At 46.5% G+C, this 125,762-nt stretch overlaps 3 protein-coding genes and 2 non-coding genes across 5 annotated transcripts; 1 reads left to right on the plus strand and 4 right to left on the minus strand.

The window, feature by feature from the left end:
* Nucleotides 1-2,562: 2,562 nt before the first annotated feature.
* Nucleotides 2,563-2,704, minus strand: LOC146189164 (U4 spliceosomal RNA). The gene has a single exon (XR_014707762.1). It is a non-coding gene; the product is annotated as a U4 spliceosomal RNA (small nuclear RNA).
* Nucleotides 2,705-6,212: 3,508 nt separating this feature from the next.
* Nucleotides 6,213-6,354, minus strand: LOC146189165 (U4 spliceosomal RNA). The gene has a single exon (XR_014707759.1). It is a non-coding gene; the product is annotated as a U4 spliceosomal RNA (small nuclear RNA).
* A 1,692-nt stretch (nucleotides 6,355-8,046) lies between these two features.
* Nucleotides 8,047-83,226, minus strand: LOC146189166 (uncharacterized). The gene is made up of 22 exons (XM_084605196.1): nucleotides 83,126-83,226; nucleotides 82,348-82,475; nucleotides 81,462-81,536; nucleotides 77,531-77,704; nucleotides 75,889-75,935; nucleotides 63,079-63,249; nucleotides 61,300-61,371; nucleotides 59,818-59,915; nucleotides 41,823-42,066; nucleotides 40,382-40,477; nucleotides 35,696-35,788; nucleotides 30,056-30,141; nucleotides 27,403-27,461; nucleotides 24,789-24,840; nucleotides 24,596-24,663; nucleotides 22,062-22,153; nucleotides 20,397-20,462; nucleotides 17,992-18,096; nucleotides 14,258-14,334; nucleotides 13,873-13,886; nucleotides 9,206-9,435; nucleotides 8,047-8,145 (listed from the first exon to the last, which is right to left on the minus strand). Exons 1-22 carry the CDS (start codon nucleotides 83,224-83,226, stop codon nucleotides 8,047-8,049), a joined length of 2,247 nt encoding a protein of 748 aa, XP_084461322.1.
* Nucleotides 83,227-90,233: 7,007 nt separating this feature from the next.
* LOC146189167 (uncharacterized) lies at nucleotides 90,234-91,868 on the plus strand. Its single transcript, XM_084605197.1, has one exon. It carries the CDS (start codon nucleotides 90,234-90,236, stop codon nucleotides 91,749-91,751), a length of 1,518 nt encoding a protein of 505 aa, XP_084461323.1. The 3' UTR covers nucleotides 91,752-91,868.
* A 12,204-nt stretch (nucleotides 91,869-104,072) lies between these two features.
* LOC146189168 (uncharacterized) lies at nucleotides 104,073-121,300 on the minus strand. Its single transcript, XM_084604069.1, has 2 exons — nucleotides 119,742-121,300; nucleotides 104,073-107,025 (listed from the first exon to the last, which is right to left on the minus strand). Exons 1-2 carry the CDS (start codon nucleotides 121,010-121,012, stop codon nucleotides 106,080-106,082), a joined length of 2,217 nt encoding a protein of 738 aa, XP_084460195.1. The 5' UTR covers nucleotides 121,013-121,300; the 3' UTR covers nucleotides 104,073-106,079.
* Between the last annotated feature and the right edge of the window lie 4,462 nt (nucleotides 121,301-125,762).

Here is a 125,762-nt window from a genome sequence, read left to right on the forward strand (position 1 = left end):
TAGGGGAAGCAAAAGGCCTAGTGGCCTAGAAGGTGCTATCACTGCACGCAATATTTGTGCAGCAGTTGGTGTTGTTTCGCGGAACTCTTCCCCCATTTTCGTGTGGAATTCAGGCGAAAATGGCAGCCGAGGAGGCTTCGCGCATGCGCAGCAGTGTTACTTGATAAATGCCTATTATCGATGCCTCCACTTTCCTCTACATGTAAATGTAAATTGGTTTACGGAGAAGGAAAAGTGCAGTATCTGTCACGTATTTCCGCTGATATCTTAACCGCGTTGTAAGAGAAGAAAGGAAGGTGGGACTAAGAAAAGAGCGAAGGAGGTGCCGTGGTGGAGGCCTACGAGATGATTTCGACCAGCTGGGGACCTTTAACGGACTTTCTCCTGTGGCTGAGTGGTTAAGACTCTCGTCTAGTGAAACGGAGTACCCGGATTCGAAATCGACTGCTGCGGCCACGTGTGGATGGAGGCGAAATGAAAAAATGTCCGAGTGTTGTGCGATGTAAGTGCATGTTAAAGTCGCCAGGTGGCCGAAACCTTTTTTCTTTGTCTTTTATTACTTTTCTTTCATTTTTAATCTTTATGTTTACTTTTACTTCATTGTCATTATATTTTCTTTCTTGCGTTTTATTTGTTTTTCAGTCAACGCGTCCTTGAGTGCTGTCATAATTGTCAATCGTTTAGGTTGCCGAAACCGGGTTAGTGCAGAAGTGAGGAAGGAGTGAACATCCGCAAAAGGCCGTTAAATTAAAAGCATTTATTTTTTCAAAGGTGGCTGCCTAGAGGAGGTAGACGGTTCCCTCACCATTCTGGCAGTGTCGGCGCCGTCTCGTGATCAAGGGCGTAGGTGCCTCAGGTCATAGGAGTCGGGGAGGCTGTAGGCCGGAGGGGCGACGTCGTGTTCATAATAGAAGCGGAATAAGCCCGCAGTAGGTCCTAGGTTGCTATCTCGCAGCAGGCAGGGTGCAGTCGGTGGTCGGAAAAACGCCCTAAACGGCTCGAAAGAGCAGCTTCGCTATCTTTCCGCTAATTCGGGACTTGAGCATTCTCGTTCAGCCAGCCCCACTCTGTCTTCTGCTCCACAGTTTTTCTTCACACGTCCGATGCTGTGCGATACTGCGGTCAATCCCTTCACCGCCAACGTCCTCGCCCAGCTGTACCATTGGGTCAGACCTGTCGTTCACGTCGGGAGCTCCAGCCTTAAAGGCCCACTGTCCACCCTCCGGTCGAAAATATTTTCTTCCCCGGTGACTGTGAGACTTCGCCCCTAGAACGTAAGGCCGCAAAATGTTTTTGAAAAAAGTAACTAATAACGCAGTTACAGCCACCGCAATAACCCCTTTCTGTCATGCTTCTCTCTTTCCGTACCCTCGCAAAGGTTTTTCACTCTCCTGCCCGAGGTCGTCTAGCCTCCGCAAAACAAATTCCCCTTCCTCCTCCGAGTTTGGCGGGAGGTGGGGCGTGGCACTCCGCGAGCGCGTGAAAAAAAAAGAAAAACAAAAAAAAAAACCAGCCGAGGGAGTACGCGCCGCTGGATTCAGTCAGGCCGTGGCGAGGGAAAGGCGCGCAGCGAGCGGTAGACACCCATCCTTCTCCCGTCAGTCAGCGAGGCGGACCAATGGACGTCGTTCGCAGTACGTACGTCATTACTGTGACTCTACGGGCCAGCGCAGGAAACGGAGAAGCTGGCTTCCCGAAGGAAAGCATGAGAGAACTTTGAATTGTATTTTCGATGCTTTGCGGCGTGCGTGTCACTGTAGCATTTTGCACAGCCTATCTCCGGTACCTGATCGAAACACTAGGCTCTTTTCCTTAAAAGGGCCTTCTCTGGACAGTTGCCCAATAGCGTACAACCGACCCGCCTTTCCAACTTTGCTGTTAGCCTGTCTTAGATTGTGCCTTTTGCACCTACACGTCGTCGGTGATCCTGGGAAATGAGACGTTTCTTCGGAACTTCCGATCTTGGCCGCTTGCGTTGTCTAAATGCTCAGAACTAAGCAGTGGAGTATTGGCGTGGCGTCGTCCGGCTCTTTGTAGCATTGCTTCCGGGTGGCGACGATGGGCCATCGTCTTGGAGGGGGAAGCACAATAAGCCAGCATGTCGGGCACGCACGGCACACCTTTTTACGTCCACCTCGCTAAATAAATCTGTCATTTCAACTGCGGCTGGTTATTTTTAATACAAGCAGTGGCCGGCCACTGCTTTACAAACAGATGCTTGCAAAAACAACGCGAATCGGGTAGGTATGCATGCTGCTATGAAATGTGCGAACGTCCGCCGGAAGAACTGTGCATGTTCTGCGGTCCTTTATCGGCAGCATCGGATGGTCCGTCTGCGTCCGAGGCAGACTTCGGGCAACAAACCGGATGAGCGACGGTTTGTTGTCAAATTGGAGAATGCTGCTCGCCTCTGCGTATGCAAACGCCATGATTATGTGGCTGCTCACGAAGATGACAAGGCCGCAGAATCGCAGGCGATCGCTTCGACGTGACCACAATAATTAGAACTGTTGAGAAGGAGAAGCAGTAATTTGTAGTCTTTCTTTATATTGGGTTACGAGGCCCCCGTAGCGCCAACCAAAAATTGCCACGGCCGACGGTATTTCACGTCGTCCAGGCGGGGTATTGGTATAAGTTTTCAACTAGCAATAGTCGCTCCTCAGTCGAGACTTCATGGGATGCGACACTGCCTCTGCGCAAAGCTGATTGCCACGGAGACAGTTTTAGGAGGTCTTGCTCGTCATCCCTCTAAAATAGACGAATTAGATGCGTGGTATCATTAGTCACTACCCATAGTATTTGAAATATAAAGGTGATGCCTCCGAGCGAGATGACTTTTGTGCACCGCTTGTAAAGAATGTTTATTTGCGACAGCGCTGCAGGAAAGGTTGGTTAGAGTTATTAAGCTAAAGTATTACCAAAACGGCGTCTGTGCACTGATCACGTGGCGCCCAAAGAGAGTTTGCACTCCGTCGTGTGCACAAACGCATGAATGAACCGTTCTGCAGTAGCGCACCCCTCTTGCGGCCTCCAGGTGAATTGCGCTCGACGGGAGGGAAATACAAAGAAGTTATGCTGAAATTAGCTCGTATTAGTGGGGTGGGCTTATTTGCAAGTAGTAGAATAGTGCTGGGCAGAGACGCGTGAGTCTATGGACACACCATAAAAAACTCTATCCTCCCCCCTGCCCCCCCCCCCCCCTTCCCGCGCCCTTCCACCCTCTATTCCACAACAGGAGGCTGACGAACCTGGCGGCCGTGGCATCTCGGTTGAGGCGAGTTAGGGGAGGCAAAAGGCCTAGTGGCCTAGAAGGTGCTATCACTGCACGCAATATTTGTGCAGCAGTTGGTGTTGTTTCGCGGTACACTTCCCCCATTTTCGTGTGGAATCCAGGCGAAAATGGCAGCCGAGGAGGCTTCGCGCATGCGCAGCGTGTTACTTGATAAATGCCTATTATCGATGCCTCCACTTTCCTCTACATGTAAATGTAAATTGGTTTACGTAGAAGGAAAAGTGCAGTATCTGTCACGTATTTCCGCGGATATCTTGACCGCGTTGTAAGCGAAGAAATGCAGGTGGGACTAAGAAAAGAGCGAAGGAGGTGCCCTGGTGGAGGCCTACGGAATGATTTCGACCAGCTGGGGATCTTTAACGGACTTTCTCCTGTGGCTGAATGGTTAAGACTCTCGTCTAGTGAAACGGAGTACCCGGGTTCAAAACCTACTGCAGCGGCCACGTGTGGATGGAGGCGAAATGGAAAAACGTCCGAGTGTTGTGCGATGTAAGTGCATGTTAAAGTCGCCAGGTGGCCGAAACTTTTGTTCTTTGTCTTTTATTACTTTTCTTTCATTTTTAATCTTTATTTTTACTTTTACTTTATGGTCATTATATTTTCTTTTTTGCGTTTTATTTTTTTTTTTTCAGTCAACGCGTCCTTGAGTGCCGTCATCATTGTCAACCGATTAGGTTGCCGAAACCGGGTTAGTGCTGAAGTAAGGAAGGTGTCAACATCCACAAAAGGCCAATAAATTAAAAGCATTTATTTTTCAAAGGTGGCTGCCTAGAGGAGGGTGACGGTTCCCTCACCATTATGGCAGTGTCGGCGCAGTCTCGTGATCAAGGGCGTAGGTGTCTCAGGTCTTTGGAGTCGGGGAGGCTGTAGGCCGGAGGGGCGACGTCGTGTTCATAATAGAAGCGGAATAAGCCAGAAGTAGGTCCTAGTTTCTTATCTCGCAGCAGGCAGGGTACCGTCGGTGGTCGAAAAAACACCCTAAACGGCTCAAAAGAGCCCCTTCGCTATATTTCCGCTAATTCGGGACTTGAACTTTCTCGTTCAGCCAGCCCGATTCTGTCTTAAGCTCCACAGTTTTTCTTCAGACGTCCGATGCTGTGCGATACTGCGGTCAATCCCTTCACCGCCAACGTCCTCGCCCAGCTGTACCATTGGGTCAAACCTGTCGTTCACGTCGGGAGCTGCAGCCTTAAGGTCACTTGCCCAATAGCGTACAACCGACCCGCCTTTCCCAACTTTGCTATTGGCTCGTCTTCGATTGTGCCTTTTGGCACGTACACGTCGTCGGGGATCCTGGGAAATGAGGCGTTTCTTCGGAACTTCCGATCATGGCCGCTTGCGTTGTCTAAATTCTCAGAACTAAGCAGTGGGGTATTGGCGTGGCGTCGTCCGACTCTTTGTAGCATTGCTTCCGGGTGGCGACGATGGGTGATGGTCTTGGAGGGGGAAGCACAATAAGCCAGCATGTCGGGCACGCACGCCACACCTTTTTACGTACATCTCGTTAAATAAACCTGTCATTTCAACTGCGGCTGGTTATTTTTGATACAAGCAGTGGCCGGCCACTGCTTTACAAACAGATGCTTGCAAAAACAACGCGGATCGGGTAGGTATGCATGCTGCTATGAAATGTGCGAGAGTTAGCCGTATATTGGTTCTCGAACGTCCGCCGGAAGAACTGTGCATGTTCTGCGGTCCTGTATCGGCAGCATCGGATGGTCCGTCTACGTCCGAGGAGCGCGTCTGGCAACAAACAGGATGGCCGACGGTTGACCGTTGGATGTTGTCACGAAATCGGCGCCCATTTTCAGCAAGCCGGTACAGCGCTAGGCCCGCACGGCGTCGCGTGGAAGGCATGGAGAGAAAAGCCCCCTTCCCCGCGCGGGAGAGCGCGTAGCTTTGTATGCGTTGCCGTGACCCTCTTTCCCATTGCCCGGGGAGGACGGTGGTTCATCGGCCTGGAATGTGCCAGGCCTTTCGAGAACGTTCTATGGGGCCTGGCCAATGACGACGCGCGGTTCAACGGGAGGAGAAGAGCGCACTATAACCAGCGAAGCTAAGTGTGTGTGCGCGCTAGCTTTGGCGCATGTTAACAAACAGACGCGGCGCGCCCTATTTAAAGCGACCGCGCCGCTTGATGAGTCAGTCAGTTCGTCAGTTCGTCAAGTGTTTTGCGACGTGCTCGCCTGTGTTTCGACTGGACTCCCGGGGATCACCCGCTGCTGGCAAGCCCACGGACTTTCAAGGGAGCGGCGCTCGTCTCGTATGGCGGCCACATCGTGACTCTTGAGGCGTCGGACTGCAACAGTGCCCGGTGAACAATTTGGTGTTTGTTTATGTACTCTCTCGTGTTTCATCTGTTGTAAAGCCTCTACGTTATTGGATACCTGTGTAATTGCATGCTTAGCGTTTGTATTCTGTGAACCTCTCGTCTATGTATTTCAAGTGACCTTGTGTGTTCCTTTGTATCGTCTCTTGCTGTGTATAAATTGTGTTTTGTTTGTTACTTCTGACTCCGATCCTTACTCTGGTTTGAACCGGCGACAGCTGGGCACCAAACGGCCACCCCCTTCTGTCACTACTAGGTAGTTGGATTCCGGCTGAGCTTGCCACGCAAGTCGAGGGCATCTCCTTCGCGACCGGAACAGCTACCCCCACTCACTCTAAGGGTGTCTGGGAGTGTGCGCACCGTTAAGGGCGCATCGTTAATAATACCCCCTTAATTATTAACGGGTGACAGATGTCCAATTGGTGAAGGCTCTCCGCCTCTGCTTATATAACGCCTTACTTTTGCGGCTACTCACGAAGATGACAAGGCCGCAGAATCACAGGCGATCGCTTCGACGTGACCAGAAACATTACAACTGTTGAGGCAGAAGAGGCAGGAATATTTCGTCTCTCTTTGTATTGAGTTACGAGGCCCCCGTAGGGCCAACCAAAAATTGCCTCAGCCGACGGTATTTCACGTCGTCCAGGCGGGGTATTGGTATAAGTTTTCAACTAGCAATAGTCGCTCCTCAGTCGAGACTTCATGGGATGCGACACTGCCTCTGCGCAAAGCTGATTGCCACGAAGACAGCTTGAGGAGGTCTTGCTCGTCATCCCTCTAACATAGGCGAATTAGATGCGTGGTATCATTAGTCACTACCTATAGTATTTGAAATATAAAGGTGATGCCTCCAAGCGAGATTACTTTTGTGTACCGCTTGCAAAGAATGTTTATTTGCGACAGCGCTGCAGGAAAGGTTGGTTAGAGTTTTTAAGCTGAAGTATTACCAAAACGGCGTCTGTGCACCGGTCACGTGGCGCCCAAAGAGAGTTTGCAATCCGTCGTGTGCACAAACGCATGAATGAACCGTTCTGCAGTAGCCCACCCCTCTTGCGGCCTCCAGGTGAATTGCGCTCGACGGGAGGGAAATACAAAGAAGTTATGCTGAAATTAGCTGGCATTAGTGGGGTGGACTTATTTTCCAAGTAGTAGAATAGTGCTGGGCAGGTACCGCCTAGCCTGGGCAGAGACGCGTGAGTCTGTGGACACACCATGAAAATCCCATCCTTCTACCCTCTATTCCACAACAGGAGGCTGACGAACCTGGCCGCCGTGGCATCTCGGTTGAGGTGAGTTAGGGGAGGCAAAAGGCCTAGTGGCCTAGAAGGTGCTATCACTGTACGCAATATTTGTGCAGCAGTTGGTGTTGTTTCGCGGAACTCTTCGCCCAATTTCGTGTGGAATCCAGGCGAAAATGGCAGCCGAGGAGGCTTCGCGCATGCGCAGCAGTGTTACTTGATAAATGTCTATTATCGATGCCTCCACTTTCCTCTACATGTAAATGTAAATTGGTTTACGGAGAAGGAAAAGTGCCGTATCTGTCACGTATTTCCGCAGATATCCTAACCGCGTTGTAAGAGAAGAAAGGAAGGTGGGACTAAGAAAAGATAGAGCGAAGGAGGTGCTGTGGTGGAGGCCTACGGAATGATTTCGACCAGCTGGGGATCTTTAACAGACTTTCTCCTGTGGCTGAGTGGTTAAGACTACCGTCTAGTGAAACGGAGTACCCGGGTTCGAAACCGACTGCGGCGGCCACGTGTGGATGGAGGTGAAATGGAAAAACGTCCGAGTGTTGTGCGATGTGAGTGCATGCTAAAGATCGCCAGGTGGCAGCAATAATGTTTTCTTGTGTTTTAATACTTTTTCATTTTTGCGATTTGTATTTTTTACTTTTATCTCAATTTCAATATATACTTTTTATGTTTTTATTTGCTTATTTCATTCAACGTCCTCCATCGTCCTTACGCTTGACGTGGAGAATTATATACACGCTCGCACGCTCGGCTGAGACACAGAAGGACGGTGGTTCGATTCCTGACATAGGCACGAATACTGGGCTCATGATGACATTCGTGTCTGTTCGCTCTATGTGTCCGGTGGATGAAACGCAAAGAAAGAGTCAGTCTCCAACGGGAATCGAACCTTCTTTGGAATTTTTTTTTTTCTTTTTACTACGTCAGCATTAAGTGCCTACGTTTCTGGTTTGGCGTCCCCAAAAGTTGTGCACGTGATTTCATGGTAACTGAACGGGTAAACAAAAAAAAAAAGAAAGAGTGCACATGACAGAGGACAAATATATATCTAGTCTGGGAAATCGTATGGGCACTATTGAGTAATTAGCTAATTAATTATAGCAAAATAAGTCAATTCGACGTCGAAATAGGCAGAGTAATGGCTACGTCTAGATGTGAAGCCACACTTCCGGTCATGTGACGCGTGGAAGGGTAACGTGTCGTGTGGCAAGGGTCATGTGATCGAAAGTGTGATGTGTCTGCAGCGTGTCACGGGACCGGAAGTTGGCCGTCTGAGAAAAAAATACCAAAAATAAAATGAGTAAAATTTATCAGAAAATGTGTTAAGTGTCGTTTAATTGAAGAAAAAAAAATAAAAGAACATGAGCAGCTGCTTGCTACACAATGTCGTCAGCGACGCAGCTGCTATTATAATTTCCGCAGTGTGACATCTCTACAAGGGGCGCAGATATGCCGTGTGCAGCAGTAAAGCTCAGGCTTACGCATTTCTCCTGTGTAGATTCTGCAGTGCTATCGGATTTTTTTTGCCTGTCTTCGACACAATACTCACGCAAAATATCATTTGCAATGACTCCCTTGCCTGCGGTGATTTAATAATCAAGCAGGCACATCTGGCTTCAGGAACTGAATCGGCTCTTTTCTGCATTTCCACAAACCACTACTGCATGCTTTCACGGAAGTAGACTCGGACTGGCCTTGCACCTGGTTCACAATCTTATTTAGCCATTCGGGAACGCCAAATACTGTGGAGGCCAATAAGCCTGATTGCATCATAAGGTACTCTTTCGTCGTTTTCTACAGAGAGAAATCGCATTCCATAAATTCTTGTCTGGCGTGAGAGTGTAATAGCGATGACAATGATGATGCATTTAGTGACAATGATGGCAGTAGCTATGATAATGACGCTGCATTTAGTGATAACGATAATGATGGTATTAGCGATGACAATGACGGTGCTTTTATTGATGATGATACTAGCGCTTGTGATGATTATGACAATAGTAGGGATGAAAATGATGATGCATCTAGTGACAGCAGTCCTGTAAAGTGGCTTTCGCCATTTTGGTTCTTAAGTTGACTTAAGCGCAGTCTTGTTATTTTTAATCGGCCTATGAGGACGCATTCTGGTGACACGCTTTGATGGCGCCACTCATGACGCAAGAAACGCTGTCGCATTTGTAAAGAGGAAGATGAATTTCGGAGGCATGTGCACCGCGAGCGCACGGCGCGAGATCTCTCTCTCGGATCCCCAGGCTAAGAAACCTCGTTACAACTTGGTGGAGTGTGCTGATTCGACCCTTCATCTACCATCCTGGAGCTACGCAGCCGCACCATTGCACCAACAATGACAACCGATGTGAGCCAGCCATCTGCTTCTTGCCGACCCCCGTCGTGTGCCCAGGAGCGCTCCGACAGCGGGACCCGGCCATAGTCAGCAGGAGTGATGATCACGATGTGGAGGATTGGCTTGCCTCTTACGAGCGGGTAAGAGGCCACAACCGTTGGGACGAAGCCCTGAAGCTCAACAACGTCGTATTCTACCTGACGGACGTTGCCAGTCTCTGGTACCACAGCCACGAAGCAGAGTTCACCACCTGGTCAGCCTTTAAGCGGGCCTTGTCCGATATCTTTGGCCGCCCTGCTGTCCGAAAGCTGCGCGCCTATGTAATACTCATCTACGTAGCAGCGTTAGCTTTGTTCAGCTGCGCGCGAGTGTGAGAAGAAGGCAAAAGCTGCCGGCTGAGCACGTTTTCTGAGGTAGTCACGTTGTGGGGCGTCAAGAAGCGAAAGCGCAATGGTCTGCTGCGCGCTTTCAAGCTAGAAGCGGCTGATCTCGGACGTGAAGACTAGAAAACAGCTGGGGAGATGGAATGCACTTCACTTCTCAAAGGACGCGTAATATGGCTGGTGAACTCAAGACAACCTAGCTGACACTCACTAAAAGTTGCGCGGCTATCACCACCTTTCAGCCGCCCGATATTATGCAACGACAGTCCTGCAATCCACTGCACACTTCGCCTGTATGAAGGAAGAAGACCGAACCACATGGCAGTGTTTCTTCGGCGCCGTGGTGTCTCGGCACCGGCGTCGCTGAAAGACGCAGATATCTGGCGGGGCCAGATCTCAGCGTCGACGTCGGAAATTCTTCAGTCGGAGACCAATGACAGGCCACACACGGGCAGCGTTTGCGAGGCGCAATTCGTTTCCGCGAAGGCAAGAGCTTGTCTCTTGTCCTCGCGCATGCCTGCGCCTTTATTCTCCTTGCTTCCTCCTCCATCCCCAGTAGCTCCCTTGGTCGCTGAATAGGACGATGGCAGCCCTTTTCGGGCGTCGCGTCGGCGTCTCGTCTACGGGCATCATAGCTCGGCGCGCTCCGGAGAGGGTGACCAAGCACATGACGGCGTACGAACTGACGTCTGCATGCCAAGGCATGGAGGGATCCCGGAAGTAAGAACAATTATCCAGTCTAGATCAGGCGCTCCCAAACTTTTTTCCCTCAAGGACTCCAAACAGCCATCAAAATGTATCACGGAAATACCATTGCGCGCAGGGAAACGTTCTTCCTCTAGAGCCCCATAGGACGCAGATGCTGAGTGTGTGTGCTGCTGAAGGACTGCGTCAGTAAACGACTCCTTTTTTTTTTATTTTAGCACCTGTTTCTTTGCGGTTAACCGTTTTCCTCCAGCGGATGTTCGGTGCACCGCTAGTCAGGGCTGTCCGGCACCACTCGAATCTACTGTGGTCAGTGTCCTGTGCATGCAGGTGAAACCGCAACTGAAAACCTAACGCACAGTCAGTGGCTTCCTACGCCTTGGCCAGCCCATCAGCCGTACAGCACGTCGACCCTTCACGATCGGGTTGGCGCACCGTGTCTTATACTACCTGTGGAGCAGTCGGCGGCGAAACTGCAATAAGCTACATGTCGGCTCTTTACGAAGTCGTAGCCTCATTAGAGTTTCGTTGGATGATATATTTCTCTGAATAGTAAAACCCCCATGAACGACCGCAGCCCCCATCGTGCTATATATGGCGAGGCCGCGACCAACACTGATCAAGCAGCTCTCATTGAGCTTTGATGTGGTAGCGTACCCAGTTTCCCCGTTGGTCTTATACTTCGGACATAATCAACAACCTCTGAATACGAACATTTGTTTGTCATCTCGGCTAGCCTCTCCAATTCTTACATGACCAACCGGAGCGGGTTCTACGGGGGCTAACCCAATCTGTCTGGACTTGCCCAAGTGTTCCCCACAGCGGTCCGACAATAATTCAGGGGCAATAGCAGCCCCTAAATGACCGTATCGTAATCTCGCTATACTACCATGAAGTAATTTGATATCGGGCAAAACATCCTACAGGAACTGTCGGAGTGAGGATTGGCACAATATGGCCAGTGCAGGCAACATTCATTGGGCCTACGGTGCTCCTAATGCAGACAACACCCACTATAACCGCTATATACAATGCCCCCGTGAATGAATATGGTTCGCTGTTAAGGCTTTTCTGATTACCTAAATAAAAAGCTAACCATCAGACCAAATTAAAGCGCGATGCTTCTATTGTTTTTCTATAGTGAGATAATTAAAACTTACAGTGTTTATTGTCCAGCGGAGTAATACAAACGCCGCGGACCACTGTCCACAGTTGCTATTTTTTTTTCCAAAGTTGTATCCTATATATAATCCAGCTATACGTGTTTAGAAAATGTTTAATAAGTGCTACGAGTATATTCCTTCCGCGGACAAGCCACGCGTGTGTTCCAAGCAATATTGGTGTGTGGAGGTCGAATGTAGTACAGGGCAGCCTGGTAAGGTAGCAGAATATTTCGTGCACGTGATCTGATAATTACGCACAATTTATTTAAGCGAGTGTGAGAACGACAAACGTGTAATTTTGAAGTAATCAAGTGAAGATGATTAGACATATATGTAATAAATAATCTATAACAGAAATTCATGGGCGCGTACAATACGCACTACGGAAATAATATGCATAAGATGGAGGAGCGCGGATGGGTCAACCCCGCTGCGGCCGATGTATTATAGTTTTCAGCAATGCATCGGCAGTCCGTCTTGCCGCACCTTAGTATTATTTCTTGTAGAGTCAACATCCATGTTTCATCTTCCCTCAAGGCATCAACAGGGAAGCATGTGACGAGCCACTTTCCATCCCCGTCGTAGCTGATGTTGGGAACTTTGTGCAGCCCACATTTATGTTGGGTTTGTCAGGTAGGTTCCCCAAAAGGGACCGAGGAGCGTGTGGGCATGTTCGTTTTCTATAGGACACTCACGGTAGTCCAACTGAGCTTGCGAGAGCCCAGATTAATGCTGCGCCTTCTCTAATTAATTCTCCCCAATAAGGACCAATGCGAGCAGCATGTCGCCAGCTCCGTCACAGCGGATTTTGGACCTGGACAATGGTAGTCTGTCGAGTGACTTGGTGGCTTGTAACACTTTAAGCCCCGTTTTCAGCGCAGAAAGGCATACGTACACAAAGAAACCATTCAGTGTTGTCTCCTTGCATCCGTACTGTCGCTTCCGCGGTCTTCAGTTTACGATGTCCCACCAACTGGCTTACAACCATGTTCTTTTGAGAAAACACATATCAAATGTGTAAGAAGAAAGGCCGAGTGCATTAATAAGCACAGACCATTCAGATGGTAGTTTTTAGGGCTATAAGTCCTATTTTAAGTGAAAAACGCATGAAAATAGGGAGTGCGACATAACCCTGCAGTATCTGCGTATATATGTTGTTTTAAATGTACTCTTGGCTCTCAGGTAATTGTTAACTTAAGCATGAACCGTTGGGCCCCGTATAACATTTTCTCAGTAGTCCGTCGTTTCATGTTCGAGAGTAATTTTTTACTGCATACATCCTGTCATATGTCCAGCACTGCCAAAAATGTTAGGTCCATCGCTAGCCATATACGCCCGAGGAATAACAGCGCAGTGATCAGTTAGCGCAGTAAACGGCACGTTTACATAAAACATGTGGAATTACGTACGTCAGTTTTAACATGTCCTACACAATCATGAGGAAGGCTGGTCAGGACGAGTCTTCAGCTGGAGTGAAGATTGCTGGGAAACGTATCAACAACCTTAGATATGCGGATGATACCACTTTAATGGCAGAAAGTGAAATGGAACTCAAGAGACTTCTGATGCGCGTACAAGAAGAGAGTGAGAAGTTTGGGCTTAAACTGAACATTAAAAAGACAAAGATCATGGCGTCTTGCCCTATCAAGTCCTGGAGCATCAATGGACAAGAAGTGGAAGCTGTGACTTCTCTTCTTGGGCTCCAAGATTACCTCGGAAGGAGACTGCAGCCATGAAATTAGGAGACGCCTGCTTCTGGGAAAGAGAGCAATGGTTAGCCTTGACCGCCTAGTAAAGAGCAGAGACATTAGTCTGCCAACCAAGATCCGTATAACTCGTGCTATGGTCTTTCCAGTTGTGATGTATGGATGCGAGAGTTGGACTGTGAAAAAGGCTGACCGCCGAAGAATTGGCGCGTTTGAATTGTGGTGCTGGCGAAGACTCTTGAGAGATCCTTGGACTGCCAGAAGATCAAATCAGTCGATATTGTCGACCGTAAACCCTGACTGCTCATTGGAGGGTCAAATTCTAAATTTAAAGCTCAGCTACTTTGGTCATCTGATGAGAAGAGAGGAGTCGCTGGAGAAAGATTTGATGTTGGGAAAGGTTGAGGGTCGCCGGAGAAGGGGTAGGCAGCGAACGCGATGGTTAGATGGCATCCTCGATGCACTGCAGATGAAGTTATGTGATGTTAGGAAGATAGTGAGAGACCGGAAAGCGTGGCGTGACATGGTCCACAGGGTCACGAAGAGTCGGACACGACTGAACGACTGAACTGAACAAAATAAAGCTCGATGATGACGCTTCAGTGACCACGTTAACTTGCATACTCATCGACGATGGGCAGCAAAGGCAATACAGTTTTATGAAGCCGGCGAGATTATGCAGCATAGGAAGTCACACCAGACTCAAAGGAGCTGCACAGAAAGGTATGAAGAGAGACAGAAAACAAACAAAAAACAATAGGAACGAAAAAAACAAATGGGCTGACAACTAAACACTTCTAATTCGACTAAGACATGGAAAAATATGCCCTTCAAGAACATTTGAGATGCGAACGTCACTAAAATCACACTGTGTTTCTGCACCAGTAAGATGCAGTGAACCGGAGAACTGCGATCTTTTAACCCTTGTATTTGGTTGCACAGATCTCCTGTGAAGCATATTCATGCAAAATGGAGCACTGAAGATAGCGAATTTTGGCAAGAATTACCACTTCTTCCCCAATTTGTGAGGATTATGCAAAGCGTTTCAATCTAAGTGCTTTTTTTAGCCGTAGTGTGCTCACCTTACTTCTGCAGTCTTGTATCCGTATTCTGACTTGAGGCTCACGTTCACCCCGGCGCTCGTCCTGGAGCACAACTCCTGTGGAAAGAGAGCGAGGAGGAGAGGACCGCAGCGAGGGAAGGGTATGAGGGATTGGAAGAGGAGAGAGACTAGGTCAGGCACAGACTATGAACAATCAGAGCGTGAATTGGCCAGAACAGCAGATTGGGCTTGTTGGCGATTCATTATAGGTTAACAGCGCAATCAACGTAACGGGAACACAGGAGAAGAGGACGACATAATGAGCGCTGTTGTGTCGTCCTCCTCTTCTGTGTTCCCATTAGATTGTTTGCCCTGTTAACCTATAGAGAATAGGTGCGCCTACTATATACTCAAATTGTTTGGTTTGATTTAGTAGTAGGGGTCCTGAAGGACACTCGACTAGGACACTCGCAAATTGTAAGGTAGGCTATATGCCATAGGCGGCATGCAAAGCGACGGCCGCGCCACCGGGGACTGATTTGGTAAGTACAACTGAGAGTGGAGCCGTACGCTCCAGTTGCCCACCGTGTGTTCCTACACGCTCGCCACGTCACAATGGCTTTACATGGCGTTTGCAGCGTAATATAAGGAGAATGCGCTGACAGTTCGCTGTGACGCAAACTTCGGAACATCTTTCAACAATTATTTGCCTGCGCGAGATGTTATACTGAGCACACTTTAAGTCGTCGCGTGGCTGAAGTCCGTCTAAGGTGAGCGATCGAGGCGGCCAGAAAATAAATATATAGAATAATGGAGATGAGCAGTGCTAAGATAAATAAGGGAAGAAGGGTAGAAAGTGCAGGGATAATTTTGCCGCAGTGAAATAGAGAAAGAAATCACAAACCTGAGTGCAGCTACGTTCATCTTATCGCTACGTTATCAACGATGCGTAGGGCTGACAAGAGATATCGCTGACACTGGTGCCACGAGACGTTTATTGCTCTCTCGCTTCCCTATTTCGCTCCTACCTTTTTGCGTGTCATGGTCACCCTGGGAAGGGGCTCCAACTCAAAAGGGAAAGTGGTCGGCAAAACGGAACACGTACAGCCAAGATTTGATCTTTTTGCAGCCGATAAAATTTTTTCAACTGTTAGGGGGGGGGGTAGAGACACTTAAGCTCTGCCTTTAAGGGCACGACGCTAAAGCGCTAATGGGTGCGGTCTGCGGCTGCCATTAGATACCTCTAATGGCAGCCGCTACCGTTTACCGCTACCGCCTACCGCTACCGCGGGAGCGTCAACACGCATGCGCACATCCCCCTGAAAGCGATAGATGGAGCCACGTCCCTGTCAAATTTTAGCGGACTCCGCACGCAGAGACTAATCAGCGCGTGCTATGCTGAAGGCACGCGGTAGCGGTAGACGGCCGCGGTAAACTAAAATCTCTATTGAAGACGATTGTTCGAGTCCATTCACTCTGATACTCGCTTAGACACAAATCTTTTATTCGACGCTCTGCTTTCCGGCGCATTCTCCTTGGCATACAGACATTAGACGCCGCCTTATTTATTTATTTGTTTGTTAGCTTAGTTATTTACAAACAATGGTATTCCTTGACATTGAGACATTGCAGGAGTGGTACAGACAATTTTCACAGAAACAGAACAATAACAAAATACCAGGAGTAAAATATTCAGATAAAATAAAACAATAAATTAAGAAAGTTTATGATTAGGCGATCCTCGCACACTGATCCCCAGACAGTTTGTGCGAACTCCATTGTTTGGCCACGGAATTCCTCGCTCGAAGCTCTGAGGCACGTACATTTTTATTGTTTAAAATGCAGAACACCTATGGTCGGAAAAAGAAGCTGATTTTCACAGCAAATCATGCGAATCAATAGCGATTACCAGGACATTAATCGAAGTTTTAATGTTCCAATTTCTGAAAACGCCTGTTAAAACTGCCAAGTCGCCTGTCATTGTTAATTGCAGGGAAGAAATGCGATTTGAGAAGGGAATATACCTCTGGTATATTCCATTCCGCACATTTTGTTGTGAGAATCTATTTCAGAGTTTGAAGAGGATGCCGCGACTCTGCAAGGGAGTGTGCTAGAGGACATATGCTGCCCCCATTTTACTCCATTGTGAGCTTAATCTTGTTTAGAATGAAAGTACGATATTAAGTACTCCATAATTCATTCGGCCATAAAAAGGAAACGAAAATTTAAAGCATCCTATAAATGTGATAGGCCGCCAGATGTTAAATATCTCTACCTCGAGTATAACATGTGACGAAGTTAACACGTGAGAAAAAGAAATGAGTTTTTTATTCGTAAAGCTCACTGATAATTTTGCTAAAATTTATATACATCTGCCAAACATTGATGCAATATCACAATGAACATGTTGTTAAGAGTTGAATGGTTGCATGTAGTATTAATGTTAGAATGCAATACTCACTCATCTGCGCACGAATGGGGTATAAGTGATGTGTTATTAGTAATATCTATGACTTCAATACGGCAAGTCCGAAATAAAAGCGCCCTAAAACCGATCCTTGCGGTACGCCATGTTACACAGACAGACGATGACTGGAAATCGTTAGACGCGACAAGGAAAGAATATGACCATAATGTAGGCCTTAAACTAGCCTACATTGCCAGACCTCACGATTCTCTTAAAAATACACCAAGCTTATTTATGGGCTTGGTACGACATACCTAATTGAAAGGTTTTGAGTAATCAATGAAAAAGGCGCCAATATGACTGCAGTTTTTTAGAGATGAGGCAATGCAGTGCGTCAATTCATTTAATTTAGTGAGAGTAGAGGTTCTAGTCCGGAAATGATGCTGATATTATAGAAAAGGTTATTGTAAGAGAAGTGCGAAACAGTATACTCATGAATAATATATGCTCCAGAACCTTACAAATGCGTATTAAAACATTTGTTTATACTGTCTATACTTAGAGAGATTGTTACCGGGCTTACTAGTACTACATAAACTGGTTTTCATGAAAAATGGTTTCAAATTAAAGCGATTTTTGGAAGATAATAGTCAGGTACTGAATGCATCACCGAAAATACTTTTTTAGAACCAGATCAAGAATTGCGTCGGCTCCAGATCGTACCTCGAACAGGCCATAAGGCATGTTTTCGTTCATTCAACAAAAGAGAGCGAATTCGACAAATGAAGTGATGTCTTTTGTGGACAGAAATTGGTACTTAAACAAACTATCCCTACTGAAACATTTGTATGAGGCAATAACCTCATATTTTCTCGCACAATCTCACTCAATTCGCATAAGAAATCATATATAAATCGCATATAATTGCATTAAATCTCATAGTTTCTTGCACATTGTCATAAATTATGAGAAATATTTTATGATAATGATGTCCACCGCATGTGAGTATATGCGATTTGGTGATATTTTGTGAGGTTATTGCGAAGTAGAACTTTTAGTTTTTCAGTAGGGTAACACTTTTTAGTAACCGCATAAAGTATATACTTGCAAAAAACAAAAACAAACAAAGAAGCAGACGCACGTCACGAAGCCCACAAAACAAAAACTACGGGGAAATGAAGAGCAGTTAGGTTTTGGTATATTGTCATGGTTCGATAAGAGGTTCTCAAATTTTCGAGCCGTTTTACTGAGAAAATACTTGTGAACGTTTCCATCACCATTCGAGGCTTTGGAAGTGTTCAAGTCGGTTCCATGTGTTCGCAAGAAGCACCTCAAAGCAGCCGTGCCTATTACCGGCCATTACTAACCGATGCCAAGGCAATGAAGAACTGCGTCTGCGAGGGGACGTGCTTATGGAAAGGCAGACGGACATCGACGACTTCGTTCCTGTGCTTGATCTTGTCGTTGAACATCTGCGCCAGCCACGAATCGCTTGTCAGCGGACGACGAACATTCCACACTTTATGCGCTACCCTTATATTGTCAGTGAGAACAAACTGAAGTTGGCCCTTTTAATCACGGCTCCGTAGTCGAGAACACCAAAGCTGTCATCTCTGAAAACATGCTTTATTGAATCTGGGATTAGTCGGAATTTTTTCGTAAAACATTTAGAGCGTCGAAAGCGGCACGTTAACCAGTTTCTCTTTCTCTCTCTCTCTTAGAAATTTAGGAGTTTAGAATGTAGATACATTACCACCGCTGCTCATGTTCGCATTGAACTCTTGGGCGCGATTCTTAGGACGATGTTGCATGGCAGTTCACTTCGAAATCACGTTGAAAGAATTGTTTTGCAAATTTGAATCTACCAGCGTGGATACACTTAAACCTGGCTTTCTTATCAACAAATTCTCAGTTCTGCTACTCGGTTAAAATCAACATAGCCAGAAGAAGACAAAGAGTCTATCCTTTTGAAAAAAAAAAAAAGGAGAAAATACAAGTCATCGGTGGCCCTTTAATTTATCATCCTGTCACATAACGAATGGTACGGTATTATACCACACACAAATTTGACGGTACTTAAGTTCAAGCAACATGCATTTAACGTCCGCTGAAATGTGCCGCTAAGAACGAGAGGAGCAAGGAAGTTATAGACAATTTTCAGCATCAGTCTAGACCAGCATTTCTCAAATAGGGTTCTGGGACCCCAAGACAATTTTCGGAGCCCGCAGAATCCATAGTCATACGCAGAAAAAATAAAAATAAAAGGCTATGCGATAGTTCTGGCCTGATTGGACATTTTCCAGGATTAAAAACACGAATGTTCAAAGCCGATTTCAGTTTTTAAAGCAAAAAAAAAAAAAATACGAGAGGAGTGCGGAAACGGAAAGCGCACGTGTGACACGCACAGAGAGAGAGGGCGTCTACGGCGTTTGTTGGTGCCGGCATTGGTGAAATTCTAGCTCTGTCTGCATTGCTGGACGGGCTTCAATGCAAAGATTCTCGGATGTCCGACGAGCTACTAACGTGTTAGATGGAGTCGAATCCCTTCTAGCGACATGCATACCGGTGGCGACGCGTACTACCATTAAAATCTCCATCTCTCTCTCTCTGTCTTCCACACGTCCTTTGTAGGCCGTTGCACGCTGGAAAGTGCGCGATTTTTAGTGGCCAATTTAACTTTACCTCAGTCCTAAATCCCCGACTTTCCCCCGGAAATTCTGAAGCAATCCCTCCCGCTTTCCCCTACTTCCCCGGTTTCAAGGAGTCCCTGACACATCCTCGGCTGAGAACCACTGGTCTAGACTACAACATCGCTGCATCTGTCTATAGGCAATGTGCACGCTGTGTATTAAATGTGGCCACGTGTGCATGATGCAAGTAGTGCAGTGGTGATCTGAAATATATAGCTCTTCTTTGGTATTATCGGATTGAGCTTCAATATGATACCGAAAAGAATCCTGGCCACGGAAAGACGAGCATGAGTGCCCGGACAAAGGAAATTCTAGGGGGCACTTTGGATCACTAAACTGCGATAAGGCGAAAGCCTCTATCGCGTGGTGGTCCGAAGCCCTCCAATACGGCACCTCTTTCTGTCTGTTTTCACTCCCACCTTCGTGATGACGCGATAGCGTTAGCTACCAACCAACATATAAAGCCCCGCTTTAACCGAACGCGTATGAACGTGCCTGCGTGGCCTATAGGGATAACGTGAATGCAAGCGTCCGGGCAGGCTGATTCTGATATCACCCTCCCATATGAAAGGAGAGGCCCGAGTTGACAGCTCCTGCCAAACGTAATGCCATGAAGCCCTACGTGCAGTTAGTGCTCAGCCGTGTCATCTGCCAGCTACCGCCTTCCGTGTAACGAAAGCATTACGGACGGACGGACACGATCCGTGAGCATGATCCATTAGCAGTAGACGCCAGATGGAATATATGCGTTTAATACCAAGAAATGAATTCACTACAAATGTAATACACTGGAAACACCCGGGACACTCTCATAAAGCTTCATGACTGCCTGTGGCCGGCTTCTGTGGTAACTTCAGGTTCTCATTCTCATGTTACCCGTTATAGTTTCGAGGACATGGGCAAGGTCGTTCATTTGAGCTTATCTGTCTTCCCTACGAGGTGTAGCTCACTTGAACGGGACTGCCCTCTCTGGAAGAAAGGTGCTGTCTTAAACAGAAGGCACTATATTCCGGCAGAGTACAGGAATACCACGTCTGCTGACGTATATACAACCCTAGCCACCGCTAAGAAATATTACCCACCTTAGCAAGCACGTGGACGGCGGCGATCTCGGCAATTGTCTCATAGCGCTCCACTGGCTTTTTGATCTGCGTCACAAAAAACGAGCCCATTGTATGCATTGTCACAAAGCCTTTGCGTTGTGAGCTGACTTATTTCCCTCACGAGTACCTAGCTCAGCTAGGAACGTATAGAGAGTGAAAGTTCATGCGCCTTTCCTATCCTCACTAGAGAGATTTAGCTTGCCGTGATCCGCGATCCGCCACCGTGACCTTCTACCGCGCGTGGGCGGGGCGTACAAGCTGATTGGTCCCCACGCGGTAGGTCTATGTGCCGCCATCCTTTACCGCCATCAAGTATGTAGCGCCATCTATCTTCGTCAAGGGGATCTGCGCGCGCACAGTGGAACGCGCGGTGGCGGATCACGGTAGCGGATCGCGGATCACAGTAAGCTAAATATCTCTATTATCAGTAGTTGTTATCGTTATGTCACACCGTCCAGTGGTCCTTCCCTGGAGACACGGTAACGGTGCCCCCTAGGAGTGAACTCGTCATTATTACTTTTATTTTATTCATATACGTCGCACCTAGAGTCTATCAAGAATAACCTCAAAGTGGTTAACTGAGCTTCTTATGATCGGCCGAACGGAAACGCCAAAGCCTTCCGCGTTCTGTGCAATGCAGTGCAAGTATTCTTATGCTCTATTTCTTCGACCATTCTTCGACGCGGTTCTAGTGTCCGCCGAAATTGAGTTACTACGCATCCTGTTTACACGATACAAATTCAAATGTGCATCTAATATGTCGTCTAAACATATGAAAAAATGCTGGAAAAAAGTCGTAAAACGTTGCGTAAATTAGACACGATTAATGACAACGTGAAACATATGCTACATGTTGAGCATGATCTAACTACACCCGAAAGGCCAATTCGATTGTTACGCCTTTCAATAAAGCTGTGATTCACTGCAAGCTCTGTCGCGGATATGTCGAATAGGTCTATGTCACGAAATTATGACGTCATAGGTTTCACATCATACTTTATTTGTTGACATATTTTAATGGCCATCTGGGGGCTCGCGCGACGAGTTAGACATCACTGTCCCTGGCCTCGCAGATAGGTTCACACTACTTCGTTTAAGCGAGGTTTTGCTTTATTTCTGATGTTCTTTCTTTTACGCGGCATTTTACGAATGTGCTGTAAGGAGGATGCGTGGAATAATAGAGGCACAAATTAAGTAGTTATCAAAGGAGCGATTATAGTCAAGTGCATGTACGCAAACGAGGATGTGCAAGGAGCCTGAAATAAACATGCCAGTCCTGTTACATCCCTAAAAACGCAGTTTATAGTCACCAAAATTTTATTTCCATCCAAGGCATCTTGCTCGAGATTTATTTATGCAATGTGTCCAAACAAAAATTACAACTAACTAGCATATATGTCTATTTGCTTGTACAGAAAAAAAGGCATTAAAACGGATCTCTCGTTGTTGCTGCTGTTATGGCGATTTTGTTTGTTTGTTTGCAGTGATGTCACCGTCCACAAACTTTTTGCAACATTTACTGACACGTTCTTCTTCGCAGCGTTTTCTTTTTTTTTTACGTTAATGCTTGAGTGACTCCGCAAACAAAGCATAGAAAGTCAACATCACAGCTTCCGCAACGTTAAAATCTTAAAAACGGATCACCTCGTAGTTGCTCTCCAACCGTGCCACGCAGTCTTCAATCCTCTTGTAGTTGGCCTCAGTTCTGGTTCCACTCTGGTTCACCCACCAGTGAGCTGCGAAGATGCGTGCCAGTGAGTCGACGCGAAGCTACATCCCGTTACAAAGAACACCTAGTAGTTTTGATGCTCACGTGGCTTTGTTCAAAAGTCGGTGTGGTCTGCTTTTAAGCAGTTAATGTATGTACGGTCAAATCTCGATTTGTTAAATTCCACATTTAACGAATATATACCATTAATCCCCCTCAAACCTCTATTCATAGATGATAGCGGTGTCGATCGTTTCCGCGGGCGACAGTTTCATTTTCGGCGCATTTGCGCTTCGCACGTATGATGCTGCGGTCCTCCCTGAATGCTTCTGCACCATATATAATCGAATGTACCGGATTAACTGACTGAGGAATGCCTCCCCCGGTTTAACGAAGTGCCCGCATTAACGAAATTATTAGCGGCTCCCCTTAACTTCATTAAGTCATGTTCTAACTGTAGTTATGGCGTAGCTTTAGGATCTGAACTTTGTATATTGATGTAATAATGTTTTGAAAGGCAAAGACAACAGTTTTTCCCATCTTAGAAATCGTTGGCGCAAATGGGGTGCCATATAATTTTTCCGAACTCATTATCAGCATAAGCTTAACTACGGCCGTTGAGACAAAGTGCTCTCTCTCTCTGATCTCCACTTATTCTGTGCGGCGCTAGCTTACTTTACTCAGCCTTCCCTGAATCTAATCTGCCCACCAGGCTTTATGCAACCGATTGCTACCAATTTCTTTTCACATTTTATATGCCCCTCCTATCATCATTGCCCTGTGGGCAATGAGTTGTTGAATTTACAACACACGAATTGCACTCTTAAAAATGTATTGCTCACGATACTAGCGCATATTTCATCCCGCACAGATCGTGCTCGCGCAAAGTTCGCGATCTCCGATACGTTACATCATGCATGCACTCCATCACTCCAAACGCATCGCCAGAGTATAGAACCCCTTACCACCAGATATTGCAGCTGCAGCTGGTGATGAACTTAAGAACAGGTTATCGTTATATTGCGGTTATCACAGTTTCGGTTCAACTTATTTTGATCCTCTGCATAGATCTTTCATCTGTTACTACAGCATTCTTTTAGAGTTCTCTGCGTCTCAGTTAGAGAATCCACCGTGTATTCAGTTTCCATAAGAGACTACGTGGGTCTCTTCTTTCAAAGAAACCATTTTTTTTTTTCGCATTTTTCATTGTCATGAATCTGATTTGCATTCACGCCCTGAAATTGGCAGATTAGCATACTTACATATTCCAATATTTCGCTGCGCTTCATATATTTTGTCCACTTCCAGAGTCATTGTATATCATTTAAATTTTCGTTCGGAACAATAATTTTAATACCCACCGTCATGTTTGCAGGTTTACCGCCATCGCAATTCGCCTCGGGTTAGCAGATAAAAGTCTCAAACCAATAGAGAAATAGGTTTTTTCTTTAGGAGGAGAAAGGGGTGGGGGAGCTTTATTAGTCTCCAGCTTCTCACTAAAGCATTAAGTTTGCCGAGCTTTTACAGGCTTAGTGATTTCATTTTATAATATATTGCATTTTTATAGACGCAGATACACGTAGAAACAACGAAAGACTCGCTAGTCCCTAGGATCCCGTGCTGTGTCTTACGCGTTTCTCCGTCTATAAAAAAAACAAACCCTATAAAGTGAAGTTAGCGATACCAGCCCCTTTTCTATCGGTATATTCGATTTTTACAAGGCTACGCTTCCTGCTATTACAGCACCATAAACATAATAATCTGCGTGGAGTACTCGGCTAGTTACAATGTATGTATTTATATAATAGCTTATATCCGTTTCGCGCATTATAGCTTTAGTTGCTTATATGCCACTAACCAATACAAGACAACACATATATAGCTGCCGTCATTTCCATCCTCATCCACGTCTGTGCTTTCTTTTTTATTTTTCTCTCTTTTATGGCTGCGTTTACTCTTCTAATCTACTGCTTCCAATTTTTGTTTTACTGCTTTTAGGGTCCCGACAACTATAACTGATTTTGTATTCTTGGTTTGGTTTGTTCGGTCTGTGCGGCTTAACGTCCAAAAGCTACTCAAGGCTATGAGACGCTATAGTGAAGGACTCCGGAAATTTCGATTACCGGGGAGTTCTTTAACGTGCGCTGACATCGCACAGCACACGGGTGCCTTGCCATTCGCGTCCATTGAAACGCGGACGCCGAGGCCGGGATTCGATAACGCACCCTAGGGAACAGCAGTCGAGCGCCCTAACCAGTGCAGCCCCCCCCCCCCCCCCTTCCGAGCGGGGTTGTCGTAGTCTTGATTGGTCCAAATGTAGTAGGCCCTACTTGATCATAGCGGTGCTGATGACACATTTTAAACTTCATATCCAATGCTTCGACGCTGCTCTCATGTCCATAGGATATATTTGCATAGTGTAGGCAGTATCGAGCTGAAGCTGAGTGATGTTGTGGGTGAGGCGCCTTACCTCGATAGTCGATCGCTTTGAAAAGCTCGCGGATGATCTTGAATCCATACACCGGTATGCTGAATGGTCTGTAAAAGAAAAGAAGTGAGGCCAGTTCTCTCAAGCGCAATAAAGAAGTCAACGCGATTCAGGCGGCAAACGCTCGCACATATCATGTTCCTGGTTGTATATGCTTATCGCATGCAATACTTACAGCTTGCTATCTATATCCATGTAGGCCCACGCAAACACAGCGTACGGAACGTCTGCGAATAAGAGCACCATATCTTTTGAGGGCGCCTGTTTAACTATAAACATGATAATTTTTGTGCTAGTTGGTGATCAGTCTTAAAATTCATCTTGTTTAGCGCAAACGGACAGGACACACAGTAAGAAGACACGTACACCACGTGTCTTCTTACTGTCTGTCCTGTCCTTTTGCGCTAAACAAGGTGTTAAGATGTTTAACTAATTTACTGTTAAAAAAAAACATTTATTTTGTGACTATAAACCCACAACTGGCACCATCTTTGGGACTGCGCAGAAACTACCTGTAAGCACATCTGCCTGCCATTTAGATGAAAAGAAGCGCAATGCGGAGCTCTCTTCACTTATAGACTATGGCTTTAAGGGCTCTCCAAATGTGTGAGAAAAAAAAAACTGGTTTAAAAGCCAACTATTCCGGTCCCATTAGTATTGATCGTTTCCAGTAAAAGAAGCCCTATTGCCACCTTACTGCGGGGTCACATTAAGGCATACAGATGGCGTGAGTGCACCGCTAACATCGAAATTCTCGCGATTATTGAGCCTAGACTGTTGGCCTGCTGAACTTGGCTCCACGGGTATCACTAACGGCAGGCAGCGTCAGGATTATACGTTGCAGAAAGGCAGCCATAAAGCTGAGGAGTTTTAAGAAAGCAATAAAGAACTGTTTCCTGTGCGCTCTCAAGAGTGTACTAGATTTCGTACCCGGCACCACAAACTAACATCCTAGGTATTATACTTTTTCCAAACAACAAGGAAAATATGTAAGCTGGAGATAGCGCACCATCAAAAAAGAACGCGGAGTTGCACAAAAGCTGCCGCCGCAAAGTTAATGCGTGTCTGCTTTGGTAGAACCCAGCAATCTAGTGACAGCACATTTTAAGCAAAAGGCCGTCAAATTGAAAAGAACCTGATAATATTATTACGTGAAGAACGTTTTAATTCTCGCCAGAGCTGGCTGGGTGCTTGTAGAGCCTGAAAAGAAGCCTAATGCCACGAATGTTTGGCGCAGGAGTATAATCAGCGTCACAACAGAAACGTTGTAGCCGCAGATAGCGGAAAAATTGCATATCATCAAGTCCACTGCGAAACTGAAAAGTAACACGCAACATAGACAAAATTGGTTTGGTTTGCGGGGTTTAATGTCCCAAAGCAACTCAGGCTATGAGAGACGCCGTAGTGGAGGACTCCGGAAATTTCGACCTCCTGGGGTTCTTTAACGTGCACTGACATCGCAGAGAACACGGGCGCCTTGCTTTTCGCCTCCATCGAAAAGCTGCTGCCGAGGCCGGGATTCGATCCCGCGTCCTTGGGAACAGACAAAATTTCTAACTGTTCCGCTCATTTTAGACTATTAAGGCAGTTTCAGCTGTAGTGTGGCTGTGACCCTACATTCTGTACATTTTCGATTGAAGTAATGAGTTGTATATATAGCCACAAAGGAATGCAAATGCAACTTTCATTGAAACTTCTTATCCGTAGAAGAAAAGAGTCGCTGTGCCGATCAAGCTAATAGGTACTGCTAACCGATGACAGGGTGACAGGACAACTAACCAATATCAAGCAGAAATTGTGTTCTGATTTTATTTTATTGGAGTCCTCCACGTAGATTTGAAATAGGGGAGCCATTACTAATTAGCATCCTGCCCAAGCCTAGCCGCACGGCTACAATGTAAACTCTTCTTTACAAATGCACGGCCGAAACTGCATTGACCCCAGTTAACAGTCACGTCCTTATTTCAGTCGTGCTCTAACTTTCGGGATTGAACTAAAGAAAAGGAATTATCTAGGGCTTAACCTGGTTAGACTGCTGGTACCTCGTGAAGAGACTGTTTGAATTACCCACGCTAGGACACGGGCACTGTGACGTCACAGTCTGGTGCTCCAATCAGAAGTAGGGCGCAAGCAAGATCGTTGCTCGGCTCTGACAATCGCATGAATATTCCCATACAAAAACGCTGACGGGAGTTTGCTTTTAGCTCCGCCGGAGTGGTGCAGTGGTAAGACGCCCGACCACTGTGCCGGAGTTCCCGGGTTCGAACCCGACCACGGCGGCTGCGTTCCGATGGAGGCGAAACGAAGAGGCGTCCGTGTGCTGTGCGATGTCAGCGCACGTTAAAAATCCCCAGGTGGTCAAAATCACTCCGGAGCCCTCCACTACGGCTCCCCTTTCTTTTTCTTTCTTTCTTTCTTTCTTTCTTTCTTTCTTTCTTTCTTTCTTTCTTTCTTTCTTTCTTTCTTTCTTTCTTTCTTTCTTTCTTTCTTTCTTTCTTTCTTTCTTTCTTTCTTTCTTTCTTTCTTTCTTTCTTTCTTTCTTTCTTTCTTTCTTTCTTTCTTTCTTTCTTTCTTTCCACTTTCACTCCCACCCTCCTCTCTTCCCTTACGGCGTGGTCCAGGTGTCCACAGAGCGAGTGTGACAGATACTGCGCCTATTCCTTCTCGTGAACCAATTATTATTATTATTTGCTTTTAGAATAATACTAAGTACAATGCACGGTGTTATGCAATTCTTTCTTCGCGTTAAAACTGCGCGATGCGAGTGTAAAGAGACAGAAAGAACTCACATATAGTATTAATGCCGTGGAAGTAGCGTGGCTCGTGAGAGAAGGTGGGGATTGGCCACCTGCAAAATTCATTAGCAGAAAGGAACGTTCGCGTCAGCGAAGGTGGTACGCAGAGGTGTCGCCGCTCAGAACAGGAGTGCAGTTTACGCAAAGCACGATGTTCCGAGGGAGCTCTTATAGAAATACATGTAGAGTACAGAGCCACTCTGGCGCCTCAGTGGCTACAACATTGCAATGTAACGATGCAACCAGGCGCCTGGAATGAGGTCGGTGAAATTAACTAGAAAAACAATAGAAAAATAAACCAACCCAGTATATGTTGTTTGCTTCTGGTACCTTATAAAGAAATGAAGACCCATTTGAGTGGCGTTTGCGCTGCCATCGGGTCGACGTTAGAAACAACAGTTCCTTTCGTGAGAAATAGAAGCTCTCTTCTGTCCGACGGATAATTCAAATTAATAGACCAATTATTATGCTATAGCGTTTCTATGCCTTGAAAAAGATTAATTTTCGTGACCAAAAATTAACACATTTTTCAATGGCGGTTGAGCTTGCAAACTTTATCGCGTGGTATTTCTTGCATGTGCCATTTGTGCTAATGATCGAGATTCAATCCAAGGGGCTTCACTTCTTTCGATACGTTTTAGAGAGATAAAACTTAAGACGTATGTAATTTCAGCTGTCTATACTTCACAATACTACATCACTGTCCATGAGGTGCAGCCGCAATTTTGAGTTGTACAGAGGGAACACACACACACACACACACACACACACACACACACACACACACACACACACACACACACACACACACACACACACACACACACACACACACACACACACACACACACACACACACACACACACACACACACACACACACACACACACACACACACACACACACACACACACACACACACACACACACACACACACACACACACACAACTGCGTTCAAAAGCGCATCCCTCGTAATTAAATACAAAAACTAGAGGTCATGCTCTGCACAATCAAGGTTTCAATGTACTGGCGAGCAGTTTATCGAAGGGATTTTTAAATGTCAAATTTTGAATTGTGGCAGTGCTAAACGTGAGTATGGACACACAGGCGCATCGCTCGGATACCTCTAAACCAAGTTTCAGTCAAGCTCAGCTCTAGTTAAGGTCACACTTTGAAAGGCTCGGCCGAGATTTGGGTATAACGACGTTATAAAACGCCAATGCACAGCCCATTGTGACAGGACCGTGCCTCCATCTCGTCAGGCATGTTTATTTGCCCTTGACAAAAATAACTCTTGTATCACCTCCTCATTACTATCTCATGATCTTATCATTTTCGATCACCAACTGAGCATCTCTCCTGACACTTTCTATGCCCTACCACGTGATATCGCTTACCAGACACAAAATAGGTTCACATTTATCCTACAAGTGACAACGGCGCCATGACTGTATGGTCGCGTACTCCTTCCTAACGAAAAATTGCAGGGTTGAAATCTACTACAGGTTTTTTTTAATGATTTTTTCTACTCGATTAAAGCACGAATAATTGTATTCAATATGCAACACTTAGCCCGTCAACACGATTTACTTCAGTACCTTTACAGTGCTGTGGGCCCTTCTCTATGTCCTTTATCGTGCTCCTTCTCCAAGCATCGGTAAAAGGAGAGTCGTCCAGTCGGCTTTTCCTCGGTCCGTCCTGTTTTGCATTAACTTTTTTTCTTTTTCAATATGCATTGACTAGCCCAGTAGAATGTTTTACCGCAGATACGTCGCTAAAATCTGTCACCGTGGCCAGTGACTCCAGTGCACTGAATGCGAACTGTGCTCGAATGGCCGGGTGGAGCTCATCCCTGTAATCTGCACGAGCTTTCAAGAATTGTAAAATATCGCAGAAAAAGATCAAGGCGAGCTTGGGCACACACAAGCACGTGTTCGGGGATTTCTTAGAAAACAATTTCTGCAGCAGACGCGCCCACCAGTTCGCTTCTGTATTGGCTAATTCCTCTGCATTTAAATGGCCTATAAAAAACTATTTACTTAAATTATAAAACGCGCACGAGCAATAGATAGCCCATGAAACCCCTCCTCAACGCAAAAATATTTAAATTATCTTCATTAGCAGTGAACATGCGGGCGATCGGAAACGATGCTCCTGCCCCCATTGAACTCACGCCGGCGCGCAAGAAAGAATGAAGCGAAGGCACAAGCGAGACTCATGAGCTGCCGGGCATGTACATCTGGAGCAGCTAGAAAGCAACAATCCGCCTTTTTCACAAGGCCGCTCTGCGCATGCGCGCCTCTCCCCTGGTTGAAAAGAAACCTCCAACCCCCGCTGCACATGCGCAGTTCTTGACCTCCGTGATCGGCGCAGCCGCAGCTGATCTTAGAGGCCATGTGTAGTTAATATTCGTGACACGCGTATCCGACGGATGGCGGTAGCTGTCAAGAATACACACCGTCAATCCGCTGGCGGCTGCGTCTCCGTTTTCAACCTGTAGCAGACAAATTTTCAACCACTCCCAGAGGGCGCCACATTTTGTGAAAAAGGCGGATACTCCGTCTTTTTGGGGGTGATTCACTACGGTATAAAAAGAAAAAATTGAGCCTTTACTTGCTTCCGTGCAGCGATGGCGCGTACTTACGATCTCCGGAGGTTGAAAATCTCCGACGTGAATGTGCCCAAGCTGTTTTTCAACATCTCCAGTTTGGCTCCGGTGGCTCTCGCTGCCTGCATTTACAGAGACACTGTGAGGGTGGAATTTCAGTTTACAAGTTCCGGTTAGAATTCCTCATATTTGCAGCAGGATAGCCGTACGATAAACAACGAAACTAATAGTCGCTGCTACTGTTACCAGGCTTGCCTGAAGGCACATTCGCATGCTGTCGCAGTTACCCTGTTCACCATGGAATGATCCTAAAGGTAACTAATAACGTAAAAAAAAGCTCGCATGGGCATGTGATCAATTTCTGACACTTCCTGCAGTTGCCTTGCATGCATCAAAAGCATTACAGCGTTAAACACTGTGGGAAACAATTAACCAAGCAGCGAACTGGTATATCGAGCTTTGCTTTGTCTCTCCTGGCAAGCGACACATCTGCGCTATATGCTGCCTGTATACCTCTGCGTGTCGTGTACTGTGGTGGCGTGCTGCACTTTCGGCTCTTTCCTGCGCGCTTTAAACGGCTCTTTCATCTTTACAATACGCAGATCTCCTTTTGTAGCGATAGCTATACATTACGACAGCTTTTCGCCTCTTCGCCGTCGCCGCACCTTGAGCCGTGGCCGCACTGTGACGTCACACCACGGCCCTCGATTCTCCGGAGGTACCAGCCTACGTGCCAATCGATAATGAGACCCAAAATTGAATAACAAAAAGCTGCTGCATGGAGGCGCTCGCAAACTAATACGTTCATGAATCTGGTTTTGGAGTACCATGTGTAGCCCGAGACGAGAGACCATGATAGATGTAGTGATTGTGGGGCGACAGGGACCCTCGACCCCATATGAGAATGCCTGCACTCTACCGAAATGGAACAAAATATAGTTAGTAGAGAGAACTGGGAGACCCTGCTACAAAGCTTGTACCCTGAGCTCTAGCGCAACATCGTCCACCTGGCGAAGAAGGCTGTCATGGGCCAAGGCCTGCCAGCCAGCCTTTAACGCGGCGGCTCCCGTCTCCTAGGCCTACGTGCCTGGGGCGGGGGTGATCGGCTTCTTCTGGTAAAAAATAAAGTTTTTCAATCAATCAATCAATCAATCGACTCTCGGGCAACTCGACTCGTCGCAGTCGCCGCGCAGCCACCGCTCCTACAGGCACACGTCCGGCGTTGCCTGGCAACCGCCACAGCTGGCGGCGCTGCAGTACTAAGTCACGCAGCACTAAATCGCCGCAAGTTGGTGGTTTAAAAGCAGAAAAGTGACATGATGTTAATAATGTAGAAACAAAAATTCAATAAATAGAATGATGGTATAGTTAACCAAAACAATAATTTAGATATAGGGAGAGAAATGAGCATGATAGCTACCGCTAGCACCCTGTTCCAAAGGGGAGGCTCCTATATTCCATCCATCCATCCATTAACCGCTGGGAAAAATAGGTCTCCACCGGGAATCGAACCTCCATCCCTCGCATCCCCAGCCAAGTGCTTTACCAACTGCGCCACGCCCGGGACTTTGAGTAGCGCATGAGCATGAGCATGAGCTTTAGCATGAGCATGACACTAGTGATGATGATGATGATGGCCTAGTCATTGGCGCATTTTTGGCGAACGTGTACTCAGCATTGGACAAAATTGGATTGGACTAGATTAGATTGGACTGATTTGAATTTAATTGGGACTACCAAGTCACTAACTAGCACTAATTAGTCATGACTAAATAGTCATAAGTAATGACAATGACTGGCTATGATATCATCATATGGTGACGTCATCGACTGTGACGTTATGACGGGATGTGACGCCATCGTGACGTTACACTCGGCCATGGCTAATAACCAGAAGTGACGTTCTGGTCATGACGTCACTAGTGTTGGCGTAATCAGGCGAAGTTAACCCGGCCGGGCATTCGATCCCGTTGTCTGTGCGGCGCCATTCATTTGGCGCTTCCTCGAACGCCGCACCGCACAGCATAAGTAAACTCAGTGCGGCAGGCATCAGCGGCTTTCAAAGTGGTATACAGGAAAGAAGAGGCGCAGTATCTCTCACAGTTTTCCGCGGACACCTTAACCAAGTCGTAAGGAAAAGGAGGAAGGTGGGCGCGAAAATAGAGAGAAAGAAATGCCACAGTGGAGGGCATGAAGCTATCGCTGCAAACTAGACTTAACCATAGTTAAACCACCAGCAATCTTTTCTAGCTATGCAGCCAAAGCTACAGATTCGAAACGCATCATCTCACTGCGCAGCAGAATAGAGTCTCTTCACAAATTTTGCAGACCGTGCTCTGGAATATTACACCATGACGGAATATTCACGTTATTTTCTGATAACGATAGTACAACACGAGCCAGTACAACCTGGGTGTTGTGCATTTTCAAATCAGGAATTGCTGCACCCTCTATTGTGAATCTACATTTATCATATAATGTACACAGGAGGCGTTGTTCACAGGTGTCGCGCAAGCAAGGTGAACAAAATGCCACGGCATGAGGCCCGCGCTGTCTTACTTCTGTGCGGGTACCCTACTGAAAAACCAAAAGTTCTACGGGGAAATAACCTCATAACATCTCATTTAATCGCATAGATTCTCGTACGGTGCACATCATTATCATAAAATATCGTACATAATTTATGATAATGTGCAAGAAGCTATGCGACCTTATGCAATTATATGCGACTTGTACGTGATTTCTTATGTGAACTGAGCGAGATTGTGTGAGAAAATGTGAGGTTATTGCCTCATACAAATGTTTCAGTAGGGTATACATTGATAAAGGGTTGCTATAGAAAAATGCGGTAGAGTATCCGCTCCTTCTGCTGCGTCTACCCGCAGTTTTCCGTACGCTTTCGTAAAGCGCTTGTTTCGATAACGTACGCATCACGTTCACTTAGACCTCAAGTAGCCTAAAGAAAGACATTTCTCCGTCGCTGGAAAAATAGGATTTCAAGTAAAGGTTGAACTGAAACCGCAACTGAGGCCAGGTATGTCAGAACTACATGGCGTAGTAACACAATGACGAAAGCTCCGCCCCCTTTGCCTTAGTTGCATAGCCAGAAAAAGAAGCGCAAATGCTAGGAACAGCTCGCATTACATTACGAGCACATCGAGGTGACAGTTTAGTGGAAAGTGAAAGCTGCTCGTGAAATTCCGTATGCATATACTACCTGTGCGCGTGGCAGCGGAACTCACCACACACAACCTTAGGTGACGACAACGATCCGCGTCACTTCGGGAATGCAACTATGTTAGAATGGGCGAACCTTTCTCAGCGTGAACCACCACGTGAGTCGCGAAGGCTGCAGAGCTTCATGTAACGTGACTTTAACGTGAGTCTACATAGATGTCCACCTTACCTTTACCGGAAATCGAATGGGTAGGTTTGGCGTATTTTTAGACACTTGGAAAATCAAATGCAGCAAAGCACGACAATTCTTACCTCCGAGATGGAGGAACTATAGTAGAATACTATACTTGAACGAACGACATTTAAACGAGCTATTGAGTTGTACAAACTTTCCTAAATTCCCACCGAAGTTTCATTGTGCTCTACGCAAACGCCTTACATTTCAACAAGCTTCAGTAATTGCTTATTTCTCAGTTCAACGAAAAGTTTCCGCAGCGTTATCCCCGTGTCTCCCACGTCATACCCAGCACTTCAACAAGCACAAACCGCACTTTTACATATTTTGCATATTTACATATTCGCGTTGCATATTTGCGTTGCATATTTTTCCTTCAACCACGTTTCATTACCGGGTGACGGAAATTGGCCGCCTTTAGGTTTAAGACTGAATTAGCTATCTAAACAAGCTTGTAGCCAGCTTAGCTGGCTTTGCATGCTTAATGGGCTCCACAGCCATATATCCACAGCTTCAACCCTTCTAGGCCCTTTAGCTCCAAGAAAATCTGGTTAACCATGATCTGATGAAGCAGTGACCTAGTTGGAGAAAGATAAGGCCTTTGCTGGCCCAGCAGACTTTTATGCCGGACAAGGCTGACAAGATTTTGAACACGATGACTGATTTCAAAACCATTACAGTCCTAAGTTCAAAAGTGCTGCAAAAGGTTACTGCATTCATCGCTTACAAATGAGCGCAGTCACAAATGAATGGGTTGGAATATGGTTTGAACACCCTATCTTTCTTGAAACGATTGGAAACAACCTTCCACGCACTTATTTCAGTTCAGCGAACTTTCACAAAATTTTTCCTAAAGTCCCTTGAAGTTCGTTCAAATAAAGTTTCGCTATATTACCTAGAGAGAAAGCTTGTGGCGCTGCGCTTGTTACCATGGCCGCTCTGACGGATGGATGGATGGATGGATGGATGGATGGATGGATGGATGGATGGATGGATGGATGGATGGATGGATGGATGGATGGATGGATGGATGGATGGATGGATGGATGGATGGATGGATGGACGGACGGACGGACGCACGGATGGATGGATGGATGGATGAATGGATGGATGGATGGATGGGTGTATGTATGTATGTATGTATGTATGTATGTATGTATGTATGTATGTATGTATGTATGTATGTATGTATGTATGTATGGATGGATGGATGGATGGATGGATGGATGGATGGATGGATGGATGGATGGATGGATGGATGGATGGACGGACGGACGGACGGACGGACGGACGGACGGACGGACGGACGGATGGATGAATGGATGGATGGATGGATGGATGGATGGATGGATGGATGGATGGATGGATGGATGGATGGATGGATGGATGGATGGATGGATGGATGGATGGACGGACGGACGGACGGACAGATGGATGGATGCATAGATGGATGGACGGACGGACGGACGGACGGGCGGATGGATGGATGGATGGATGGATGGATGGATGGATGGATGGATGGATGGATGGATGGATGGATGGATGGATGGATGGATGGATGGATGGATGGATGGATGGATGGATGGATGGATGGATGGATGGAATATAGGAGCGTTCCCTTTGGAACGGGGTGGTAGCAGTAGCTGTCATGCTCATTTTTCTCCCTATATCTTAATTATTGTTTTGATTAACTATACCCTCATTCTATTTATTGAATTTTTGTTTTTACATTATTACATTTTGTCACTTTTCTGCCGGTGCGCCACCTGGCGCTGAACTGTCGGACTTTCGAGGGCACAAAGTGGCATTACTGCGATGCCTCATTCGGACAGAGCTGTATCTGTGCACTGGCATAAAAGCGGGCATCGCGGCTGCTCTTGGAGATCCGGCGTGTAGGAGCTTTGACTTGAGGTTAAGAGGGGGAACTGGATAAGCACACGAAACCAGCAGGGAAAAAGCGAGTGAACTTAGTAGCAAATTTCTTGCGCTTTATGCAGCGACTTCCACTGTACCTCAAGCCCCAGACTCTAGTACACCTCTACGTTGAGCGTTGAATGTAATTAAGTAGCTCCTTTTTTGCTTGTGAGGAAGCCTGTAGCGTTTATGAGTCTGGATATGTGTGGAGGTCGGTAGCAGGCTTTTTATGGAAACCTCAGGGGTCGAAGTTTAAGTCTTTCAACCCATGAAATGCTCTGTGTTTGCCTCAATATCGATGCGACGTTTTCACCATCACGATGTTTTATGACAAACGAGTCTGCACTCACCGAAGTTGCGGTGACAGAGGCAGTGTGGCCCTTGCTGAAGCCAGGATCTTTCAAAGAGCCGGGGTAGAAGAGCTTGAACTGTAATTTCTCCAACTGCGCCATTAACAAGCCGGATGTAAAGTCACACTCCATTGCCATCTACACCGATCGTCGACTCCACTAAAAGTTTGCGTAAACTCCGTACCCTGCTGGACAAAGGCCTCTCCAATACTCCCTGATTGCCCTGTCCTGTAAGACGTGTGACTTTTTTATCTACGTAAGCCTCCAAAATCTGATGCGCTCCCCTAATGTCTTATGCCCCCTTCTAGGCTTGCCTCTAATGGAGTCAACTTTGTTACCCAATAAAGGTCCATCGATTATTACGTCTTTCCGTTAAATTTCCGTTAAAAGGGGAAATTAATGAAGACCCAAAGGGGCACTACAGGTGGTAGGACTGATAAAAGTACAACCAAAATACAAATAAGACTGCAAAATACAAGAGAAACCACAATTCTCTGTTTGCATATACTGAAAGAAGCACAAGAAAAGAAAGGTCAAACATTGCGGTCAGCCGATGAGCACCAAACACTAAGCAGAACATGCTAGAGTAACTCTGAAGACGAGTATAAAAATAAAATCCGCATTTCTCTTTTTTTTTTTTTTCACACCATATAGCTGCCACAAAATCCGCAAGTTAGCCCTGATCATGCTTTTTTTTTTTCTTGATATCGAGTAGGATATCGTTACCTTACATTTGTTACCTGACCTATTCTGCTCTTCCCACTATCTTACATTCCACCGATCGTTTTTTTTTTTTCCATAATTTAAGTAGTCCTCAGTTTAGGTGTCGCCATCTTTGTTAGTCGCCACGCTTCTGTTCTATAGGTGACTACTAGAGAGGTGCAGCTTTTATATATCGACTTTCCTCTCGATGCACATCCGAAAACTGCCAACCGTGACCTCAGGGTACCTACCAGATGCCACTTCATTCCTTTCTTATTAACGTAATAGCGTTAAAGGAGACATCGTTCTCTAGAAAATCCGCCATTGTCGACGTCAGCGTTGTGGGCGAAATATCAAGAGCATGTTTATGGCCAACACTGATTCGTCGACAGGTTGTGTCATGTTTTGATATTACATAAATTGGCAGGATCTGCCAACTAAGGTAGCTTCATTGCGATGGGTATCGAGCCGAATGAGACCCTTGGATCCTATGCCGTTTCGTACGGTTTGGTTCGAGTTCAGTTCAGTCGTTCAGTCGTGTCCGACTCTTCGTGACCCTATGGACCATGTCACGCCACGCTTTCCGGTCTCTCACTACCTTCCTAACATCACATAACTTCATCTGCAGTGCCTCGAGGATGCCATCTAACCATCGCGTTCGCTGCCTACCCCTTCTCCGGCGACCCTCAACCTTTCCCAACATCAAATCTTTCTCCAGCGATTCCTCTCTTTTCATCAGATGACCAAAGTAGCTGAGCTTTAACTTTAGAATTTGACCCTCCAATGAGCAGTCAGGGTTTATGGTCGACAATATCGAGTGATTTGATCTGGCAGTCCAAGGAACTCTCAAAAGTCTTCGCCAGCACCACAACTCAAACGCGTCAATTCTTCGGCGGTCAGCCTTTTTCACAGTCCAACTCTCGCATCCATACATCACAACAGGAAAGAGCATAGCACGAGTTATACGGATCTTGGTTGGCAGACTAATGTCTCTGCTCTTTACTAGGCGGTCAAGGCTAACCATTGCTCTCTTTCCCAGAAGCAGGCGTCTCCTAATTCCGCGAAACTGCAGCCATGAAGGCTGCAGTCTTCTTCCGAGGTAATCTTGGAGCCCAAGAAGAGAAAATCTGTCACAGCTTCCACTTCTTGTCCCTTGATGCTCCAGGACTTGATAGGGCAAGACGCCATGATCTTTGTCTTTTTTTTTTTAATGTTCAGTTTAAGAACAAACTTCTCACTCTCTTCTTGTACGCGCATCAGAAGTCTCTTGAGTTTCACTTCACTTTCTGTCATTAAGGAAGCCTATGTAGATTTGAATCCGAACATGGGTTTAAATTCTAACTGACTTGAAGATGGAATACAAGGAGGAGGAGGAGTAAAAGAAGTAGAAAAAGGAAATGTTCAACCTAATTGGTAAAACCAATTGATCGATAATGCCTCTTCCTCTAAGTTGCGCCATCTAAGCGATATTTCGCTTTGCTTCTCCGGACTTCGTCGTTATGTATGCAGAAACCCGGCGAGAATCCGGTGACGTTATCGCAGGCCTTCTATGATTCCCACCGTACGTGATAGGAAAGTCAAACAAGAGACATGCAGGCCTGCGTCAGTGCTCTTCCATTCAGGAAATATTTTTATATTAAAATTTCAGTCCGCAATTTGGCTGCACAGAAAAAAAAAGAAATATTAATAACGTTCTATGATATTTTAGAAATTAGCCAAAAAATCTTATTTATTTTTCTGCTAAACTTCAATTCACAAAGAAATTAATGCTCAAGGCACGGTAAAAGCGCATATGTAGCCTCTAACGCACAGAAGAGACAGAGAGAGCGTTGCGGTCGATACCAGCGTCAAGTGCCTCTCTTTTCGGCCGCCTTGAAACGTTCATGGAGTACAACTGTTGCAGCGTTGATATTGGCAGAGAGCTTTTATGGTCCTCCTCTTCTTAAAACACTGCATAAGGGCTCCGAGTTAAAGCTGACTTAAGGTTAAGCATCGAGTCACACAGACTCAGTCATGTTTAGAATGTTCGCACTATCGTTGGTTCTTTAGCATATGACTTGCAGTCGTTACTATAAGGCGTTATTGAGCATTTGCACACTTAAAGGGAAACTGCAGCGGTTTTAGATTTTGATCAGTTTCGAGAGGTTGAATGTTTATAGCTTGCAGTTTAAGCATGCCAAATGTTTTGGCGCTAACATTTGAATCAGTGGTGCAATTAGCGATTAAAAACGCGACTGTTATCTGGCTTCCGGATGCATGATGACGTCATTGACGATACCAGTGCATTTCTGGCATAGAAACGCTTGGCTTGAAGCAGTAAAAACAAAGCTAAGGAAAGCAAAGCCCCAGAAACGTTGCTTCGCGGCATCAGAAAAGACACTGCAAGGAGTGGGCGCGGGCAATAAAAAAAAAAAAAAAGAATTATTATAGTCCGTGACGTCATCACCGACATTTTCTGCAGTCCTTCAGTGCTGTGAGGAGAAGCTCAAGTTTTAATCGTCGATTACTTTATCAGTTTGAATGCGAGCGCAAAAACACTTTGCGTGCATTACCTGCAGCCTATGTAGATTTGAATCCTTGAATATCGCGAAATCCTCGAAAAGTGATGCAGCTGCCCTTTAAGCTATCTTTAAGCTTTAAAACTTTGCCACAATAAAAATAGGGCACTTCTAGATCGTGTATGTTTTCACGTTGGTCTACCACTCGATGAGTTTAGCAGAATCTGCGAAAATAGGGCAGCTTGGAAATAAAGGAGAAATTACTCACTGACAATCTGGCATCAGCCTAGGCGCGACCGCACAGTCACAAAAGAAAACTATGAATGTTTTTTATCACTTGCTCGTTAGCATTCTGACACTTTGGAATTAATCAGAATTGATGAATAACAATGATTATTGGAGCATTTAAGTTCCAATATTTAAGATGAAAAGATGAAAAATTAAAATACACGACGTTTCAGAATCTATACGGTTTCTTCATCAGATTTGCCTGCAAGTGAGCTGTGGCTACGTAAAGACAAAACGGACGAATTAAATATTCTCCCTAATCCCGGGATGGATTTTGGGTTTTTGTCTCTTTTTTCAAGCCTTCAAAATGACTCATTTAGATTAAAAAGTTTGGTTTGGTTTTGGTTTTGTGGGGTTTAACGTCCCAGAGCGACTCAGGCTATGAGAGACGCCGTAGTGGAGAGCTCCCAAAATTTCGACCACCTGGGGTTCTTTAACGTGCACTGACATCGCAAAGCACACGGGCGCCTTGCTTTTCGCCTCCTTTGGATTAAAAAGGTAAGAAGTGTAAACTGGAACAATCATCACTATGCCGACAAAATAGTTAACACTTCTTATCTTTTTAATTCACTTCTTACCTTTTGGATTAAAAAGGTAATAAGTGTTAACTATTTTGTCGACATAGTAATGATTGTTCCAGCTTAGTGCGATTTACAGTATATTTGATAAAAGTGTAAAGAAATGATGTAATTATCTCTTGGGCAGTTTAGCTTTCAACTCATGTGCGCTCGCGCTAACGTTCTCCTAAAACTGACGGTATGCCCTGAAAGTATGTTTTAAAACCAGAAAGCGTACCTACGTCTCAGGCACATATGTCAGCTGATCGCATGCCGCTGAAAGCTAACTTTGTGTAGCTCGTTTTCCGCCATGTTTTGTAGGATATTTCAACAATGCATAGGTGGCACCAGTATAGGACAACCAGGTTTTATGAGGATGAATGGGTTGGCTTAGAAGTGCCGACTCAGAGCGTAATTAATACTCAGTAAATTTGAGACGCCCATATCTAGGACTAAGGAGGATGGACACAAAGACGGCTTAGAAGTCCGTTTCATTTTCTGCAGACACTAGTCCCTGAAGCACTATACTCTCTAGTTTGGTGGCAAGAAAACCTGATGCCCGCTACGAAGCAGAGAATCAGCCGATATGCTCGCTTTCATCATCTCTCCATTTGCATATTTAGCACCTTCAGGTTACTCACAATGTCAGAAGCAGTGTCGATGTCTGCACTGCTCAGTGCTGAGTCGAAGAAGAACGTTTTCAGCACCCCAACCAGGTTCTTCATGGCTAGTTCGGCCTGCCAAGTAAATGAGATAAGATTACATTTGATCAACAGTCGGCAATCATGCGAATCTCCGGCGTCTCGTGAACGAAAATAATCTGCGGAAGTTCTGGCTGCTTTAGAGATTACTCGCGAAGTGTCCACCTCCTTAGAGCGCTCTATGAACCGCATTTTCTCACACGACTATAAACAGCCCCATGGTGAAATAGCAGCAATGCCGAGTTCTAATTAGCTTTAAAAGCTTTTATTACATTGCCGACACTCCGCGGAAGAACTTAACACGCCAAACATATTTACTCTGATTTATTCCCATCCTTTATTAACTCGAAGGAATTTAGAGGCGGTCATTTAGACCCACGCAGAAGAATTACGGAGCCATACGGCCATTGCATTCTGCGCATTCAGTAATTAGGAACATGATAAAGTCACTTTTGGCAACATTATTTGACTCCCATGTTGCCACCCCATTGTCGCATTCATAACATTGCCGTAACTTCCCAATCCACTAAATAACCTGTCGCCTCACACCCTCTTTCACTCTCACCACTACACACACTACCAAGTGTACCACTCCACACTCACCCTTATGTCCACACGTGCGTCTATTGATAGGAAATCGGCTACGTACTTGCGGCGAAATAGCAGGATACGATCATATATTATGGAGCTGCAAAAAAGCGCCGCCACCAGCGGACCTACTACCAGTCCCTTCTTTAGAGCGGTGGGAGGCTATATTGGCCAGCTCAGACCCGTTAACGCAAGTTCGGGCTACTGAGCGGGCTCAAAAGGTCGCCGAGAGCAACGGACTTGAGGCAATCTAAGTGTAGCGCCCCCAAATCGCTCATTGCTGACAATAAATGTTTTCCAATCCAATCCAATCACTGACTCCAGAGCATTTCATAGCGGCAGCCCGGAACGCACGGACCAGTTCAATACCCCAGATGGTGTTGATCAGTTGCCTCTCTATCTCTGTCTCTCTTAAACATACCATAAAAATGAGTCGGCATTTCTATCTCTCCGCTCTGCCATCTGATAGCAGTGGCAAACGGCGCTTCACCTTGCTACACCCTAAAATACTCCCTGCCATGGCGGGAAAGTGGACTGCTATGCCAACCGTTACACCGCTTATATATGCCGATGACATGCAGTCCGAGAAAGAGCACCTAAGAGTCGCGCTTAAAAGCGTTGCTTTTAGGGAAATCAGCGTATGTATAACTTAAACGAGGTAGAATCTATAATGACATAAACTTATCGGTGTTGCACATTTATGTGTGATGAACCACCGAAAAAGTCCCTCCGCCATGATGTGGTTGCCGCTCACCGCAGAGCTGACTCTGACTCGGGCAGCTCTAGTACGTACTTTCTCCTGCGAAACTGGCTTTAGGTCGTTCCGCTGTAAGACGTGGGCTCGGCGGAGGTTGTCCAGATAATAGGGCTGCATCATGGGCTCTAGGAAGTCGATGCAGCGAATTTCGGGGGGTGGAGGCTCGATCACCAACTTCACGTAACGGTAGTGCAGGCGAGCCAGGGGTGTCTCTTTCTTCCCGAATAACGACCAACCTTGCAGCACATACATGATCAAGTATGACTTGAATTGGTCGACTCTGTAGGAAAATGCAACACTTAAACTCCAAAATACATACTATATATACTGTCTCTCAGATGTTGCATGAACTGCATGAAAAATATTCTCATACCTCTAACCCACGTGGGCCATTTTCTAAATAAGTACGGCCGCTTTTTGAAGCGAAAAGCTTCACTGCGCTAGTCAACACCGCGCTTCGCGTGAGCCGGCGTATGTCGGAGCACGAGTGACGTCGCGCATGACGCAGGTTATTGCGACTGAAGGAAAAGGGAAAAGAAAATGCGCGGGCCTGCTACTGGCTCTGTAGATGAGCCACCTCCGCTGCCTCCTGCGGACAGAAAAGAAATAGAGAAGAAAGAAAAAGAAAAGGGGAAGAAAGACGCGCGTTGCAGCAACCATCGTCCACCACCGAATTGTGTGGCCGCCGCCGACTCCTGGAAGGAATGTCCATCGCGGAAAAGGCAACAATAAGAATATTGGGCATGGGGGTTCAATCCGACCAAAGCATTAGTCACACTTTTAACACGCTGAAAGCAACAACGCTACAAGTGACACGCATGATCACCTGCATCACCAACAGGAGGCATGGCATGCGCGAAGAAGACACACTAAAACTAGTTAGAAACCATGGTAGTGAGCCGAATTATGTACAGCCTACCATACCAGTGCCTCAAAATGGGCGAAATACAACAAGCGGATGCCCTGCTACGTAAAGTGTATAAGGCAGCGCTCCGACTACCGTGCAACACGTCGACAAAAAAACTCATGGCGCTTGGATTGCAAAACACCTTCGAAGAGTTACGAGAGGCGCAGCTTGAGTCGCAAAAACTCGAGCTGTTGCAGACAACGACTGGAAGAGCGCTCTTACAGAGACTTGGATACCGCGAGCAGATGTGAGAAATAGCGAGGACGGAAACGATCCCCGACGAACTTCGCAAGTCCCTCAAGGTAGCTCCAATCCCGAGAAACATGGACCCTGACCTCCGCCAAGGTAGAATAGAAGCAAGGGCCGAATTCGTTCAAAAAACATGCGCTCCTCAAGACACGATCATGTATGCAGATGCGTCCTCGAAAGGATGACACAATAAAATTGCAGTGGCCACGGTGGTCGATTCGTCTCTACGCGAAGTGACCAGCACCTCTATGCGACCCTGCACAGTAGCAGAGGCCGAGGAAGTAGCCGTTGATCTAGTGGTGGCAGAGGGCTATAGAACCAGGAAGTCGCTAACGATACTCACGGACTCTCAAACCACCTGTCGAAATTACATGAATGGTAGGATAGGTCGTCACGCGCTCCGTATACTTCTCGAAGCGAGCGACAGAATTAAAAACGACGAAGAAAACAAGACCAGACACAAAATTATATGGGTACCGGGGCACATGGGGGTGGCAGGGAGCCAAGAGGCCGACAGGATAGCTCGAGCATACACTACGTTCCGAGCATCCGACGAGTCTGCGGAACTTTTCCCAGCACCCAAGGCATACTCGGCCATACTAGAAAACTATACAGGCAGAAGAATGCGATATTACCCACCGCACAGTTCTCTCAACAGAGAGGAAGCTGTCATTTGGAGACAATTACAGACGGGTTCATACCCAAACCTACACATACTAAACAAAGTGCACCCTACTATATACGCGATGAAAAACCCCACGCTATATCACATCACATGGGCCTGTAAATATATAGACGTGGTCCCCAAAATTCGAAACCCTAGTGCGCAGCAATGGGAGACTGCTGTTCAGTGACCGCTGCGAAGACCAGCAAGGTCTGGTACAGCGAGCTCAACGGGCGGCTGTAGCCAGCAGAGCCCTGGACTGAGGGCAACCGACCATTGTGTAGAAGTGGACAAGGTAAACGGAGAAGACTCTTGTGGATGCAACAAGCAGACGTCTCTGAAGATGTCCCAAACACCGCCAATATAATATAGGGCTAAATAAAGTTTTCCCTTCCTTCCTTCCTTCCTTCCTTCCTTCCTTCCTTCCTTCCTTCCTTCCTTCCTTCCTTCCTTCCTTCCTTCCTTCCTTCCTTCCTTCCTTCCTTCCTTCCTTCCTTCCTTCCTTCCTTCCTTCCTTCCTTCCTTCCTTCCTTCCTTCCTTCCTTCCTTCCTTCCTTCCTTCCTTCCTTCCTTCCTTCCTTCCTTCCTTCCTTCCTTCCTTCCTTCCTTCCTTCCTTCCTTCCTCCTTCCTTCCTTCCTTCCTTCCTTCCTTCCTTCCTTCCTTCCTTCCTTCCTTCCTTCCTTCCTTCCTTCCTTCCTTCCTTCCTTCCTTCCTTCCTTCCTTCCTTCCTTCCTTCCTTCCTTCCTTCCTTCCTTCCTTCCGTCACAAGAAGTATCTGTCACACTGGCTCTGTGGACACCTGAACCGTGCCGTAAGGGAAGGGAGAAATGTGGGAGTGAAAGTAGAAAGAGAGAAAGGGGAGTCGTACTGGAGTGCTACGGAGTAATTTTGACCCCCTGGGGATCTTTAACGCCGTACACCACAGACCTAGGAGGTGGTGAAGGGCGGCAGTTCCTGGCCATATGGGGCTGGGACGGTAGGTTAACGCCGCTTGGGGCGAGGGCTAGCCAGCTACCAAATGTTTATTTGTTGCAGGCCGTCATTTCACTCGCCACAGCTTAGGTGGCGAGAGAGACGGCTGTTGCTGCAGCGCACGTCTTTCTCTCCCTCTTTTTTTTCTTCTCTGTTTTCTCTTCTGTCCGCACGAGGCAGCGGTGGTGGTGGTGAAAAACTTTATTTAGTGGAGCCGCGAAATACTCGTTACAAGGGCTGGGCCGGCTCCTGATCACGGGTGGTGGCCAGCAGGCAGTGCCTGACGGCGACCGCTTCAGCCCAGTCGACCAGTCTCCTTTGTGGAGCCGGTTCTGAGCTGGAGACCGCGATCTCCCAAGCCTCGTTGTCCGTAAGGCGCAATTCGGCCGGTGGTTGAAACTCCGGGCATCTGAACATAATATGTTCGAATGTAGCTCTCGGGGCCTCGCAGAGGGAACATTCGGACTGATGAGTAGAGGGGGAGAAGAGTGCCAGCAGTGCTGGGGAGGGAAAGGTACGGGCTTGAAGGTGTCTCCATGTTATTTGTTGTGGTTTAGTTAAGGAGGGGTGTGGGGGAGGGTAGTGAAGTCTTTCAGACCGGTAGTGTAGTGTAATGTCGTTGTAGGTGATCAGCCGATCTCTGGCACTGCCTAGGTCCTCGGTATCTGTTGCTCGGTCGACGTATGCTCGAGCAGCAGCATTGGCCGCTTCGTTACCGGGGTTGCCCGAATGGGCTGGTACCCAGACAAGGTCTATGGGTCGGGTGGTTTGAACGTTGGTAGTTAAGATTTTGTGAGAGGCAGCATGTAGCTGGCCTCGGGCGAAATTTTGTATGGCAGTTTTAGAATCGCTGAGGATAAGGGTGGCAGTGGAAGAGACTATCGCGATGGCTATAGCGGATTCTTCCGCTTCTACGGACGTTCGGGTAATGATCGAGGCTGATGTGATGTGTTCGAAGCGGTTGGATACCGCGCATATCGCATAAGCTGAGCGTTGTGGATATTCTGCGGCGTCCACGTAGACCGTGTCGGGTTCGTTCGCAGGTGCTCTGTGTAGGGCACGTGCTCTCGCTTTTCGTCTGGCCTGGTTATGAAGGGGATGCATGTTTTTCGGAAGTGGGTGGACAGTGAGGTGATCGCGGACTGTCTTTGGAACTTCATAAGTTTCTACTGGAGGGGGACCTAATGGTCTAAGTTGGAGAAAGGAAAGAATGTGGCGACCAGTTGGGGTAGTGGAGAGGCGTCCTAGTAGGGCGATGCGGTGGGCTTCCACCAGTTCGCTGAGGGTGTTATGAACTCCCATGCCTAAGAGTCGATAGGTTGGGGTGCGCTTAGGTAAGCCGAGAGCTGCCTTATAAGCGTGTCTGATGAGAGCATCCACCTTGTCTGTCTCTGTTTTTGTTAGATATAAATACGGAATCGAGTAAAGAATGCGGCTTATAATAAATGCCTGTACTAAGCGTCTGAGGTCATGCTCGCGCATTCCACAGTGCTTGTTGGCTATACGTTTGATTAGGCGGGTGATCTGATGTGTTGTGTTAGTCAGTCTGGAGAGTGTATCCGTGTTAAGGCCGTTGTCTTGTATGAACATACCTAGTATTCGAAGTTTGTGAACTTGTGGTACTGGCTGACCATCTACGGTGATGAGCATAGGGGGTTGGTGGTGTTTCCGCGGGCTTGGGTGGAGTATCAGGAGCTCGGATTTGGTGGAGGAACATGCAAGGCCTATTGAAGCTGCGCATCTTGACAACATGTCTGCCCCCTCCTGAAGAGTTTCTTCCATGCTACCTACATTCCCAGTGGTGGTCCACAGGGTGATATCATCTGCATACAGAGAATGGGAGAGGTTTGGGATCTGTGACAGCTTTTTAGCCATGGGGATGAGTGTGATGTTAAATAAAAAAGGGGAAAGGACTGATCCCTGCGGGGTGCCTCTATTACCGAGGGTAAAAGTGGGGGATTTTAGGGGACCGAACCGAATTTCTGCTGTGCGATCCCGGAGAAAGGCTGAAATGTAAGCATGTGTTCGGTTTCCCACATTCAGAGTGGATAGTGCATCCAATATAGAGGAGTGATAGACATTGTCAAATGCCTTTTGCAAGTCTAGAGCCAGCAATGCTCTTGTGCGTTTGCAGTGTCGGGGATGGAGAATTTCTTCTGATATCTGTAGCATAACATCTTGGGTGCATAGGTGGCTGCGGAAACCCAGCATTGTGTGAGGAAAAAGGTCGCGGGTTTGCATGTGTGTATGTAGCCGATTCAAGACGACGTGTTCAAAAAGTTTACCAAGACATGAAGTTAGCGAAATGGGCCTAAGGTTTGAAAGAGTGAGCGGTTTGCCGGGTTTAGGTATAAAGGTAACCTGAGCGTGCGTCCACTCTGAGGGAAGCGTTCCCTCTTGCCAGTGTTTGTTAAAGAGTTCCGTTATTGCCTGGATGGAGTTTTCATCGAGGTTTCTAAGTGTTTTGTTCGTGACCTGATCGGCTCCTGGAGCAGACGTAGTGCGGAGTTGGAGCATGGCTGCTCTGACTTCATACTTTGTGATGTCTTCGTCTAGCTCATGGTTTTGGGTTCCAAGGTACTGTGGTAAGGGTGTCTTCGGTGTGGTTGTGAGGTATGTATCTTTTAAGGATTGAATAATGTTATCGTTGTCCATGTCTATGCCATGGATAAGACGCGTCACATTTTTCTGCTGTACATTCTTGGTGTGATCGGGTTCAAGAAGGCATCGTAGCAACCGCCACGTGTCCTTAAGTCCTAGGTTTCCAGCAAGGCGGTCGCATACTTGACCCCATTGCTGGTGACTGAGCTGTGCCGCGTGCGTCTCCATTTCCCTTGTCAGAGCGGAGATGCGTAGCTTCAGGGCGCGATTGTGTTTGTTTTTAAGCCATCGCTTCTGTAAGCTCGAGTGAGCTTCCCACATGTGTAGTAATCGGCTGTCAATCACCTCCGAGGTTTGTGTGCACGGCATTTCCGATGTGGCCATGTTCACGTCCTTGTTGAGGTTAGCCAGCCAATTTGTAAGGTGGTCTATCTGCTTCGGGGCCGCGGTACGAAGATCGCGAAAGCGATCCCAGTTGGTGATTTTGAGTTTCCTCTTTACACGGGGGGTTAGGGAGGATAGTGAGAAAGAGGTCTCAATTATATAGTGATCGCTACCAAGAGAGGTTTGCGTGTTTGTCCAGTAGCATTGTGTTATGTTTTTCGTGAGTGTAAGATCGGGGTTGGTGTTGTTCTGTACACTGTTGCCGATGCGCGTGTGCTGTTGTGTATCATTGACAAGGGTTATGCCCTCATTTTGGAGAAGTGTCCAGAGTCGGGCGCCTTTACTGCAAGTCGTTTTGTATCCCCATGTGATATGGCGGGCATTAAAGTCTCCTGCCACTATCAATGGTTGGTTAGCGCTGATCTGAAGGGCTTTTTTCATGGCCGCCATTAGAGGAGCAGTTTTCCCTTTCGGGGGGCTGTAGATATTCAGAATGAATAGACTCGTTCCTTTCCGCTCTTTGGGAAGCAGCTCTATCAAATGGAAGTCGATATCTGCAACGTCCATGTTGTGATCAGTTGCTGTGTAGTTGCGGTGAACCAGCGTCGCCACTCTGTACTGAGGACAGTTTGTTGGTGTATGAGGAGTGTAATTGAGCAGTTTTACAGGGGAGTTTGTTTCCTGCAGTGCGATTACCGCTGGTGTTTCATCGGCCGGAAGGGACTGAATGTAGAGCTGCAGATTACTACGCTTGGAACGAAAGCCTCTGCAGTTCCACTGCCACACCTTAATGTCCTGTCGACGTCCTGCCATTTTGGGGCTGAGATTCGGGTGGGATCATTTGAGATACTGTGGTAGAGAGTAGCTTTTCTAGAGCAGTTTGAATCTGGATCTGTTGCTGCTGCATCTGCTGCTCGAGCATCGCTATCCGCGCGTCTACTCCAGCTGCCCATGCGTTCGTGCTGGTGGTCATAGATTCAAATTTTTCCGCAAGCTTCTCTTCGAGTAAAGCTATGGAGGCGACCAGATCAGGCTTTTGGGAGTCGACCACTGTAGGAATGTCTTGGTGAGGTGCCTTCCGTTTGGCGGGTGTATGAGTTTTAGTTGTAGATTCTGTGTTGTTGCATGTGGGAGGAGGAGGCGGAAGTGGGGTGGAATGACCTGGGAGGGGAGTGGAAGAACTTTCCATTCCATCTGCGGGGGAGAGCCTGTGAATTAGCGTTTGCATTTGCTGAGTGAGCTTTGCAATATGATCATTGAGTTTTTTTATTTGATCATTCTGTTGTTGAATTTGCTTGCCCTGAGTTTCTAGCTTTTCTTTAAGTTGCTTATTTTCTCGGACAAGGGAGGAAGATCGTGGGCCCCAGCTCACCTTATTTTCCGGCGGAGGCTGGTCGGTCAGGGGCGGGAAAGATGGCGAGCGGTTCCTGGCGTTGGTCGAAGCGGCGGACGCGGCGGACCTGGAGCGGACGCGGTTAGTGGAACTCGTCCGGTGCTTGCTTCGGGATTGCCGGGTTGTTTGCTCGGCGTCTGCACCAGCTGTCGAGCGTGTCAGTCTCTTGTTGCCCGGTCTGTTGAATCGCTCCGAGCAATCGCGGGAGCCCGTAAAATGGGGGCCGCCGCATAGAATGCACTGGGGTGGACACGTTGGAGGGTCGGTCGGTACATGGGTCTCCCCACATCGTTGGCATAAGTCCTTTTTGGGTGCCGTGCACACGTCGCTGCGATGTCCCGGACGACGGCAGTTGAAGCAGGCTTCTGCTTTGGCGATGAATGGATGGCAGTGGTAGACCGCTCCATAGAAGCGCAGCTGTTTAGGTACTGATTTGGTATTTATGAAGGTGACCAGAATTGATTTGGTTTGGCCGAGTCGGCGTGCATCGGTGATGAGATAGGAGGGGCTTTGGTTGAACGTTTTTAGCTCTGTAAAAATTTCTTCAGATGTCTGGTCGTAGATAGCATTATAAATGATGCCTCGAATGGCGTTGTCCGGAGGAGCGATATACGTTTTCATTGGGTAGACTTGGTCGATTATCTTTATGGATTCTAGTTGTACATATCTGCGGGCACGGTCTTCGGCTGGCGTGCTGATCGTGAATGAATTGTGCCTGGGGTTGATTCGGATGGCGTCTTGTGTTCGCACTGCGTCTATTGGTAGCTGCAGAGCGCTGGTGACTAGAGACAGCATATAGCCCCCGTTGTGTTTACTTAGGTCGAGGCCTCCACCGGGACGGAACACGATTTTAAGGTCTCGTGTCGGGAGCTTGGGCAACGGTGGCGGACGCTTTAGAACGGTGGAAGACTTGCCTTGCGTAGGCTGCGTTGGTGTGGCTGTGCCGGCCGGGGGCTGATGAGTCGAGCTCGTGGGGGCTTGCTGGGCAGAGAGGACATCGGGGTGAGCCATACGTCGAGCCTCCATGGCTCGGTCCCATCTTGATGCAGTATCAGTAGTCCCATCTTCAGTGCGTACCATGCCGCTGTTGGTGGGCCGTGAAGTCGGGGGAGTGAAGGGTTAGGCCTAGGCCTAATGTGGCGGTGGCCGGCTCCCAGAGCAATCTCAAAGTTTATCCGCAAATTCGGGAAGACGGACCCGAAGAGAGGGTGGACAGGTGCTTAACACCTTCATGCGTCGATTGCGGCTATTCGAAACATGAACAGTCAAGAATTCCGCACTCACGGTCGAAAATTGGAGGAGCTGATGCGAACACCAAGCGTCCGTGTCAAGCTCCAAGCCAAGACCTCCCACGAGGCAGCGGAGGTGGCTCAGCTACAGAGCCAGTAGCAGGCCCGTGAATTTGTTTTTCCTTCTTCCTACAGCCACAACAACAACAACGTACACCGCACGTTTAAGATCCCTAGGTGGTCGAAATTACTCCGTAGCCCTTCACAACGACTCCCCTTTCTCTCTTTCCACTTTCACTCCCAAGAATTCAGTGTTTTTAGGCCCGAAAACATAGTCGCGTGCTAGCCGTAAACATGACATTGAAATAAGAGTATACACACGAAGCGTCTTTAACATGCCGCCGATACATACTACCGCTACAGAAGTGCTATCCACGGGAGTTGGTTGAAGAGGAGCGAAGAAATGAAAGGCTGAAAGCTCGAGCGTCCGAGACACCCGAACAACAAGAATGTCTCGCTAAACGACGCTGCAAAGCCGAGTCTGAAACGCCTGAAGCACAACCATAAGCTAAACCGTAAGCATATCCACAAGTTAAACCGTAAGCATATTCATAGCCTAAATCATAAAGCAAAACCATAAGCTAAACCATAAACATATCCATAGGCTAAATCATATAAAGCATAACCATAAGCATCACCCAAGCTTTTCGCTTCGAGATATCCAGGCTTAAGCTTAGCTAAGCCCCAGCCAATTTATTTTGTTTTGTTTTATGCGGGAACACCATGCGACCAACCTATTCACTATCAGGTTTAGCAAGCGGCAGTTGTGGCAACCCTGTATTATGGATAAACCATAACGTTGGGCGGTTCGAAACTAAAAGCACACAAAAAATGTTACCGACGCGTCGGCGCCGGTCTACCGGCTTCCTCCCTGCAGCGCGCCATTCATTTGTCGGACACTTGAGACGTCGTTTGCAACGCCGTCCAAACTGAGTTCGGATTTCACCGACGCCGTGTCACGATTCGCCGTACGCCCTCTCTCTTTCCCACTCTCCGATGTTAATGTCAACGCACGTTAAAGATCCCCCGGTGGTCGAAATTACTCCGTAGCCCTCCACTACGGCTCCTTTTTCTCTCTTTCCCCTTTCACTCCCACCTTCCTCCCTTCCCTTACGGCGCGGTTGAGGTGTTCACAGAAAACAAGTGAGACAGTTACCGCGCCTCTCCCCCTATAAATCAATCAATCTGTGTTGTGCGTTCTATGGTTGCCAGTAAAGCAGCAATGACATAACATGAGGCTGCGGCGCGCGTCTTTTTCTCCCTCTTCCTTTTCTTTCTTCTCTATTTTCTCTTCTGTCCGCACGAGGCAGCGGAGGTAGCTCAGCTACAGAGTAGCAGGCCCGCGCATTTTATTTCCTTCTTCCTATACAGCCACAACAACAACAACAACAACATCACATGAGTAAGCTCTATAGCTATGTTTTCGCATGCTCCCAACCCAGTTTCTGCAATGACCCCTGATATCTTCTTGCATTTGCTCTGCCGAAGAGCTGCTAAAGAAAGTAACCGTGCACTGAGCGAGAGAGTGCAAATATCTATACAATATGGTTTCTGTACAGGATGAACTGAAAAGAATGCAGATATTCCGCCATTTACTTAAAAGCATATGTGTGTCTCTTGATTTGGCATCGAGGCAGTGTACATGGTTGCAATGGTTCGAACTACTGTTGTGTTCTTGACATAAACGCGCTTCCTTACTAGGAAGGTGGACGAGTGTTTGCCTGTATTTTTGGCTACTTGCATATCCTCTCCTTTCGTTGTACGCAAGATGCTGCGTAATGTCAACATGTGTAAAACACCAGTAGGATGTAATAACCAATAGCACATTTGTATGCCTGAATGCTCATTGTATTTTTGTAACATTTTTGTAAGTGCCCTTTATTGCTGTGTCAAAAGATCACCATGAAGCCTTGTCCTGTACCAGAACCTTCAGTACCAATAAAATTCTCTTAAACCGGGGAGCAGACTTGAGATGCCTGTCGTCCTTTATTAGAACCCCCCCCCCCCCCCCCCTGCTATACTGTTTCCCCCTCTGGGGAGTCGTTTTTTTAGTTTGTTGTGTATATGTAATCTATAGCTTTTTGTATAGTGCTTTAGTGTGTGAGTAATGTGCGTTTTTGTATGTATGTATGTATGTATGTATGTATGTATGTATGTATGTATGTATGTATGTATGTATGTATGTATGTATGTATGTATGTATGTATGTATGTATGTATGTATGTATGTATGTATGTATGTATGTATGTATGTATGTATGTATGTATGTACCCAATAATTTCTCTTTATAACTGTGCACCTACGCGCTTTTAAGGCAGAAACCCTCATAGGCTAGCGCATGAGTGTCCGTCCGTGCGCGCGTCCGCGAGTAGTGTCACACACACTTCGCGAGATTACGATTCACGCGTAGCAAGAGCCAACGCTAACCTCACCGGGTGTCCGATCCACGCGTCCGTGCTGCGCCTTTCATCACACATTATGTCTATATGATTAGTTAATTACAGCCAAAAATAATAATAATAATAATAATGTGAAAATAAAATTTGCCCCGCCGCGGTGTTATGTACAGTGGTGAGACGCCCGACTACCGTGCCACATGCAGTTCCCGGGATCGATCCCGACCACTAGCGGCTGCGTTTCAATAGAGGCGAAACGAAGATGCGTCCGTATGCTGTGCGATGTCAGTGTACGTTAAAAACCCCAGTTAGTCGAAATTGCTCCATAGCCCTCCACTACGGCTTCCTTTTCTCTCTTTCCACTTTCACTTCCACCTTCCTCCTATAATTTATGGCGCGGTTCAGGTGTCCACAGAAACAAGTGTGACAGCGTTTTTCCGACTACCTGGAGATCTTTAAAATGCACTGATATCACAGCACACAGACGCCTCTTCATTTCGCCTCCATCAAAACGGAAACGTATTCGCTAGTGCTTGGGACAAGGAAATTTCCAGTGTGTGGCACCAGCCCTGTCCTTGCTAACAAAAGCTAAACAAGGGGCGTGCTACGTACCCGTGCAGCAGCAACGCTCAGGTATTCGCGGGAACGTGAGAAACGTATCATAGTTGTCCTTGTCTAGCGTCATGCCAGCGTGGTTGCCATGGGGACGGCCAGTGCTAGTTAGTGGCAGATAGTGATCGATAATGATAGGGATCTACATGTCATCACATGTCTACATGACATTTATAATAACCGGAACTGACATCATGGTGACGTCACATCCGGGCATGACGTCTCCAGGCGATTCACGCATATACGAAGCTAACCCCGTCGGCCGTTCGATCCTGTCGTCCGAGCGGCGCCTTTCACTTGGCGCTTCCTAGAACGCACCACACAGCATACAGAAGCGGACCCAGTACAGCCAGTCTTCTAGGTGGTGTTGGCACAGCAGGCATAAGCAGCGTTTCAAATTGGTTTACAGGAAGAAAAGGTGCAGTATCTGTCACAAACTAGTTTGGCTGTAGGAAGAAGGAAAAGAAAATGCACGGGCCTGTTACTGGCTATGTAGCTGAGCCACCTCCGCTGCCTCATGCGAAAAAAATTTGCTGTGGCTTAGCTCTGGTTAAGCCTGAGTGATTGCGAAAGCAATACCTCCCTGGCTGCACTTGGCTCTGCTGGTGGTTTGGCATGGCAACTAAAAGATTTACTCTGGACACAACGTGGTTTCTACTATTTGTTTATTCCAGTGAACACGCTTTGGTGGTCCGTAAAGTGGTGACTCTTGGTCTGAACACTGGCTCGCTCACTAAACTTGTAGAACGCCGCAGGGCTCGCCATTCTGCGGCATAGGCGCGTTGCTTAGCCAACCGCTCTTGCCTTCATCTGTCTCCTCGGCACGGCGCCAGCGTTTGCGCGCAGCACGTCGCTTCAGCGACGCCTTGTACAACTCCTCAGACAGTCGCCCTACGGGGCTGGGACGGCAGGTCAACGCCGCTTGCAGCGGGGGCTAGCCAGCCACCGAATTTTATCTGTTGTAGGCCGCCTTTGCAACCGCCACTGTTTCGGTGGTGGACGACAGCTGCTGTTGCGGCGCGCGTATTTCTCTCCCTATTCTTTCTCATTTCTTCTCTATTATTGCGAAAGCATTTTTCGGCCGTCGGTGGAGGTCGTTCCTTCGCTTCGTGACATCACGCTGTCACGTGGCACACTACCACGTGACAGCGTGACGTTACGACCAGAGGAGAGCAGGGGCCCCAACCAGAACCACCTAGACTAGGCCCGCCGCGTGAGGGCGCTCGCTAGGAGAGGATAAACGGGGCTAGAGTCCCTAGAAGTATTTGCTAGTCTGCCGTCCGAGCGGGGTTCCCTATGGAACCGATTGGCCGCTTCCCGGATGAAAGCGCAGGGGGCGCTGTACGCATTCGGAGCGTGGTCGCGTTGTGTACGTGGTGCTGTGGCGGTTGTGCCGTACTGCGAATCTGCGCCGCGCTGATCCCTTGGTGCCGTGACAAGGCTCGTGCACCACGTGCACTTTTTTCGCTCGCGAGCCGGAATGCGCGCAAATTAGCTAGCATGTGTGCAAGTGTGCCTTTTTTATGGATATGTGATCGCGTCATGTCCATGAAAACGGGGTAAGCGTGATAGTACGTGTTTCTTGCCCGGGTGCAAGACCGGGTAGCGATCGTGCAAGGTGAAATGTTCTCTCTTCAGGACACCGAAAGACGCAGGGAAGAGGCAAGAGTGGGAGCGCAACATCAAGCGCGGCTGCAAAGGCAATAACATTGTTTATTGTCTCGGCTAGGGCATAAAGGAATATGCAAAACGAAAATTAAAAGGCGTAATAAATGAAAGAAAATAGACTGGCTGTGTTCTAATAAAATTCAAGAGAGAACGATGATAAGGCCCTTGCGTGCAAGCAATGTACGAAGATGGGTTTCTCGGTGAAAGGCCCACTGCCGTCAGGTGCCGATATTGTCGGCTTCAGTGGCGGGCAAACCCACAAGTGGTGAATATCTTCCTCATTATTTTGTGAGTTGCAGACAGGAAATCCTGGACGTTGATATAAATATCGGTATATATAAATATCGGATGATCCGGATCGGGGTTGCCCTCACATTACCGTAACACGAATAAGCTAGTGTCGACGTTTGTGAGCGACACTTCAAACCCTGCTTTATTGAGCGAAGTTTTAGGACAGGTAAAGGTAATTGAGATTCCACAGGATGTTACGCAACTCACGAAGGATGCCATCTCAACGCTGTTTCCTGACACTCCAAAATACTTCTTGAAACCCCTGCCTCTCAAGAGAAAGGAGCGCAACTTGTACGAGCAAAAACAGGCAGCAGGAAGACCTGCAGAGAAAGAAAAAAAGTGCACTGATCCTGAAGCATCAGTGGAGCCAGTTGAAGAATACAGCGGTGGTGGATCGTGTGACGTGAGCCTGCTCCAGGAATGCAGAAAGCTGCATGCCACCGCCACTGGGGACAAATGTCGATCTTTCTCATGTTGAACAATGAACATTCGCATAGTGCCACTCAAGCGAGGACGAATCTCCGGAGGCAATTACCATCGGCGAGTTCTGTTCCATCGCAGTGGTGAAGCTGCCATGAATGCTGCTGTGTGCATTCGAGGGAACAAAGTCAAGGAGATAGCTGTAAAGTCGACAGAAGAGGTAATTAATCTTATTCAGGACATTGCGAAACTCAGCTTGTGTCCTGGCAGCGGATTGAAGCCTATTACCAAGACCTTTCCCACCTACAATGGGCGTTGCTTAATTTGCGACGAACTGTACCATTATTTCTGATGAAACATGCATATAGCCTGCAAATAGTTGCGAAAGTTAACTCAGAACACCCTGTCAAGAAGCAGAAAAAATTAAGAAACAGACTTCTATGTCTCGAGCAGTTTGTCGTACGAAGGACAAGGTGGCAAAGCTGGTAAAAGCTCTCGGTGAAATGAAAAATGAAAATGAACACCTTCAAGGACAGAGTTTGAAAGAAGTGTTAGTGCCCTTCCTCTCAACTAACAGCTGGCTGTTAAAATATGTTTTAGAGGTTGCAAAACGGAAGTCAACAAAAGTGATGGCATATTCTGATGAGTGGCTACTAGGCTTCCTAAGTACCAAAGAATGCCTATCAGCAGTTTGCCTGAAGCGCGGTGCGATTTGAAGGGCTCGGGTTCCCATCTTGCGTGCTTTAATTGTGCATGCATCCGAAAGTTTCTAGTTCTACATACGTATTATAACTTAGCTAAACGTCCGAAGAAGTTAAGATGAAACTATAGCGTGAATGAAAACGCCGGCGACAGCACTCTGTTGCTCGCACACATGGTCCTTGGAGCCTAGAATATGCGTCTAGTATAGTTCTCCATGCAAGCGCAATTGTTTGCAAAAAGTCCTCAGAAGTCTTCATTACAATACGGCACGGCGGTAGCTTCAGCAGGATAATAGGGTATAAAAAGCAGCTTCGTTTCTACATCGGCTCAGGGGCATGCGCGCAAAACTTCGCTCACGAAAAAAAAAGTCGCAACCGCGGTTATGCCAACAACTCGGCTGCGAATTAAATATTACGACTAAACTGAAATCAAAGACTAAAGAGCGGCATCGCATGTACAAGGCACCTGACAATGAGCATGCAGCGAATGCATTTCGAAGCGCACGGGCGCGCGCGTCGTCTGCTCCGTCAGCAGTGGCGCACTCCGGTTCACCGCAGCACCACCGCGGCGATCATTCAGCGGCAGCCCCCGCCGCGGCCGGCGGACGACAGACTAGCAGTATTTCTAGGGACCCTAACGGGGCGCTGGCCCAATCTAGTTCACTGTAGACATGACTAAGCGGAGCGCGCCTGCAGCGCCCCGTTTATCCTCTCCTAGCGAGCGCCCTCACGCGGCGGGCCGAGGAGGCCGTCAAGTGGCAGCCGCCGTGCCGAGCGAAGGAACGACTACGGCCGAAGAGACGAGTTGGGGCCCCTGCTCTCCTCTGGTCGTGACGTAATGCTGTCACATGGTAGCCGGAGCGAAGGAACGACCTCCACCGACGGCCGAAAAGTGCTAGCAGTATTGCTTTCGCAATAGTAGAGAAGAAATGAGAAAGAATAGGGAGAGAAATACGCGCGCCGCAACAACAGCCGTCGTCCACCACCGAAGCAGTGGCGGTTGCAAAGGCGGCCTAGAACAGATAAAATTCGGTGGCTGACTAGCCCCCGCTGCAAACGGCGTTGACCTGCCGTCCCAGCCCCGTAGGGCCAGGAACTGCCACCTCTTCACCACCTCCTCACAAACTTTAGCCATTAGCCAAGTAGCTAGTAGCCAGTGCCCCGCCGGGGTGGTGCAGTGGTAAGACGCCCGGCTACTGTGCCGGAGTACCCGGGTTCAAACCCGACCTCGGCGGCTGCGTTTCGATGGAGGCGAAACGAAGAGGCGTCCGTGTGCTGTGCGATGTCAGCGCACGTTAAAGATCCCCAGGTGGTCGAAATTACTCCGTAGCCCCTCCACTACGGCTCTTATTTCTCTCTTTCCCCTTTCACTCCCACCTTCCTCTCTTCGCTTACGGCGCGGTTGAGGTGTCCACAGAAAACAAGTGAGACAGTTACCGCGCCTTTCCCTTCCTATAAATAAATAAATCTCTCAATCTTGGCTAGTAGCCAGTAGTCGCAACTGGGGCGGTTTCGTACTGCGCATGCCAGGCGTCCGTGCGGTGTCTCTCATTTGGCGATTCCTTGAACACCGCATCACACAGCACTCAGAAGCAGACGCTGTACGGCAGGCGTCAGTGGCGTTTCAAATTGGTTTTCAGAAAAAAAAAAGCGCAGTATCTGTCGCAATTCTCCACGGGCACCTTAACCGAGCCGTAAGAAAAAGGAGGAATGTGGGATTGAAAAAATTTGACAGTGGCTTAGCTCAGCTATGCCAGGATATACGTAGCGAGAGATACGTTTCCTTGGCTGAGCTTGTTGTGGTTATTCATGTCTAGCAATGAGAAACAGCTTTACTGTAGCGAAAACTATATAATAATAATAATAATTGGTTCCCAGGAAGGGAAAGGCGCAGTATCTGTCACACTTGTTTCTGTGGACACCTGAAACGCGCCGTAAGGGAAGGGAGGAAGGTAGGAGGTAAAGTGGAAAGAGAGAAAGAGGAGCCCAGGTGGTAGCGAAAACTACATTAGGAGTTTCGCGCGGCGGGAGGCACATAACCATTGCAACCGTAGCAGCTGGCGGACGCCGCAGATGCCGCGCGCTCGCTGCTCCATCTATCAATCAAGAAGCAACCAAAAGATGTCTCGTCTTTAATGCAGCAAAATAGCTAGACAACCAGACTAACGCCCGGGATCGTGAGTAGCGCATCTTAATTCTCCTTCTCTAGAGTGAGGATGACAGTAGTGAAGATGATAGGCTAGTCAGCGGCGCATTTCGGGCGAGCGTGTACTCAGCATTCATACTCTATGTCAGCACTGGAGAGGATTGGATTGATCTAGAATAGATTAGACTGGATTCGAGTGGACTCGATTGGACAGGTTCGGATTGAATCGGACAGGATTGGTTGGATTGTATTTGACTGAAATGAACTGTACGTGATTAGACTGGATTAGTTTGAATTTGATTAGATTAGACTGGATTGGATTGAATTACACTAATGTGAATGGGATTAGATTTGATCGGAGAGGAGTAGGCAGCCCAGCGCCAGGCCCACATGCTTTCGCTGCGTGTATCCTGGCCTAGCTGAGCTAAGTCACGGCCAATTTTTTATGTTATGGGGGGGGACTTTGGTGAGGGGTTCGGTAGGCAAGTATTGGGGTGGCTGCACCTGGCCCTACGGAGCTGGCACTGGCAGATCCCCGCTGTTTAAGGCGGGGGCTAGCCTGCCACCGGCGGTTGTATCTGTTGTAGGCCGTCATTGCACCCGCCTCTGCTTCAGTGCCGGACAATGGCTGATGCGACGCATGTCTTTCTTTCTTTTTTTCTTTCTTTCTTCTCTGTTTTCTCCTCTGTCTGCACGATTCTCTCTTTCCACTTTCATCCCACCTTCTTCCCTTCCCTTATGGTGCGGTTGAGGTGTCCACAGAAAACAAGTGAGACAGCTAGTTACCGCACCTTTCCCTTCCTATAAATCAATCAGACAGTGAATGTAGCTCAGCTACAGAGCCAGTAGCAGGCCCGTGAATTTTCTTTTCCTTCTTTCTACAGTCGCAACAACGGGATCATTCACGCCATCTTGCAAAAGACAAGGACATGGCAACAGGAAAGGCGATACTGTAAGTGGAAGCGAAGTTAATTTTTCGGATAAGTAGCAGTGAATGCGGTATTGACTTTCTGTTCTATAAAGAAGAAATGCCACAATACGTCTGTCCGTATATCAGGCGTGATATACGCGAAAATTACGTTCTCTTCGACGGCTCACACCTCGAAAGTCGGTGTGCCATTAGCGATTTCCTCTACAAATTCGTGCGCCCATTCGCATTAAACTGAACCTGTGTTTATTTAAATCACGCGCATTTATGCTAGACCATCAAATCCCAAACGAGGTCAAACGGCTAACAATTCGTGCCAAAGTGTGGTCCTGAAATATAAGAAGAAACAATCTTTAGCGAACGCAAGACGTTTTGCATACGTTGTTCAGTTCAGAGGTATTCTACTTACGTCAGCCCGGCTAAGATAGCAGCGAGCGACTCGAAGTAACTCTTGTCGCTCCAGATGTACTTCTTCCCTTGACAATAATGAAGCGAAATCACTTCTGCCTGCGTTGAAAACAGGAAGTAACAGACATTTACACACGTTCCGACATTCTGATTGTCGGATACGTTATCTTTGAGCAGACGCTCCAGGTTCAAAACTATCTCAAATGTGCAACGTCAGCACTTCCCAATTATGCGATAATCAGCGCACTCTTAGCCTCTAATCTCCCTCAGTATCTCTGATATTGCCATTCCTGCTGTCACCAAATGAACAGTGCTTGGCTTCCCTTTGCATGAGGGTCGAGAATGTGCAAAGCCGTCTACCTCGCCATTGCCACCTTCGACTCGGTAATTCACCTAGTGCGGTGTGTGGTCACTCGGCGCTCGGGCCTTCACGAGGCTCATGCTTGCCGCGTTGCTCATGTGCACGCCCTCAACCCTAAGTTCCCTTCGTTCCCACTAACTAAACACCTCCGAGACCACCCTGGCAGACCTCTACAAGGCTCCTCTAAACCTCCTTTAAACATCCCTTTGCCACTAAGCTCTTCGCCAAGGGTCTCTTTCTTCCTCTCCGCTCTCTCATCAATCTTCATCATGCCTCCAAGTTAGCCAGTTTTTACCCGTCAGAGTCACTGGTTACTGACTTAGGCGGGCATCCCCTCATTCCCGTCTCCATCTTTCCACATCACGTATCGGCTTTCAAACTTCGTAAACTCTCACTTCTGTCCAATACGTCCCCAGTCCTCCATGCTGGTCGTCGTACAAGCGGCCGGCATAGAAAGCAGCGCTCAATACGATGCCCGAAGCGATGCGTCAATGCGATCCAAACTGTAATCTGCGAAAGCATTTACATGCCCTCCTTTGTCGCTAAAGCAAGCTATTCAGTTTTTCACAGCCCCGCGTATAGCTCATGAATTTGGGCGAAATTATAGCGACGTGGGCGGCTCCCAACATCGGCGTCGTAACGAGTAGAAAGTTCCTGCGGCGTGACATGGTGTTGCCCAACTGTCGAAGAACAAGTTCGCGAGCGCTGTTGGCGGGAGATAAGGACATGTTTCTGAATAGTTCGTTTTGGGGCGGTGTGAGAGGGTTGCCAACACTACGCGAGCAAGCTGTTTACGGGCAGGGTTGACTAACTGTTTCAGAAGTGTGACTCCGCCTCAAAAAAAAAAAAAAAAAATTTGTCTAATGGCGAAACGGATCACTTTCCCATCGGCGGAGCCTCTGAGCGCTGGTCCGCAACCCCCCCCCCCCCCCCCCCCCCTTCTAGTGACGCCCCTGATCTGACAATCCAGAGGAGGCTATCGGTCTCCGTGTTTTGAGCACAGGCATATCCGACATAAACGTCAGCAACCCTCAGCGCAGCTTAGCAAGGTAGCAAGGTTAAGTATAACGCACTTCAAACTTGCTCATGCGCCACTTGTAAGCTGAACGCAAGGGTTCGTACCTTGCCAAGGAATTTTGCAACGTCGTTTCGTTCCAAGGGCTGGTATAATCTCCGTTTTGGGTGGCCTCCGATCTGCGTCAGCGCACGCACATTTAAAGCAGCTGCTACATTAATGAAATCAAATTTACGTTTCCTTGATATTGCCGTCGTCGTTAGGTATTTCTATTTTAACTATCGGCTACGTATACTTCCATCGCTAGCAAGAGACACCTTTTTGCCAGTTGATTACAATGGCTCCAGACAGGGTAACGAGTTCCACAAAAACAGAACGCACAAAACCCAATGATAGCCGGGTATAAATCTGACCAGCAAACATTGCAAAATAGCCATCTATACCATATACCTAATACATATACCTAATAAATTAATATTTGGCGAACTTGACATCCGAGAACAAAATTGACAATAACAACGTCAATCAAACCTAATACAAGTGAAAACGGAAATAATATAATATTCTCAAATATAAGCCTCAGAGAATGCGATTAACTGTAGTATAAGAAAAAATTTAATGGGGACCTTCATACGGCCAAATTTTTGCAAATGAGACAAAGAAGAACTGAATTAAGGACATCATGCAGTGCTGCGTGTAGACCAAAACCCAATAATCGTACATCTCTGCTGTAAGCATTCATAGATAGGGTTTCCGTTTACAATATATAACACTACTAGTTAATGGACTCGTTCTTGCGCGTCTTCTTTTCGTTTGAGAATGGAACATATATCACGCATGCTTATTCTGAACGGGCGTAGTGGTTTTCTAAGTTAGATCGGTGGCTGTCAAAAAAAGCTTTATATTTCATTCGAAGGCGCTTTCGCGGTATAATAATAACTCGACTAGAAACACATGCCTATAGCTTTATCAGCAACTAGCGTCGTCTCTTGGTCGTCATCGCTGAGCCTGGAGTAACATGTTATTTTTAGAAAGCTATAGACTCCAGCTAGACCTTGCAGGAACGTTTTATTTATCGTAACCGAACCTTCCTAATCGTTGATATATATTTGGCCCTTAAAAATTACAAGGTTGCTTAAGTCGCTTTTCTTTCCAATCCACCTCATGTTCGTAGCTAAATTAGGCAGATGTATTTAAACTTGTGCCAATCACTGCCGAACTGGTTCTTTTGTGTGTGTGTTTTTTTTTAGCAAGCCGGGCAGAACGCGTCAACGAAGAGGGCTAGGAGCGACTATTTAAAGGGAAACATACCGGTTTAGGGTTTCGACGAGCCGAATGTTTAAAGCGTATGGTTTACGCACGAAATATTTTTGGCGCTAACATCCGAGACAAACTCGCAATCAGGGATTAAATCCGCAACGACAGACAGGCTTCTCTGCATCGCAAAGCGCGGGGTAGGATGTGCATGCTCACGTCATGGAAGGTATCGGTACACTACTCGCACAAAAACGCTTGATCTGAAGACGTAAAACTAACGCTACTGAAAGTTAAGTCATACAAGCGTTATTTAGCATCCTTCGATAGCGCACCGCAAGGCGAAAACGAGGGAAATAAGAAATATGACCGTCCGTGACGTCATTACGAACCTTCTCCGCAGCGCTTTAGTGCTGTTAGGGGAAGCTTAGAATTTAATTATTCATTCCATTGTCAATTTTAAAGCTAGCGCAAAAAAAAAAAAAGAAGAGAAAACAATCACCCTACATGCATTACCTAATGTCAATAGTTGAATATTGCTGGATTATCAAAAAGTGAGAAAGTTGCCCTCTAGGTCCTCAAACTCCACACCTTTCCCAAATTCGCAAAATTTGTCCCAAGAGGGTGAATACCTCGGCCAGTTGTTTTTCTATGGAGAAGAACAGGTCGACGTAGGTCTTGGCCTCGGCTATGTCGTCGTAACCCGTCTCCTGCAGGTACTCCATGAAGGCAATTGTGAACTCTTTCACCCTCTCGTCGTCGCTGTACATTTGCGTAGGCAAGAACCTCTCCGACGGATACACCTGGGCAGAGGAAATAACGTTGTTTTGTCATATTAGAGAGATTTAGCTTACCGTGATCCGCGATCCGCTACCGTGATCCGTCACCGCGCGTTCCACTGCGCGTGCGCAGATCCCTTTGACGCCGATAATGGCGCCACATACTTGATGTCGGCACATAGACCTGCCGCGTCGGGACCAATCAGCTTGTGCGCCCCGCCCAAGCGCGGTAGAGGGTCACGGTGGCGGATCTCGAATCACGGTAAGCTAAATCTCTCTATTACCTAAATTACCTAAAGTCACTAGCACAGCGAATTTCTTTAGCCTTGGCGGTGTGCATTAACCAGCGGCTGTGATGCATTACCAAAATGGCGCATGTACGTGCATTGGTAATAATAATTACGGTAGCATTTTCTTGTACCGGCATTTTTAAACACGGGAGACATTAAAAGCAGGAAAAACAACGATGTTTCACTTGAGAACATTATCCTGGGTCACGGTGCGCTCCAGGAATAGCTCACTGATCGTAGTCGCATGTTTTTGTCAGATGTCCTGGAAGACCTTCTTCAGGAGTGCAATATATCTACACGAATAAGCTTTTCTTCGCTTCAAAAATTGATATTGCAAAGGCATGTTAATGAATTTAAATCTTCCATTGCAGTAATCACCACACTGAAACAATTCAACCGATAATTAGCTACTGCAGGCACCTACTATGAGTTTGAACAATTTTACAGTACGTCCACCAGAGATAGTAACATATGTTAGTATAGCTAAAATGGCCTAACTTGTTCACAAATGGCGTCGATCACTGCTGCCGCGCTCTTGCATCACTGATCAGCAGACCAGGTCTCACGGTCTAGAAATGGAGCTTTCCTCTCGTTATGTATATTATATATATAGTCCTATAGTTAGAAGAAGCGCACGAACCCCGCCGGGGTGGCGCAGTGGTTATGGCGCTCGACTACTGTACTCAGGGACGCGGGATCGAATCCCGGCCTCGGCGGTCGCTTTTCGATGGAGGCGAAAAGCAAGGCGCCCGTGTGCTGTGCGATGTCCGTGCACGTTAAAGAACCCCAGGTGGTCGAAATTTCCGGAGTCCTCTACTACGGCGTCTCTCATAGCCTGAGTCGCTTTGGGACGTTAAACCCCACAAACCAAAACCAAACCAGAAGAAGCGCACGAGAGTCTGCAACTTCTTTGTCTTTCAAGCGCTACCTCAAAACCCCAGGTGACATTATTTCCCCCTCGAGAAAAAAAAGCCCAAGCTCACAGAAAGCACTGACCCGGATGGTGATTACGACTTTCAGCGGGTGAAATACAGCTTCATGCGAAGCACATGCACTACGTCAGACGAGCACTGACGACTAGAACTCAGTACAGTTCCGTCTGGAATAACCTCGTAAGTAACATCTGATAGGCGACGCAGCACTCTGTAGGGTCCAAAGTAACGACTGAGAAGTTTTCCTGATAGGCCTGGGCGCTGAACAGGTGTCCACACCCAGACTTTGTCACCAGGCTGGAACACGACGTTGCGATGACGGTCGTTATATCGGCGTGCATCTGTTGCTTGCTGTTTTGTAATGTGATGACGGGCGAGTTGGCGAGCTTCTTCAGCGTAGTTGGCGAATTCTTCTGCGTCAGCGGTAAGCAGCTGGTCGTCAGTCGCACATGAAAGCATAGCGTCCAGCATGGTCTGTACATCGCGTCCATATACTATAGGCGAAACAGAGTGAATCGAGTTGTTTTTTGGTCGGCCGTGTTTTATGCAAATGCGACATAAGGCAATATCTCGTCCCATGTTTTATGCCGCGCGTCTACGTACATGGCGAGCATGTCCGCTATTGTTTTGTTTAGTCGCTTGGTAAGGCAATTAGACTGAGGATGGTAGGCAGTAGTCTTTCGGTGATGTGTCTGGCTTAGTTTGAAAACTTCTTCAAGAAGACGCGCTGTAAATGCCTTGCCACGATCAGTGATGACGTATGAAGGGGCGCCATAGCGGAGGACAATCTGCGTCATGAAAAATTGTGGCACTTCGGAGGATGTTGCACGTGGTACCGCCATAGTTTCCGCGTAACGTGTCAGAAAATCGGTAGCCACGATAATCCAATTATTGCCAGATGACGACAGAGGAAAAGGGCCAAGAAAGTCCATACCAATTTGGTCGTATGGTGCTAGCGGTGGGGGAATCGGCTGCAGGAAACCCGCTGGCTTCAATGGCGGTGTCTTGAGTCGCTGGCACTCGCGGCAACCTCTAACATATCGATGAACGGTGGCGGTAAGATTGGGCTAGTAGTAGGCCTGGAGCACTCTGGTAAGAGTGCGTGCAAAGCCCAAGTGTCCAGCGGTGGGTTCATCATGGCAAGCATGAAGGATTTCATCGCGGAGATCTGCAGGGATGACTAGAAGGTAGGCTCGGTCACTGATGCCGGCGCTTTTCTTGTAGAGGATTCCGTCGCGCGTACAAAGAATGACAAGTTCTTAGAAAACAGTTGAGGTACCGTAGAATTGAAACCCTCCAGATGTTGATCACAGTTTTGAGGTCTCGATCAGCCCGTTGCTGGGCCTTTAAATCAGAAGAACTGATAATGCCAAGAAAATGGGCGTCTTCGTCCGTACTGTCATGGGCCAATTCCACGGGTGACCGAGACAGTGTGTCAGCATCTTCATGTTTATGTCCAGATTTATAAACGATAGAGTAATCAAATTCCTGCAAACGAAGACTCCACCGTGCAAGACGTCCTGCTGGGTCTCGGAGACTAGCCAGCCAACACAAAGCATGATGGTCTGTCACAACTTTAAATTTACGGCCGTAGAGGTAAGGTCGAAATTTCATTGTGGCCCGAACGACGGCGAGACACTCCTTTTCAGAAGTTGAATATCTTGATTCTGCCCGAAAAAGGGTGCGGCTGGCATAAGCGTTCACTTTTTCCTCGCCTTGCTGGTGCTGGACCAGAACAGCACCCAGACCAACGTTGCTGGCATCGGTGTGAATTTCGGTGGCGGCGCCCTCATCGAAGTGTGCAAGAACGGAAGGGATGTGCAGCCGTTGGCACAGCTCGGTGAATGCCTCCTGCTGCTCGGAAGACCAGACATACGGGACGTCATCACGTGTCAGGCGCGTCAAGGGTTCTGCAATTTTGGCAAAATCAGCAATGAAACGGCGATAGTACGCGCGCAGGCCCAAGAAACGTCGGACTGCTTTCATCGTGGTAGGGATGGGGAAGTTGACTACAGCGACTGTTTTGTCAAGATCAGGCCGGACTACGTCAGCGCTAACCACATGAACGAGAAATTTTAGCTGCTGATGTCCAAAGCGACATTTTTCCGGTTTGAATGTCAAATCGGTCGAGCGAAGAGCGTCCAATACCGTTCGCAGCCGTTTAAGATGTTGGATGACGTCGTCGAAATAAACCAAACAGGTTTGCCATTTAAGACCAGAGTATGGTGTCCATCATTCTCTGGAACGTCGCTGGCGCTGAACACAGACCGAAAGGCAATAATTTAAACTCATATAAGCCATCGGGTGTGAAGGCAGTCTTTTCCCGATTGCGCTCATCAAATTCTATCTGCTTTTTAAATCGATGGAGGAAAAAAACTTGGCGTTGCGAAGTCGGTCGAGTGAATCATTGATACGGAGCAATGGATATGCATCATGTTTTGTGATGTCATTCAGTTTCCTGTAATCAACGCAAAAACGCAGCGTGCCATCCGTTTTCTTAACGAACATGACTGGCGACGACTACGGACTTTTAGACGGCTAAATAACATCATTATTAAGCATTTCCTGGACTTGTGTCCAAATTGCCTCACGTTCTTTGGCCGAAATACGGTACGGCTACTGTCGAATAGTTCGGGCATCGTCAGACGTTAAGATGCGATACTTGGCGATAGAAGTTTGCCGGACTTTCGATGATGAGGCAAAGTACGGGGCCTACTCCAGCAGTAAGGCACGCAGGTCGCGTTGTTGACAGGACGAAAGGTCACTGCTAACATCGATGTGATCTAGAACACTAGGAGTATCAGTAACGTCAGACGCAAAGCATTCGGAAACCTCGTTTAACAGTTCGGCGAACGTGATGGCAGTAGAGCGATAGAGGTGGCGAGAATCATTAGTGAAGTTCGTGACGAGAGGTTCAGAGTGCCCATTGCTGAGATTAAGCTTCGAGCTGCACAGATGCCATGAGAAAATAAAAGCGAACGGTTGCCTTCAACAATTATCAGCCCGTCACGTAGCCCGTCGCACACAACACTCACAAACACTCTGGAGCGGGGAGGCACAGAAACACATTCGGCTGAAACTCTTAGGGCGCATGTACGTTGGCCGTCGGCTGGCAGCCGCTTTCTCCGTTGAGAACGAGACCGTTCGCTGTCGGAGATCGATGATGGCGCCATATTCCCACAGGAAATCCACACCGAGAATCAAATCACGAGAACATTCCCGGAGAACGACGTAACTGACAACAAACGTTGACGTACGGATCTGGATTCTAGCCGTGCACTGTCCAATAGGAGTAATTACAGGCCCCCTAGCCGTGCGTGTCTTCGTGCTACACCATAGTGTCATAACCTTCCTAAGATGCGCTGCCAGTTTACCACTCAAAATCGAAAAGTCTGCTCTGGTATCCAATAAAGCGCTGACGTAATGGCCATCGATGCACACAGGGATGTCCAGCGATAGCTGGTCTCGTGAACCAAATGCTGTCGTTTCTGGTACAAAATTCATATCTGTTCTCATTGGGGGGACTAATTTGTGCTGACATTTAGCGGCCCCGCCCCCGGAGGTTGCTCTACTCAATTTTCCCGGCGGGGACTTGGCGAGCGACCAGGCGGTACTCGCGGAAAGTCACCTGTTGTGGAAGGTGATGGCCGACGTGGAGATGGAGACCTGGATTGTTGGCGTGCCATCGGGAGGCTCTCTTGTGCGAGGTTGTCTCCAATGTCATGAGGTCGTTGAACGAACGTGTTTCTAGGTTTGTTGTCGTAAAAACCCTCCGGTTCGAGTTCCCTCTAAGGGCACCACCGGAAAATGTGACCAGGTTCCCCACAGTGATAGCAAAGGCGGCGGCTGTCAGAGGCCCGCCAGACGTCCGTTCGTCGTATATGTGTATATGTGACCGCGGTGGTCGCACATACCGCGTTGGTTGCAGTACAGGAATGTATTGCGTGGCTTCGTCGCGTACGATACTTGGTCGCGAGCGAGCTTAAATAGAGAGGAAGTCCGTTATGTTTTATAAAGCTTTAAAATGCGGCGATTCAACCCTTTTAAATATTAAAAATGCGATAACACTACAGCATCATCGTGAAACGTGCCCTCGGTGATAAAATTACCAGGACCAGAAGAGACGCCAGCTGACCGGAAATGACGACCGTACGTTTCAATGGATATTTGTTGTGCCTGTCTACCTTCTTCTTATACACTTTTGTAATCAAGAAAGTTCAAAAAAAGGCCAGCCACGGAGCAGAAGACGACACGACATGACGTTCTTTGTGTCGTGTCGTCTTCTGTTCCTTGGTTGTCCTATTTCGCGCCACCTTCACTTTAAGAATGAGTAACATACCAGTACCAAGCTTTATTGAAGAATATATCGTTCTTCGCGCCGTGTTGTCTTCTGCTCTGTATAGTCGCCATCTACAGCCGAGCAACAAGTGTTATCGAATTGTATATTCGCCTTCTTGGAAACGCTTTAACACCACCCAGGTGACCTGATGGTTTGGTTTGGTTTGGTTCGTGGGGTTTAACGTCCCAAAGCAACTTAGGCTATGAGATACGCCGTGGAGGACTCCGGAAATTTCGACCACCTGGGGTTCTTTAACGTGCACTGACATCGCACAGCACACGTACGCCTTGCTTTTCGCCTCCATCGAAAAGCTGCCGCCGAGGCCGGGATTCGATCCCGCGTCCTTGGGAACAGTAGTCTAGCGCCATAACCCCTGCGCCACCCCGGCGGGGTCAGGTGACCTGACTATTGAAATAGCGATTCCCTACACGTCTGTCTTCTCACAATCGATTATATATTCAGGTGACCTGAATATATGATCGATTGTGCGAAGACAGACGTGTAGGGCATCGCTATTTCAACATAATCTAATTAGTTGTCCCTGCTAATATCTCCCCTCGTGTTGCTTCGTGTTCTCTCTTGAATACGATTGCCGGATGTCTGTCGTCTCCGTCATTAGTTCGAAAGGTATCACTGATGATAATGTTCTGCAAGGCTACATTGGTTTCGCCTCAGTATTATTTTTTACATTGCGCCAAGGCACAAGTTGACAGAAAATGGACACAGACAGTCGCTGACTCAGCACTAATGGTTTCTTCTTGGGGGGAGGAGAGGAGGGGGGTCTGAACTTTGATGGAAGATGGCACATGTAACGAAAAAGATACGTCTTTGTTATAGTGGTTGTTGCGCTTTTACTGCAGCCTTCTCTCCTTTTCCAGTTTTAGTGTGACGTTTCAGAAGGAATAAGGAAGGGTTTCAGCCAAGCGGAAAACTACAAGCGTAGATGTATACCGGTTTACCGGGCAGCGGCTGCGTACCCGTGATCAGTTCAGTTCAGGCGTTCAGTCGTGTCCGACTCTTCGTGACCCTATGGACCATGTCACGCCACGCTTTCCGGTCTCTCACTATCTTCTTAACATCACATAGCTTCATCTGCAATGCCTCGAGAATGCCATCTAACCATCGCGTTCGCTGCCTACCCCTTCTCCGGCGACCCTCAACCTTTCCCAACATCAAATCTTTCTCCAGCGACTCCTCTCTTCTCATCAGATGACCAAAGTAGCTGAGCTTTAACTTTAGAATTTGACCCTCCAATGAGCAGTCAGGGTTTATGGTCGACAATATCGACTGATTTGATCTTCTGGCAGTCCAAGGAACTCTTAAGAGTCTTCGCCAGCACCACAATTCAAACGCGTCAATCCTTCGGCGGTCAGCCTTTTCCACAGTCCAACTCTCGCATCCATACATCACAACTGGAAAGACCATAGCACGGGTTATACGGATCTTGGTTGGCAGGCTAATGTCTCTGCTCTTTACTAGGCGGTCAAGGCTAACCATTGCTCTCTTTCCCAGAAGCAGGCGTCTCCTAATTTCATGGCTGCAGTCTCCTTCCGAGGTAATCTTGGCGCCCAAGAACAGAAAATCTGTCACAGCTTCCACTTCTTGTCCATTGATGCTCCAGGACTTGATAGGGCAAGACGCCATGATCTTCGTCTTTTTAATGTTCAGTTTAAGCCCAAACTTCTCACTCTCTTCTTGTACCCGTGATATAGTGGCCTTATTCTAGCCACTGTATCCGGGTTTGCACCGCCTGGCCATGGTATGCTCAACGCACGTCCAGTGAAGCGGATTACAGCTACGCTTGTACTGGGTCGTCCACTCTTAGTGCGAACAATCAAGCGGGTGGTCGTTCTTTTTAAACCGCCATTACATCCTACTTGACCGCGCTTTCAAGTGGCATGCTATGTGAAACACCGCCTCTACGCCCCTCTGGGCCACATGATCACGTTGCTTCGATGTGCGGCCCAGTAGGGTGAAATGTCACTTCGAAGAAAGCGACGACCAGCAGGTCGCGTGTTCGCACTAAGAGTGAGCAACTCTGTACGTCTCCGGTGTTCTAAAAGCCACTTGAAACGTCACGCTAACACGGGAAAGGGAAAGAAAGCGGCAGTAAAAGCAAAAGCAATAAGAAAGCACGGTCATACGGGATGCGCGAAACTCAACGTGTTGATACCGCTGGTATAGACACGAGGAGGAAAACCCCAGTAGAGGCTTCCGCGTTAGATTCCACCACCCAATGGATCATAGTGCGCACATTTATGGCACAGTAGACGGAATACGTTTGTATTTCGCCACCGTAAAAATGCGGCCGCCACTGCCGGCATTCATTCTGGATCAGAGTCAGGAACATGCGAATGCCTGCCCTTTACGTCACGTGTATAACAAAATAAAATGAGACTCAAGAGCTCTGTTGACGATTTTTACAGAATATTGATCGAAGTGCAAACAATAAGACGTATCTTTACGGCTACAGAACGTGCATCAGAAAGTGCAAATTATACGAAGAGTAGTTAAAGCAATGACCACAGAGCGCGTGATGTTGTTTCAGTGCGCTAAAACTAAGGGGTTCAGTCTAAAAAAAATATCATTGTCTGACAAACCTGAAGCCCTTTACCTTGGAAGAAATAAAATAAACATGGACGCCATTACACCGTAGCTAGGTTTCGGCCCCATGGATGCGCAAACAGGGCACCAACACTGCACGAGAGCACAGTGCTTTCTCCGATCACCAAGCATGTTCAGCTGACACTCTCTCACGCCTTGCATTGCATCTCGTCGTCTTTACGCGTTCGGTCTACAAGGCACCGCCCCATATTTATAAGATCGGGTCGGAAAATATACTGTAGCGCCGCCATGCGGCGGCTACGGGAACTTCGTCGAAGCCTGATGCGTGGTTGCCAAGAGGGACGGCACCTCCGCTTTTTATTGTTCAAAGTGGTTTTGTGAGTGTAAACTACTTCCATACGTCGGTTTTTCAATGTGGAAACACGCCGAAGTGCCATGGAACGCCATGGAGTCATGTCTCTAAGGTGGAGCTTGAGTGCCCCAACATTTCTATATCATAAGTTCCTTGAATGAGCAATGGATGCGAATCACAGCTATCGAATTGGCCTTTAAGACGCCATGAGCGGTTCAAAATCGTTCCATAGTGGTCTAGCACAGAGGTTCCAAATCGCCAATTTCACCTATCTTTGTCGGATTCCTGACCTTGAAACTTTAACCTCGAACTAAAAGCGAAGTGAAACGCGAGAAGTTGCAACGCACATACTTCCCATTTGGCCCGTTAGGAAAATCGGCTGTGCTACTTTTATTAAGCAGAAGTTTTAGAAATATCTTGCTTGTACGCATCGAAGGCAGTGCTTGACGTAAAACTTTGTTACAGTGCACCCCACAGTTTTGCGGTATAAAACAAAAATGAAAAGAACCCGCGTTTTCTTTCTTTTTTTTTTCGAATGACGTGGTTAAGCCGTGACCTTGGGCTGTACAGCCCAATTCAATAACAGCTAAAACACCACAACACGGACAGGCTGACAAGAGTTAAATGCAGCAACGTAAAAAAAAACAAATGCGCATAGACCGGGGAACCAAGGTAACCTGTGGAGGATTTATTCTGAAAAATATTTGAGCTCCTAATGAAATAGAACACTAGAAATATGCTACTATAGAAACTGAAGTTGTCGTTGCCGCCCGGGCTACGGAGGAGGGTAGACGACATAAAAGAGAGTCGCAGTTTGGTATGGTTTACTGACACACTCACATAGCAGGAACTGCTGGATTCAACTGGGATCACGATGTAGAAAGGGAACAGTGGGTAGAACCTCGTGGCCTTTATTCCGAAATCAATCAAACTTTCCCCTTTTGTTTGAACGAGTTCCCCCAATACGTCCGTGTGGACATCTGCAAGAAATTATAGAAACCATACAGTGAATCTTCGCTACAAAGCCATGATAAACAGCGTAAATATGTTACGACAAAGGCTGCACTTGAGCATGTACGCAAATAAGTGACTCCAAAATTTCAAAAAACTTTGAAAAAATAAAATGTCAGCCGATTTCAAAGTCATTGTGAAACATTGCTTCTTAATTAAACTATACTTCTCAAACGGCGCTAATTCATCTTTCAATCCATCCTGTCGGCGTCGCACTTCCCAATATCTCTCTTAAGTCGTCTACATGGAACGCGTCATATTATATGAAGGTTTTATGGGCCTCTCTTTTCGTACTTTAAGGACTCGACTCATGGCGCAGTTTTCAGGCTGTCCCTAAGGCGCTGGAGGTGATGTGATGTTAGGAAGATAGTGAGAGACCTGAAAGCGTGGTGTGATACGGTCCATAGGGTCACGAAGAGACGGACACGACTGAACGACTGAACTGAACTGAAGTGGCATATTACGCTTCCTCCACTTTAGCCACCAAATAAAATAAATTAATAATTTTTCCAATGGCAGTTGTCTGCAGGCCGGTAGTTCGTATAGGAATATATGACCAGGTGTAGATCCGGGCATTCGCAGTTCAGCGACCTACGATCGCGTCTGCTGTTATCGCCGTCGCCGAGTTGCTTAATTCTTGTGCTAGCGCAATTCAGCCCAATAAAAAGTTCCTTTCAATGAAACACCAGTGTCCCCGTTTGTTCCCTTCGGCACTGTCTGCACATTGACTCCCAGAGATCATGTGCATAGTCTATGCCGAATATACGTACTGTCGTAAGCACATATCTGTCGATAGAGCGCTCGGACAGCGCGCTGTCGCTCGAAGCGAAATATTTGAGCAAGTGCCCGGTTTTGCAGACAAGGATGGTGCTGGAAAGAATCTGCACAGGCGTATACTATTGACACCTTCACTATTCCACTTATAGAGCAGTCGAGACACGATTTCGCTACAGTTGCGGGAAGATCGGATGTTTTGCGGCACCTTATATGTCCGCCACACGCAGACTACGCGAAAAGCACGCGGAAATTATGTACAAAGCTTTCTGAATGCATCTGTATTTCTTTCGTTTCATATACCATATGGACTACGTGTTTTTCGCGCCTGGCATGAGCGGGCTTTTCGGTGAGGAAAGCTCGCTAAAATTGAACACAGGCATTTATGTGGACTGCACTAAAGATATAAAAAGTATCTGCCTTTGGCTGCTGAAATATTCAGAAATAACTAACATTTATTTCACAAGAATGTAAATTATCCTTTCTTCGTTGTAGCCTTCTTCCTAGGCGTTTAACTGAATTCCCATTTAAAGTTAGATAACCGTATACGTCGCGCTAGTAATGAAAATTTTCTACTGACATTCCTGTATTAACTGTCACGGGAAGCTACTTGCCCTAGCATTTACTTGCCTCATATTGCACTACACTTTTATTCACAACCACGTTAATTATTGCCTATCACTACGCGAAATAAATGAAAGGGAAGTGAGATGCATAAGAAGGAAGCCAACAGCGGCTGATACGAAGAGAAGCTTCTTTTTTTTTTTTTTTCGGAGCAGGGGGGCGGGGGGGGGGGGGGGGGGGGTCCGCGGTTCATCAGTATTAAGTATACAGTACGTAATCGGGAAATATTCAATTAGAAAGTAGCAAAAAAAAAGCAATCAAGTGTCGCCGGTGGGATCCGTACCCATAACCTCCGAATAACGCGTCAGGTGGCCTTCTGACTGAGCTACTGCGGCGGCTGTTCATTCTTCTACATTCTTAAGTATTTATGTCCTCCATAGAGGTGGACGTTAAACGTCCAGTGAAACTGCGTACGTCACGTGGAATGTAAGGGTAAGAATAAGATTTGTGTGATAACCCTTTTACGCTACCTCTGACGTGAAGGCCGCCATATTTGAAGCCTTCGTTAAGCTAATCAGCGAACAAATGCAGGGAAAGTGAGGGACTTCGTTATGAGATACATAATAGGATAGTCAACAGCCACTCATGTGGATTTTCTTTTTCGTGTTCAATAATGTGACCTATGTGACAAGTTCCACGTAGCACTCGCGATTTCACAAGACGTTCCCCGACGCTATAGAGAAGGGTTGCACTGGTCAACACACTCATAATAGTCTAGAAAATACCATATTGAACAGCCGTAGCGTAGCTCCATCGGTAGAGCATCGGATTCGTAATTCATAGTTCGCGGGCTCGGATCAAAGCGGCGGCATCTGGCTTTCTTTTTCCACTTTATAGCCGACTGCGTCCACAAATTATTACTTCACACTCGTTAACACACACAAAAAGGTCCCATATAATTTTCTTTTTGAGTCTCAACACGTTCGCCCCCTTTTTACGTGTATCACTGCGGAGTAGCATATCCTTTCTCATCTTGTATGCATGGAACACCTCCAAAATAGGAACATTACCTCACGCCCATGCCCAGCCCCTTGCAACAATTATCTACATTCGAAGTAAAATCAGGTATGACCTAGTAAAACCATAGGTGCCTTTATTTCATCTCGGCTCCAAAGCAATATTATATCAGATTTGTAGCACGTACGAAGTTGATCTAAAATAAACGCAAACTACGGCAGACATATCGTATACGGTTTACTGTAGTGTCATATTAGTATACATTGCTCATATCCATCAAATCATGTTCATCGAAACATTTGGTCAAAACTTCTTATCTTTCTTTATCAGCGCCGTCCTTGTCGTCTCGTCCCCTCGCTTTCAGGCTTTCATCTGTTCAAAACGCATTATTTTACGCTTGCTGGAAGCTTCACTTATGTCAAAAAGTACGAAACTTAACTTCTGGTTATGTAGGACAGTGACTTGTTAACATTTGTCTCCAGTTGCACTCATGCTCCTTGATATTATTATGTTACTTAAATGTAAATATGCTTAAATTCTCCATTGCACTAGTGAGCATGTTTTACGCCATTTTTAACAGAACATCCCCAAGACTATCCTATTTTGGGACCTGCTTCTGCATTGTACACACTTCTGTAAAAGAAGTTTAGTTGATGGGGTTGAACGCCCCAAAGCGACTCAGGCTATGATACGCACTTCTGTAGCTGTATAATTAGATTAATGGACTCAGACTGTAGCAGATAACAGTTCAATACCCTGTGGCCCCATTAGCCAGCACTCACTTTCCGCCGTTCGACAAAAGGTGTACCAAGAGCGCACCGTCTCGTGATGCTTGATGAAGTCAGAAGGCCAGTCATCCGGAGCATCTGCATATTCATGAAAACGAATGAAAAGCAACACTATTGGAATTCCGATGGCACTAACATCCGAATAAAAGTGTTCAGGTGAATGTAACGCTCATATATTCCTATACGATTCGGGTATTGGTAAACTCCTTTGACTGCTTTGTGCCCTCTCATTCACTCGGTTCTGTTCTCTGAGCGAACCATGAGAGCATGGTCACTCTGGCCTCTCGCAGGGGTTGAGGGACCTCTGCCATATAAGGTGGTCTTCTTCTCTGAACAACATGGTGGACTTCGTTCGACGCATTTTGGTGCTTTACGCGACTTTTAGTTGCACCGTTTTTGTTTTATAGTTAGGAAGCCCTCACAGTTTCAGAAAAGAATTGTCATAAATCGAAAAAATACAAGCATGCCTCGGGTTTTCATTGCGAATTCTTTCAGGTGTCTTAGAGGAAGTGACGTAGTTCAAAAAAGGATCGTCCTTTTATGTACAGTCTTTCTCAAACGTTTAGAGCCCAGAGGGTTTGCATTAAGCCCGAGCTCCTTTAGCACTCGTGAAAGTCTTATAACTATGACGTCATAAAGAACGTGTCCACAGCTATGGTTATTTTCATAAGTGTGCGCCGAGAACAGTGGCAAGCTGTTATATTTTAAAGACCCCTTAATGGGAAATACTGTCTCGCGCTCAGTTATAGGAATGTTCGCTATAGCTCGTATAATTTGTTTCGGTAAAAGTAATTTTTTTTGTTTTGTCAGGTTACACTTTCTTATACTGGTAATCTGTAATGAATTTTCGAGCTAAAACATGCGACTCCAAAGTTGTTTTTGAATCGGAAAGGAAGTAGAAATCTAAATTTATCTGTACCGCTCAGTCAGCTGCATGTCGAACCATAGAACATATTCCTCGAAAAATACACCGAAGTTCTTTTATCCTTACACAGCTGAGGATACAGCTATTAAATTTAAGCCATAAGCTGTCTGACATGGTTATGTTTTGACACCAGAATAGTGCGCATTAGGCTTCTTACGGTAAGACAGAACTGTTGAAGTTATTTGAGCCAATGGAAAAGTTCGGCGCCTTGAAATGAAGGAGCCCACCATTTGACTCGAGACGTTCCGTGGTCGTTAAATATGTGCTTTATATACATCTACGCCAACGAGCGATTAGCTCTACCTGGTGTTTACTGCAGATATCGTCTTGTAAAAGAAAAAGAATTTTTAGCCAAGATTGTCCATATTAGATTGAACGCCCTCAGCCACTACACCGGTAATCAATATCACCCTTTAATAAGTATCGAAACGCACCTTTTCTGTCATAATCCAACAATATTTATCTAAACATCAACACTTATGCTGTCAAACACTATATACAAATTTAAATCAATTTCTATACTAGTGGTCTTTGTTTCTATGCTTTAGACTAAACTCCGTAAACCTATTTTTTCCTCCCTCAAATCTGGAAACGTAAACCTCTTTTTTTAGAAAATGGCAGAGACGAATTTAAATCCCATGCTCTGTCGGTGAAACGATTGCATATGGAAGCAGACCTGCAAATACTCATGACGTTATTTTATCCGCTGAATTGTCAACCATAGCAATATGGGCTCTCAAGACCGTACCGTGAAAAAGGAGATCCAGTATGATCTCGTACTCCAGTGCGATGGTCTCGTGATACGGCTCGTAGAGATCGTAGTTGAAGTCCACTGCCTCCTTCTTGAAGCCCTCGCACGCGAACGAGAAGTAGTCGTCGCATTCTCGAGCCGACCAGTCCACGAAACCCATGGTTCGATGCTCTGCGAGCAACCCGGACTATTCCTCAGCAATAATTACCAACTCCAAACAAATTATGGTTTGATAATTTCTTCTATAGCCATGTAGCACTCGTCCGCGTTTTTCGGAAGTGTTACTAAAACAGCCTGTATTATTCAAGTTTATTGAAACATCAATGTATGATAGAATAACCTAGGTATGCACGACGAAGAAAAAACTAGCCCTGTTTACATAGACCCGACAGCGGAGAGTCGAGTTGGGGAGTTGAGTTAGTGGACTCGACCTTACCTGGTTTACATGAACCCGACCCGACGAGCCCAGAACCGGCTCTGAACGAGCGGCGATTACGGTGGCACCTCGCGTTGAGGCGAAGAACTAGCAGACGGCACGCGATTCCGGTTTTTCCCCGCTCATCTCTAACGCTTTCCGCACTGTTCTCTTCTCACACTATGCCCCGAGTCACCCCGACAGCGTTTACATGCTTCCTGCAGCAGGGTCGAGTCTAGCCAACCCACCCCCTCTTCTCTACCCGACCCGACGGGGTTTACATGAACCCTGTAATCGGTTTTCGACCCGATAACTAGACTCAACCCGCTCCTGTCAGGTTCATGTAAGCGCTGCTACTGAGACTCGGGGTTTGCTTGCCCTTAAGGTCTAGCTCACAACTGATATTTATCAAACCAAGCAGAACACTTCAGTTTCTTGTCCATTAGCACAGGAAATTATCTGACAATCACAATTGCTAATCTCATGTGTACCCACGAAATGAAAGGCCTATTTTTTAGACGTCTCCAAACTTTATTATTCATTCACAGATTCTTCTTTTTGTAGCCCAATGAACCGCAGCAAGGCCTGCAAGCTCTTGCAACTTGTATGACGTCAATCGCTTGCCGCCGTTCGCAGGTGGTCGACCGGCCGTGGAGCGTAGCTGCGGTGCGCTGAAGAGCCGACTTGGTCCTCCATCTCTCGCTCTGGTATGACGTCAGTAGTCACGTGACCGACCACCGCCATCGCTCGACCGTAAAACGTAGCTATACGGCGCGCTGAAGAGCCGACTTGCTACCCTATCTCTCGCTCTGGTATGACGTCAGTTGTCACGTGACCGACCATCGACCGTAAAGAGTAGGCTCCGGTACGGCGAAAAGGCGAAACCTGGCGTATAGTATTGCTTTCGCAATAAAACATCCAGAATTGTGAACTGAACTAACAGGTTAGGAAACCTGCATGACTCTGAGTTGAAGTTGAGGGTTAGGCGGAAACCCCTCAGAGCACATGACACCTCGTTGATTCGCATATCTTCCTTGCGATCTAGGCCAAAGCGGCCTCGATATTCAAACGTTTAAACGATTGGTCGGTGCTTTAAGACTGCCTTTCGACAAGTTCCAGTGGGTGGGCTGCCGCTGAGATGTCATGGTGGCATATACCACTCCGAAATAACGTACTGCGTGCTTGGTTTGAAAGAGTGTTTGCTGAAAATGTTCACAATAATGTAACAATATAATGTCACAATAAGGTCAGGTCCCACTCTTATTTTTTTTCTCTCTGATCCTGCAATGCTCTCAGTAATGTATGCTGTTTCCCGTGATGCTGAAAGCTCAGATAACTTTTATCTAGGATAGCACTGAAAAAGGCATGGCTAACTTTATAAGTTCGCGTTTTTGACCGGATCCTTCTTATCACGCCAAGTTAATATTTTACTACTGAAATAATTATTCATTATCAAACACCGAAATGTAACTTACAGCTTGAATGAAACTTCGCTATTGAAAAAAATGAAAACCAAGGTTTCAGCTCAGACACACTGCCATATACCGACGCCGCACAACAACCTAGCCTAATTAGGAGGACAGCATAGTTGAGCAAGTAGTAATTTGTCGACTTCAAGTGCCAACCACGATAGTACTTAAGAGAAACATCCAAGGTAAATGTGCAGGTTTATGTACAGGTCCAGATGCTTTTTCCTACCAGATCTAGGGGTCCACTTCCCACTTTCCCAACTTTCCATCTGCACTTTACCTGCACTGTTTGGCACTCCCCACCTGCACCTGCTTTTTTATGTTTTGCTTTTTACCCCAACCTCAACCCCAACTACAATACCATTGTACTTTCCTCCTGCTAAGCCCTCTTTCCCTCTTTGCCTCTCCGCCACCATTCTTTTTCGCTGTTCGCCTTTATAACCTACCCGCGTCGTTTACATTGTCGTTTACATTCGCACTTCTGATGAAGGCCAGCTTCTGGTCGAAACATCGAGTAAAATAAAATGTTCCTTTAAATGAAGCGTACACTTCTCTCTCTCTCTCTCTCTCTCTCTATATATATATATATATATATATATATATATATATATATATATATATATATATATATATATATATATATATATATATATATATATATATATGTTGCTTCATATCGACCCACCTTTCCTAAGTCCGCGATTACTGCTTTGAAACATGAACACACTGAACGTACAAAATGACTTAAAGTAGCGCGGAAAGCAGCCGTCTCTAAATTCTTCTATAGCTGTTCACACATGATTTGCACAAACTGGCTCCAAACTAAATGTGAAGTCACAGTACGGCAGTGCCGGCAGCTGTGGCTGGTTATGAAGAAATCATTTCTCCCGTCAAACCAAACTTAATGGCTTAAAATCTTCTAGATTAAATGTTAAGAAATTGCTGTGTATATGAGTCAATCTTGAGTCATGTGAATATCAAGAAAAATCACTTTTTTTCAATGTTTTGTACGAACTGTTTTCAAAACTGTTTTGTTCAGAACGTTAAAATTATTTTTTAACATTAACTACAGCCGCCAAAGAACGCGCAAGAAAATTATTTCGCCTTATACATTATTCAGGTTAACGCAAAAGATAACCTAAAACGACGCATTTTTCCATTTTAGTGACCCAAGAAAATGCGAAAAATTCTAATATTGCTCTTTTCACGAACTCATAGATGAAAGAACAACATAAGTAAAATATTCTAATATAATATCTGTCTTGACATCTTGTTTCACTAATGTTGTTTTTTTTTCTTAGACCAGCCTTTGCTTCGCGGTAACTTCAAATAGCGCATATGTCATCAATCTTTTTTTTTTTTTTTTTCGGGAAAAGGCTGTCATTAAACTCGTTTCGCACAACTGTCAACAAGCCCTTTTTTTTTCAGGAGAATTTGCGGTGCTAACTTTGGAATATGGGACGCTTTGCGTGGGACGGCCGATACGTTACTCCTGGTTGACGCAGGCATGTTTTTGTGGCTTGGTTAGAGGGTACGTTATATCTTTTTCGGGTGGTCTTTCACAAAATGCGGTGGCTCACATCTGCACACTAATGAATCTGTGTGAGATATAACAGAAGCACAAATTAAACGATTAGGGATTAGCGACTGCCAAACAACATACACGCGAAGAAAGATGAGCAATCAAGGGAAGCCTTAACGCTGTCGAATTATTTGTTTACAAGCTAAGCCTAGATGGCGCTACCATCCTCTCAGAAATGACTTTGTTCGACATTTAAAACACCAATTCCTGCCCGAACCCGGATTTCAAATTGTTGTCATCACATGCCGCTCCTACATGAATATACCGATGCTTTTTTAGAGTCGCTGCCGACAGTACAATGTACCCTTTAAGTGTCCTTTTTTGTCATCTTGTTCTCAGACACGTTAGGCTTAAAAGAACCTGGGACCGAACAACGGTATGTACGAACAAATCGTTTAATTCTTTGGATCAAAAGCGCCGCTGCTAACATCGGATGCGGTTGAGTCGAGTGGCAGTACTCACCATACTCGCCACAAGCTTCGTCCAAGCACAGTTCTAGCTTCTCGTCCACGAGAGCGAAGAGGCCACCAGCAGAAACTGCAAACACAATTACGGATTTTAAGGCGAAAGCCTTTATTGGCTCATGCTGTCGTGGACAAAATGTGTCCTGCTTTTGGGGCGGCTCTGACTGGCCAAGGCGGGATGACGTCATAGATGTCTCGACCAATCACAGAGCGCTACCACAGTATGCGCGAATGCGTGCCTTATATGGCCATATGCCAATCAATGAGCAGTTACTAATGATTACTTAAGTAATCAGGTAATTATTAGTTTCGAATATTTAAGTAATTACTAATACTAATTAGGTAATTGATCAACTAATACAGACCAACTAATTATCTTTAATTCTACTTCGTAAATAATCTGACTGATAATATTTAATTACTAATTAGTGCCAGTTGCGTAGCAGAATGCGGCACTCAGGCTTTCGCCTTTTACTACTTAAGTCGCTGAAGTCCCTCGTAATTTTTTCTACATACTGCCGCTGACTACACGCGTCATCCTTTGAAGTGCAAATGACACTGGTTTCCACTCATGCTATTAAACTAGCGGTACTATAGATAACAAATTTCGCTCGGTTTCTCTCAGAACAGGCCTCAAGCTTGGAGAGGTGGGCTAACCCGAACAACCATCGCTCAATGAGTATATCAATTGCAATGAGGCACAAAAAAACTCGAAACGAGACAAGAGATCAATACCATAATTTATCTGCTCTTTTTTTATGCAGTAAAGATAACACCGAAATCTCTGTAAACTCTCGAAGCCTTTCTAGGCGCTAAAGACCGCACGTTTGTTGCTTATTCAGGTTTACAAATGTCAACACGAGAATGAAATTAAAAGAGCTCACAGAAATGCTCGACAATGAGGTAGGACAGTCCGCAGTAGCCGGCCACACCAATGCATGTCATAAGCATGGCTATCATGAGGAACACCTCGAGGGTCTTGCGGTGCGGATTGAACTCCACGGCGTAATCCCTGCGGACATAGGGTAAGAGCGAGGCCTAAGATATTGAACACTGCAACAATTACGAGCCGTGTCGGCGGGAAGGAAACGCTTCAAGCCAAGGTCCATCGCTAAAGCTTTTAGATCTGAGACTATATGGTATCATTCAATTCCCTTGCTATTGAGCAAGGCTGAGGCTTGCTACTGCTATAGGGTTCCACCCAACGGATGCCATATCCATATGGTTATCATAGTAATAACTAGCTTCTTCAGAATCACTTCATATTACCTCGGAAACAATCGGTGAAGTGGATTACGCGTAGAATGTGTGCGCACAAGTGCAACAAGTTGCATCTGCTCATCGCGTATCTGCGTTCTACTTTTGTTCGACGCGTTCACGAGAATTATCGCGTGATATTCGTATATTACGTTACCCTGGCAAAATGCGCTAGGAGGAAAAGCGGTATTTTGTTTCAATTATCTGCCACTGATGTGCTGCTTGCCCATACCAAGTACGAAACAGACTTACGTCATGACTTGCTATCATGGCATCAAATAGTGTATACTGCACGGGAGCCTTCCAAGAGAATTAAGGCCAAGTAAATTAGACATTTGATACTCCTTCTAGCTCGGGGATATAACATTAGCGGACGTCCATCGAAGGAACAGGCGCTGGACTTGCATGATATTTTCAGGCTGTGGCTCTTCCGGAAGCATCATGTTTGGGTCCATTGGGTCCATTGGACCAACGCCTTGTAACTGCTGTTGGTCCGCCGGCTGCATGGCTCCTGCGAAGGCCGATACGTTCGCTGGTTAATATTGTTACGGGCGAGGAAGAAGAAGCAGGTACTAGCGTGGGCAGGCGCGCTCGCGGTAGGCCCGCCATCATTCATTAAACGTCATCTAATCATCGCCATCGTTCATGTTCTGTTTCCTTTCTTCATCTGCATGCCGCCTAGTAACATTTTGATGGAGCGTGCGGGGTACATTCATCTCACCCCATCCTGGCCCGGAGCTGCGGTGCCCACTGCTTCCGTCGTCTGCAACAAGTTCCTTTGAGGCATCTGCTGGCGGTTCCCCAATCTACCAGACTTGACCTCGCCACCTCCGTCGACCCCTTGTCCCCCGCCCTGACCACAAGACACGATTAACGACAAGTAGCCTGACGTGAAGACCCCACTGACCAGAGCCACCACCAACACGTGAGCATATACAACTGCCAAAATAGTTTCAATTTTCAGCTGCATCGAGTTGAACAGCTGAAAATTATCTGCCGTTGAAGAGTACTACATCAGGTCACGAGAGGCAAAGAAAAACCATGAAATAATTGTTACCTTCTCACGTTAATTCTCTGCAACTTTCACGCTATACTGCGCCAAAAGCCAGATAAAAAAATTCTAGAGGGAATTTTGGACCCCTAAAGTGCGATGATGCGAAAGCCATTATAGTGCGGTGGATCGTAGCCCTCCACTACTGCACCTCTATCTCACTCTCTTCTTTCACTTCCACCTTGCTTCCTTCGTTTACGGGCCCCGCCGGGGTGGTGCAGTGGTAAGACGCCCGACGACTGTGCCGGAGTACCCGGGTTCGAACCCGACCGCGGCGGCTGCGTTTCGATGGAGGCGAAACGAAGAGGCGTCGTGTGCTGTGCGATGTCAGCGCACGTTAAAGATCCCCAGGTGGTCGAAATTACTCCGTAGCCCTCCACTACGGCTCCTCTTTCTATCTTTCCACTTTCACTCCCATCTTCCTCCCTTCCCTTACCTGGGGTTCTTTAACGGACACTGACATCGCACAGCACACGGGCGCTTTGCTTTTCGCCTCCATCGGAAAGCGACGAATGGCGCAGAAGACGAGAAATTAACTTCCTCTTATCCCGAGATAGTCACTGCTTTTCGCTACGTATATCCAGGCATATCAGAGCTCAGCCATGTTTATTTTTTTTTCTTTCATTACACTTAATACATTACCATACCGGGAACACCTCTGCGCCTACACATAGCTCTCCTTGAGTTCGTAAGTCGCGAATATGTTCAACATCATGGCGGTGTCTGAAACACTCGAACATCATGGAGGACATCCTTGGAGTGGGTATATGGCACTCGATGCAGTGAGGCCACTGAAACATCCAATCAGCACCAGTGTTCTCAGCCTTACCTTATAAAAGTTTTTTTTTTTTTTTCAAATGTATATATCCTCACGTTCACACTAAGCTTTGAAATATACATGAAGTCATTTGCACATAACCGAAAGGGTTGTTCCAAAATTAAGAAAAATAGCTCTGTTATAGCCACCCCTCTGTGTATTGATAAACCGCGCTATCCTATCGACTGAATTTTGAGCAAAATAAAGTTTAATCTAATCTTCGACCTGCAAGGACTCCTCTCGGTATACAAAAACCGGTTTAAACAGAGTTCTACCGGAAAACTAAAGGTCTAACCATATCCTACGAAATATGACGCACGATTGAAAGACGCTCAGGAATGGCTCAGGAACTTAATATGCGCCACCCCTTTGAAGTCGTCGTCATACTACAAGGCCAGTACGGACGCAAAGTAGGCCTGCAAAGGGCGGCACCTGACAGTTTGCTCACCTGGGTTTCCTGCAGTGCGCATAAATGGCCACGTAGGCGCGCGACTGGTTCTCGGCCTGCAATCTTGGTGTCCTCAAGGGGCACCGTGAATGACTAGAAGGCACCGCAACCGTGAAAGGAAGCGAGAGAAAATTCGAACGATTCGGCGTCTCGCTGGATGGACTTCTTCTTCTACTTCTACGGAAAACATCCACATGTCTCGTAGTGGTGGTGGTGGTGAACTCTTTTATTGCGCCCAAAAACAGGGGACCAGTCAAAGGGCCGGTTGCGCTGACTTAGAGGAGGTCGGCGGGGATCCTTTGGGATGCCGCGGCCTCCACCGCGCGTTGGATAAGCCAGCGTTGGTCTGCTGGCTCGGAAGTACGCAGGAGAGACTCCCACGTCTCTGGGGTGTTTGTGTTGTCTGTGTTGTAATGTGTACAAGTCCACACCATGTGTATGAGTGTGGCCGGAGTTGAGCAGTGTTTACACATGGGGGCTATCTGATCCGGAAAGATCCTGCTGTATAAGAGGGGGTGTGGAAAGCTGCCAGTTTGTAATTTGCGCCATTGGACGGCCTCGCGTCTTGTTAGATCGCGGTGTGCGGGAGGATATGTGCACCTTTGGAGTCGGTAGTGCTGGAGTATGTCCATGTAAGTGGTGAGTAGAGAAGCGCGTGATATATTAGTGTCAGCGGAAGCAGGGTGGCTGATCATACTCTCGGCTCGGCAGCTGAGATCTCGAGCGAGAGTGTTTGCCTGGGCGTTTCCGCTGAGCGACTCGTGGGCTGGAGCCCAAAGAAGTAAGCGAGATGTGGAAGAGGGTGCTGTAGAACGTAGAATGTGTAACGCCTGGCAAGAGATACGGCCAGCATCGTAATTGCGAATAGCCTGTTGAGAGTCACTGATGACGACTTTGGTATTAGGGTCGGCTAGCGCTAGCGCAATGGCAACCTCCTCAGCTGCGGTGACTGTTTCTGCATTGCGAATGCTGCAGGCTGTGTACCAGCTGCGGTGAGGGGCGAGAGCTACCGCCACCATCGCTGGCCTCGATGGATGGTAAGAGGCGTCCGTATACGTGACGTCCGGACGTCCACTGAAGCGTTTCTCGAATTGACGAGCCCGATCGGCCCGTCTCTCGGCGTGGTGTTCCGGGTGCATCCGTTTGGGAATGGGAGGAATGCGGAGATTTAGGCGATATTCTGGTGTAAGTTCAGCGTAACTTGGGGCCGATCTCGGCGGGGAGATCCCAACTTGCTGCAGTACTGCTCGGCCAGCGTGTGTGAGTGAGAGCCGCTCATACTGGGCGGTGAGGGTTGCCTCGATCAGTTCGCTCACGGTATTGGAGATTCCGAGAGCCATGAGCTTATGGGTAGCTGTGGACATGGGAAGACCTAGGGCCGTCTTGTATGCTTTTCGAAGTGATGCCTCTAGCCGTTCGCTTTCGGCACGAGTGAGACGTAAGTAGGGTCCAGAGTAGGTGATGCGGGAGCAGATGAAAGCTTGAACGAGGCGCAGGAGGTTGGACTCTCGCATGCCATGATGTTTGTTGGAGATTCGCTTAAGGAGGCGTCCGATCTGTACAACCGACTGGTCGATGCGTTGGATCGTGATGTTGTTGCTGCCGTTGGCCTGTAGATGCAAGCCCAAGATCCTGATGTTGTCTGTTCGAGGAATCGGGTTTCCTTGCACCTGGAGGTTGATGTCAGGAAGTATATTTGAAGGGCGTCGTCCCGGGGATGGGATGATGATATACTCGGACTTTGTCGCCGAGCAAGTGAGGCCAACTGTACTTAGATAATCTCCAATCCGTTCGATCGCGGTCTGTAAAGTCTCTTCAATCTGGCCGTCACTGCCGCGCGTGATCCAAAGTGTGAGGTCGTCAGCATAAATGCTGTGATGCAGGTGGGGGATGTCGGCCAGTAGCTTCGGCAGGCCTATCAGTGCGACGTTAAAAAGCATCGGCGAAAGTACGGCGCCTTGCGGCGTGCCACGGTTTCCCGGAGAGATGATGGAAGGATCTCCAGTGCCGGCTTTAAGTTGCACTGTGCGGTCGGTGAGAAAGTTTCGGATGTACGCATACATGCGATGTCCAACACCGAGAGCTTGAAGTTGTTGAAGAATCGCTTCATGGAGGACGTTGTCGAATGCCTTGGCAACATCGAGGCCGACGATGACTTTCGTGTCTAGTGTACGTCTCATGACTACCTGATGATGGAGAAGAAGCATAATGTCCGGGGCCGCTAAATGAGGGCGGAAGCCGAACATTGTGTCTGGCAGAAGATGGTTGTCTTCAAGGTATCGTGAGAGTCTGGTCTGGATAACGTGTTCCATCAGCTTCCCAACGCAGGACGTGAGAGAGATGGGACGGAGGTTGGCCAAGGTTGGTGGTTTGCCCGGCTTGGGGATGAGGACTAGATTGGCGCATTTCCACTCTTGAGGGATGGTACCGCTGGCCCAACATTCTTGAAAATAGTCGGTAAGAGCATGAATGGATGCGTCGTCTAGATTCCTAAGCATTTTATTTGAAATGCGGTCAGGGCCGGCCGCCGAAGTCGTCTTGAGGCGATTGAGTTCTGCTCGGACCTCCGCAAAAGTGATTGGAGCGTCTAGACAGAGATTGTCCGCGCCCTGATAGAAGGGGAGGTTGGTTGTTGGTTCAGGGCGGATGTAAGTATTTATAAGCTCTTGTTTGAGCTCATCAGACGTGCCAGGATACTGGTGGAAGATTCGCTCGAGCTGTTGGCGTGTCTGGAGCTTGCCTCCTGCTGGGTCGAGTAAATGTCGAAGGAGGTTCCACGTCTTACGAGCGTTTGGAGTCTTGTTCATCTGGTCACATATGTTGTGCCAGCTCTGTCGAGTGAGTTCTATTGCATAGTTCTCGATATTCGTATGTGCGCGCGCCAGTCTACGCCGGACATTGCGGTCCCATTTCCGAGTGGCAAGTAGAGCTTCGAGCGACTTCTTGCGCTCCCACAGATGGGCGTAGTAGCGGTCGCAGTGTGGGATACTGTCCTCTAACTCGACGGTTTGAGTGGCGTCGGCCACTTGTTTGACAATTTCGTTTGTCCACGCCTTGATATCAGTAATAGCGGGAGGTTTGTCCTGCTGTTTCCTGTGCGTCCGGAAGGAGTCCCAGTCAATCACCTGAGCCGGCCGCGTACATTGCCTGGTGGGCTCGTGTATTACGATTTCGAGTACGAAGTGATCACTCCCAAAGTTTTCGTGAGTGTGACACCAAGTCGCTTTAACTCCGGAGGTCGTAAAGGCAAGATCCGGCGTTGTATCACGCTGTAGGCCCGTACCGTGTCTAGTGGGGTAGGACACGTCCGTGATAAGGGTCAGCTGGTGCGTATGCCAGTCATTCCAAAGGCGTCGACCTTTAGCAGAGTCATAGTGGTAGCCCCTGACCCTGCAATGTCATCATCCTCTTCATCGTATCTCCCAGTGAAACGACTCACGTTGTGGAGAGAAATCTCCGTGCAGACTAATAGATTGTAAAGACACCAGCATAATTCGGCTATGACACTTGTGGTGTGTTCTTTGTTTTTGTTTATTCGTTTTAATCGCCCGTTACAAAAGTCAGGCTGCATATCCAAAATGTGTGTGTGTTAACAAAAAGTGAACGCAACTGTAAAGTCACCGAATTGGAGTACCTCGCAGTTGTGTTCGCTGTGCACAAGTTCCGACCGTAGCTATATGGACGCCACTTCACTATCGTGACCAACCATCATTCTCTATACTGGCTCATCGGTCTTCGCGACCCATCTGGTCGGTTGGCGCGATGGGCTACTCCTGTAAAAATATAACCTGTCGCGTATAAAAGTGGGCGACATCACAGTGATGCAGACTGCTTGTCACGCCACCCATTGCCGACTTCAGTCAACGATGAAGACGGTTACGAAGAGTGTTTAGCCTCGTTCGCTCCGATGTTTCCTGTTGTGTCATTGCTCTCACAGCATGCTTCTGTGACGTCATGGGGCTGGCCCACGCGTAAGTGGGAAAGAGTGCACCTGGACTTTGCGTATTGTGATGAACAGTGTTTTCTAGTGCTTGCTGACGCGCATTCTAAGTGGGTGAAGTGTTTGCGATGAGTTCGACGACCAGTGAAGAGACTGTGGAAAAACTGCGTGGTGTATTTGCCGCATATGGATTACCAGAAGAGGTAGTGACCGACAACGGCCCGCTGTTTTCTTCTGTATATTTTGAGAACGTCTTGACCAGGAATGGCGGTCGGTACAGTAAATCTCCTTATCATCCTGCTTCAAATGGCGGTGTGCAGCACTGTGTGCAGACAGTGAAAGAGACATCTGCAAGTAGATCCAGGAAGAGCACCGGAAAGGGGAGACGACGTCTATGCAGCACCGTATTGATCAGTTCTTGTTCAGATACAGGAACATCCCAGCGGGAACCACAGAAGAAACACCAGCGCAGAGATTCCTGTCGTAGTCGCCCCGAACCCGGCTGAGCCTGCTGCACCCTGTCATGGAGCAAAGAATATGAAGCAAATTATATCGTATAAAGCAGTCTGCAAACCGAACCCGTGGATCCTGGAGAGAGTTTGATGAGGGTTATCGCATCCTGGTAAAGGGTCTCCGACCTTTCGATAAAAAATGGGTAGCAGGGATAATCCGCAGGCGGGTGAGCGCCTCCATGTACTTAGTTCTTACGGGGAACGAAGAAAGATACGTACATGCTGATGACCTCTGACTGAGTACATTTCACGGCAAGACGACGTCTAACCACCCTACCATCCCGGCCGGAGGTGATCCAAGCATCCAGCTGCATATGACTCCGCCCGAGGGTACGGGGCTGCGCACCTCGAACGACACGGCAACAACCGAAGGCAACACTTTAGCACCCGAATTTCCTCAATCGGCTCTGTGCCTGCACCACAGCCTGATCCTCAGCCAGATCCTCAACCGCCACCTGATCCCCAGCCTGGTCCTCAAGCGCAACCTACTCCGCAACCGCCACTCCGTCGTAGCACTCGAAAGACAAGGGCCCCCATATCGCTATCGACTATAATAATGACGAACACTGTATAAAGGAAGTAATGTTGTGTCATTGTTTTCACAGCATGCTTGTGTGACGTCGTTGGTCCGGTGATATCGGCTATAAAAGCAGCTGCACTTTATCTCGGTTGTTCTTCGTATGCCAGACAGCATCTGAATAAACCCAAGTATATGAAAGGGCACGGCAGCTGGGCTTGCGCACAGATGGATAATCCGCTTGTCTTCCTCGTGCAGATCATCGCCAGCCTGCTGGTGATACCATCGGGATGCCACCAACCACGTCAGCATTTCCAGCCCGAACATGTGCAAGTGCTACGGAACGACAATTTTGCAACGCCCCCGGTCCTACGATCCACGGACGAATTTTGGCACCTACCATCGCCAACGACTAGCGGCAGCGACTGTGTGGCCTTCAAGCCATGCGGAGCGGCGCTGCAAGCTTCTTGCACTATAAAAGACTTGACCGAAGGATTTCGAACCAAAGGGCACGGCAGCTGGGCTTGCGCACAGATGGATAATCCGCTTGTCTTCCTCGTGCAGATCATCGCCAGCCTGCTGGTGATACCATCGGGATGCCACCAACCACGTCAGCATTTCCAGCCCGAACATGTGCAAGTGCTACGGAACGACAATTTTGCAACGCCCCCGGTCCTACGATCCACGGACGAATTTTGGCACCTACCATCGCCAACGACTAGCGGCAGCGACTGTGTGGCCTTCAAGCCATGCGGAGCGGCGCTGCAAGCTTCTTGCACTATAAAAGACTTGACCGAAGGATTTCGAACCAAAGGGCACGGCAGCTGGGCTTGCGCACAGATGGATAATCCGCTTGTCTTCCTCGTGCAGGTAAGAAAGCGCTTTGGGAAATGTTTTCGATCTAGCGAGCGTTGCCTTGTTGTGCTGCCGTGCCCTGCGGTACTTCTTGACACAGTGTGCGATGTGGTGCATGTGATGAAATTGTTACTGCTTGCGGGTGACGTTGAGAGTAATCCTGGGCCTGACATGGCAGAACTTTCGCAACAGTTACAGAATATAGCAGATGACATAAAGACAATAAAAGAAGAAAGGCTAACATCAATAGACAACAAACTAGAACGCCTTACTCTCCTTGAAGACAAACTTTCGTCATGTACCGATCATATTGCCAATCTTCAACAGGTCGTATTATCTCTGGAATTAAAGCTAGACGATCTTGAGAATCGCTCCAGAAGATCAAATCTTATTATTTATGGCATCCCTGAAAAGGAAGAAGAAAATAGCGAATCCCTGGAGCGAACTGTAAATGAAGAAGTTTTGAAAGAATCCCTAAAACTGGAAGAAGTTGCAATAGAACGCATTCACAGACTAGGTAGACCAACGGAAAACAAAACAAGGCCTGTAATACTAAAGCTTCTAGATTTCAGGGAAAAAACGAACATTTTGCGCAACTGTCACAAATTAAAGGGCACCGAGTTTACCATAAGTGAAGATTTTTCGCTTCGTGTCCGCGAAATCAGAAAAAAGCTATGGAAATACGGGAAACCAAGAAAAGATCGCGGCGAGAAAGTGTCGCTGGTTTACGACAAACTAAAAATAAACGGTGAACTTTATTTTTGGGACAACGAAAATAGTGAAGTGTTACCAGTTGCAGCTCCTCCAGTTACACCTTCACTAACCGAGACAAAAAACCAAAACACAGGTACACGGACTCTACGCTCGCGCCGTCCACAGCGTCCCAAATAACCTTCGTGAACATTAATGCGCGTAGTATTATCAATAAGGTCGGTCCCCTAGAATCCTTATTATTAGGTTTAAAGCCAGAATTCATGGCGATAACTGAAACATGGCTAACAAAAGAAATTAAAGACTTTGAAGTAATACCCCCAAATTATTCCATATTACGCAAAGACAGGCCGACGCGAGGTGGAGGCGTGGCATTATTGATAAGAAAAGGGGTAGAAGCTATCTTTTGCAAACTCTGCTTTTCTGATTCTACCATCGTTGTGGGTTGCGTCTATCTTAGTCCTTGTTCTGATCCTATCATACTCCAATCATTGTATACGTATATGCAACATCATGTTAAGGGGGCGAGACTAATACTTTTAGGTGATTTCAATCTTCCTGATATTAACTGGAACACCCTGCACCATAATTCACCTTGCGCCGATGTTGTTTTTGATATAATGCTTTCTTTTAACCTTTCGCAAATCGTAACAGAACCCACACGTGTACAAGGAACCAGCTCCAACATTCTAGATTTAGTTTTCCTGAGTAGTCATTTCCCCTGTCAAGAAACCAATGTGGAAATTTTAAATGGCCTCTCTGATCACAAACTAGTAATGTGTTCTGTCCCGCATCACTATAATGCACCTTGTTTGCAATCAACAATAACGTATCCTGACTACAACCGAGCTGACGACACCACCATACTTGATACTTTATCGCACGAACTAACATCATTTCAACATCTCTCGGATGACATACACACTGATATAGAAACATTGTGGCAGAGATTTAAAAACGTTGTGTCATATTGCATCACTAATTATGTGCCTACCAAGACTAAAAGAATACGCAAACGTAATCCATGGATAACTCGAGCCGTAATTCATGCCAAACGAAAAGTTCGACGACTGAAAAAACTGCAAAAACTCCATCCATCACCGAGAACAATTGAAAAATTAACCTTGGCTATCACTGATTTGAAATCCAAAATAACAACAGCTAAAACATTTTACTTCACTAATACGTTGACTCGCTTCTTAAAAGATGCTCCCCAAAAGTTCTGGCGTCACCTGAGCCCTAAATCAAGAAATGAAAACCAAGCTTCTCCAGACGAAAACCGAAATACTGCAGCCGCGCTGAATAACTACTTTACTTCTATCTTCACTACAGACAACGGAACTACGCCTGGTACTAATTTTTGCTCCGGAAATTACCTAGAACCCCTTACCGTAACAGAAACAGGTGTCTTAAACCTCTTACTAAACTTGGACACAAAAAAAGGATCAGGGCCTGATGGAATCTCTAACATCTTCTTGCGTAGATATGCCGAATGGGTAGCAAAATTTTTAGTGGTACTCTTTAACAAGTCGTTGTCAGCGCACACCCTCCCTAAAGAATGGAAAATAGCTAAAGTGACACCTATACATAAAACAGGAAGCAAATCAGATCCCTCAAATTTCAGACCAATTTCACTAACCAGCACAGTATGCAAACTACTAGAACACATTATCTTAAAACACATAACAACCTACTTAGAAGAAAATCAAATTTTAACACCTCTTCAGCATGGTTTTCGGAAAGGAGTTTCTACAGTCACACAACTAATCGAACTTACACATGACATATCCTTCGCCATTGATCAGCAGAAACAAATCGACCTAATTTTCTTAGACTTTTCTAAAGCTTTCGACCGTGTATCACACTCTAAACTTATTATGAAACTAACTGCAACCTTTGGAGCTGGCCCCATAGTAGATTGGATTGTTGACTACCTGACTGACCGTACTCAATTCGTCGAAATTAACAACGCGAGGTCCGAAACAGCCAATGTAACATCCGGTGTACCACAAGGCAGTGTTCTGGCCCCAGTATTATTTTTAATTTTTATAAATGACTTACCTACTAGTGTTTCTCACAATATTAAACTTTTCGCCGATGACTGTGTACTTTACCAGGAAATTAACTCTGTCAATGACCATATAACTTTAAATAACGTCCTAACAGCAGTGACAAAGTGGTGTGAAGAATGGCAAATGACTATTAATGTTAAAAAATCAGTTACTTTATCCATAACCAGAAAGTTACACCGATCAGTTTTTCAGTACACATTAAACAACATTCCCCTTGCCTCGGTTTCCGAATATAAATATTTAGGCATAACACTGACCTCTGATTTCAGATGGGATTCTCATGCTAACATTGTCACATCAACCGCCTTAAAACAGCTATTTTTCATTAACAGACGCCTTAAAAAAGCACCATCGGAAACAAAGCTACTCGCCTATAAGACATTTGTCAGGCCAGTTCTAGAATATGCCAATGTTGTCTGGTTCCCTTTCACTAACAAGCTTACTAAACAGATAGAAGCAGTACAGAGGAAGGCGGTCAGATGTATATATAACAAACACAGGTTGACAGACTCACCAACAGAACTACTCAAACAGGCAGGACTACTCACCCTTCAAAACAGAGCAAAACTAGCGCGCCTTAAAACCATGTACCAGCTAATACACAATCACTTAAAAATCGACACTTCAAGATACATATCAAAATCACAAACAAGACAAACACGTAATAATCACGCTCACACTCTAAACGAGTTTTCATTCCGTACTGACACTTTCAAATATTCATACTTCCCTCGTGCTATACGCGAATGGAACACCTTACACACATCCATTGTTAATAATTCATCATTAAATGATTTTAGTACACGTGTGAAACATGAGCTACTTACATCTGACTGTGTTCTTATGTCATTACGAATTTTTCTCCTTCCGTTTGTGTTTCACTTGTATTATTTGTCCGCGAAAATCTTGTCATACGCTTCTCAGTCTGTCTTATTGCTATAGTATAATTTGTTATGCATAATTTTGGTATCATATTCTTTCATGTACTTGATTAATTGCCATTACTATATTTTGTACCTCTGTATTTTTATGCCCTTCCTGTTACGATCCCTGATGGGATTAACAGTATCGAATAAATAAATAAATAAATAAATAAATAAATAAATAAATAAATATGTCGTGCTCTCTTGTCATGTGCGCTACTCGGTGAAGACACAACATTTCTCAGTACGGCGACCTTTAGGCGAGAGCAACACAGAGATCGGTCACTGCAGCCGAAGGAGCAGAAGGAGGAGGAGATTCAACGCCATTTACCACCAAAGGTGGTATTTTGTTCAAGAAGAACTACTCAGTTGACGGGGCTGCCCTGCTATTGGTCGTCCCGAAAAGTCTCCACGCGCACGTACTGCACGCTATGCACGATGGCATCACATCTGGACATGTATAGGATTCTCTCGTATACCTTGCACCGAATTCGCCAGCATTTTTATTGGCCGCAATAAGACGACCAAGCAGTATGTTGCAATCATATGTGGACAATGCCAAAGACTTAAGACACGCATCATGCACGCTTGCCGGTCCTTTGCAGCCAGTCAAACCACCTACTTCACCTTTTGAAAAGGATGGAATTGGCCTGCTTGGTCCTTTTCCAAAGACTTTAGAGGGCCGACGCTGAGTTATTGTCCGTGTAGACTATCTCACTATATACGCGGAAACCGCTGCTTTCGTTACCGCAAATTTGGCTGCTGACGTTTCTTCGCTTCTTATACACTCTGCTATTCTTCGCCATGGCACACCCCGTGTTATAATAAGTGATCGTGGACGGCAATTTATTGGTTATGTTGTGGAATAAAAGCTCCGAATTTGTGGATCAGACTGCAGACACTCCACACCGCATCACCCGCACACCAACGGTCTCACCGAGCGCACCAACCGCACCCTGACAACCACGATGCCCATGTACGTCTCGTCTGACCATCGCAACTGGGATGAAGTGCTACCGCATGTCACGTACGTTTACAAAGAGGCAAATCATAAGGTTACCGGGTATTGTCCCTTCTATTTGCTGTATGATAGAAATCCCCGTGTTTTCGTCGATACCATCTTCCCGCTTTCCCCATATGAAAACGCGTCTGTTACCCAGATACTGTGTGGCGCCGGAAAAGCTCGTCGTACAGCCCGCTTACGCACACTGCCCCCCCTCCCCCTCCCCCCCCCCCCACACACACACACACTGGGCCAAGTGGGGTCTGGGGAACTAGACCATTTTCCGCCCCTTTGCAGTTACTTCGTGGAGGCTCGGAACCCTGCTGCTGTAAGCGGCCGCACAACGTGCCAGCCATACTTGGTACGTGCACTACCCGAGCAGGAGGACGAACATGGTTAACGGCTGCGCCTGGCAATTCTGGTATCACAGTCTGATACGGCATACGCGGAAACTGGAAGTGGTCAGCTACACGTACGGTGAAGAAGCGCTTCAGGAAGAAGACACTGCGAAAACATGTGCACAGTGTTCTTTTGTCGGCACAAAACGGACAAGTTGTTAGCAAGCTGGCCTGTGTAAACACTGGAGCCTTAATGGGGAGGACTACGATACATAAAGGACGCTCTGCTTCCTTCCAAAACGTCCGTCGTGATATGCACCACCAGCTGGGCCTAACATTGACAAGGTCGTACTGGCAGAGGTGAGGAGGGAGACTTGGAGTGAGGAGCCTAACCAATTTCTTGAAGGGAATCGAAACCAAATCGATGTCCGCCTCCGCCTTACGAAGAGCTCAAGGCAGGTGGCTGCTTGGGCGTAAAAAGGCTATGGAGAGCCTGACCGTGGCAGGCAATGAAAATACGTGCTCTGGGTAGAGGCGGAGACAACTACTAAGGAAAAAAAAGAAAACGAAGTCAGAATTCGAGTCAGAAGCATGTCCGAACTCAGTGTCCCTTGGGTCCACCTGACGTACAAGGCAGAGGCTACGATGCCCAGATCGGGGATGCAAAAGCTTCCCCTATCCCTGGGCTACTTCACCACAGGTCTTTGGACCTTGTCCGGAGCTCCGCTCCACAAGAAACGGAAAAGGATCCGCTCCAGGCAGAGCTTCGTCCGTGCCGACAGAGGTGTTACGCCGGCGGCATAGGTCAGCACCGAGTACAGCAGGGACCACGTGATAGTGGTCTGAGCTGTGAGCGGACACAAAGGCTTCTCGTACTCTCTTGCCCTAGATTCAATTTTTTCTTGAGCGAAGGACCAATTTCTGCCCGAAAGACCTTCTGAAAGTAAAAAATTGGCTGTGGTTTAGCTCTGGTTAAGCCGGGTTGAATTTCGTTAGCAATACTTTGGTCTCTCGTTTCACATGGGACGGTTATGTCAGAATCAGCCTGCCAGGACCCTGGCATTCATGTTACCCTTATAGGCCACTAAGACACGTTTATTCGGCTAGGCTGCGGCTCAAGATCAAACGTGGCCCTCCCTAGGCCACGTTTGATCGCGACGGGATGAAACCTGGCGCTGTATTGCTAACGCAATAAAACCAAAGAGGCGGGCCTCAGCCTTCACGGGAAGACCATGAGCAGGCTGAGAACTGGATGGTGCACAACTAAAATAGAAGGTAGCACTCTTCGACCTATTGACTTTAGCCCCACTCGCCTTACAGTACACCTCCATGACATCCAGAACGGAGGAGACAGAAGCCTCATCCGGGACAATGGTTAGGTCGTCTGCATAGGCAAAGGTGAGAGCTGGCGAAGAAGCTGGTGGTAATGAAAAACAAGCTATCCGACTGTACCTAAAGAGCCTTTGTAAAAGAGGTTCAAACGCGCGCACGTAGAAAGCAGGTGATAGGGGATATCCCTGCCCAACTCCACGGTCCGTGTCGAAAGCCTCTGAGGTGCGACCTAACACAGTGACGGCTTAAACTGACCTGGAATATAGATACCCTGACCATGCGCCGGAAATCAGTCTATACCAGCTTCCTCCAGGACTTGAATAAGTATGGATGGCTAACCACATCGAATGCCTTTTCCTGATCAAAGGAACAGAGAATACCCGAAAGATTTCTATGTTGAGCCCAAAGGACGAAATACAAGCCTGGTAAGGACCTATAATATCTGGAAGGAACGAAGTTAACCGAGAGGACAGACACTTGGCCATGAGCTTGTAGTCGATGTTCAGGGGCGTGATGGGACGCCAGGCTCGTAGGTCAGTGCATCTTGAATCATCCTTACAAAGAAGAGTGATCAGCCATTTTCTTTGAGTATCTGAAAGCTTTCCCTCGCCCAGGAGCCTGTTCACAAGGGCGGTGAAAGGCTTCCCGATCTGCCCCCAAAACTTGGCATAAAACTCAGTAGTAAGGCCATCTGAACCTGGGCTACGATTTCCGTGGAAGGACTTAAGCGCCGCTTCAATTTCAGTTTCATCCAAAGAAGCCCTTGATAAGTGTACTGGATTGGAGGGAGTTTCAAAGGGGAAAGTAGCTGTGTTTGTAACTGGAGCCTGATAAAGAGCGGAATAGAACTGCAATGCTGATTTAAGAACATCGTCCGGCGTGTTTGCGATGGATCCCGTAACTGGGTTTACCAATTCTGCGAGGGAGGTCTCCGTGCGTGCTGAGCGGCGTTGGAGGAGGTGCCTGCTGCACCAATGTTCCCTCTCCCACTGCTCAGCACGCGCCATAATCCTAAGCTATCCCAGCAACGTTAGAGTAATTTCCGGAGCCGGATGAGCTGTGAGGCAAGTGCTTCGGTGACCTCCGGCCAGCAGAAAGAGGCTTAGAGAGGAGGAGGATGACGTGAGAGACTATGATATCCCCAATCGCTCCTCAAGTGCCCGACTCATTCCCGGCGCCCTGAAACAGTCACGCATTTCATCCTTAATGCTGTCCCATCCAGCACCGTCTAAAGCCGTATTGAAATTGAGAGAACTTCTAAGAATACAATCGCGCACTTCATCCTTAATGCTGTTGTCACGAAATCGGCGCACATGTTTATCAAGCCGGCGCGGCGCGAGGCCCCCCGCGGCGCGGCTTGGAAGTTTCCACTAAGTCCGAGAAAAGCCTCCTTCCACGCGCAAAAGAGCACGTAGTTTTGTACGCGTCGCCGTCACCCTCTTTCTCATCACCCGGTGATGACGATGATTCATCGGTCTGGAGTATGCCAGAGCTCTCCAGAATTTTCTACGGGTCCTAGCCAATGACGACGCGCTGCTCGACGGGAGGAAAAGGGAGCGCTCTAACCAGCGAAGCTAAGTGTGTGCGCGCTAGCCTTAGCGCGCCTTAACAGGCAGACGCGGCGCGCCCTATTTATTGAGGCCGCGCCGATTGCGTAGTCAGTCAGTGGTTGCGACGTGTTCGCAAGTGCGACAACTGGACTCCCGGGGATCACCCGCTGCTGGCAAGCCCACGGACCTGCGAGGGAGCGGCGCTCGTCTTGCATGGCGGCCACATCGTGACTCTCGAGGCGTCGGACTGCAACAGTGCTAGGTGAACAATTTGGAGTTTGTTTATGTGACTCTCTCGTGTTTGATCTGTGCTGTAAAGCCTCTGTGTTACAGAATACCTCTGTAATTGCATGCTTAGCGTTTTTTTTTTCTGCGAGCCTCTCGTCTGTGCAATTTTAGTGTTTGTGTATTCCTCTGTATCGTCTCTTGCTGTGCATAAAGTTTGTTTTGTTTGTTACTTCTGGCTCCGACCCTTACTCTGGCTTGAACCGGCGACAGCTGGGCACCAAGCGGCCACCCCCTTCTGTCACTACAAGGTAGTTGAATTCCAGCTGAGCTTGCCACGCAGGTCGAGGGCATCTCATTGGCGACCGGAACAACTACCCCCACTCACTCTAAGGGTGTCTGGGAGTGTGCGCACCGTTGAGGGCGCATCGTTAATAATCCCTCTAATTATTAACGGGTGACAGCTGTCCCATCCAGCACCGTCTAAAGCCGTATTGGAATTGAGAGAACTAAGAATACCGAAAACTTCCTTAAAGATTTCCTGGTCCTCTAGAAGCCCGCGAGTTGAAGCGCCAAGACCCCTTTCCGCGAGAGACCAGAGTACCATTAGTGAAGCGGAGGATGACCTACCTGGGATCACTCAATGCGAAGGGGGCAGCCAAATGGAGTGCATGCCAGAAGCCAGAGTTGGAGAGACGTAGAAATGGTGTAGCCTGCTCTGAAGGCGCCTCCCAATCCAAGTCATCCCTGACTGTCCCGAGCGGAGCACCTTCCAGGCGTCAACCAGATCTAGCTCCTCCATCAGCTCCCTAAGTGCGCGTGCTCCCTGCCTATATCCCGCTCGTTTAGGCGGAGTGCCACGAGAAGGCGATCCGGCCTGTCAGGACGCAGTTGAAATCACCAACCAGAACTACCTTGGATGGACCTACTAAGCACATGCGAACTCGCCGCAATACTAGCTCAAACAGTGGCTGACACACACAAGCAACGCGACCTCAATATATAAATAGAGTGCGCTGCGTCTGTGTTAGGACGCGCCAAAGCTGGCGCAGCTTCGCTCGTTGAAGCGTTCCCTTTTCCTCCCGCCGAGCCTCGCGTCGTCTTTAGGCGCGGCCGAAAATTCGAGAGAAGATGAGCACTTTCCGGCCGGTTGAGTCACCGTCACCATCGCTGCCGGGTGATGAGAAGGAGGGTGAAGCCGATGCGTACAAAAAAAAAAAAAAAAAAACCCCTCAATAAGGGGCTGGGACAGTTAGGTCATCGTCGCTTGCGGCGGGGGCTAGCCTGCCACCGAATTTTTAATCTATTGTAGGCCGTCATTGCACCCTTCACCGCTTCGGTGCTGGACGACGGCTGTTGTTGCGGCGCGCGTCTTTCTATCCCTATTCCTTCTTTTCTTTCTTCTCTATATTCTCTTCTGTCTGCACGAGGCAGCGAAGGTGGCTCAGCTACAGAGCCAGTAGCAGGCCTGTGCATTTTCTTTTCCTTCTTCCTACAGCCACAACAACTTTATGCGTACAAGGCCACGCGCTCTCCTCGCGCGGGGAAGGGCGTTTCTGGAATGTCATCAAATGTTCGATGCAGACGCTGCGCAGGCTTCCTTCGCGCCGCGCTGGATTTCGTAACAGTCGGTAGTCTATTTGCTCCTGTAACCAACTCTTTCAATTGCGCGTTGTGGACTCTCGACCTCATCGCTGATTTTGATCTGGATTTCATGTGCCTTCCTTTCTGGACTTGCTTGCGTTGAGCCGAGTAGTTGGTTTCTCGCGTTCTCTCATTGCTTTTCTCTAGGTTTACTCATGCGTGTAGTACCATACCCCTTGTCTTTCTCTTTTTCCTTGCGAGAGCTTGCTTTTAGGTAGTCCCGTTTGGTACCTGGCTTTTTTCCCCTGCCTCTCGCAGTCCTTATCTCAGGTAGCATGGTCACCGTCGCAGAGTGCGCACTTTCTTCGCATTGATGGTTTTCCTGGGGCTCTGGTTCCACATGTTTTGCATACTTTTGCCCATGGGATGGGGCACACATTAGTTCGGTGTCTCAGTTGCATGCATATATGGCACACTTGCCTTCGGACTCGGTACGGGTAGCATTGATACTTTGCCCCCGCAAAAATTACTTGTTTGGGAAGGAATTTCCTGTCGAAGAGGATCATTGCTGATGAGGATTTACGCAGCATCCTCGTCCTGACGATTTTAACTCTGCGTTCGGACTCTAATTTCCGCTTGTAGTTGTTCAGTCTTTACGCCCGGCTCGATTCCGTGAATGACTCCCCGGATCACATCTTCCGGCGCCGCAATGTACGTGTTCACTTCATGGTTGACTCCTCTGACGGTGAGGTGCCTTATTTTTATGTCTCACCATCTCTTCGGTGGTGTGCTCGCGATGACCCCGGTCAGATTCTGGTGATAAAAGTTCTCTCCTCGGCATGCCGGATGGTGGCCGGTCGCCTCCTGGATTGCTCTCGAGATGAGAAAGTGTGGGAAATCTTTCAGCTGCAGCCCCTGCCTGGGTCGAAGGATTCAAGTCGTTTTCGGGTAACGGTGGATTTCTCCGCGCGGGTACTTTGTCTTTTTCCTTCTCCCAGTTGGGCGCTGCGTCCCGTCCGACAAGCGTTTGTAGCATCCTTGCTGCCGCCCTTGCTTTCCTTTCTTTCGCTTTGTTGAGCCTTTCTGGTCGTAGCGTCCAGGTCAGCATATAACTGGCGTTTTTTTTTTTTTTTTTTTTGTTCCAAATATGCGTCCGCGTTTGTTGCTCGCGCGTTCTCTGCACCACTGATGACATCATCAAACTAGAGCGTTACGGCCGGACACTATATCGTGGTCGCGAGCATGAGCCATTAAAGGCTTCAGCCTTAAAAACTAGTGAAAACAGAGAGGCTGCTCAGTAGCGAGGCGTAGAATCAGGCGATACTCGCACTCAGCCGCCGCCGACCGACCGACCGGGCGCTTGGCCAAGCAGTGACGTAGAGGCAAGTGACAGAAACGAGGGATAGCCCTGGTGCACGATGCTGTGAGGTTTGTGCCGCCCTAAGCAAAGTTCATTTGGTGGAGCCAAATTTCAATGCAGGCCCCCCCCCCCCCCTCCATCTCCGTTTCCTAGGGCGAAAACGCTGTGCAAAGGCGAGGAATGGATGTGCTGGAATTGCTAAGTACAAAGTATTTGCACAAAATTTGCATGTTAGTTGGATGGTGTATATATATATATATATATATATATATATATATATATATATATATATACACATATATCTTTGGAAAAGCAAACCAAGCTCAGTGCTAAACACACAGGGAAGAAATTAATAAAACGACATAACAATGCGCCACGTCGTTTTCTTCCTTCTGTGCGTGTTTTCAGTGCGCTTTTCAATACAAAATATTGTGCGCTAAAAAAAGTTTCGCCATAGATGCGAAATTAAAACTACGCGACGACACATTTTCCATAACGGTTCCCTAAGCCCTCCAGCTTTCGGGGAGTAAAACAGTTCGAGCAAAACATCACGTGCCCTTGAACGCCAGTATCTTCCAAAAACCGGCATGGCCGTCCTGCACTTGTTGGCACAGATGCGACAGTGTAAAGTACGGGCCGACTTAGCGCCTGAGACGATTAGCCCCCCTCCCTCCCTGTGCACATGCTGAGACATGAAGTGCTGTCAAACAGTAGCATTCGTCACGTTTCATATAGCCCCATGCAGTGGATTAAGAGCGCTCGACCTCCAGCAGAAAAAATTTTCAGGAGGTGCTGGGTGTTGGTTCGACACAACTATACTGAGCCGCGAGATTCGGGTTCGACTCTGCCTGCGGCGACCGCGCTTCGATGAAGGTGTAATGTCAGGTGCCCAAGTACGATGTAAGCTAGTGGACATTGGAGAACCCCAGGAGGTCAAAATAATCCGGCTCAAAGCTTGAGTGTGGTTCATGATTTGAGCCAAGTTGGAACGTTAAACATAATAAACACAAGCACATCACCATAAATCTGACCGTGATTTGCTTTCGCGGATTATGACCTTGGGGGGCATTATATAAAACGCATGGAGGTAGGTGAAAAACCCATAACCGTGCTTCAGCGCAATTTGAAACCGTGGTGCTCGATGGACGCTGCATTAGACCACTACGTCATTGTTGCAGATAATATTTCGAAGCTTTATGATTGTGCTATTATCTTTCAATTCTTTCATTTCACAAATCTTATGAATATTATTTAAGTAACACTCTTTGGGGCAACAACACGTTACCGCAAGACGCTTGTGCTGTGGTACGACACGGAGAAACATGGTTAACACTCTCATATGATTGGCTGGAGACTTGTAGCATCTATGGTGCTGCAAACCAGTTATGGGGTGGAGCTTTTCTTCACAATGTGTCTCCTAATGCCAATGCATAAATATTTAGCACAATTTGCTAATCAATTATTCAATTAGTCTAGTTTCTGGCTATACCGATGGCCAATGAAACTGAACTAAATGGATTCAGCAGGATCAACGCTTACTTTGTTGCTGTTCGCAGGCATTTTCTTCAACAACAATCATCCCATCTCGCGAATTAATTCTCCACACTTTGGTCACTTTGGTATTCGCCCAGATTGTGAGCATGCTGCTGGAAAGTGTCTGTAAGAGGAGATCCAATAAAAGGGAGCTTTTTTGTTGTACTTTTACCATAGGACCCTCAACGATTTGTAGTCTTCTGCCATACAGTGTGGCATTGAGAAGACATTGCTTTGCAGTCATCATTTTTGACATGGTGTGGATACCAAGTAGCAGCTAATTAATAAAACCTCTTGGTTTCAATTTGCACTATGGCATCCACTCATTCACGGTCGCTTTATGCATTGCAGGAAGTTGTCTGGGTTGATGTAGTCTCAAACGCTGAGACTGAAGCAGATTTTCACCGTCGAGTCCAGTGATAAAGTACTTAATACATGATGCGCTGTCGGTGTTGCGGTACCCTGCCTTCGTCAGCTTATCATGAAAGTATGTTTCTGTGCTTTCATGATGCCAAGTCATTTGCACTTATGTGCCCCGGGAGGTGTGCTACAAGCTGGACACTGAAGGACTGAAGGAAATGGCCTCTTTATTTCATTCAACTTTCCATCAGCCTAAGTTTGTTGGACATATGTGAGGCCGTCATTACATGCTTCAGTAGCCATAGAGTTTCATGAGGGTGAAACAAGTGATCTACTGATCATTCCCACCACAAGCTGTACCCGTTATTCAGCAACATTTCAACAACTGGCCAATTGTCAGATCGATCACCATGCTGGCACCAGTTGAGCACTTGCCGTGGGCAGTCATCCAACCTTGACTCTCGATGCTCTTGTTGGCCAGTGATGCTGCGACGATTATTCTTGAAAAAATAGGTGAAGTGGAAAGATGCTTCATCTCCATCACTGAAATATGCAGCTATACAAGAAAGCAAGATATACAAGAAATAATGTCCATCTTGTAAGCCTTAAAGAAAAAAGTGGCAAAATTTATTGGTGTCAGAGGAAAAAAATGAAAAACGTCCAGAAATGAAAAAGGAATCCAACTTTACAGTTTTGCAACAGCTCTCTAGAATAAAGTGATACCACATAAAAACAACATACTTGCACATTTTGATAATGCACAAAGACCCGATTATACAAAATGGAGGAATGAAAAAAACAAAAAAGAAACAGTGTGAAATGAATCCAGCTACTGGCCTCTGAGCAAATTACAGCCCCATGTACCATTTGGCTACTTTAATTGCAATACTGACAGCAGTAGTAGCAAGCCCCCGATTACACTAAAAAATGAAGCCATTGTACATGAACACTGAAAGGAAACAAACAACACATCAAAATGTGAGCTATTTTGCTCTTTCAGAAGCAAATGCAATACATTACCTGCCCAAACAATGCAACTACTTAAACCCTACTGCTTACAGAAAACAACACTTTAAAAAATCAGATCCATTCTGTGGTTTCAAGAGTAAACTTAACACTGTTCTCAAGAACGCAGTAATTTATATGGAATCATTTATAAAACACAACTGTCAACCACACGAAACTGAAAATCAATCTATGTTTTCAGGAATCAATGCCTTACAAGGACTGCAAGTGAGCTAGTAAAAAAATTAGAAGAGTTCAACGCTGCTGAACATGAATACTGACCGAAAGCAAAAGCTGCGGGTGACCGAACATTCGTCTAATTCTTCTTCTTCTTCTTCTTCCCCAGCCCACACATAAAGCCCCGCTTTAACCAAGCCATATGAATGTGCCTTAGTGGCCTAGAGGGGTAACGAAATGCCAAGGTCCTGGCAGGCTGATTCTATCATAAGCGTCCCATGTGAAACGAGACCAAAGTTGGCAGCTCCTGCCAGCCCCACTTTAACCAAGCCTTATGAACGTGCCTTATTGGGCTCTAGGAGTAACGTGAATGCCAGGGTCCTGGCAGCCTGATTCTGACATAACCATCTCGTGAAACGAGAGACCTAAGTTGGCAGCTCCTGACAACTTGATGGTCACCGCCGGGCCACGCTGACGGCTCAAACTGCGAGCAGTAATGCTTTCGCAGTAAAACTGCGCAAAGGAAGAAGCAAGAGGCGAACAACAGAGTTCCTAAATGATGAAACAGGTGGCATTCATTAATGGCAAAAACAAAACAGTCAGTATGCTACAGTATTATGATTGTTCACGTAAAGATTTGGACAATGCAGTCAATATTATGGCCACAACTAAATGGAAATCAAAAGATAGGTAAGCTTACACTATTGCATCCAAAGTGGCCTAAGCCATCTTAAACACCAAGTGACAAGTAGCATAATAAAAATTTAGCAAAAACACAATTACTCAACAGAATGAAAAACACAAGAATGAGGAAAAAAACGTAAATGCGATGTGTCAAAATGTTCCATTTCTCCAAGTAACAAGTGGCACAGCAGCAATTTAGTTGTAGAATGATGAACACAAAACCAACATAATGCTCTTTCAAAACAATTGAGAAACTGGTGCACTGAGCACACGTCACACTCTTTCAAATGAAGCAAAAATCAGCAATGATGCGAAGAATTCCAAAGGCAGTGGTCGAGCAAAAACAAGAAACCCCTAGGAGATCATGGCAGCAACACATCTGAGAGGTTCAGGCACTGTACAATTGCACGCCAGCAGTCCCCATTTAGTTTGTCCAACTGTGTGCCATTTCCAGGATAACATTTCACAGAATTCAGAATTACACCTGTGATGATGAGATAGTTGTCCTGTAAGTAATGGTTTGCTGAAGTCAGGGCTGCCAACGCTTCCGTTTCTGTTCTCCCAGTAACTTTAATCAAATGCGCAAGGAGGCACGGCTTGCCGAAGAAAAGCTCAAAAGCTTCAGCATACTGCCTTTCTGCCCGAGGTAGGACAACAAACTCAACTGCACGGTTCAAAATGCCCCGGTTCCTTCTCAATGCTTCAAAGACAGTGAAGCTGCTGTCATCACAATTCAAGCTGACAGGCAGATCAACATCTATGATCTGCTTATTCTGCCACAGACCTTGAGCAAACACATCCACATATATATCAGGCAAAGTTGTCATGGAGGCAAAAACAAACTTAGTGACCATCTTGTTGTGAGCCAGCAAAAAAGAGACATGTTTTATAATGCTGTAATCACTGATGTTGTGAATGGTAATCCTCAGCTCAATTATGCTCGTGTTGAATGCAAGAGCGAGCAGGAGATCGGGGACTAAACTTCCAGTGTCCCTATCAACTATTATGTGCAAGCATTTAATTGACCGGTTGACAGTCAGCATATTGAACAGGGATTTGTCTTCGTTGCTGAAGTCCCCATTAAAATGAATTCTAAGAGTATGAATGCACGTGCTGTAGGCAATAGCCTCAAAAATAAGGTTGATGTGATCCTCTGGCAGATGCTCAACCATAGGCAGGCACAGTTTTCCAGGGCACATTGAAGGAGGGGTCAGCGCAGCCAGCAAGCCAGGCATGTCATCGGCAACCCAAGGTAGCTGCACACGGTTGTAGCATTCTGTCTCGAACAGCTGCTTTGCCAAGGTACTCCTAAAGAAAAAAAAGCAGAGAAAGTTTTTATATCTCACATGCTTGGAAAGCAGAATTAAGGTATCTTTTCGTCTCTCTCCAAACCCTTTCAGATACCATACAAATTAGCCTCGATATTTAAGTGGTGCCTAACGCCATGCTAAATGGAAAGCAAGGGTGAGAGACACGCTTACATCACAGGAGTGAACCGATCTTTTATACTCATCAGAAGGGACTTCAGGCCTTGATCAAGCTAACTAGACCACATTGGTCTGATTAAAATAAATAATAACAGTCTGATTACCTGTCACTTATTTCGAAGCGAAATTTTGGAGGGCACTTTGGAACTATGGGATCACATAAATGACCTGGTAGGGACCATATCTTCAGGACATATGAGCCTGTAAAAGCAAGGTTCTGCTGTATTCAGGGCCAGATCAACAGTGATAAGGGCCCTGTTCAAAAAAAAAAAAATTAAGGGGGCCCCTATACGCCCCTCTCCCCCCTCCCCACTCTATATTGTCATGTTTGGGGCTTGACGCGTTTTAGAATTTTCTACAGAGAACACACCAAATTGACTCTAACAATCTGCGAACTGTTTTTGAGCATCGCCTGAGCGTAAACTTCCCCGCAGAGCACACAGAGAGACTGGTGTTTAAACTCAGCTATTCTAAAAAATAACCAGACACACAACATTCTCCCTCAAAAATCAGAATGAGCACTGACGAAAAATAATTTTCTCAACTTATTAGACAGTTTTAGAATAGAGAGACTGAGCAGTTAGGGGATAGGATAATACACCACCAATTATCTAATATTTTTGTGAATTCATCCAGCAAGACGAGTTTAATGCAATGTTTCTAAACAGAAACTGTGATATTACGTTCCATATGTTGACTACCCATTTTTCATTTGCCTGTTCCCAGCTCCAGAAAAGTTGTGTTTTCAGCACTCTGTTAAGAACCTTTGCCCTATTTATGTATGCAAGCAAATAGTACACGCCTTAGACTGCAGTGTGTTACGCTATGGTATTTGCTGTTTTTATTTCTGCTCTGACTTTTGGCAAAACAAGGTCAACAGCATACTGAAATCCACCCTTAAATCAGTATTACGTGGTAGGTCACAGGATGAAGATGGTAGCGTTTTTGAACATTTACATATACCTGACTTTTTTCATCTATTATCTCAAAAACACTAGTTTTGTAAACACATCTGGACAAACAATTTTTGTACAGCATATTTTCCTATGAAAGATCTGCAAAGTCGCGATCATTTTGTCGTGCCTAGAGTGCGAACCCATTATGGCGAGCGTCTTCGAAAACATTATGGTCCTTCCGTTTTTAACCGGTTTTTGAAAGAAATATTTTCTGCTAATTCCGAAAAAAAAAAAATAGTGAAAGCTTGTCTTGTGAAATTGCGTTGTTAGTTCCTATATTTTGTTTTGATGCTATGTTTTTACGTGTTTTTGTTTCTCTCCTTTTAGGCGTATTTTTGCGTTCACTCTTTTTGAATCCATTTTTCTTCTCCCATCCTTTTTTTGCTTCTTTTTCATTCCTCCCAGACCTTTTTTTTTTTTGCAACTTGTCTGCTTGGTGCATGACTTATATGCTGTCTACTGTCGGGCACTGCCCCTCAAGCCTTCTGAGGCTTTGGCAGGCCCACATTTGTACTGAAAAGAGGAAATAAAATAAATTTATTAGTATTATTTATTTTATTATTATTAAGACACAGTAAGTGTTCATTACTCTAAAAGCTGTCATAATGTGGAGACCAAACTCTTGTCAAAAATGGTGGCGCCTGTAGAAGTTTACATTGCCACTGAACTGAGACAAAATTCCAGTTTTAACGTGCCCGAATAACCAGTATTATGTATTTACATTTTATACAGATTGTCCACATTTAAAAAAAAATATATATTTACATTTTCAACAAAATTTCCACTTTTCAAACAGAAGGAGATACTTTTGCATATAACGCACACCTTTTCTGCTTTCAATTTACAGAATATATTTACATTTACGAGAGAGAGTGGACGTGAGCTACGGGCCATACTCCTTCAGCACAGCAGTATGCAGCTAGTTCCATCGAGAAGCCGCCGCCGCCGTAGAAGGCGGCCGAAAGAAACAGTATGGGCACTGAAAATATACGGCTGAATCTTAACGCCTTTGTGTTTATTATATGATAGATGTGGATTCTTGTTTGTGCACATGCACTTTTTTTTAAATAAAGTGAACATATGAATGCTATGTATCTTCCTATACTTTGTCTCACAAGATATCTGCAGCACTGCGAAAGGCAGAGAAGCCCTTGCATTTGTGCTCCTAAGTGCCTCTCGCCCCTGCGCACTATAATATAGAATTGTGCTCCTACTGTCACCTCCGCCAATTTGGGGGGCGAGAGGCGCGTAGGAGCACAACTGCCTATTGCAGTGCACATGATACTGATTGGACCAGGGTGTCTCTGTCTTTCACAGTGTTGCAAACAATGTGTCACACGAAGTATAATTTTTACAGAAATATCCCACCTGTACACAAGTAAGAAAAATAAGTTTAAATATTTCTCAGGAATCCAACTCTTAAATGGGGTGCGTATTAGTACAAAATGTCTGCTAACATTCAAGCAATGAATAAATTCGATACAAGCGTTTTGCCGGGAGAGTTTCTTGACGAGATGTTCAACCTTAACCAGCGCAAGCATTTCGTGTCTCCACTAACAGCAGTGATAAATAAGAGACGGTTGCCAGCTGTGAACAGTCATAAACTCCAACTAATAATCTATTGCTTTCGTCCAGCTTTTACTACTTACTCTTAGTTTTTAAAAAAATTAAAGAGGCCTGCAGCATCTGCATTGGAGTAATGCGAAAGCACGGATGCTGCTGTTGGTTGCTTCTGGCTGCTTCTAGTCGCTTAATTCACTTCTTGTATACCCCTTTTAGTCTTTGGTACTTTCAAATTGCACGCCAATCCCTCCCTTCTCGGCTCTACTTTCGGTTGCGTGACGTCACATCCTCTACCTTACATTAATTCACTTCTTGTTTACCCATTTTAGTCTTTGGTACTTTCAAATTGCGCACCAATCCCTTCCTATGCCCTTTTCTCGGCTCTACTTTTGGTTGTGTGACCTCACACCTTGACTACGGCACCCATTTCTCTCTTTCCGCTATCACTCTCACCTTCCTCCCTTCCCTTACGTGCGGTTCAGGTGTCCACAGAACAAGTGTGGCAGATACTGTGCCTTTCATTTCCTGTGAACCAGTTATTCTAATTAATTACCTAATTAACTTGTTGGCCTAATTATTATTTCGGCAGCAACATTACGTCACCCTCTATCGATTCACACCACTAATTAACCTCTGCCACTTCTCAATTACTCACAACTGCAACTGACACGATGTTGCGGACACGTTCTGCAGACACATGCAGACAGAAATGTGTGAACATAGCGAAGTAATGCTTTCCCATTAATAACACACACGACTGGCATCAACAGCAGTAATGACAGAGGTCAGTTGATTTACCAGATAGTATAAGCTGACTCTGGAACTGAAAGCCAACTAGAACCCATTTATTCACTTGACTACCTACTGAAACCCACTGACTTTCAGCTGGTAGACATCTGGAACTAGTTTATAGAGAGATTTAGCTTGCTGGAGATGTACTGATGTAGACGCATACCGGTTTACCATAGCCCTCCCACGCAGGTGCAGTGGACGCGATTGCACTCACCTCTGTCAGTGCACGGGCGCAAAAGGGGACCGGCAAACCGGTATACGTCTAGGTCAGTACGTCTCCGGCAAGCTAAATCTCTCTAATGCCAGTTGAGTAGCAGCTGGGAACGGCTGAAACCAACTGAAACAGTCAGGACCAGCCAAAATCATTCTGGATTTTTGAAGCGAAAAGCTTTACTCGGCTAGTCAACTCCGAGTCTTGCGTGTGCTCCGTCGTTAGAAACACATATAAAGCCCAGCGTTAACCAAGCCGTATGAACGTGCCTTAGTGGACTATATGGGTAATGTGAATGCAAGGGTCCTGGCAAGCTGAGTCTGACATAACCGTCCCATGTGAAACGAAAGACCCAAGTTGGCAGCTCCTGCCAGGGGACCACGGTCATGGACATGGACACGACACAGCGATGAGCAGTTAGACCTGGCGTAGTATTGCTTTCGCAATAAAAGCCACAACTGCGCATGCGCAAACCACGCGACGCCACAGGAGAGGCGCAGGTGGTCGGAGCCGCCGCTGCCGCCGCAACCACCGCCGCAACTTCACCGGCTGACCTTTAGCCGGTGCACCGCGCTTTCACCAGGCTGTGTTTATGTCTATACAGAAGTGTAACGGTGATGATGATGTGGAATTAATTGGAATAAAGCTTAATCTTATGTGATGTACGGCTTTAATCAATGTTTCACCGTGATGATAAGCAATGGAATATCTATAAGGTGCAACCGTGAACAACAAGGTAAGCCATAACTATGCCAAGGAACCACAAGCTAAAGAGCCATGGCATCGCCGAAGCTTTTCGCTTCTGATATCCAGGCTTAACCAAGCTAAGCCACCACCAATTTTTTTTCATCCATTTGGGTGAGTACAAAGTATTGTACTTTGACTGGTGAAATGTGAGGCTGGCTTTGGGACTAAGCTTATGATGTGACAAAAAGCTTTTGAAGCAATCGACATTGCAACACAAAAGGTCTAATTTGAATCATGGGAAATCAAGAAAAAGATGATTTGACTATTTTCAGACCAAACCGTGATATCCGCTATTTTCTTCCAGCTCTCTAAGGGCCCTTGGGAACAGGGGGCCTGGTTCATTTGAACCCTTTGAGCCCTGGATAACCCGGCCCTGGCTGTATTCGAGGGAAGGCTTCTTATTTTCAACGTAGAGACTGTTTATGGGAGAAGTTATGCAAGCACCAGTTGAAAGACACAGGCCCAGGTTAAGCATTGGCCTAGTCATTCCAAATAAGAGGGTCTTCCAGACACGTACATTATGAAACTGTAGCTTAAGCAAGATTGTACAAAAGAGTGCGACTGGTAAATGAATCAAAGGCATGTCTCAAGCCCTCAGTGTCTTCACAAAGGCGCATTGAGCATAGACCAACACCAATCTGTAACGTAAGCATGATGCGGTGGCGCTTCTGTCGCCGGGCTGGGCCGAATGGTGATGAAAAGTAGGGTTAGCACCCATAGGAATACATGGAACCGAAAGATTTCAAAGCAGTTTTATCGTTTCACAGGGCACCTATGATACTGTTATTCAGCACAGAGCAACCATGAACATCTAAGAACAGATCATGAAAGTATGAAATCTCATTAACGAGACAAAGTATATTTAAAACACCGTGAAATGTATGGGGGCGCGAGTTGGGATGACGACCCATAAAAACACATGTAAACACAATTTGCCCCAATATTTTCCTTGTTTCGCCGCGAGCAACAGAAGTGGTGGCTGGTCGTTAAACTTTCACCAGCGCTTTGAAGAAGTGTGTGACAAAGTATGCTGCGTTGTTGCGGAGGCAGTCTACTTTTTAAAACCCTTCGTTGTATAGAATCCGAGTTAGAAATGCATTGCAGTAATGTGGCCCGTACAAAATATATGCAAAGAATGGTTCGCAAAAGAGCTGACTTTGCGCCTACGAAAGCAGTCGTTTGTTAAGAGCTGGTGCATTATTTTAAGACCATGAATATATGTATGCAAAACATTTCGCGCCTGACATCTCTGTAAAGCATATTTATCAATATGTGCGGCGTGTTTCCAGACGAACCCCCACGTCTAGGAGGCGAGTCGCCCAAGCGGCTTTTTTTTATTCTTTTTTTTTTGTGAATGTCTTGTACCACGCCCCGACATCCTGCTGCATGGCGGAAGTAAAAAAAAAAAAAAAAAAACAGTCCAAGTGCTGGCCACACGCACGAGCCGTGTAAGGCAGCGTAATCATGCTGTCCAGACATGGTTCATTTTGTAAATTGAGAGGAATAAAACGCAAAATAATGGGCACGCAGTCATTCCGTCCCGAAAACATCGATCGTGGCTAAGTAGAGGCGGTAAGTATTAAAATGAATGCATATGTAGTTGCGCCGCGATACATGCATGTTGTGAGCAAGTCGTAAGCAAACATTTTGAGAGGATTTATATCCGACGTCCGTGCACGCACTGCCTGCGCCGTACGGAAAGAAAAAAAAAAAGACTAAGAAACTGCACAGAAAGCGCAGAACGATATATGAGAATCTAGCGATGCCACAGGGAAAAATTTTAAAAATAAAATTAAAAAATAGTTAACTAGCATATATGCTCATTGATAACCTTGCGTGCACCCACCTGATTCAAAATAATTGTGTGCCTTCAGGGACTTTGCACCTGGACAGACTCTGCAGTGAAGCGACTCGGAGAAAAAAAATCAAACACACTACAATGTTTTGCCGCTCCCACTGATGGCAGAACGCCCGTGTCAGTCCAGAGGACTTCCCAGTGTGTTTCAGGCATAGCAAATGGGTCCGGGTGCACAACGCTGTCAATGTACAGCTTTTCATTGCAGTGCTGTTTATCCGATTATGAGAAGCTCTTCACGTAGTCCAACATTGCTGCAGTGCACTCTACATTCCCTTGCAAGTACTGCAAGTCTAACGACTTACGGGACTGTCCACAGCATGATTAAATGGCCGTGCACAGTTGCAGACGACAATGCACCACCGGAGCCGTCGCTAGCAGATGCTCCGGGGCTGGAGGCGGCCGCAGTGAGTATCGCCAGCTGCGCCGTCATCTGCTGCAATGTGGAACTCTCGTTCGATCCATACTGTCGTATGGCGTTTGACAACTGCTTTTTGAATGTAATTCTGTCTAGGATGTATCGCTTAAGCGACAGTATTATCAAGCAAATTCACCCCAGGCAACAGCATATCAGACTAAACAAAACCCCGCGATTCGCTACATGACCATTTTGGGGGTGTCTGGACTCACAACGCAGATAATTCGGGGAGTTTTGAAAGTAGACTGCCTCCGCAATGACGCAGCATACTGTGTCACACACTTCTTCAAAGCACTGGCCAATGTTTAATGACTGGCCACCACTTCTGGTTCTCTTTGAAACGAGAAAAATGTTGCGGTAAGTTGTGTTTACATGTGTTTCTAACGGTCACCCTCCCAAAGCGCACCCCCTTACGTTTCGTGGTGCTTTAAAGATACTTTGTCTCGCTAATAAGATTTCATACTTCCGCAATCTCTTCTAGGACACTCATGGCTACTGTGCACCAAATAACGACATCATAGGTGTCCCGTGAAATAAGAAAATTGCTTTGGAATCTTTTGGTTCCATGTATTCCTATGGCTGCTAGCCCTACTTTTCACCCGAATCGGCTGCGATGCCGCGAGCGCCCTCTTTGTTTGTAAACATGGTGTTGGTCTATATTCAGGGATTTTGAGGCTCTCTTGTTTAAGAGCGAGAATGTGTTTTCAGTCAAATTTTATGCCTTGAAATTTGTGTTAATCCTTCAATGGTAATTCAGTGTTATTGTATGCATTACTTGAGCAGGAACATAACTACCACTGTTTTCTGCAGGAAAAATTTGAATCCAGTTTTGTCTACCCATGTCACTAACTTATATATTGTCAGTTGTACTTGTCTTTTGCAGGTTGATACATTTAAGGATGTGCAGGCTATCTGGAGATCATCAATGTAGACTGAAATACATATCAGATTTTGGAATTACATTGCTAAAGGAATTCATTTGTACAATAAAATATGCTGTGCTTAAAATACAGTATTGAGGAACATCATTTTCCTGACTAAAGGCTTTTTAACAGAGTTGAAGCAATATGAACTTGAAATGCACAGTTGTACAGGAAACCTCTCAAAATTTTCAGCATTACACTACATGTGCCTAAACCTATGCCAGGTTGTGAAGAATTGCAAACCTCCAAGTTGTGTTATATGCCTCCTGTAGGTTGAAGAAGACAGCAAGACAGTGTTGCCTCTGCATGAATACGCTTCGGATTGTATTTTCAAGACAGACCAAGTGGTTTGTAGTTGAGCATGCTTTTTTAAATCCATATTAATGAATACCAACAAGTTGACAAGAATCTAGGGCAACGGTCAGTCTGATTTCAAACAAGGACTTTGACTGATAGCTGGTTAGGCTTTGGGAAAGGTACAATTAGAGCTTATTTCCAGGCTCCAAGCATTTTTCCAAGTAATCATATATTGTTAAAAAATTTCAAAAGTGCTTGTGCTGAGGGTTCGCAAAGATGTTTGAGTCCTTATTCTTAACAATATTGTTACGGGGAAGATTCACAGTCTGACAGCTGTCCGCACCACTGAGGATGATCACAGCACAGACCTCAGCACTCGCCTGAGTCCTCTTTTTCTGGGAGTCTGCCATACTTCTTTATCCTCAGCACGGCCAGCGAATACCACTACGTAACATTACGCCCCCCCCCCCCCCCCCTTCATTTGATCCTTCATTTTCATTTCATCCTTGCAGGGCACTACCTATAAGCAGCTAGAACTCTGTTTAATTCTTGGATTGTAATTAACCGTGATCTGACCTACAAAGTTTCCCCAAAATATAACACAACTGATTTTACAATAAGCAATGTATTGTATACCTGTAACACACTAAATACGTAATACACCTGAATAGGGGCATTTAAGGAAAACAAGCTAACCTAATTAAACTACTGTACTGTTCATTTGAGCTGCGACTTTTGGAGGCTTTTGTTCTCAGAAAGGATCTGGGTAGCTTGAAGAACTGGAAACTCTGGAGAAATGTTATCTGCCCGTTCCTCTATACTTGCTTTTACTCCTGGGGCTGTTAAAAGAGGAACTGTGAGGGAAGAGTAGGTACCATCTAGTTTACATAGCAGCTGCCACATTCTTTTTGGAAGTGGTTGAGCTATTTATATATGATGCACAATTTATCAAGATGTGTTGTTGTTTTTTTGGCGATACGAGCGTTATACTGGCCCCTGGCTGTCATATTTTTAAAAATTGCTAGAATTTCATGTGTCGGTTGTCTTCAAAAGATACCCCGTGCTTTGCTCTGCTGCTTTTTTTCTTCTTTGCATTTGTGCGTACACCATACTTTGCGGATTTGGCTTATCACTCCTGTGGATTGTAGAATAGATATACGTGCGGCATTAATTACGCAAGAAATGAACAGTTAGTACAGTCTGTCAATGTTACGAGTTTCTGAAAAGATTTTGTCTAAACTGGTCTCCTTTAAAAAAAGTTCCATATGAAGCTTCCAACATTGTGGCTTTGTGGGGATGACAGATGGTGCAAAAAAGAAAGTGCAAGCGGTGAATCCCACATGTGTCGTCTCACACATCCAATTTAAATCGCAAGAAACACGAGGGAGCTGAAACATAAATCTATGCAGCTCATTTTTCCTGAGCTTGAGGAGCAGTAAACAGGTTTACCATTGTTTAGCAAGGAAGCATTGTTACGCAGAACGAAATCCTCTAAAATCTGGCACCTCGTGTCAGTCTTTCAGTCCACCAAAAAGAAGGAATCCCCAACTACCAGACGGGACTCCAGCAGTTGGTTTAAAATTAGGTCTTCTGATTCGTTAAGAGTTACTTTAAGGTGTGGCTGGAGATAAACACTGCATACTTTGACTGTTTTGTATGTTACGAGCGTGACTGCTGCTTCTTCAAACCTACAGTTGCTAGCTTGTGTTCATGGGCTGCAATACTGCTTTCTACTATGATGGCAACGCCACCAAAGAGCCTGCCTTCTTGCTATGATTTGGAGTGGAAGGCTTTATATTTCATTAAATGTATTAGTGTGCTGGGTACCTAGGTTCACATCCCATGAACACAAGACAACACGTGAGTGGTGTGCAGCTAATATGTCTTTTATATCTCCTAAATTATTTAACAGTCCCGTGCAATTCCAATTTACTATGAACACCATCCTATACTATGTGTGTGAGGAGATAAACTAGGCTGCTTTCGGCCCAGTGATTAGGGGCTTGTCTTTTTAATGTAAAAGCATCTCTTTTGTCAGGAATTGAACCATCATCCTTCCGTCCCTCAGCAGAGTTTGCTAACCGCTACTCTATGCTGACTACAAAACAAAGAGCCTGTAATTCTTGTCTAGCGTAAGGACACCGAAGGGTACTGGGGAAAAGGACAACAGCAGCAGTAATAGAGAAAAAAAAAAAGTAAAAATGAAACCAGTAGCGCTAGCTACTTCCACCCAGGATGTAGATGTCCTGGCGATAGGCTGTGTGGCCTGGGCAAGTGCTGAAGTCTACAGTGGTGCCGCGCCTTGTTGCACTACAACATAATAAGTAGGAGTATGTATCAATAAAAGCCGTTTTGCATTTCACTGAACATTGTTTTCCGTGACTTTCAATGTTACCATTTCTGTTTTCTGCTTCTATGCTATAAAAAATCGTCAGTAGGCTGTACGGTTGGCCTCACAGCCTACATGTGGGTGAAGTTCAGTTTGACAGTTCTCAACGGCATGCTCATGTGAAGCCCATTCTGCGCAAGTTAGCTGCCTCCACCAGCTCTAAGAGCAGCGGCCGTACTTCTCGCGTTTGTAGCAGCAAAGTGGTTTTTGAATGTACTAACACCGAGCTTCACGTATCCTACCTCCACAGCATCTTGAAGTATGTGTCACGCAAATGTGAATACAAGGTTCTTTGTCAGTTTTGTTGTCTCATCTTACTTTGATCCTGTAGGCACTAATTATGTTTTGACGTTGTACTTCAAGTAATCTTCCTTTGTTAAGTGTACCGGGTAAGTGTCTGAAATTACTCCATGAACGGCATTCACAAAGCAGTGTGCACTGATGGTTAGGGGAATTTCCCCAAACAAAGTTACTCATAGCAATTTCCCAAATTGGTGCTTTGCATAGGATATTCAGCAACATATCACTGTTTGGCGACTTTCTGGCTGCATACAGATCCTATGACATCTGCCAGGGCTACAGAAATTATAAATGATGTCACCATCTGATCAGTCTTTGTGTGTGTGTGTGTATGTTCACTGTGGACGATATGGTAGTATGGAAAGTTGACTTTGTTAGTCTGAAAGAGCCGAGAAGACATTTTGGTACACTCTTATTTCGGAGGCCAATCTCTAAAAGATTTGTTTTTGTAGCAAAAGCTACACTAGGCTACTAGAAACAAGTTTCAACATGCCTATCCAAGGCCACAATTGTGAATGCGTCGTTCCACAGGTATTTCGCCGCCGCGCAGTCTTCGTGGCTGTGCCGACTTGTAACGTCCTGTGCCTCATTATGCAGCCTCACTGCGCATGCCCAAACTGTGGGTTACCCAGTACTCATCAGGTACGTGGTACTCGCCCCAGAGAGGAGGAGGACGGTAGTAGCATCCCAGCAGATGCACTTGCAGCCGCAGACAGGAGGAGAAGGGTAGTTTCTGCACTGCGCATATGTGCGCTGCTGCGGAAAGCTGAGCGAATGGGGCAGGAAAGTGTCTTCCGCCACTACATGCACAGGGCATGAAAGTGAGATATACATATATCGCCAGCCAACTTTGATGCGTTCAATGGAACGCTGGTTGTGTTCGATGCAACGGTCAGTTGCCAACAGTCAAAGCTTTCTCTTCACATTTGGTTCAGCAGCGTGGATACACAAATAATATACACAAGTCTTGCATATCATTTGTGACAGCAAAGCACAAAACATGAATTACTTTTCAATAAGTTTCATACCTTTTAATAAGGTGCAGCCTGTGCCTTCCAGCACTGTCATTCTTGCTTTAACAATTAAAGCAAGTACACCTCCCATCAAAATTTTAAAAAGCACTTAATTGCAATAAAATTGAATTTTGTGCCAGCCATTGCATGTGACCCAAAATGAACAGATGTAGCCAGTAGATTACAGTGCAAACACAGCAGACCACTTGTAATTATATGGCTGGGCATTAAACACATCGATATAGCCTTTTACAGCAAGCTACATGCGCCATAATCGTTTCATGCTTGGTATATACATGCTTATACAGGATGTCCCAGTAAATGTAACCAAGGTTACAAAAGATATGGTGAGCACTAGCCAAGTAAGAACAACTAAAACCTGCTCAGAGTTTCTTAACTTGCACAAGTTTTTCTATTCAACAAAGTTAATTGCCGCAAAAAACAGCTAGCTACGTTGTTGCCATCACGCTATAATTAATGTAGCTCTATTTACTGACCTTCAAAGAAGACTTTCACGTGACCTGCTGCTATTTTAATCATTCACCAAGTGTGTACAAAACACTTCATTGGAAAGAGTACCGCAGAGAAAAGAGGATTTTGTATCTGAGACACGTCTTGCGACTTTAAAGTGACATTGCCGTTACAAGGAAGCTTCTTTTAAAGCGCCAAGCACCGGTATTGGCTTGCAAAAAAGTACTTTGTGTAAGCGCTAGCTTGATGGAAGCAACGTAGTTAGCCATTTTTCGGGACGCCTCTTCTGATTTTCTTTTTGTATGCATTATGCACTTCACCAAGAAAAAAATGCTCATTTACAACCAAAGTAGCTATCTCAGGACATTAAATACATAAAAGGTAAATATACAATGAGCAAAATGTAATCAGTATGGTGAATTTGTTCACAAGATTTTGTTTTTCCCTAAAGTACTATAACCTATAAAGTGCATTTTAAATGTGCTGCCCTGCTGTTTTACTACTGCTTTACAAACTAGGTATAAGTATTTTACAGTGGAAACTGACATCTAAGGTCATATATCAATCAGAAAATGAAAACAGGGCTGTAAAACTTGCATTACCTTTCTTGCCTTGAAGCCTCAAAGCCAGCGAATGTCAGCATCTTCAAGTTCTTGTTTTTGGAGAGAACCATGCATAGGGCTGAAATTCCACTCATGGGCAACCGTTTGCCTGAGATGTAAACATTCTGCAATGTATTATTTTCCAGCAGAGCTTCTGCTAACTGGATCATGCTGGTGGAAGAAATGGTAATATCAGCCAGACGCAGATCACGAAGGCTGCAGTTTTTGCCGAGTGCCAATGTCAATGCTTGTCCACAGCTTGAACTGATACTGCAGCCCGAGACATGTAGTTCTTTCAAACGCGAGTTGACCTCCATGGCAGCAAACACAGGCTCAGGTGTACACCTTGTACACCTCTTTTGTGCAATGAACATTTTCAGCACTGTCAATGATGTGTTAGCTTTGATGGCTTCAGCTATTACAGAAACTTGTCTCTTATCTCCAATGGGAAAGATGGAGAGCTCTTTGAGAGCAGTAGTCGATCGCAAAAGTTGCGCCACTGAGACCATGCTAGGGAAACGTGTCATCGAGAAAGAGTAACGGAGAGTAAGCTCCAGTGACTCGCATCTGGTAAGACACTGCAAGGCGTAGTTGACATTTCTAGGCAGCGTCGTTTTGCTAATCTTGACTGTCTTGAGGGTACTCGAATTCCACCGCAGAAGAGTTTCTAATTCAGCTGCTAACTTGAAGTCAATTTTCGGGGTGCTGATTTTGAGTTTTTCAAGGCCTCGGACTGCGTCGATCCCTTCTATTGTGTAGCAGTGTCGGTAAGCTTTACGATCTGAATTGAACACGAAATCGGACAACGAGATTTTCAGGCAGCGGAAATGGCGAGTGGACTCACTCTTTAGCTCATCATGCAAACAATGCAAACGGATCAGAAATGTCTCAAACCAGACGTGCGAGCACAGACTAACCGCGTCGATGCACTTGTGGTGCTCAAGCAGCCACGACAACAAAAATGAGGCTTCCCAGGAATCAGCGTGAAGAGGGCGGAAAACATTCCGCAATGACCGTAGATGGAGCCTTCCTGGTTCCGGCTCGACGATTTCGAATTCCATTGCATGCATCACTTTGTTCCACACATCTAGTTCTGCGCTAAGCCAACACCGCTGCCCCGATTCCAACGCACAGCAGCCTCGTTCGAAGTCCAACTGATTCTTCCAAGAGCTCGATAAGAACAGTTTAGTGCCATTCTTGTCGTCAAGCGGAAAGGCTACTTTGCACAACGACGAAGTCTTCTCCGTCAGCGTCCTCTCAGAGCCAGACATCGCCAATACTTGAGTGGGCTTTCACGTTGTCAGCACGTCGCCGCACCAGACACAGGTACGTTTCATACATGAACAAGCTGACTCACTGAAGCGGATGGGTACCACACCATGTGCCTGTGAAGCCGAACGGCCGAACGATGTGACCAAACGTGGCGGGTAGAAAACTTGTACTACTGTGCTACCATTGCGCTACTGCCCAGCATGTTTCTATTTCTCTTTCCCGCCACTGGCCGGTGCCAATGGCGCTGGTGTGGCGCTGGGTGTAGTGGGTGTAGTGCTGGGTGTGACTCTAGCTGGGTCTGGGTGTTACAAGGTACTTCCGCCATGGGTGTTAGCTGGGCGAAAAGCGGTGGGCTAGGCTAGGAAAGTCTTCACCCACTTCACCTACGTCTTCATGAGGAATGTTGACACGAGATGAAGAAGGCGGACAAGAAAATTGGCAAACAAATATTTGTACAGCAGTAGGGGGACCAGCCAGGAATTATCAATTAAGAAAAAGGTTAAATAAACAGAGAGGGTTCTGTGTAAAACAGGGATGGAGACCAAATCAGCATTGGAAATGTACAGAACTTTCAAGCAGGAAATAGCCAAAGGAAACATTTGCGATAATTCTAGAGGACATGATTATTGCTGGCTGAGATCGATGTACCGAGTCAAGCACCAAGAGACTTTAAAATAAACTTTAAAATGGTAGAAATAACCAAACGAAGGTTAGCTGATTGGTGGCGTAAATCAAGGCAAGAATAGGTACAAACTATATTACCATGGTGGACCTTTATATTTAGGCAGCCTGTGGCGCCATTTAAAGGGTTCAGCCTTATCCATCCACCTTTATATCAAGTACACTGTATTTCGGTTTCGGTTTCATATTCGTTTGTTAGGCAGTTAGGCCGTTGATTATGCGGTTGGTCCACAGCTTTCATACCATAAAAGGAAATCTTTTGATTCCAAATTTACCATGACTCCACACTTACGCAGTCAAGGCATATATGGTATCCATCCGTGTTGATGCAGGCGTATGCAGGCATCCTGCCTGGGAGTGGCAGGGTGAATGAATCTGCGGTGCAAGTTAGCAAAAAGCAATTGGGAGATTAGTGTATGAAAAGCATAAAGCAGCGGCTAAACTCAGCAGCTCAGCTCAGCCAGGATGTACTTACAAAGCGAAAGCAGTAGTATAAAGTCGTGGATGAGACCCAATCGTTTCTCTGTTCTTGTCGCACCTTCTTCTTGGCCGCCTTGCGTCGTCGCTTTGCAGGTCTCTCCTCTCGCACTTCGGAAGTTTTTTCGCTCGTTCAGTTCAATCAGCTTCATTTTCATACGTGCCGCTTCTTCACGGCGAGCGATGCCGGCATGTAGGCGAGCGTGATGGCATATCGACCACTCCTCACACACGCGCGCGCAATTCACGCCGAAAACCACGCTAACGGGGCCACGACGAAAAGGAGCGAATGGCAAACACGATGGAAGAGAGGCAGTGAGTGACGGAAGGAACAGATTTGCATGGAAGAGAGTGGATTCCGGACACATGAAATCACCAGCATTGTATATGCCGGTGATTCAGCTGTGGTACAAATCAGGTAGTGAGAAAAAATTACGTCAAATATTTCTCTAACTACGGCCTGTAATACCTCGCCAGACACTCAATGTAAATGTGGTTAGAGCGCCCGTCTCGGCTGCGGGAGGTGGTCAGTTCGAAACCCACCGCCGGACACCCACCGGTAAAAATGGGTACAAGCGTCCCCCGGCCTGGTGCTCGGCTTTTACAGGGGTGTGCGTTTGGGAGAAGCTCCGTAAACCCCGCTGCGCGCCCCTCCTCCGCAGTGGGCCCAAACCCAGTTTCGAACCTCGCAGCCTGCAAAGATGGTTCTGTTTGTCTTGCAAAGGTACTTCCTTTGACCCTCACCTGAAGTGCTCCCTTAGAGCCTCAGCTGCAGCAGTCCTAAAAAAACAAAACGAAAAAACTGTAGGTAACACGAAGTAGCAGCAAGTAAAGCAGAAATTTCAGCGAGCTGTCAAGTATTCAGTCCGCTCGCAGTGTAGCAAGACGGTTTGTTTTATTTTTTGCATTTATTTATTTTTTTTTTGCCACCTAGCTTCGTCTTTTGTCGCGTCTCGGTGAACATGTGAGCGCAAAAAAAAAAAAAAAAAAAAAAATCAATCGTGGCGGTTCGAAACGTTCAGTAGTTTACAAATTATTAATGTTCGCTTGATCATTACGTTCAATTTTAATTTGTTTCCCTGCAGGGAACCAAAAGAAGTCGACATCCATGTAAAAAACAACGTAAAAAAGCAGGTACATATATTCTTCCATCCTCAAATGTTGAGAAAGTGTATGTACTTTTTCCGTCTCATTTTTGGGGTCATATTGCTTCCATGTATGCGAACGGACAGGTTCATATGAAAACAGCTTGAAAGTGTTACTCACACCAGTAACCCGAAACCCCGTAATTATACACAAAACGAAACTTCGCCCCGCCGGGGTGGCGCAGTGCGGCAATAAAGAAAAAAAAAAAAGCCGGGGTGGCGCAGTGGTTATGGTGCTCGACTACTGTGCCCAAGGAAGCGGGATCGAATCCCGGCCTCGGCGGCCGCTTTTCTGTGGAGGTGAAAAGCTAGGCGCCCGTGTGCTGTGCAATGTCAGTGCACGGTCAAGAACCCCAGGTGGTCGAATTTTCCGCAGTCCTTCACTATGGCGTCTCTCATATAGCCTGGGGATCAACAAAACAAAATTTTGTTTTGAGCCCCCCTTTTTTTTCTGCGATAATTTGGGAAGAACGACATTGGTTCGAAACGTTCTGTGAAAATCAGTGATGACTCCCTTTTCGCGATATGTCCCTCCTAAAATATTCTTATATTAGAGAAACATTTCTGCGTGGAATATGTATCCCTGTGTGCACCCGCATAGTATGTGCATATATGTATACTTATTAAATACGAACTTAATTATACCTAACTATAGCCAAGGGATTATATAATTCCATGCCTATTTTGCTCATTTATTTGTTACTAAAGCCACCAGCCGGTCATGCTTCATGTGGTCGCCGGAGCTTTTGAGCAGAGGTTGCCTCGAACTTTTTTGAGTCGCTTGCCTCTCTTCACAATTGCAGAGAGCATGTTGAGAAGCGCTTGGTACGACAACCTGAACTATGGCCCAGCACGCAAAGCCGAAAATATAATAATAGTGGAGGTTTTTCGAGGTGCCGGGATAAGAATATGGGTTCGGGGTAACAGCACATTAGCACAAGACGTTCACGAAGGCTTGTTTCGTTTGCGTTGCGGTACGACACGGAGGAACATGTTTAACACACTCTCATGATAGGCTGAAGACCTAATTGCAGCTTCTATGGTGCTGCAAATCAGTTGTGGGGTGGAGCATTTCTTCATGATGCGGCTCCTAATGATAATGCATTAAAATATTGAGCAAAATTTGCTAACCAATTAATCACTTAATTTAATTTCTGGCTATATCAATGGCCTATGAAGTAAACTACTAAATGGGTTCAGCAGGGTCGATGCTTCCTAGCTGTTGCTGCTTGCTGGCCTTTTCGTCAAAAACAATCATCCCCCCCCCCCATATCCTGAATCAATTTTCCACACTTTGGTCACTTTGGTATTCGCCGAGACTCTGAGCATGCTGCCGGCAAGTGTCTGTAAGAAGAGCAATCGAAAAAAAGGGGGCTTTTTTGTTGTACTTTTACCATAGGACCCTTGACGATTTTACAGTCTCCTCTAACACAGTGTAGCATTGAGAAGGTGTTGATTTACAGTCATGGTTTTTGACATGGTGTGGATGCCAGGTAACAGCTAGTTAATAAAACCTCTTGATTAGATTTCCGTTATGGAATCCACTCATTCACACAGTTGCTTCATGCATCGCAACAAGTTGTCTGGGTTGATGTAGTCTCAATTGCTGAGAATGAAGTAGACTTTTGCCGTCGAGTCCAGTGATAAAGTACTCAATACATGATGCGATGTCGATGTTGCAGTACCCTGCCTTCGCCAGCTTGTCATGAAAGTATGCTTTTGTGCTTTCATGGTGCTTATTGTTTTGTACTTATGTGCCCCGGGAGGTTTGCTGCAAGCTGGACACTGAAGGAAATGGCCTCTATTTCATTCAGCTTTCCATCAGTCTAAGTTTGTTGGACATTTGTGAGGCCGTCATTACATGCCTTTGCAATGGCCTTGGAGTTTTGAGAGGGTGAAAAAAGTGCTCTGCTCATCATTCCTACCACAGGCTGTAGACAGGTTTGTAGAAGATACGCATGCACAGTGCCCGCCAGCCACATTCTGCACTGAACGTTGCCGCAGACACGTGCTTCTATCGATTTGCCGCTATAAAAGAGCACAGCTTCCCTCAATAAACGCTCATTCTGTTCTGACCTGTCTTGACTGTAACATGGTGTCAAAGTGGACCGGCTGTTGGCATTTCAAGCAGTGCCTTAAAGAAGAAACAAGAAGACGCCGCTAACCGTCGGGAAGTATGGAGCTAGTCAAGCCGCCCGTCTAACTTATTCTGCCTGGGAACATAGCAAAGAAGTGGACGCTGTTTAGACAGAAGTTCGAGCTCTTCCTGCATGCTACAGCGTTGACCAAGGAAGTGGCTCTGCTGCTAAGTGTTGCTGGGGACAAGGTCTTCACTTTTTCAGGGGAAGAGAACAAAGATGACTATACAACAATCATAAAGAAGTTTGAAGTTTTCTGCCAAGGGCAGCAGAATGAAGCTTAAGAGAGATATATGTTTCATACAAGA

Source organism: Amblyomma maculatum, chromosome 5, assembly GCF_055883805.1.
Source record: "Amblyomma maculatum isolate TAMU_Amacu chromosome 5, ASM5588380v1, whole genome shotgun sequence".
Lineage (NCBI taxonomy): Eukaryota > Metazoa > Arthropoda > Arachnida > Ixodida > Ixodidae > Amblyomma > Amblyomma maculatum.

What these genes read in the sequence shown, in the direction of transcription:
- LOC146189166 (XM_084605196.1), bottom strand. Translation starts at nt 83,226, where the DNA reads ATGCAGCCGGCGGACCAACAGCAGTTACAAGGCGTTGGTCCAATGGAC. An exon ending in CCACAGCCTGAAAATATCAT is followed by an intron (nt 82,476 to 83,125) that starts GCAAGTCCAGCG and finishes CTATGTCCGCAG; the next exon opens with GGATTACGCCGTGGAGTTCA. An exon ending in ATTTTCAACCTCCGGAGATC is followed by an intron (nt 27,462 to 30,055) that starts GTAAGTACGCGC and finishes TGAATTTTGCAG; the next exon opens with GTGGCCAATCCCCACCTTCT.
- LOC146189167 (XM_084605197.1), top strand. Translation starts at nt 90,234, where the DNA reads ATGGATAATCCGCTTGTCTTCCTCGTGCAGATCATCGCCAGCCTGCTG.
- LOC146189168 (XM_084604069.1), bottom strand. Translation starts at nt 121,012, where the DNA reads ATGTCTGGCTCTGAGAGGACGCTGACGGAGAAGACTTCGTCGTTGTGC. An exon ending in GAGGCTTCAAGGCAAGAAAG is followed by an intron (nt 107,026 to 119,741) that starts GTAATGCAAGTT and finishes TTTTTTCTTTAG; the next exon opens with GAGTACCTTGGCAAAGCAGC.